This window comes from Abrus precatorius, unplaced genomic scaffold (assembly GCF_003935025.1).
Source record: "Abrus precatorius isolate BTA unplaced genomic scaffold, Abrus_2018 Scaffold3, whole genome shotgun sequence".
NCBI classification, from domain to species: domain Eukaryota; kingdom Viridiplantae; phylum Streptophyta; class Magnoliopsida; order Fabales; family Fabaceae; genus Abrus; species Abrus precatorius.
In genome coordinates this window covers 16117173-16246270 of record NW_020874373.1, presented here as the reverse complement: position 1 = coordinate 16246270, position 129098 = coordinate 16117173, and the positions used below count along the sequence as shown (strand labels likewise).

Sequence of the window (129098 nt, the reverse complement as noted above, 5' to 3'; positions counted from 1 at the left end):
ACTGAAACAAGATTGATCCTAGATTAAGAAAAGGATATATTATATATGACTTAAAATCAAGAGAAGCTTTCATATCAAGGAATGTAATGTTTTATTAAAAGATATTTTCCTTGGTTGAAAACAAGAAAAAACAAACCAACCCTGCACCTATGACCATTGCAACCAACAACCTAATCAATTTGATAATCCTTTTATTTATGAAAATCATAATCCAACTAGAAAAAAGATAATTGAACCTGATGTTAATGAACTACTTATGCCTGAAAACATATATAATAGTCAACCCCAAAGATCTCTAAGGATTAAAAAGCCTCATTCATATTTGTAAGATTATCATTGCATAGTGTCATCTTCAACAACATGCAATACATCCACTTTTGTCAGGTATCTAATTTCAAAATATATTTCTTATGATTCATTGCACCCTTCACAAAAACATTTTTCTTTATCCATTTTTTTCTTTTGTTGAACCTCAAACCTACTAAGAAGCCATCTAAAGTGATTGTTGAAAAGTTGTCATTAGTAATGAACTTAAGGTTCTAAATGATAACCACATTTGGGTTTTCATAGAACTACTTCAAGGGAAGAAAGTTGTTGGAAGTAAATGGGTGTTTACAACAAAGTATAAGATTGATGACAGTGTGGAGAGACGCAAGGCATGATTGGTGGCAAAAGGTTTCACTCAAGTGGTTGGTTTAAACTACTTGGACACATTTAGTCTAGTGGTCAAAATGACCACAATTAGAACACTATTAGCAGTGGCAACAATTAAAGATTGGACACTACAATAACTTGATGTGAACACAACTTTTTTGCATGGAAACATTGATGAGGTAGTTTATATAGAACCACCACTAGGCCTAGCAATATAAGCTCTTAGTCTTGTCTGCAAGATAGAAAATTCCTTATATGGGCTAAACCAAGCTAGCAGAGAATGGAGCATCAAGCTCACTGAGGCATTGTTGCTTTTAGGATATATTCAATCTAGAGTTGATTATTCTCTTTTCACAAAGAAGACATTAAAAGGAATTGTTGCAATTCTGGTATATATGGATGATTTGATCATAGAAAGGGATAATCATAAGGAGATTGATCAAATCAAACTCCATCTTGATCAAAATTTGGAGTTAGAGACCTTGGATAGTTAAATTTCTTTCTAGGCATGGAGATCTTAACAAATGGAAAAGGAATCAATATTTGGCAAAGAAAGTATGCACTAAAGTTACAACAGAAGACAAGATTGCTTGCATCTAAGTCACAATCTAAGTTGTACAATAGTCCAATAGGTTCAACTGTCAGGCTCCATATAAACCATGAAGATTTTTATTCAAATGCAACTTCTTATAGAAAATTGGGTAGGAGGTTTATATATTTCACCATTTCTAGGCCTGATATCTCATATGTAATTAGTTGGCTGAGTTAATTTCTTGACTCTCAAATCAATCTTCATTATAAGGCAGCCATGAAGATCCTCCGATATATTAAGAGCATTCTTAGAAAAGGATTATTTTTTCTTGCAAAGTCTAATCTTGTTCTTGTGGGTTACAGTGACTCAAATTGGGGAGCCTATTCTGATTCTAGAAGGTCAATTTCAAGCTTCGGTATTTTTCTTGGAGAAGCTATAATATCATGGAAAAGTAAAAAGCAAAGTGTGATAGCCCAATCCTCACCAGAGGCAGAATACATAGCATTTTCCCTTGTAACTTGTGGAGCACAAGGTTATCAAATCTATTTAAGGACTTTAGAGTTGAAGTGAATACTTCTATAAACATATTTTGTGACAACTAATCAATAATTCATGTTGCTGCTAATCATGTGTTTCATGAGAGAACAAAACACATAGTAATGGTTTGTCACACAATAAAGGACAATGTTCAAAGTGGTCTAATTCACCTTCTTCCTATTTCTACCATTGAACAAATAGTAGACATATTGACAAAGTTCATATTTCACAGATTTCATAATCTTATTTCCAAGTTGAGCATGACAAATCAGTATGCCTCAGCTTGAGAGGGATGTTACAATTAAATTTACTTATCATGTCAGTTATTTATACAATTGTATTTTGTTCATGATTAGTTGAGAGTTAGTTTCTTTCCGTCTAAGTTGTTAACATGAATCTAATCATGTTTATGTTCTTTTTTTCTTTCTAATAAGAATTGATCATTTCTTTCTCTTCTTTATGTGTTGATCACTCTCTCGATTACTTGGATTTGTCAGACCCCTTTTTATAAGAGGCTGAGAACATTATTTTTACACCACTTACTTATTTAAGATGGATAAATAATGGAGAATATAAGTATAAAATTCACTTTTGATTCAAAATAAACTAAGATCATTACAAAAAATATCCAACAGAACAATATAATATTACATTTAGTTCATAATACTCAAAATATACAAAAATTATACTACATAACTCCTTCTATATGAGGTCTCAAAATATAAGAAAAATGAATTTAATGCAAAATTACTCGACTCTAGCCTTCTAACACTTCTCCGTTGGCCCCTCAGCCTGTGAAGTAGATGCAACACCTGCTACGTCTGCTCACGTAACACCGTATGATTATCGCAGTATACACGCACATAACAGCATATACAGAAATGCAAGGATGAGCTTACAAAAGAAAAAAAATCATATATATAGAGCAAAATATTACTTACAGCAATAGCCCTATGCATTCCCAGCCCATCTAATGCACAATATGAAAATAGTTCCAACTAGTTTCACAACCTAAGTAATCCAGAAGGAACCAAACTGGTCTAGAAATTTCGGTATCTAGATCCAGACAGCACAATTCAACATGTTTTATCATTACACGTCTACCCACCTAAACATGTAACTCGACTCTATAATGAAACAAGACTTATATCTCAGTATGATGCAACACAGACAAAATTATATTCTCAACAACTCAGCTAAAATAATTTATAATATTTCAGCCAAATCTCAGCATTTTAAATCAATTAGCAACAATTACAGCATAGAAAATAGTTTTTATCTAAGAAATCTGACAAAATCATCTTAAAACTTCTTGTAATAGCATACCAAATCATTTCAAACATCGTTTAATAGTTAAAGTAAGCTCCCCTTACTTTAGAATAGCGATTCACACCAGATCTACTGAATATTACTTGTGTTAAGGTAAGATTCACTGAAGATTTAGCTTTACAACGAAGTTTCTCTTTATCTCCTTCAGAATAGACGTAGAGTCTCAGATCTAATAAGAAATTTAAGTTTAGGAGGATTTAGTATGAGAGAAAATGGTGGTATATGGCATTGGGTCTCTTTAGAACCTTTGAGAAGTGTAAAAGAATAAAAATTTCGTGCAAGGCCCCCTATTTATAGACTTTTTTTTTTGTTTTACTATTCACGTCGACCTTACTATTCACACCGACTTTGCTGTTTACCTTTTTTTTTTAAATAATTTCAAACTCCATCTAAATTTATTCCAATACTAAATAATCATTCAATTAACATTTAACAAGTACAAAACATTATATATCACTCAATAATAAATTACAGGACTAACCATTCTCTCTCTGAAAATAAATTTTCGTCCTCAAAAATTTCATCCCTCAAAGAAAAGATGAGGATACAACTCTCTCATTTTCTCATATAATTCCTAAGTAGCATCTCTAGTAACTGGGTCCAAACAACCTTCACAAGCCTAATAGACTTGCCTCTAAGCTCCTTAAACTGTCCTGAATACGAGCAACTGGAACTTCAACAGATAAATCATCTCGTATCTCCATAACATATGGCTCGATTGCATGAGACGAATCAGGAATATACTTCCTTAGTTGTGATACATGAAAAACATTATATAACTCTGCCAACTGAGGCGGTAAAGCTAGCTCATAAGCTATTAGTCCTCTGCAATGCAATATTTGATATGACCCAATGAATTTAGAAGTCAGCTTCTTTACCTTCAATGCTCGTCCCACACTTGTAGTACGTGACACTCTCAGAATACATGATCTCCAACTTCAAACTCCAATGGCCTCCTGCGTCGGCTAGCATAAGAATTCTGACGACTCTGAGTATCTCTCAGCTTTTCTCTGATAAGTTCAACGTTCTCCTTAATTTCCTGCAACATTTCAAGCCCAACCATCAAATGTACTCCATCTTGGAACCAACAGATAGGGGTTCTATACCTTCTGCCATACAGAGTCTCAAATGGTGTCATGTCTATACTCGAATGGTAGCTATTATTATAAGTGAATTCTACTAAAGGAAGCATATCCTCCCAATTACCCCTTTGCTCCACAATACAAATCCGAAACAAGTCTTCTAAGGTCTAAATAACATGCTCAGATTGACTATCTGTTTGCGGATGATATACAGAACTCAACCTCAACTGCGTGCCCATAACTTTCTGGAAACTCTGCCAAAATTGATAAGTGAATCGAGGGTCTCTACCAAAGATAATAATAGAATGTACATTATGCAACCTGACAATCTCTCTGATGTACAATTATGCTAATTTCTCCAAGTTATAGGTCATGTTGATTGGCAAGAAATGCGTACTCTTGGTCAACCTATCAACTATGACCCATACAGTATCATGATTCTTAACTGTTCTAGGTAGATAGCACACAACATCCATAGCCACATGGTCTCATTTCTAGTCCAAAATTTCCATCGTCTGGAACTCTCCTGGAGGACTCTGGTGTTCTGCCTTTGCCTTCTGGCAAGTCAAATAACCTTTAACAAACTCAGTTATCTCTCACTTCATGCCTGGCTACCAAAACATCTACTTCAAATCTTGATACATCCTGGTAACACCAGGATGAATGTTGAGACTACCCTTATGTCCTTCTTGTAGAATTGTCCTCTTTAATTCAGCATCTCCAGGGATACAAACTCGACCTTGGCATCTGAGAATATTATCAGCACCTCAACTAAAACCCTCTGTCTTATCTATCCCCAAGAGAAATACAGTCTAACATAACATAGGATCCCACAGCTGTTTGTCTTTAATTTCCTACAAGAAATTGTTAGTTACCACAATCCTCACAACTAATCTTTCTTGTTGATAAGTTCACATGTAAGTTCAGGTCTCGAAATCGTTCTACCAAAAGAGTTTCACTAACTCTTAATAAGAATGCTTGAACCACATTTTTGCTTAATGCATCAGCCACCACATTAGCTTTTCCTAGATGGTATTGGAGCTGAAAATCATAATCCTTAAGGAATTCCATCCAACGCCACTACCTCATATTTAACTTTCACTGATCAAGCAAATACTTCAGACTCTTGTGATCACTATATACATCAAGGTCATGGGTCAGGTAATTTCGCTCATGAATTCATAATTGGCAAGACGCATAAGCTACCACCCTCTTATCTTGCATTAACACACACCCTAATCCCTGATGCGAAGCATCACAATACACCTCAAATGGCTAACTAGTATCAGGGAGAATCAATACCAGCGAGAAAGTTAATCTCTACTTCAACTCATCAAAGCTTTGCTCACATTCCTTAGTCCATACAGAGGGTTGATCATGGTGAGTTAACCGTGTCAAAAGTGAAGCTATCTTCACAAATTCCTCTATAAACCTCCGGTAATAACCTGCTAGGCCCACAAAATCATGAATCTCTATGGTTGTTTTTGGCCTTTCCCACTGAACATTGCTTCAACTTTGGAAAGATCAACTGCAATTCCCTTAGCTAAAATAACATGGCCAAGGAATTTCACTTCCTCTAGCCAAAACTCACACTTAGACAATTTAGCATACAACTGTTTCTCCTTCAAAATACTTAATACAGTCCTCAAATGCTCTGCATGTTCCTCTGACAAATTAGAATAAACCAAGATATCATCAATGAAGACTACTACAAACCGATCTAGAAAAGGTCTAAAGATCCAATTCATGTAGTCCATAAATATTGTTGAAGCACTAGTGACTCTAAAAGCCATCACTATATACTCATAATGACCATATCTAGTACGGTGTTGTCTTTGGGATATCTTCATCATTTACTCGGATCTTTATGGTACCCAGACTTCAAATCAATCTTAGTGAATACTTTAGCGCCTCTTAACTGGTCCATCAAATCATCAATCCATTGCAACGGGTACTTATTCTTGATTATCAACTTATTTAACTTACGAAAATTAACACACGACCTAGAACTCTCATCCTTCTTTTTCACCAAAAGAACTGGTGCTCCCCAAGATGGCGCACTCGGCCTAATCATCTGCTTCTGCATTAGATCCTCAATATGTTCCTTAAGTTCTATCAACTCTTTCGGCGCCATTCTGTAAGGTGCTACAAACACTAGCTCAGCACCAGGAATCAAGTCTATAGCAAACTCCATCTCTCTATGCGGAGGTATTCCAGAAATATCCTCTGGTAAGATTTTAGGGAATTCCCGTACTACTGGTATTAATTGCAAACTCTGCTCATTCTCTACATTCATAATGGCCAAAAGAACATAACAAAAGACCTCTTCACTTAAGGATGCTTCTACTTGACGAGTAAAAGTCAGCTTAACACAATCCTACTGCTCAGGAAAAATCAGACACCTCTGCCTACAATCGATTAGTACACGATTGCAGTTAATCAATCCATCCCCAAGATTACATCCAATCCTGACATCAGGATACAAATAAGATTTATTTTGTACTTTCATCCCTCAACTACTATGGGACACCTAGCACAAACTGTCAAAGTCTTGATCGAACTTAAAGTAGGTGTCGATACTACCAATTCATGTCCTAGGTCGCTCATCGGTAATCCTAAGTTTCTCACACAAATATCTGCAATAAAGGAGTGCGTGGCTCCAAAATCAAACAACACATAAAGAGAAGTATCTGCCACTATCGCTGTTCCCCGAACGAGATCCAACGTCTGGGCTGCCTCTAATGCAGAAGTAGTGAATACATGTCCCTATGCTCTCGGTCTGGTTGTCGTTAGGGCTCTGGCTACTCTAGGCCTCACAGAATGCAAGGCACTAGCAGAAGATAAGACTACCTCACTAGGTATAGGATAGTCTCTAGCAAGGTGCCCAACCTACTGGCATCAAAAACAAACTCTAATATCAACCTGTGGGTATTGGTTCAGGTAATGCGGTCCACCACACCTGAATCACCTGAGAGTCTGCAACGTTGAGGCCCTAGGGGTTGAGGTAGTTGCTCTCCTAAGCTGAAGTGCAAAAGTAGGAGTCCAGAGCGGCACCAAGGTTGATGTTGTCGATCATCTTGATTTAGACAGTTGAGACTGCTGCTGTTGAAATGGTCGACTATAAGGGCCCTTCTTAGCACCCTTACCTCCATTACCATAACTGCTAGCAATTCTATTGGATAAAGCCTTTCCAACTCCACCAGTGTCTTTAGCATTTGGGCTCTCAATAATGGTGGCCTAGTCCACCAAATAAGCAAATTTCTTAATTCTCAACGAAATTAGAATCCTTTTTATATTAGATCTCAACCTATTAACAAACCTCTAACATCTCCATTCCTCTGAGGTTGGGTGAGAATAAAACCTATACAGTCACTCAAACTATATAGTTTACTCATAAACTGATGAGCTCTCTTGCGTCAAGCTTAGGAGCTCTCGCTCTCTAGCAATACAAACATGGGTATGAAAAACTTCTTCAAAAAGCTATTTTTGAATATAGCCTAACTAATAACTTCACCTCAAGCCTCTAGCATAGTACGGGCTCCATGCCACCACATCTTAGTATCACCCGTCAGCATGTAAGCAGCATTCCTATCCTAAACACATCCCATAGTGAGAAAGATCTTTTTGATATCTCTAATCCACTGCTCGACTGCATCTGGCCCATCAACTCCAGTAAACTAAGGAGGATTGTTCTTCCTGAACTTAGATAATCTTGCTTTAAATCTCTCTTACTTTCATCTAAATTGTGTTTTATTTGGTACACCCATTTGCATCTAAGATCTTTCTTTCCAGCAAGCAATGGTGTCACTACCAACATTCCATTATCTTCAAGAGCTTGAATTTCACTTTTCATTGCATCCTTTCATTGAATATCTTTCATTGCTTTAGCATAGATGATAGATTCTTTTTCCTGTGAGATGGAAGCAAGAAAAACCTGATATGCAACATAGAAAATATCACAATTCACATAGTCAGTTATGGAATAAAAAGTCCTGAATTTGTTATTGAAGAAGATAAACAACTAGATAAGCTTAATTTTTTGGTGGTATTAATCATATAGTCTTGTAAATGAGTGGACCTTTACTTAACTTTATGGCCTCTTCTCAATGATGGTTCCTAATCTTGTGTAATAGGAACAACTACATTCTCTTCATAAATTATCTTCTTTAATTCACCTATATCATCTAGACCACAATCATTAGTTCTATCATTTTCTACTTCAACCATGCCACTTGTTTCATTCTCAACAATCTTGTAATGATACTCATAAAAGCATCATTTTTTTATTAATACAATAAGTAGCAACAAAAGGATACTCATGCTCAACAAATTCAATGTCTCTATACACAAAGATCTCTTTTTTTTTCAATCAAACATACATCCTTTCTTTCCAAAAGGGTACCCAACAAATACATATTTCCTACTCCTATTAGCAAACTTGTCTCATCTGGATTTTGATTGTGTGCATAGAACAACGAACTAAATATTCTTATATGCTCATATGAAGGCACCTATCCGTGTAACATCTCATAAGGGGTTTTCCATTCAAAACAATAGAAGGGGTTTGGTTAAGTAGATAACCTACAATCAAAATACATTCTCCCCAAAATTGAATAAGATGATTTCCTTGGAAACACAAAAACAAATCTATTTTCAAGAAAATATTTTTGCATGCAAGTAAATTTAGTTCATATGAAGATTTCCTTGGAAACGCATACTTAGGTCACATTCAAGATATGTCTATGCTTTCATTTTACTCTCATATCCTGTTAAGGAGTTCTAGTGTAAGATATTTGAAAAAGAAATTCATTTTCAAGAAAATATTAGTAAATTTAGTTCATATGAAGATTTCTTTGGAAATGCAATGCTAGGGCTACATTCAAGATATTATATGCTTTCGTTCTACTCTTTCATCTTGTTAAGGAGTTCTAATGCAAGATGTTTGAAAAATAAATTCATTTTCAAGAGAACATTTTCACATGCAAGTTTCCTGCCCCTGCTAGCAAAATTGTCTCCTCTCCGATTTTGATTGTATACATAGAATAACAAACTAAATATTTTTATATCCCATATGAAGGCTTCTATCCATGTAACATCTCTTAAGGGGTTTTTCCATTCAAAATAATAGAAGGGTTCCATTAAGTAGATAAGTTGCAATCAAAATACATTCTTCCCAAAATTGAATAGGAAGATTTTCTTGAAAACTCGATGCTCAAGTTACATTCAAGATATGTCTATAATTTCGTTCTATTCTCCCATCTTACTAAGGAGTTCTAGTGCTGTAACACCTTATGTTTAATTTCAATAAATCATAATTTTGCAAATTCGGAATAAAATAAATTTCATTTCAAATAAGGTTCTTAATCCTTGATTTCATCAAATATTTTAAAATAAGGAAAGGGGTTGTGATTTCTATCAAATCACTACTACAGGACCCATTCAAATACATTAGTTTTAAATTAGAATCCTAGTCCTATAGCAGTTTCATTCGCCTCTTTCACTGAGTCCAGTGTTGATCGTCTTGATTACCTGAAAAATGAATGTAAGGGTGAGTACTCTACACTACCAAAACATACAATTAAGCATAGAGTCTCACCTCTAGCACATTTCCAATACATTAAACAAATACAAGCATAGGCAGCATTATCACATCCATAAGCACAATTTATGAACCCATGCATACTCACGCTAGCCACACTCACATCAACACTGTGATCACAGATTTACACCATGAATGATCGTCGGTTACCTCCGCCTCACGGATACCACGTGGGCAGTCACGGGTCGCTCAGCAAAGGTAATGGTTAGAAGTCTAGTTAGGAAGAGAGTGTGTGGCCTGTGGTGCACCCGTTCCACAGTCGATGTCACCATCACTCTCTCTTCCCCAAGGTATTTCTACCGTCTTCATCTCCCACACCCCTAGTGTATCGCTGAAACATTCACAACACATTACAACGGTGTTACACGCCTCAATCACACACATTTCAGTATACGGCACTAGGCCCATATTTGTTCAACGTTACGGCACTAGAGCCACATTTCATTTTCACAGCACACACAGCACATAGCCCACAATTCATTCAAGACACACGGCCCCTAACCTATTTTCATTCATATTACACGGCCCTTGAGCCCACATTTTCACAATGTTCATTCAGATATACACCCATGTATAAATGGCACAAGTGTCCACATCACATATCTCAGCAATATCCTATCCACTAACTCATCCACAACACAATATTCAGCAAATCACACATAAAGGAGTAGGATAGAGTCCCCCTTACCTTGGATTGAAGACCCACGCCCAAACTCAACCACGAAAATGCTCCCCACACGGCTTTCGGCCTAAACACATGGAAGAATTTCATTAGAACCCCGAAAATTACCAAGAACAAAGAAAGGGAAAGAAAAATGAAAACCTTAACCATTTAAAACTCACCTCCAAGCGTTCCCCACACAAATCTGACCCTCCCGAACGGCTTTAGAGGCAATTAATCGATGGAATAAGGTTTGGGAGAGAGAGAATCGAAGGGATTTCGAAGGGAGAGGGAGAAATTACTCTCTTGGAACCTAACCCCCTTTAAATCCTTTTCTGGTCGCGATACTCTTGCTATAGTGAGATATTTTTGCTGCAGCGAGGGACCTCACTGCAGCGACACGCCTTCTCGTTACAGTAAAAAAAATCAAAGAAAACTGCAATCTGCTTTCTGCAGAACCTCGCTACAGCGAGACTGCACCAAGAAATGCACCCCAAACTATCGCTTTGTCGTTACAGCGAGACGTCTTTCGCTACAGTGAGAAGGCGACAGTTCTGGTCCTTCCTCTCAGGGCCTTCTTGCTGCAGCGAGAACAGCCCAGTATCTCGTCCTGTACTTAGGCACTTAGCCTATTTCAGCCCAACCAAAAACATCATTTTCAAATAAATCAACACACATATGAATATATATATATATATATATATATATAATAATTAATATTACCAAAATTTGGAGCATTACAAGTGTAATATTTTTTAAAAATAAATCCATTTTCAAAAAAAAATATTTTAGCATGCAAGTAAATTCAATTCCATTATCACTTCTAAATACTTTTACTTGGGCATAAAATTGTCTTTCAATCATAGCAAAAAATTTCAAAGCATTTTTAAAAACTCCTTTTTATTAGCTAGTAAATATATTCATACACCACGAGAATAGTCATCCATATTTGTTAGAAAACAAAAAGCACCACATGTTGAAGAAACTCAATAAGGTTCCCCTATAAGTCACGATGGATTAATTCAAAAGTAAAACTAGTTTTATGTTCACTTAACAAAAAATTTTCTCCAGTTTATTTAACTTTAAAATATATATCATATACTTTATTATTATGCTATTATGTTCAACAATTTTAGGAATTAACCGAGTTACCTTTATAAAATGATTTCTCAACCACTTATGCCATAAATGCCATAAAAATTTCTTTTAAAAAAACTAGAGAGAATATTTCTTTTAGCTCAAGCAAAATTTTTTTGTTCAAGCGAGAATAGATCATATTTTTCCAACTATATTTTCACTCAAGCTAGAAATCTCTCGCTCAAGCAAAAATTCACAACAGAAAAGGGTAGCTCTCAGGCTTGTTTTTGCTCGAGCTAGACTAAAGCAAAAATACTCTCGCTTGAGCAAAAATATCAGTAGAAAAGTAGTGATTTTTGTCTGATTTTGTAGCTCAAGCGAGAAAAATGAGTATTTAAGTGATTATGAGTTTTTAAAATCCCATATCTCTAAGTAGGAAACCATTTTCCTCTTGATCCCAAGTAAGTTCCTTGGAGCTCAGTCTTTCAATCCCACTTTTATTTCTTTGTTTTCTCCTTTCTTAAAAGTACTTTTCTTCATAATATATAGGAAGAACTTAGTCTTTGGACAAAACCTCTAATTGAAATGTTGCATTTTCCTTTAGATATCGCGAAAAACAGAGTCTTATAGACCCATTTCAAGGTAAGGGGAGTTGATCCCAAACTCTAACTCTTATTTCTACATTTTTGGCTTAAAATTCAAATTCTTGCTTAAGATGGTAGATCTTTAATGTTTTCTTAACAATTACAATGTAAAAATGAATTTTTGAGTATGAAAAACCTATTATACGTTTTAAGAATGAGTTTTAAGAAGATTTTTATAAAAGTTTTATTCTATACATATGTATATGTGTTGAAAAAAAAATGATAAACCATAGGATAGATGACTTTTATAAAGACTGAGCGAGTGTGATCTCCTGCAATGTATTTTTAAACTGTACGATTAGGTTGAGTTTGAAAGTGTCTGACCTTCGGTGCATTATATTGATTTGTATAATGTGAAATTGATTGATGAAGAGTGTTTAATTGTTTTTAAATAATGAAATCTATTATTAGTGAAAAGTAATGAAAAGAATTAGTGTAAACTTGATTGCATGTGAAAGGAAATTATGAAAGAGAATTAAGGTAAATGATTGATTGATGATTTAATTGTACATGAATGACATAATATGGTGAATTTTATTATGAAGAGAAAGAAAAATAGTGAAAATTGTACTCAAATAAGAAAAGTAATGAAAAGAAATAGATGTGAATATTTAAAAAGTGACGAGGAAATATATGTCATGAAAAATTGACTAAAATGTGTATGAATAGTTACAGAAATACACTGTGAGTATAGAATATAGAGACAATTTGGAAAATCTGGGAGAAACATAGGGTGATGAATGACATTCGCTTGTATATACACAATCTATTGATTGTAAATACATCACATGGCCTCACACTCGTTTCCTAACTAGACTCCTGAATATACTTTTGCTAAGGGGCCCTTTTATTGTACACATTGTATCCGTGTGAAACTATCTATACTTATTAAAGACCTGAAAGGATCCTGGAGGCAATGATTGTGAATTATGAGATGTATGATTATAATAGATGAGTCATAATAGATTAATTAGTGTGATTATAATACAGGTATTATAATACATCGACAGTGTAATTATAATGCATGTATCGTAATTTATTAATTGATATGGTTATAACACACTTATTATAACATGCTGATCTATGAAATGAATGAAGTGGTACGGAGTCAAGGATGGAATGATTGAATTTAGTTACGTGTGAAATGTTATGTATTGATGTGATTGTTATAATGCTTGATCTGCTGTAGGTTTATTAATATAGTATATGAACTAGTACTATTTTGATATGTATTTTGTATTAAATAATGTTCTATGTATTACTTGATTCATTTATAAAATAAAGGATTTAGTTGGGTGAAGGATATTTACCCTTACCAAATCAATTTCCATGAAATGAAATTGAAGAATAAATGAAGGTGATCCGTTCTAGGATCATATCCTCATTGGAGTTACAGGGAAGACTGCTCTGTTAGGACTTAGATTAATATTGAAAATTATAATAACCCTATTTAAGTTTTCATTCAAAGTTGACAAGGATATGTAACCATTTTCATGTTAATTGTTCTAAATTTATAATATTTTGATAAGTTTTGTTATAAATAATATATAATTTGAAGTGTAATTGTAATTTTAATAGTTAGCTACTTTTAAATTGTAGTTTCCATTCAATTTTAGATAGAAATTTACTTTACCGAATTAAATAAATTGTCAGGATGTAAATTTTAAATTTACTTTATTTATAAATTTAAAATTTCAAAAACTATTTCTTGTAATATTTTGAATACCTTTGAGTTTTCATAAATTGAATAAAAGAAATATAAGTTCTACTTTTTTTTCAATTCTTTAATCTATAAATATAAAGCAATTCACTTCATTTTCATTCTTCATTACAGATTATTATCTCTATGGAATAAGAAAATAAGAATGTTACAAAATATACCAAAGTTTGCAACTATGCAGTAGTTAGTATAATTAGCCTAATGTTATTGACTTTTGAAACAACAATTCCATCACATATTTCTCCATTATTCATTGCATTTGCACGTAATGTTACTTCTCTTCCTCGCCTAACTCTTATGCATTGCACTGGTTTACCACATCCATTGCCTTTTGTCTTGTTCCTTGGTCAATCCCCCCACTAATTTAAATAGCCAATAATTTGGAAGCACTCTCTTGCTTTATAGCCTGCTTGAATACAATGGGAGTAGATTATTGATTTATCTTTCTCATCTCTTCTTTTGATTCTTTATCCACCCTCTCTTTTCTTCCTTATCTCTACTTATTGTTCTCATCCTTTCTTCTTGAATCAGAGTAGAATAAACTCTATTCATAGTTGTTATGGATTGATTGCTATGAGGTTGAATCTCACTATTCCATAAATCACATCATCTAATTCTATGAGGAATTAATGTACTCTTTCTTCTTCACTTTGTTTCTCAATTTTGGATGCAATATCACACTTGCACTTGTCACAACCACAGTTGGAATTTGCTCATAGTTAACTAACACTTCCCACAATGGTTTTAACTTTCCTTAATATATCATCATCATCATCCCTTCTTGTTTGCACCTTACCAAAGCAGATTTTAGCTGTTACATTCTAGGTTCATTTATAGTTGAAAATCTTTCTTTGATGTCATGCCACAAATCTTTGGTGTTTTCCATGTATGACAGTGTAGGTAAGAGGTTTGGTTTAATGGTGTTTAAGATCCATTAAACTAACATAGATTGCACTGTCCATCAATCCTCTATCTTAGACAAGTCATCTTTTCGTGCACTACCAATGTCCTACAAATCCTTACTTTCTTTACGCAAAGTGACATTTTCATCCCCCGTGCCCACTCTTGTAGTTCTTTTCTCGAAGTTTGATCTGAGTAATTAGGCTATCTAGATTGTGAGTGAAGTTTGATCTGAGTAATTAGGCTATCTAGATTGTGAGTGGAATTCAAATAATATTGTGATGAAGTTTGCTTTGCCACATTGGTCCTGCTCATGTTTGTGTTCATCTTTTTGAACTTTTCTTCTTCACAATTTTCTCTTTTTTGTTCTATCATTACTATTATTAAGTTTAATCCAAATCTGAAGGCTATGATAACAAAAGAATTTCTTTTGTAGTGTTCATTCCTTCTTGAAATGTATGAATATATACACCAATTTACATCTAGAATAATGAAGAAAAACCTCTAAAAACACAAACAAAATTATGATTTGATAAGCTAATTATACATATCAATATAAGCATAATAACTAGAAATAAAAGATATTTACAATTAAAAAATATACAATATGATTAAGTTTATCTTAATCATATATCTTATCCTAATATTTTTCAAGATTCTTAAAAAATTTCATTTGCTGATCATTTTTCTTCCTCGTTCTTCTTTAATACTATCAATACTTAAAATCACTTCACAAAAAACCACCATCTTCTTTCATCATTATCTTCTTTACTAACTTTTGTAATCACAATCTCATTTAGTTCTTTTTCTTGTTATTTTGATGTTTAAAAAAATGAAGTATAACAAACAAAATAAATGAATAACTAATATTTTAGGTATTTTTTTAAAAATAATTTAACTCTAACTTATTTTATAGAAAAAGTTATTTGCAAAAGTTTAAATTTTAAAGATTAATTAAAATAAATTTAAACTTTCAAGTGTTTATTTTTAAAATTGATAAAATTCAAAGATTAATTAAAATAAAATTAAACTCTATGGAGACCAAATTGTTAACCGGATAAAGTTTAAGAAAGAATTGTGAAGAAATTAAAGTATATATATACAAAGAAGGTAAAACCTAAATGACTAAATAAATTTAATAATGTAAATATTATTTAATTAATATGTTTAACGTGTTTATTTATTATTAAAAATTACTTGTATCCCATTTTTATAGATTAAAATATCATTAAAATTAGTTTATAATATTAAAAAAATATTATGTTATTGAGAATTATCAATTTTTAGAAAAAAATTATTTTAAAATTGTATTTATAATAATTTTAATTGATTGAGAATGATAAAATTTTCATACAAATAATATATTAAAATTAAATTCATACGAGAATAATGTTGAAACTTTAATTTTTAATGTTAAAGTGAATCAATTAAAATTCATAACAAATGTAACATATTAAGTTAATCATTATAAAAATTGACAGGTCATACTGTAAACAATATGAAAATACAAAATAAAAGTATGATGCAGATATAATAATGTAACAAAAAAAGAACTAATATTTATAAAACTGATTGACTACGACTATCATATTTTGCGGATGTGGGACAATTACAAGATGCCTTTGGAAACCCACAACTACAAGCCAACGGAGACGACAAAAGTGGCCATTATCAGACACGATCCTTAAATAATGAGCTGAGCCTGAGCAGTATCAATTCCCATCTCCAAATCCCAATGGAACTTCATCAACTCTGCAAGTCTTTCTTTCTAGGTTCTTTGACCTATTTATCTTGGACAAAACACACAAGTGACTCAATATGAGAATGTCTGCAATTAATGAAGGAGGTGATCGATGTAATTACATGATATAGTTCATTCGAGTATCAATGTCTACTTAAGAGTCTCCTAACCTCATCATCTAAGATCTACTTATTAATTAATTAAGAACTGAAATCTATAGTAAATTAAAACAACTTCTATGAATTGATTTTTTTATTTACGTATCGAATGATACTTGATTAAGCTAACTGGTAATTTTGAATATACATTTTTTATATTATTATATCTTATTTTAAATTTAATTCTCTAACTTTTATTTTTTATCTTATATTAGTTATATCCGATAAAAATATTGAAGCGTGGAAATTAGTAATCATTTTACTAAACTCGGTTTCTTTAATACTCATTTTTCTCTTTTTTATTCAATAATTGTTGAAATTAATTGAAGTATTTTTTTTATACACCAAATTGCGACTAATATATCAAACTTTTGCATAATTTCATTGATTAAAACGAGATAGAATTAAATCATTCTTCAAAACACGCTTTAGTTTAATAACAAAAGATTTATATTTTAATAAAGATTGATTGAAACTCTTACTCATTATTAGTATACAACTTTTTGTCCTAAAACTTTCTTGCATTCATGATTTATATACAAAGAATTAAATAATATAATTTTTGTGCGATTTAACAGTATTATAACAAAATTACCAACTGATGACACAAATAAAAGTTAAAAGACTAAATCAAACAAAAAATTAAAGAATAAATTTAAAACAAAAAAATAAAAAATGCAATCACTAATTTTACTTATTTTTAAATTGTAACCAATACAGGAAATAATTATTATTTATATGCATGGGACTAAACGTAGATTAAACGGCACCATAATCAATAAGATTATTTTTAATTTTAATAAAATTTCACTAATATTCTCTCTTTTCTATTTTCCACATATTTTTATAATTATTTAATAAGAAAAATACTATTGATTAACGTTAACTTCTTTTAGTATAATTTTGTTTAACGATACATAAACTATTAATATAGATAATATTAAATGTATACTAATAGATAATTTTATTGATATAAAAAATTAACATATATTATTAATATATTAAATGTTAATTAGTGTAATTTTATATTTTATATATATATATATATATATATATATATATATATGTATATGTATATGTATATGTGTGTGTGTAATTTAATTAGATGATCTGAACTACTCAATAGGGTTCAAAACGTTATAACGATTGACATCTAATTTGTTTACATCTTTACTTTGAGATTCATTAAATCAAGTGTGCCTGTGCTTCTAATATTTCATGCGTATTCATTACAAACATTACAATTAAGGATCACACATGTCTCAGCAGTTAAAAATCTTTTGCAATTATGTGCTTATATATATAACAAGGGTTCGCTATAGTACCTTGACCGTGTGTCACATGCGTCTAAACCATGTATATAATTAGCCAATGTCAATGTGTAAGATCTGTAATCCATTACTTGTTATTAATTACGTTATTAATATAAATACAATCTTAAGTATTGAAATGTTTTTACAAATACTCGTTCGTCAGCTTCAACCCCTTACTTACCATAATAATAACTTATTTTTGCTCATTACTATTTGTTTACGATGAAAATTATAATTGGTAAATAAATAAATTTAAAAATAATATAGAACTAAATTTTAGATCCTTTTAAATTCTTTTAAGTGTGTTAATGTGAGAATAAAATAACATTATGCAACAAGAAATTAAATAGAAGTAGAAAGATAACAAAGTAATATTGAATTGAATTGAATGTAAAATAATTACAAAAACAAACTGAAATAGAATAAAATTGCAAAAAGTAAATTGTAGAAATGTAAATATACGACTCTAAGCAAAGAATAACAAAGGACTATGAATTCTTTGGTAACCAGTATATGACTCAGTGCAGAATTTCAGTATGTAAAGAATTTGGGCGCAAGTATGTAATGCAAAAAGTCGTCCTCCATAATGTAAAGTTTGAAACTATTTATAGGCAAATGTATCTCAACCGTTCTCCTCCTTTGTAGGTTTCTTGATAACTGTCATTTTACACGTCCTTGTCTTCAACCACTGCTGCCCATTATCCATAATCGCTCGTGATCGTGCCTTCTCCATAATCGTTGTTGTCCATAATTGGTTCTTCGTGTCTCTAACCTTTAACTGGTGGTAATCGTTGATAACTGTTGTTTTGGTGATCACTTCAAATCTTATAGTTCTTCCAATACTTTTTTTCACTTTTCGAGTTCCATCCTGTTTCTTGGACTTAGAATAATTCCTTTGTCAATTTCTATTTTGACAAGTTTTAAGAAAAATTTGTAAGCTCCATCTCTTATCTCGTGGACTTAGAATAATTCTCCTTGTCAATTCTTTTTTCGACAAGTTTCAAAAAAAATTCGTAAGTTTCATTTTGTCTTGTTGACTTAGAACAATTTCCCTTGTTGATTCCTATTTCGACCAGTTTTTAGGAAAAATTCATCAGCTTCATCTTGTCTTGTGGACTTAGAATAATTTCTTTTATCGATTCCTGTTTCAACAAGTTTTTTGGAAAAATCCATGAGCTCTATCTTATCTCATGGACTTAAAATAATTTCTTTTGTCGATTCATGTTTCAACAAATTTTTTGAAAAAATCCATGAGCTCCATCTTATCTCGTAGATTTAGAATAATTTCTCATGTCAATTTCTTTTTTGACAAGTTTTGGATGTTTTGAAGGTTAAAAATTTCCAAAACTCCTCAAAAGGTGATCATCTTTTCAACAAAAATTAAGTTTCTTCTCATGACTTTTTAAAACTCCTCTAAATGTAACTTTCTTTTCGGCAAAGAATGAAGCTTTTCTGTCAGTCTTCATGAAAACGTGTCAGAGAGTAGTTTCTTGGACAAAATTTTAGGACTTAGAAATTTTCATATGTTCATGGTTATTGAGATGTAGAAACTTAGGGTTTGCTTTTATTTTAGTCGAAAAATTTGTTAAATACCACCAATTTTCATATTATATTTTTCTTCAGAAAAATGTAGTCTATTCCTTATCACGAAAGTTTGATAAGGACTTTTATAACTTAAAAAAAAAATTCCTAAATACTATTAAACTCATTAGAGTGAAACTAAATCACAAGATTACATTAATAAAAATGTTACAATATTTATTAATTGGTAAATTTATGTTTACTTTATAGTGATATAATTAAGAACACGGTTAGGTACGAGACATTTGGTCAAAGTCCCACTACTAGGAGTTGCAATTAGTTTTTGGATAATTAAGAATTAGCTAGGCATTGTTTTCCTCAAGAAAGGTACGCATATTTGTTTTTCTCACATGCTGCCCACAAGGCTTCGCCTTTGATTTTCTTTCTATATATTTGTTAACGTAATTGAAATAAAATTTAAAGGATGTGCATGGTAGCTCCAAACTTTGCAAAATTATCGAAGAAAATATTAACAATTAAATATGAATATACTAAAAAAGTGAACTTTTTTTAATAAAAGGAAGGGAAGACTGTGGAGCTTATCATTGACTTTATGGCTCAAATTGGTTTCACATGGGTGAGTAATGACATTCCTTAACGCCCTATTATTATATTAAAAGGTTATATATAAGTTAGACTTCGATAATAATATTCTAATAATTAAGCTACTAAAATTTCCTTGGAAGTTATCGCTTCCTCAAACGTATCATTCACACCCAGAGTGAAACGGATGAAAAGAAGAAAGATGAAGAAACCAGAAATAATAAAAAAATAAAAATACAATTATTACTAGTTAAAAAAAGACATTATATATATATATATATATATATATATATATATTTATAAAAAAGATATTTTTTTTATAGGTTTAACTGCAATAAGGAATTGCATTCAATCAGACCATTATATATATTCCAGTAAATGATAATTTTTAACTGACCATCTCTAATTATTTGTGTAATTAGGATTGTGTGCAATTGGACGTTATAATATAATATAATCAAACATCATAAATGAACCTTAATTATATTCCCGCAATACAAGAATATATAAAAGAATTAAAAAGCAAAAATAAATACGATGTTTATATTCTAAAAATTAGATTTTATTTCACTAAAGGACATTAAACTATGTTTGATTTTGGTAGACTGAAACAGTTTTTACTTTCAACGAAGATTAGCGTACACATGGTAAGATTCATAATTGTTTCAAATGAACGGTCTGGAGTACATAAAGAGAAAAACTTATTCTTATAAAATCTTTGATCTTGAACAAGAAGACCTGTTTTATAATATTATTAATAATTTTAATATGACACATAATTTTATTTATTTATATTTATTAAAAATTTACAAGTACTTTTTATTTTAATTTTTTTTACGTTGTGACATTTTTCTTAAATCTTATTTTTAATTATTTTTTCTTATATTAAAACGTTTTATTTTATTTCAAATCTCAGCCACTCATACTGTTAAAATTTTCATTTTTTACTTTCATTATCGCCAAATCTAAAATAAATATATTTGTATTTCTTCATATGAGTTATATATATATTGTAAATTTCATTTAAAATAAAAAACAATTGTACAACATATGAAATATTTATTAGTTTTTCCTTAAAAGATAAAAAGAATTTTCCATGCATTAGCTGATCAACATAGCGAAGGGGAAAATGAGAAATTTTTAACATAAAAATTTGAAGTTCATTTTCACAACATTAAATCATAAATAAATAATAAAAAAAAAAGGATCAGAACAGAAGCATGCTTCCTAAGCATGCAACCAAATGAAGAATGAATAGATTGGGCATAGCACCCACATAATTACTAATGATAAATACTTATAATCTATTCTAAAAGATCTTAGGTTCTAGGCTAATCATCGAAAAGGGCATGGAGCTCCTACCACCTGCAATGATAGTCAGTTGTGCAACTGATCAATTCATATGAACTTTTTTTCTTTCCTCCTGTGGGCTTATAAAAAATAATGAGAAAGAGTTGCAGATAAAAATACATATTTACGGATTCTATATATCTTAATAGATTGTGTGTGGAGTGTCTATTTGGGATTATTTTGCGATCAGTTCCTCGTTCATGTACAATCCCATTATTTGTTAGAAAGGTCACATGCACCAATTTTGGACTACACGGGGCTTATTCCTATATGTACTGGGCATAATATTAAATTTCTCTTTAACGTTGGCGAAATCAAAACAAAGCATAACTAATTTGATTAGGGAATAATCATGGAATGGGGTATCTAGGAGAACATGCTTATAATGGTCATTTGGATTTCTAATTATGCCACCCACTAATTTTATAATTATCTATCCTTCTCCTGTGTGCTAATTATTTTATTATTGCCTTCCTATTTTCTCCCATCATTAGAAACTCATTTCTTATCACCAAAACTCATTTAAATATTAAAAAAATTTAAAAACTGCATAATTTTTATCGACAAATATTAATAAACCCGCAATTTACGTAATAATATGCACTTTGTGGATGCTTGAACCCCTTTGAAAAGTCGCTGATCGATTTTGCTGCCCTTTCATTTCTCCTTTTCCCTTTCTGATAGATTACTACATTAGATTACTCAATTATGAGACCACTGCAGAAGATTATGAAAGAGACTGTGTGGAATGTGGATAAAGCTTCAAGTATAAAAAAAAAACATATTGGCACGTGTTTACATTCATTCGTAAAAGCGAGGGCATAGGTGGGAAAATATTAGAGAAATGGAGGGTGAAAATGAGAATTATGGGAACCGGGGTCTCTCTTATTTAAACCGTGGATTCACATCAAAACAAAACAAACCCACCAAAGCAAAAGAGAAAGGAAACACCTCGTTTCACCAAGCAACTGTTACTGTTCCTGCATGCCATCGTCTTTTCCTATCTCCCAACTTCCAACCTTAATTAGTTAAACCTTATTCACGTAACGATGAACCAATATAAGACGTCGTCTAAGGCGAAGAAGAAGCAAACGACAACGACACAAGAGGTCCAGCATACGGCATGGGGAGGAAGGTATCTTGGAGTAAGGAGGAGGCCATGGGGAAGGTATGCGGCAGAGATTCGAGACCCTTCCACAAAGGAGAGACATTGGTTGGGCACTTTCGACACCGCAGAGGAAGCTGCCCTCGCATACGACAGGGCAGCACGCTCCATGCGCGGGTCACGTGCCCGCACCAACTTTGTCTACGTGGACACTCCACCTGGCTCATCCGTCACCCCAATCCTCTCCCCCGACCAACAACCTCTCCCTCTTCCCCAACAACCCGACCCGGTTCAAACATTCGACCCGGTCGGCCTCCTCGGGATTGCGTCCGGTTCTTTCTCGTACGGTTATGGACACGGCGACCAATATAGTACCCAAGGTGCTCCTGCTGCAGCCAGCGTGGCAGGTTCCCATTTCAGCCAACAGGTGTTTCTCGATGATGATAATAATAATAATAATAACAATAATAATAGTAGTGGTAGCACGATAGAGCTTCCTCCTTTGCCACCGGATATTACCAGCTCTATGGGTTATGAGATGGAGCAGAATCAAGGGTTTTATAATAGCGGTTATTATTGGGAGCACAACGTTGAGGATAATTTTTACATGCATAGGAGTCCAGTGTTGAGCGAGATGGCATCAGTGTCAGAGAATATTAATGTGGCAGCAGAGCCTGAAGTTTTTTATTTCGGGAGCTCCTCTTATTTCTTCTGATACTATATATCTCTCGATTCAAGTCATGAGTTTAGGCAATGAATGCTGTGTGCTACTACTAGCTATAGTTTCGTGTGTGAGTTGGGTTGCTTGTTTTGTTGTTTTCGGAGAATAGACTTGGTTTTAGTTTGTGTCGTCGAATGTGGGTCTCAACCAGAGGTGGTTGTACGCGTTGGACGATGGAGAATGAGGAAAATGTCTTACTTTTAGGCCTGAGAAATTTGTCTTCGTGTGTTGAATATGTAAATCGTTACGTTGAGTTGTGTCGGGACTTGCGAGCTCTATGTGGAGATGCGCGCTAGGGGTACGAATGAATCCAATCATGAATATGACGATGCTTAATTTTACGTTACTTTTTTCTTCACTCTCTTATTTAATGTCAAATTGATTATAAAATAAGTATCAAAAAATTTGTATAAAAAATTTTATTATAAATTTATGTTTTTCCGCACTTTATTATTTTGTGTTATTCCCGCGTTGCCTTTCATGATAAATGGACGATTTTTTCCCGTAATCTTTGTTATAAAAAGAGTTACCATAAAAGAACCAGGATAGAGCTAAATGAAAAACATTAATTGTGATATAAAAATATCAAAATGGTAACGTAAACGTAAATATAAAAAGAAAGTAATACAAAAAAATTTAAATTAGGATCACTTTGGTGTTTGTCTGGCTCTACTCGATCTCGTTAAGAACGTAATGGTCTTTTTTTTCAGACAAAATTGTTATTAAAATACGAAAAATAAATGGCGAAAAGTGACAAAGTAAATAATTAAATATCAATGCCGGTTATTATTTTAGTTTAACACTTTTTTTTATATTGTTTAAGTTTTAATTTATTTTTTGACCGGTATATTTTCGGTGAGTCTAATCAGAACAGACTCACGGAGTTCAAAAAATATTGCTAGCAAGATTGATTAAGTTTTTTACATTAATTTTAAAATTAATTCTTATTATTTAAGGTACGACAATTTATATTATCTTATTCTTTCTTTAATTATATTGTTTTAAACTAATAAATTTTTTATCATTAAGTATGTCATAAGTTTGAATTACTACAATAGAAGATTCAACTGTAATATATTTATAAAATAGGAAGGAATTTATGTGAAGTTTTATAAATATAATGCAATTTACATAATATATCAATTTAAAACATTAGTATTTTCGCTAATATGATGAAAAGTAGATATTCCGTTTTGAAGTGTAACATTCTGGAATGAATACAAAAATATGGATTTGTTTCTTGGTCAAGGGTACAATTGAGAACAAAAACAAGGCTGAAAAGCTAAAAAAAGACAAGCAAATTGTTGAAAGTATCAGCAACGTTATGGAACTTTATGGAACTTTCTTTTTATTATACCCGACCTTGTTCTGAGTGTTTTTTTCTCTCTTACTTTTCTGTCCTTCTAACTCCTTCGAGTAGTTCCTTCCCTTTTTTCTCCTGCCACTTTATTGCTTTTACAATCTTTATTCACCACATGGTTGTTTCTAACAAAAAAAATAGTAAAATAGTTTTTTCTTATCATACATGGTTGTTTGTTTAGTATAAAATAAAAATTATTATTTATTTATTTAGACTACAAGGATCGTCCACTAATAAAGCTTGTTAAGTATGGATAAATAAAGTTTTCCTTTTAAATATTTAATACATCTATATTAATTAAAATTTAAACTTAAAACTGCATGTTAAGCTAAAACAGTTTTTGTAAGTTAATATAATATTGCTTGTTTTTGCTCTATTGATTTTCACTGGTTGTGTTACTTTTTATAATTCAATTTTTAAAAATTTTTTAATTTATTTTAGAAATTAAATTCTAAAAGTTATTTATAAATCACTGTTATAATTTAACTATTAGAGAATATAAAATTCTTTATAAAATTTTAATTTTGATCCTGATTAAAATTTATTTATTTTTATGGGAAAACACCTATGACTCATAAGGGATTAAAGTGATCCATTAATTTCAATTATGCAATATAATTATCCATCTTTTTGGAGAACATCAAATATCTTTTATTTTTCCATAATCGTGCCATTTTACAACCCACCAATGCAGTAGTTGATATGTTAAATAATCATATGCTTTTCTTGATGCTTGGAGAAGAGAAAACTTACCTTAGATTTGATAGCCCATATCTAGGAACCAATGAATTTAACAAACCTAATAATATTCATCTTCTGGAGTTCATAAACACTATAAACTCCTTTGGGCTTCCTATTCATCAATTAAAAATCAAAATCAATGTTCCTATAATGTTGTTAAGGAACATAAATCAATTTTCTACCAAGTAGAATGGTACTCATTTAGTAATTACTCAAATGGATATTGATTTGTTTGAAGCAAAAATTCTCTGTGGAAATAATCTTGGGAAGAAAATTTTTATTTCAAGATTATTGTTTACACACTGTTAGATGATAAAATACTTTTTACATTTTAAAGAAGGTAATTCTTATAGCTATTTCTTTTGTAATGACAATTAGTAAAAGTGAAGGACAATTTTCCAAACATACTGGCATATACTTTCCAAAATAGGTATTTTTTTTATAGTTAGTTATATCTCACTAATAGTAAAGGATTAAAGATAAAACAATGAATGACACAATTTCAATATTACTTCAAATGTAGTACACAAATAAATTTCTATAATTTAGCTTAACTTTATTACATTTTCTTCTGAACATATTTGGTCAATATAAACAAACACATTCATTTTTGTAATGCTTATTGTTCTTCTCTTTTTATTTAGCTATTTAGATTCATGGTGCATTTTTTCTGACTCAATTGTTACATACATGATGTTAGGGGTGTACATTGAGTGGGTTGAGACAAGTTTAGCTCGTACCCAACTTGAAATTTTTTATGATTATTTTTTTAAAAATTAAACCCGACCCAATTAAAACTTGACAAAATTAGGATAAGACTAAATCAACCTCACTTATTAATCTTAATATTATGTGTAGCTAATTGAAAGAATTGATGATGTATAAAATTAGAATTAAAGTATATTTTATAGTACATATTTTAAAACAAAAAATATAAATATGATACCATGATATGTGCAATATTATTTATCTTGAAGTCTTATTACTAATACATAATTACTTAAAAAATATGTTTTAAAATACAATGACTTTCAAAATTTAATTTTTGAAAGTGATTCGTACATTCCAAAAATTAAATTCTTGAAGTTATTTATAAATCAATTCTAAAATTTAATTTATAGCTTCTTTTTTTTTGTCAAAGTGGAGTACAATTGGAGTCCGTTACAAGAAGGCCTACTTAACTGGGTGGGCTTAGAGGCTCGGTAGTAATAATTAATAACAAAAAAAAAAGAGGTAGTGGCTCTGAACCGGGAAAAAAAAACAAAGAGGTTTAGGTTTTTTAAAAAAGAAAAAAACGGTTTAGGTTTTCTTCTTCTATTGCATACTGCAAACGAGGGAGGGAAAGATGAGAGAGATAAAGTTACCGTTGAGCCAAACCCAAAAGGTTCGGCTTCAGAAAGCTCTGCAACAACTAGAGTCTCTGTCATCAAAGGTGAACTCTGAAGCTTCCGTTACCGTAGCCGATTCCATCTCCGTCAATCACGAAGACGGCGTTCTCAAGGGACATGGAACCACCGACCTTAACGGCGAAGTGGTTGCCACCGTTTGCGGCATCGTCGAGCGCGTCAACAAGCTCGTTTATGTCCGCGCGTTACGCTCCAGGTAATCTTCCTTCTTCACTTCTCCCCTCATTTCTGCTATTACTTTCGTTAATGCAATGTAGTGAATTATTGTAGGTATAAACCTGAGGTTGGTGACATCGTTATAGGGCGTGTTGTTGAGGTACGCGCGGTTTTATAGTACCTGCAGTTTCGCTGCGTTTGTTTGAAAACGCGCTGTTTTTATTGCTGTTCTTTCATTTTCATTATTGTGTGTGTAGGTAGCTCAGAAGCGTTGGAGGTTGGAGATAAATTACAGTCAAAACGCAGTTTTGATGCTTTCTTCTATGAATATGCCTGATGGTGTTCAGGTATTAAGTAACTTCCTTTTGGGGATATACTGTAAATTATTATAAGAAGAGTTTCTGTAATATGCATAGCTTGCAAGCCTCTCTTTTAGAAAATTTAGGATCATTTGCTTGTTCTTTCTTTGGGAAAATAATAAAAACATTTGTATAAAGAGTTATGATGAATAGATAATTTTTTTATAGAAATGGTGAAGGAAAAAACTGTTTTACTTCGATTCTTGGATGTTAGGAAGAGTAATCTCTGGAGGAAATAAAAAAGAGAAAGGAAAAGCTCTAACCATAAATGTGCTTGTTTTCAATGCTTCTCCAAACACACCCATAGTAGATGACAGCTAATTTTGGGCCACTGTGGTAGAATTGGAAGTATTGATGGATTTTTTGCTGTATCAAGTTGTAGCCAAGGCGTCGCCTTGTTGTCCAATGGAAGAATTGATTAACACTGAACAGGAAGCAGATATGTATTTTGTAATTTCTGTTATAAATCTATTTCTTCTAATCATTTGGGATCTCTTGTGTGTAGATTATCACTACTTTATAATGAGTATGGTTATTGAATGATTTTTATATCGGTAATGCTGACTCTGGAGTTTTTTGCAATGTTGGACTGACCTTGTGGAATAATGCCTGGGGTGCAGTGCTAACAATAACTTTAACCCGATTTCTGACAATTTAGTTGGCATCGTGTGATTCGTGTAGCCTATCTCACCTAGTGGAATAAAGCTTGGTTATTATTGTTGTTGTTTGGATATTGGTGAAATCTATACTGATATTATGTTAGTTACACTAAAAATATTATTTATGACCTCAATTGTGTATTTACATCTATGTCTTTCTTCACGAAGGGGATAAATTAATTTGAGTTGTAATTTTTTAAGCTTCTATGAAGAAATCCTAATTGTTGAAGAAACTAAGCTAAAAGAAATCAGTAAATCAAGGTTTGGGGTGCAAATGCTAATATCAATTATAAAGTACTCTAGAAGTCCTTCAAAGTTTTGATAAAAACCAAAAGAAATGTTCATACATTATTACTTTCAGTTCTAAAAGTACTCGATTGGAGTTCTTGCCATTTGGTTTGCATTTTACTATATCATAATCTCTGCTCCGATTAAGCTTGAAACCTCCTCATTCAGAATTATTCTTTCCACTGCTAGAGGCGGAGAACAGCTATAGATGAGCTAAATATGCGCTGTATTTTTGAGGAGAAGGATGTTGTTTGTGTAAGTTCAGTTGTATTGTGTATACTAAATATTATTTACGTTGGATTAAAGGATACAACAGTTGATTGATGTCCCAAATAATATGCATGACCTTAGGCTGAAGTTCGTGGCTTCCAACACGATGGCTTACACCTTCAAGCCAGAAGTCAGAAATATGGAAAGGTTTGTAGTCTTGAAAATCCTTGTAAATCATATTACTTTTTCTTTATTTCTGATTTTACCTCAAAAAGTGATGCCAGTTGCATAAAGTAGGAAACGATAGAAAATAAAAATACTCTTTGAGATGAGTATTGTTGCTTATAGATATAAAACTACACAGCTTCCAACTACCTTTTTATGATTAAGATATAACAAAAACATCCTGGAATAATGGTAAATAGTTGCCATGGTGTTTACAAAACATTCATGTTGCTTAAAATTTATTCAGATTACATATTTTTCAATCTTGTACTGTTACTAACGGCTCTCAGTTATTGGCAGCTTAGTAGAGGTCAACTGCTTACAATCCCACCTTATTTAGTTAAGAGACAGAAACAACATTTCCATTATCTGGAGCAGTATGGTATTGATTTGATACTTGGCTGCAATGGATTCATATGGATTGGGGAAAATATTGAAGACAGAGATGACATGGTAGAAGACCAAGTGAACCAATCTGATCAGCAAGTTCTATTTCCCAATAAAAATTCTGAGGGTCTTGAAGAACAAGAGAAAAGTTTCACAACATTGGAGACAAGAAAATACATATGCAGGGCTGCTAATGCTGTTAGAGTATTATCGACCTTGGGCTTCAATATTACATTGGAAATCATCAAGGGAATTATTGATCTAAGCCTTTCTCTGAATCTTGATATACATGAGATGCTTGCTTCTGAGTTTTGTGTTCTGGTTGCTGAGAGAGAGGCAGAAAGGAGAGGCTCAGATAAAAAGAAGCGGTAGATTGTTATTATAGTTATAATGCAAGTTTAACAATTAGGGGTAAAAAAGAGGAAAGAAATCGTTGCTATGGAGTTTTTGTTGTACAAGTATGTTTCTATTCTTCTGTTTTCCTATATCTTGCGGACGCATTGAAACAGTGTCTTGATTCACAGTAATATATTCAAATCAGTTCGAACAATATTGAAGTGTTAAAAATTCAACTAATTTTCAAGTACCATATCAAAGCTTTGGTGTAATGTATGGAGATCTGAGCACTTCACCTCTGTCTTTACAAGCACATTCAAAGGAAAATTACAGAATCACCGTGGTGAAAAAATGTTATTGTTTTGGACCCTTACATTTATCCCGCTTCTTAAATACGTATTCATCTAATTGAATTCCGATGGTGACGGCGAAGTTATTCCGTTGACTTTTCCTTTTAAATTCTTTATTGTATAGGAAGTAGAGATTTTATAAAACAATAGGTTCTTTTAAAATGATGTTATATAATAACTAAATTGAATTTTAGAGTGAAATTAGCGATCGAATAGGACACAATACCTTTCAACATAATAATTTATTGTTTGAATAGAATACGAATATATTAATGTATGTTACTTTATACGAATTTAAGTAGAGCAGGTGTTATTAAAACGCATTTATAGTAAACGGTAAAGCCATGTTATTTACCAGTGGTATTTACACCCATTCGCATGTTGAGGTATTTAAAAAAAATCAACATATATAAACATCAATTCTTTGAATTTATTATGGTCGATCGCAGAGAATGAAGGGTGTTTGAAATTTGGGATGTCGCTCTGGAACTATTTTTTCCCCTTTAAGATACCCTCTACAAAAGACCAATCCCTAAAAATCGGAATGAAAATGAAGGCTCGGGCCTAGAGGAGGAGAGCTCCACAGAGTTGCCAACAAAAGCAGCGCAAATTTTGCCGTGATGAGTAGGGATATGTTATAAGAAATAATTATCAATATGTTTTAAAAAATTAAAAGAAATGTATATAAATTAGTTTTAATTTATGAGAATAATTTACGAAAAAGTTTACTCAAACAATGGGACATAGGCAAGTCTTTTTGAAGCAGATAAGGACTACCTAGTATCCAAAAGGATGGGCGGCATGTTGTCTATGAGTAGTAACGTTTCCATGTTTGAACAAGTTGAGAGTGAAATTGATGAAGTAGAACATTCATATTCATATGAGATATACTCAACGTAGTGCTTAGTGCATGAAGATTATTGGTGCACCCAACAAAACCGGAGAAACCATTAATCCATTCCTTGACGGTTCACACCTACGCTACCCTCCAAACCATTAGAGGTCACATTCTCAAGAGTGAGATACGACTTTAATATATAAGAATTGATAAATTCTTAATATCAATAATTTTACACCTTTTTTCATAATTTATAAATCAGATATTAGCACATTTGCAAACCATAATATATATATTATGATTTAGATATTTTTTGATAATTAATCTAACTATAACTATATATTTACTTGTAAATTTCTATATATTAAGCGTGAATCGTCTTTTTTACAGGATAAAGCTTTTCTAAACTATTTAAATGAGAAAAATCTCTAAAGTGAGGATATTTATAAATAAAATAATTATCCTCCTCGTTATGTTGCATGCTTCTCTTGCATATGTTTAAATTAATTTAAATTTAAAATTTTCATGATTCATTTCTTAATTTTTAATTTAATATGATATAATATAATTTTTTATGAATAAAAATATATTTACTCTTCTTAAAATTTATTAAATTTTAAAATAGTTATATTAATATAACTTTAATTTTATTTATTTATTAAAGAAAAACAAAGAGTTTATTTATAACTCAAATTAAGAGGTTTATATATGTGTATATAAAAGAAAGTATATGATTAAATTTATATGAAAAATGAAGCTTAAATTACGCATGTATAATATATTCAAATTTTTATTCAATTTCTAGTAAATTTATAACTTACAACAAAGTTTTTATAATTTAAAAAAATTATAATTAAAGGCTTAGAATATTAATACTATTAAATTTTTGTTGAAATTTTATAACTTATTGTCATCAACAACTCGTAACCCTTATCAGAATCTAATGAATTAGAAGCTTGGAACTCAGATCCTTATGGATCTACTATCAAATCAATGCATCAACTCCTTATGGATATATGCTATAGAAGTAATGGAAAATTTCCTCCACATGCTATAATCATGATAATCTACTCATATCATCATCTTTCAATTTTGGACGGAAAATAAAATGTTTTCCGAGTTATAAAAAATATGAAAACAAAGTTCATAAGGAAAGGAATTGTTTTATTACGATAAGAATTTCGATGAAACTCGACAAGTTTCGTTTCTTCGGGCCACTTTCTTTTTTGTTGTAAAAAGGAAAAAAGAAAAGAAGAAATCGAAATTATTCTACTCATGGAAGAGATCCATCGAGCGATGCATCATCACAAAATGTTCGTTTGTAATGATTTCAGAATCAATTGTTAGAGATTTAAATATGGTTTTAGCATTTATATTTTTGAATTTTTTTTAATTTAACACTTCTAATTCATGTGATATAATAAAATTTTGACACGTAATATAAAATAATATTTTAGTTAATTAAATCATTACTAAAATAATGATATGTGATGATTAAAATAACTTATTTGTATAATATTTTTAATTTAAAAATTGTATTTCTTTGATTTAATTTTCAAAATATGAACTTATTGGTTACTTTTGTTTACAATTATTCCATGCTGAGCATGAATGATGAAAAACATGTAAAAATAAACAGCAAATATGTAATGTCCATTACATAATTTTGGGTCATGATTTAGCGCACTACATATACATGAGGTGCTTTACTACACGATTTTCTTTCATCCAATCATTCTTACACTGTTGCAGCTGCACTAATACAACCCAGAGCTTAATCCTTCTGCTTTTTCTTTTTCTTTTTCATTTTATCATATCATTAATTATATATCTTATTTTCACACACACACTCTTTTCAGCTGTATACAGAGAGAAGAGTGTTAAGATAAAGTGTTCCTTTCTACTCATATACTGACTGAAAAAGAAAAGAAAAGATAAGCATTGAAAAGGCACAAAACACCCTTAACTGTTTGAAAGATGAAAAGGCGTTCAAGTTCAACCCATGGTTTTGTTAATAATGTTTTTGGTATTTGTTTGTATTTTATATTTTGTCTAGTTGCATCCTCTGTCGTAATGTAGATACTATTTAGTTATTTAGGTTTAATGTTGATTATTGAGGATGAGGAAATGCAGGGCATTCCACGCGCCCATTAGCTTCCCCGCGTAAGCTGCGTGGGGTAGGAAGCAAAGTCAGCATATACTCTCCATCATGTTGTCTCCAGTCTATGGATTTATTCTATACATCAATAATGTCACATTAATTATTCCTAATTAAGGTTTATTCACTTAAGTTTAATGCATTTAATTTTGATATATTCAATTAAACTTTTTTCTTTAGAGTTTTATTCCTTTCATTCTTTATATATATATATATATATATATATATATATATATATATACACATTAGATATATCTTTTCATTACAATAATTTTGATAAATCTTTTTTTTAAAACAATAAGCCTTTATAAAAATTATTAATGTATACAAAATTGTTATTGTTGAATTATTATAAAATACAAAAAATTAGTTATTTTTTAATTTATAGATTCAAAAATATGTTGTAAATCAATCATCTTTCGATTTGTCATTTTTATAGATAAATAAGTTGAATAAAAACTTAAGTAATTTTTTTTTCTCAACTTGTAAGCTTTCAAAGATAGAATGAATTCATTTATTTTTCAAATATTTTCTAAAGTAGGTACTAATATTTTTTTATGTTTAAATAATTTAAAATCAACACAATTTTTTACTAAATTTAGATATGCAAATTAACTAAATACATAAGACTATTGTCTCTTTTAAAGAATAAAAAAATCTTTAAGAATTTTAAGTTTACAAATTTTGTTATCATTAACGTCAATTTTTTCATCCCTAATTCGAAGAATGAAATCTGCAAAAAGCTTGGTCTCAATTATATTAGAAGCATTTTCTATAATCGTTTATAATTTCATATTTTTTTGTCAACTTTACTAATTTGCAATAAATAAGAAGAGTTTGAAGTTAATGAAAAGACATCTTCATGGCTACCTTTTGAAATGACGAGAAGAATTTGTTTGAAATATCCTCCTAATATAATAATTTTTCTACCAAAATGTTTATTCATCCTATTTAAATTTTTTACTCTCATCAAATCTCTTATGTATCCAGAGCTTCAAAATAGAATTTATTAAGCATAGGAGTTTCATCGCATATGATCAAACTTGTATTAATTAAGATATCAGTTTTCAAACATCTTTGTTTGATGCTACACATGGAGGTAACATCATTTAATAATGAAATTAAAAATCTTGAATGAGTTGCCCTTTCTCCTGAAAGAAGTAAACCACTTGAAGCTCCATTCAGAACAATCTTTCCTTTCATATCAAAAAGCTACTGATAAAGTATTCTAAATGTAAGTTTTCCATATTCCTTCATATTCGTATAAGAAGGAAAAAAAATATCAAATTGATTGACTACTGAGATTAGTCTTTCATGGTAAACAACTTTTGCTCAGATGTTAAAGAAGGTACAAATTTGCTATGTTGTTCAACCAATTCAATTGTATTATAATTAAATTCATCCACCTCGAACTTATTTTCAACCAAACGAAAAAGTAGATCTTCTACAATTTGCATATAGGTATACTTTTTTAGAGGTCTTTCATTGCTTTGAAGTAGTTTTTCAAGCTTTATGAAACAAAGATTCTTGAAGTCTTGGTCATTTAAAGTAAAATCTACATTAATTGATAAATTCTCACATTACTTAAATATCTAACTAAATGTATGTACATATAACTAAGTTTAATAACAAATTGTATGCAAACAATTATTAGGTATTGTTAACTTAAATAATGATAATACTTGAATTCCTATTTTTCTTCTTCCATTGAAAAAAAATGTCATCAAATAACATCATCTATGTTTTTTTTCCACACATAATCTTGTTTTTCATAGTATTAGACATAAGTAATATCACAAATAGCTTTTATAGTTGATGTCCTAAAAAAGGTTCATTTGATTCATTTATTTCATTAATAAATTATTTATCATCACGTAGAAGTCCTAATGAATAACATGTTTTTCAAAAATTGTTAAATATAACTCATCTTATGCTTTAATAGTCATCACGACTATGTTGTACTATTAACAATAAATGCAAGTAGTAAAGCTCACTTGTTCTTGGGATATAATGAAGTTTATCAATTGAAAAACATTGTTTTCTTAGTTATTGTTTAAAGTTTCCTATTAAAACAAAATTGTTTGAAAATTCTACATAAGTTATCTCTTTAGCCTCTATGTACTCCTTATTTGCTTACATCTAAGCTAAGTACATAGTTTCTTTGTCTTTATTCTTGTTAAGAACATCATCTAGTCTTTCATCATCTTTTAAAAAAAATAGTTTGATGATTTGGTAAATGAAAATTTAACCTTTGAACTACTAGCCATTTTTCATGACTATCAAATGTCAAAATCTTCCACAAAATATCACATGAAGAAAGATATCTACATAAAATTATTTTATTTTATAAACAAAAGATATATTTCCATCCTTTTAGATTTATTGGGTATCTTTAAGGTAGCTTTATTTGAATCTTTGTTCACATATTGAATAGATACTTAATAGCATTCGACTCATTACAATATTTCATGTTATTGAATTGTAAGGAACAATATTGCTATTATCCATCTCAATTCTTTCTTTGTTGTTGTAATTCCAGAATTCCTCATTTTGTAAAAAGGATAACCACATTCATACAAAAAAAAAAGTTGCATTTTAGAATTTTTTTTAGCAATATTTTTCTTTCATGCATGGACTATTTCAATTAATAGTTCCACATGAATCATGAACTATAAGTTTTGTAACAATGTTGTATAATTATGGTCAAGAACTAGGGTTAGGCAATTCAACACATAAGTTTATCAATTTGATCTGATGTATTTAACTTATTCTCTCCATTTAACCACAACAAATATAAATATGTGTGTGACATCTCAACATTTTAGACTCAACACATAGCAAGCATATGTATATATATATGTGTGTGTGTGTGTGTGTGTATAATATTCATTAATAATATGTGTATTTCTTTCAAAGAGAAATAAAATGCATATCCTAAGTTAAATTAATTTTTATTATATTTAATTCCAAATAAGAGGTTTTGTGTGCCATACTTAAATATATGTGTGTGTGTTTGTGTATTCTTATGAATTTATACCTGTATTATGTCATCATAGTAAAGAAAATATTATGTTCCACTATACACATAATTCATACAGCCAGGGGGTTGTCACATCATATCCCAACATAAGTTCGTCAATTTTGAAGAATTTACTTACATGTATTATCAATATTTTATAGGGAGATAAAAGTGAGTACTACACATTTAGATAGTCTCATTTTACAAAATAAGCAACACTTCCAAAGAGCATCAATTTAAAGGGGTGTATTCCTTCGAAGGGTCGAAGTCAAAAGAGGTAGAAGTGGTATATCAAGATCTGTAAAAAAGTTAGGCAAGTCCTTATATATGTCCTCTAACCATTTAGGGATAGGTGGTAATAAGTGGAAGGATGAGGGAGGTAAGGATGATGAATGACTATGGTGAGAAGGTCAAGACTCATCAAGGGATGAAAGTCTAAAGGTGGTGTACGTGGACAAGGTTAGATAGTGGACTCAATTACATGAATATTTGTACACCCAGTCTCAAGAGGTGGAAGAAAGAATGGTTTAAGTATGTGGATGTCAGGGGCATGGACATCAGTATCCATGGGAGCTGGTGCAGCTCTAGGAGGAATAAGGAGAAATGGGATGACAGTAGCATATAGAGGAAGAGAAAAAGTAATCTCTACAGTTAAGTCTGTAGTGCATCTGAAATAAATCAAGAGTCAACCTAGTAAACCCTTGGTAAATGGTCTACTAGATGCTATCATCATAGATCCACAAATTGTCTATTGTTGGGAGCATTGTTATGTTGATCATGTCTAACCCCATCTGTGCATAACATACAATACATACTAACAAACAGATATGTTAAACACAAAAAGACAGAGAAAAGTGAGTCCATTAAAACATATCAATTCACATAGCAGTTTTAGGAAAGACTTATTATCTAAATAATTACAATCCTGTCATAATTAATCATAATATAATGATGAATGATGCATGATGCAAGTGAGTTATGAAATCTATTCTTATTTATTTATTCCTATGCAATGCATGGGGATCCAAAAATTTCACTTTTATTCAAATCCCAAGGTAATCATAGAACTTCATTCCCTACTGACATCTAGCACATTTAGTTTCCAAAGCCATTTATTAGTCATGCGCCTTAAGAGTGCCATTCAGGAATGGATCTACCACGATTTTGGTAACGGGTGTTCACGTCAGGTTTGACAAAGATTAGTTGGTGACGTGACCCAGTCACAGTGAGTTATTATGTGCCATTGGGTCATCTCCCTTTTACCACCCCCAAGGTTCACCTTTGAACCTAACACAAAGCGTTCCTCAGCTGTGCTAACTGTAACTTTGGTTTTCTCTTATCAATTACATATGTATGATGCATGTTCATTTTAGTACAACTTAGCATCACAGTCATATACATCAAATTTGACTCTATTCATAAAGTATACAAATATATACATCTTTTAAAATATTTACTTTTAAAAATCACTTCTTTTTATTTTTAGAAATAAACCTATTTTTACATTGAGTTCAAGTAAGGATAAAAATAGGGTAAATTAGGTTAGACTTTACATAAGTAGGTGAAGTTAGTTTAATGATTTTGAAGTTTGAACCTGACCTATTATCTATTATAAATTTTTTATTAAGTTTAGCATAGCATTTTTAAAAGTTTAATTTGACTAATTAACCTTTTTAATGATATACTTTGTATCGAAATTTTTAATGGTTTATTAAGTCTCTTTATAATTATGCTATCAACCATATCAATACTTATGTCTTTATAAAAGTCAGAAGACTTATATTTAAATAAGCCATAAAAAATTATTTTAGCACCTTATGCTTATAAGACAAATCAAGTAACAATAATGCAAAAGAAGTAAGTGACACTCTTTTAGAAAGTATATAGTAGAAATACTTTCTAACTTCAAGGAAAATAATTAGTATTTCAAATTCAAGATTTTAATATTTAGAAATTTATTGATAATATTATATTATAATTTTTATATAAAATTATTTAATATATTATTATAAATTTTATGAGTCTTAAATATGTTATTCTATCTAACTTAATAGATTTTTTCTTAAGCTCAAATATAACCTATTCAATTAATTAATTCTTTTAAAAATTTTAAATTAAGTCTATTACTTAAATTAGTCAAGTTAGACTAGGCTTTAAAAAGGTTAAGTCTTAAGCTATCTTGGACAACCTACTTTATTTTCATCTCTAAGTTATAATTAATACGTGGTTACTAAATAAATTACAATCCAATTAATATTAAAGGTATATCAACTATTTAATTGTCATTAATTGCTCATTGTGTAAATTTAAAAAAAGAAATTGAAAAAAATTAATTTTTGATCTTTTATTACTTTCTATCAAAATAATATTTTGTTTATAAAAAATTAATTTTTTAAAATGAACTCACTCTTTCATAGAGTTCAAATTAATGCTTGTACGTTACATTGATTAAAACTATTATGAACAATATTTTTTATGAATTTATTTTTATTATTGTTCTTTTAAAAGGAAAATATTTTATTTTTGCACATGCACAAAATTTGTGATTTTTCACAGAAATTATATACAAAATTTTATTATAAAGATGTAGATAATAATAATATCAACATGACAATAATAAAAATAAAACATTGAGATAAATCAATATGCATAATAGCTGAATTATAAATATATATATATATATATATATATATAATTTTTTCTCTTTCACATTATTATTATTATTATTATTATTATTATTATTATTATTATTATTATTAAAGCATTAAAGAAAAAAATAAAATGCTAAAGGAAACAAAATTGAACTTATTTCTTTCAAACTCTTTTTTTTTTTGTAAAATAAATTGTAAATTGATATTGAACTCAAATATTCAAAGATATAAAGTTTCAAAAAACTTATTATACAATTGTTCAAACACGACCTATTAGATTTTGCTATTATTATTGTTAGGTTTTATTAAATATCAAAACAAAAACAAATTAAAAGAATGAATTATAAAGAAATTTTAGAATGCACATCTAAAAATAAAAATGTTAGCATTATTAATACCACCTATGAGACACGTTATGTATGGTAATCTATAAAATAAACAAGCAGAAGCCTACTATATGAAACATGTATGAAAGATAATATGATGACACAAACATACATGCCTATGAGATAAAGCAAGCATAAAGGTCTATAAGATGTAGCAAGCATTAGATATGTGAGATGAGACAAGAATAGGAGGGAGAGTCTACAATACATAACATGCGTAGGTATTTGATTAAGCACATGGATCATTAAGATGTGAAAGACATGTTATTTGTAAGATGTAATACACATGATTCTTTGAGATTAAAAATGCGTGAGGCAGATGAAATGAATGAGCATATGTAAAGGCTTATAAGGTGTAGATAACATTGAGTTTAAGAGATGTGTTAATGAGAACTAATAAGATAAGATGAATAAACATTAAGACTTTTAAGATGAGCAAATACAAAGGCCTATAAGATGCAATAAATAAGAGGCCTATGAAATGAAATATGCACAAAGACCTTTGAGATGAAGCAAACGTAGATACTTATGAAATGAATGAGCATAGAAGCTTATTTGGTAAGTAAGCAAAGGGTTTATAAGGAGTAGCAAGCTTAAATGTGCATAAACCATAAAGGCCTAAGAAATGTAACAAGCATGAAGCTTAATTATGAAGGCATAAAGGCTTGTGAGTTAACTAGGTGTATGGCCCTAGAGATAAAGTAGGAGTTAAATACTATGATATGCAATGGGTACAAAGGTCTATAAGATGAAGGAGAAATAGAAAACTATGAAGTATAGCAAGCATGAGGACCTATGAGGTGAGAAATGCAAGACCTACAAGGTGAGATTAATTCAAGGGCTTAATAGATGTAACAATATAAGCTATGAGATGAAGAAGACACATAGACCGTGCAACCGACTTCAATCACAAGGGCTTAAAAATGGTAATAAGTATGAAACTTATGAGATGAAATAGGTATAAATGCCTGTGAGAAAAGAGGTGTATAAGCTTAAGAGATAAAATAAATATTAGAGTCAATGAGATGAGCACATGTTTGACTTATAAGGTGAAGTAGGCTCTCAAGATTATAAGGTACATCAGTGAGACCTATAAAGCGAACCATGTAAAATGCTAATGAGATGTGATAGGAGATGAGCTTTTGAAAGCCTTGGGATGATAACCACAAGGCTTATAAAGTGAGTAAGCAAATAACCGTATTCAATACAATAACGTAAATGTTTGTGAGATGAAGAAGGTTTGTGGGCCTAATAGGTGAAGTAAGTACAAGGACTGGAGATTAATAGATTTTTTAAGTCTATAAAATGAAATAGACACATGAACCTGTAAAATAAGATAGTCACAGGGGCCCATATGATAAGCTGATACACAAGTCTACCGGACAAAGTTGACATTAAGGCCTATTAAACGAAGTAGACACATATTCTCCTTTTATTTTTCCTTTTCATTTATTATTATTATTATTTTTAAAACCACTCTTATCTCCTCAGTCTCTTATTTTTTGATAATCACTCAATCAACTTTTATTTACTTATCTAACTTTCCAAAGAATCTACTCATTATTTTTTATTTTTAAATTTTAAATTTTTTAAAATGTGTTCTTTATTATTATTTTTATTTATTTAGAATGTTAAAGTAAAAGATATCACGAATTTAGAGACAAATATGATTATTTTATCATTAATATCAAGATATTCATCAACATATCCTTATTTTAAAACTTGTACAAAAATATAGGCAAAATTATTTTTTTTGTTTTCCAACTTAAAGGTCAAATTTGATTTTGTCCTCCAACTTTTTTTTGATTTATTTTAGCTCTTTAACTTTTAAAATTTTTTTATATAAGTCTTTTCCTTTAAAAGTGTTAATTTTGTAAATATTTTTTGTCTTTGTCTATCACATGTCGTGCATTTTTCATCTTCTTCCTCAAGGTTTCAACTTTCCTTCCACCCATCCTCTTGTTTTTTTTCTTATATAAACACCCAACACGTGCTTCACCAACTCTGTTGCCATGAGGTTACTCCCAATTATCTATTTTTAATATTTTTTTGTCCCTGCAAACATCACTAGTTGGACAGATTCATATTAAATTGGTTGACAATGGACTTTGATGATGCTTACTACATGTTTACTAAAGGGACTAAAAGTAAGAAAAACTCATTTGTGAGTTCCATGTCCAAAGATGCTTATAAAAAAATATGTGTAGAAAGCTTAAACATGAACAAGAGAGAAGAGGTTTGTGAAGCATATTTAGGTATTTGTATAGAAAAAAAGAAAAGAAGAAGAAGAAGTGGAGGAGAAAGATAAAACCTTAAGGAAGAAGATGAACAATACATTTGACTTGAGAAAGAAGATAATGAAAAGTGCATGATAGTGAAAAAAAAGAGATAAACAATATCAAGAGTTAAATTTTTTAATAAAAATAACTTATTTGAAACTTTTTTAAAAATTAGAAAATCAAAAGGATCAAAATGAATTAAAATAAAGTTAGAGAAAAAAAATTAAATTTGACCTTTAAATTAGAGGACAAAATCATTAATTTTCTGAAAATTCTATAAAATAAATTTTGGACATAGTATTGGTGCTATTATTATGCATTAGTTGTAAAATAAATGTTAATTTAAATAAAAAAAGCACTTTAGATTTATAAAGATTTTAGGAAAAATTATATTTTAATATACAAATTTAAAATTAGTTGAATTTTAGATTTACTCCATAGAAATTTAAATTTTAGATTTGATAATTTGTGATCTTATAGTTCAATTTTTTAATATAAACTGGAATTTTAATGTAATTCTTTTAAAAAATAATTAATTTTTTAAAATTATTAAAAATATATTTAAATAAGAACTAAATTCTAATCAAATTATGTCATAAAAGAAAAATAAAATAAAATAAGAGATGTTTTGACCTTTAAACATAGTTAAAGATGGCAATTCAAATTTATAATATAATTTTAATTAAAAAAAAGCATTTGAAGAAATTTACCTTCTTAAATAAATTTACGCAATTCGACTCAAATGAGTTATAATGCATTAGAACTTTTAAGACATTGATGATTCTAAACTCCAAAAATAAACTGTTGTGAAGTCCAAACGACGAAGACGCATGCTTCGTCTGTCGGTTTTTAAGCCCTGCCATGATTTATTGTCTGTTCGAATGTGCTTTGGACAAAAGGTTTTTTATTTTTTATTTTTAGTTTTTTTGGTAGTTTTGACTTTATAAACGAAAAATTAACCATATAATAATCACAGTTAAAGGAAAAATAAGATCTCATTACCGTTGTTTAAGAATACATTTTAAAATTAAAAAAATGTGGTATTTAATATACAGAATTTGTATTATATACATAGAAGATGGATATGTGATAAAAGGAAAAAAAATTTAAAATATAATTTTGTCAATCATTATTCTATGAATAATAGTTAAAAATTTAAGAAAGTGATTTATTAAAAATATAAAAAAATTTATGCTGATAATGTTCTAATAAAATAAATTCATAAAATAGTATATTTAAGGTTGATCCATTCTTTAACTATTGCTTTATAGAAAACAGTTACCAAAATTATTACAAATAAAATATTATTTTTTAATTATTCTTAAAAATAATCAATAATTAGAAGCAATTTTTTAAAAGAAATATAAAAATTAATATTATTAATATACCTGTACCGTTATTTTTAATAAAAAAATCATTTATTAACTATTCTTTTCTGGATAATGAAAAGAAAATTCATAAAATATTCATAATATAAAGTAATTAAAAATACTATGATGTGATGCAACTGCTCTCACCCTATATACTAAATAAACAAAAATAGGGGAAAACAAAATGGCATCGATCGCTACATTTAATTGGGCACAGGCGGGGGGTGGGATTTGGGAGGTGCCGAAACAGACCAACCTTCTAATAAGACAGCAGAAGCACAAACACAAACACAAACACAAACACAAACACGCGCAGATCTCCTCGCGTGAGGTGAACGTGTGCCGCTGATCTGTGCAAGTTGGAAATGAATGAGAAATTGCCATATTTTGATTCCACGATGGGTTCCGTTTGGGTTCGTTCAGTGTCTTACGCATTTCATTATTTATTAATTAATGAATCATACAAACAGAGCCTGAAATGAAATGAAAGTACTACTGAACTGAACACTGACTCGTGACTCGTGAGAGAGAATATCGGGTCCGGTTTTGTTTGGTTTTGCTCTTTCGCTTCTCTGCTTCATTTTCATTCCCTCTCTCAATAGCCAAGAGAATAGCATGGAACCCGAATCTGGAGTTTCAACTTCTCGCAATCCTTCTCAGGTTAGGGTTCTCTTCTTCCCCTTACTCGCTGTTTAGCACTAGTGAACTGTAATTAACTGTCAAGTTATTGCGCTACTGTTACTGTGATTCGATTCTCCTTGTTTTGCTTCTGTTTTAACTCATTTCAATTCATTCACTATCTGTTTTTGCTCTATAAGCGTGTTTCTATTCTCCTTGTCAACGCGTTGTTGGAGCAGTGTTTTGCGGATGAATTAACTCATCTGCTGTTTAATTTATTTTTAAGCGTTTGTTGATTTTTGTGTCATGGACGAGTCCCCCCCCCCCCCCCTCTCTTTTTTTGAATTTACGGTTTAATTTTTCGTTTTATTGAATTTCTTTCTTCTTTTCTTTGTTTGGTTCTGATTTGCTATATTTTTCGATGATGTAGGTCGATGATTCGTTATCCTTGTTTTTTCGTTTACTTGAATAATGAAAGTTGAATAATTCTTTGGTGCTTTGCAGTGGGCCTGGGTGAGTCTCTCTAGGAATCTATTATTAGCATATCAAAGCTTTGGGGTGGTGTATGGAGATCTGAGCACTTCACCTCTATATGTCTTTACTAGCACATTCAAAGGGAAATTACAAAATCACCATGATGAAGAAACTATATATGGCGCGTTTTCGTTGATTTTTTGGACTCTTACGTTGATTCCGTTGCTTAAATACGTATTCATCGTATTGAGTGCTGATGATAATGGGGAAGGTATTCTAATGACTTTATTTTTCGCTTTTAACTTCTTATCTTGTAGAAAGGCTTTGAATTGTGAGATCTGAGTATGATTGATACAACTGCCATCAGGTGGAACATTTGCTCTTTATTCGCTGCTCTGCAGGCACGCCAAGTTTAATTTACTCCCCAATCAGCAAGCGGCTGATGAGGAGTTATCATCCTATAAATATGGTCCCTCATCACAGACTGCACCCTCTTCTCCACTGAAGAGGTTTCTAGAGAAACATAAAAGGTTAAGAACAGCCCTGCTTGTTGTGGTACTGTTTGGTGCTTGCATGGTCATTGGTGATGGTGTGCTTACTCCGGCAATTTCAGGTAAGGAACCCATGTGATTAAAATGTCTTAGTATGATATTTTGATGCAAATTGCCCTTAGTATATAGGTACGCAACTCCTTTGGTTCGTCTGCATGAAAAATTCTTGCTTTTAGTTAGAAGTTAACAATTACTCTGATTCTTCTCCCGCAGTTCTGGCCTCAGTATCAGGATTAAAAGTTACAGAAAAAAAATTAACAGATGGTGAGCTAAATCTCGTCTGTTCTATTTTTCAGTTCTTATCAATGCTTTTCCAGTGCTAAGGGCACAAATATTAGGTTACCGTAGAAACTTCATGTTGTTTGCAGGTGAACTTGTCCTGCTTGCCTGTGTCATATTGGTTGGACTGTTTGCTCTCCAACATTGTGGCACACACAAAGTAGCATTTATGTTTGCACCGATTGTAATCATCTGGCTTCTATCAATATTTTCTGTTGGGCTGTATAATACAATTCATTGGAATCCAAAAGTAGTTCGTGCTATATCGCCATACTATATCATCAAGTTCTTTGCCAAGACTGGTAAAGAAGGTTGGATTTCTCTTGGAGGGATACTTCTCTGTATCACTGGTATGCTAGTTCTTGATATACCTAACAGTTACCTGACTTGCAGTATAATTTTTTTTTTATGTTATGCTGGATATTCCATTATTCTGTCTCAACTTTTTAAATTTAGTTGAGTTGTAATTTACTATACACACTGAGTGTTTTAGAAGTCAGATGCTAGATTTCTCTAACTGCATATTCACCCCTCCTCCCCCCTTCTTTCTCCAGGAACCGAAGCTATGTTTGCAGATCTTGGTCATTTCACTGCTTCGTCGATAAGGGTGAGCTTTTAGCTTGACCGTTCATTTTTGTTTTTGATGTCTGAATATGTCTATAGTCTTATTTGACTGGCTTGTTTTTGTTGTAACACAATCAGGAGTATTTAGTTGGTGTTTTGTACTGTCACATTATGACAAACAACAGCAAACTATTATTCATAGTGTTATCTCTTTTATCTTTACCCATATAATTTCAAGGCATCATTTTATTAGTTTTATAAATTGATATTGTTCTTTAGGAAAGAATAATTACTTAGTGTACATTTACTTCGATGTGATGGTAATTATCATGCATTGTTTGGTGTGCAACTGAAATGTTTCTTAATATTCTTTTCCTTGTGCAGCTTGCATTTGCGTTTGTTATATACCCTTGTTTGGTGGTGCAGTACATGGGTCAAGCTGCTTTCTTGTCTAGAAACCTCAACTCTGTTGATAACAGTTTTTATGACTCAATACCTGGTCAGTTGATCCAGCACTCTGACTTATTGATTTTACTGCCAGTGTTTTAAAATTAATGCAATTTGGTAAAGTTTTTGGTTGTCCTGCAGGACCTGTGTTTTGGCCCGTTTTTGTTATTGCCACCCTTGCTACAATTGTTGGGAGTCAAGCTGTTATAACTGCAACTTTTTCCATCATCAAGCAGTGTCATGCGCTTGGTTGCTTTCCACGAGTCAAAGTTGTACACACTTCAAAGCATATATATGGACAGATCTACATCCCAGAAATAAATTGGATACTTATGATCCTGACTCTTGCTATAACCATTGGATTTCAGGACACAACCATAATTGGAAATGCTTATGGTAATTTTTCCTATATGAACCTCTCTCTCGTCCCCACCCCCCCCCCCACACACACACACGCACACACACACAAAGACAAGGCCATTTGTCCCGTTATTTTATATTTTTTTCAAGGCTAGCCATATGGTCTAGATTGGCAACATTGTGACATTGCACTCTGGTGCTTATTAGGGTGTTCACTGCTTGAGTGATTGATTCCCTCCAATTATGAAATTGGATTGATAGTTCAAATTGATCTACGGCCAAAATGGATGCTTCATATGCATAGTTTTTGCTTGTGGTACTAAAGTGATGATACGATCAATCCTACTGTAATATCAAAATATCAAGTACACAAAAAGATTGCATTCCTTGCCCTTAATGTTCATGTGATCATGTCTTCTACTTTGCTCATGCACTAGAGTAATGCTTGGCAAATTTAGCTTAAAATCTGTTTTTTTTTTCTCCGGTAATATTTTTCGAACACTACGTGTTTTTGCTTCCAATCTTAAGCAATTTTCCTCTAGCGTATTGACAGGAGATAAGGAACTAACATTAAGTTTACCAAATAAAACAAAGGACCCATAGTATTGGGGCAGCTAAAGTTGCCTTTGGTTCATGATTTGTTATGTGCTTTTCAATCAAGGCAGCAAGGTTTTTTTTTTTTTTTTTCTTTTTTAACTTCCGTCAGAATTTGTGTTCTATTTGTAATATTGAAGATAATTTGTTGTTGGGTATTTCGTTTACAGGACTTGCTTGTATGACAGTTATGTTCGTAACAACATTTCTGATGACACTAGTCACAGTATTTGTCTGGCAGAAAAGTGTCTTGATTGCTATAGTATTTCTTTTATTCTTTTGGATGATAGAGGGTGTATATCTATCAGCAGCATTCATCAAAGTGCCTCAGGGAGGATGGGTTCCTCTTGTCTTATCATTCATCTTCATGATGGTTATGTATGTGTGGCATTATGGTACTCGTAGGAAGTATAGCTATGATCTGCACAACAAAGTTTCATTGAAATGGTTACTGGGTTTGGGCCCAAGCCTTGGTATTGTCCGTGTCCCTGGGATAGGTCTCATCTACACTGAACTGGCCACAGGAATACCTGCAATATTTTCCCATTTTGTAACAAATCTTCCTGCATTTCACAAGGTGTTGGTTTTTGTTTGTGTAAAATCAGTTCCTGTTCCATATGTTTCATCTGAAGAACGTTTCCTTATTGGGCGAGTTTGCCCCAGACCATATCGTATGTATAGGTGCATTGTCAGATATGGTTACAAGGACTTTCAAAGGGATGATGGAGATTTTGAGAATCATCTTATACAGAGTATAGCAGAATTCATCCAAATGGAAGCAGTGGAACCGCAGTTCTCAAGTTCTGAAGCTTCTTCACTTGATGGGAGGATGGCTGTTATAAGTTCTAGAAACTTAGAATCTGCTTCAAGTTTAATAGTTTCTGAGCTTGAAGATATTGGTGTAGACATATCCATTCCTAGCAGCAGATCTGTAACCCTGCGAAGTTTGCAATCGGTTTATGATGATGAAACTCCACAAGTTAGAAGGCGACGAGTAAGATTTCAGTTACCTAACAATCCTAGTATGGATCCTGCTGTTAGGGAAGAGCTTCTGGACTTAATTCAAGCTAAGGATGCCGGTGTTGCCTATATAATGGGGCACTCGTATGTGAAGGCAAGGAAGTCGTCGTCATTCTTGAAGAAGCTCGTTGTTGACATTGGGTACTCATTTCTGCGGAAGAATTGCAGGGGTCCAGCAGTAGCTCTTAACATTCCTCACATTAGTCTTATAGAAGTTGGAATGATATACTATGTGTAGTTCTTTAGTGAAATTTTCAACTTGATTCTGGTTGTATAGGTTGTATACTCCTCGATGTAGCGTCTCTTTGGCTACGTTTATCTTAGCTTTTGCTGCTCTCTCAATGTGTAATTACGTTACTTAGTTGCAATAATGCATTAGAATATTATTTTAGGTATCGGAATATTTCCCTTGTTCCGTGTCTGCCTGTCTTGTTTAGACTTGTGTGTGTACGCAAGTGCGTATTTGGGGTACACGGCCCCCAAATTTGTTAGAAGATTATTAGGTTATGGTTGGACCAATGCTAACTACCTAATTTTTCTGTAAGGCAGATTGGATCAAAGGTTTTGTTGTCATTTCCTCCTATATTGTTCTTATGGCAATCCTTCCGATCCATGTAATGGAATATATTGAGTACCTGGAAGCAATTCTTCCTCCAGGGCCGTCTGAGTAAAATTATAGATAAATACTTACATAAAAATAATTCTCTTGTTATTAAAGTTAATTAATATATCTCAAGTTTCAAAAAAGTTAAATTAGATTTTGTTTTTTGAAATACAAAGAAGTGTGAATTAATTTTAACTTATAAAGGGAGTTTGATTTATTTTGCTTTCTTATTTTTATTTTTTATAATTACTTGTTAAAAAGTTTATTTAAATTAGACTTAAATCTTTGTTTAACCTTTAATAAAGCTCTAGTATAATGTTGACAGTTGACACATTATTAATGTTTTTATAGTAGCATATCTTTATTAAATGCATTAAAAGAAAATTTGCAATTTCTTTTTTGTAGAAAAATTGTTGGAACAAGAATTTTTAAGACAAACTTTAAGGAGATAAAAAGTTTAAAAGAAATCAAATATGATTCCAATTAGGGATGGAAACAGGCCAAACTTTACCTTAAACAGGTCTGACATGTAATATAATTATTAGGCTTGAGTCTGACCTATTACCTGTTAAAGATTTTATTTTTAGCCTGACCTGACTTGTTTAGGTGGCCTGACAAGCCTATTAACAAAGTTTGTTACAAAAAAAAATATTTTAATATTAATGAAAATATAAATATTTTATCATCAAATTAGTTTACATATTTTTTTTTCTTTTCATCTGTGTTATTAATAATTATTAAATAATTATAATAATCTTATAAATAATTTTTAAAATATTATTTGAGCACTGATTATAAATGTTTCATATTAAATAAATTTTTATTTTATTTTTTTGATTTTATTTTTAAAATTATTAAATTATTAAAGATTCTAATTTTTTTTAGGATCATATTTTATTTGTTTAAAGATATCTTATATTTAATAAATAAAGTCATAGTAAACACATAAAATTGATCACAAAAAATAATATTCATATAATTTGTTGAATCAGCTGAAAGAAAATTATTATATTTTAATAAATAAATAAATTTAAATTTATTATAATATATATATATATATAATAAAAATAATAATAACTATTAAATTAAAAAAGTAAATTAATTACAAAATATTTATTTTTATTTATTTCATTAATTTGTTATTTTAAATTAACAAATACACGTAAAATTAATAACACTATAACATTAATATAATATAAAAAAATATTACTCATACAATAAATTAAAATATATACTTATATATAAAATATAAATTGATAAATTATCTAATAATTTAATTTTTTATTTATGTAAATATTTACGAATTATTAAATTTCAAATGTATGTTAATAATTAAAGTATTAAAAAATTTAATTATTTTTTATGATAATTATATTTTGTTTGTATAAAGATATCTTATATTTAATAAATAAAATTATAGTAAACACATAAAATTGATAACAAAAAATAATATTCACAAAATTTGTTGAATCAGCTAAAAAAAATTATTATATTTAAAAAAGTAAATAAATAGTCATTGTAAAAATTATAGGTAAAAAATATTTATATTATAAAATTTAAGGATGCAAAAAAAATAACGTATGAGCATAGTAAAAATTAATAAAATTTATATTTAAATAAAAATACCTTATATTTCTAAACTTTTATCTTAATAAAAAATATGTAATAAAATTTAATATATATATATATATATATAATGATAATAATAATAACTATTAAATTAAAAAAATAATTACAAAATATTTAATTTTATTAATTTTTATTTTAAATTAATAAATATACGTAAAATTAACTATACTATAACATTAATATAATATACAAAATATTACTGATACAATACATTAATATATATATATATATATATTATAAATTAATAAATTATTTTTTTATTTATACCTTTTTTGTAAATATTTATTAATAATTGAATTTTGAATGTACATTAACAACTATATTTCTTAAGAAAAATTATTTACATCTATGTTAAATTCGTGAAAAGTAATTATTTAAAATTTGACATTTATATTTAGGTATATTGTTGTATGCTATGTATTTGATATGTAAAATTCTTTTATATGTACTTTACTCAAAAAATTTATACTAATAAAAATAAAATATATATTAAGTTAAAAAAAGTATATATTATTATATATAATTTATTTAAAATTATATTATTTATATTATTTACTATATGGTCCTATTATATATATATATATATATATATATATATATATTGTATATGAAATTTTTTATTTTATTTTTCTATCATTTTTTTGTAAAATTTTAGTTTCAAATAAAATATAATTCATATTTAAAGAATTTTTATTTATTATAAAGAAAAATAATTAAATATAATATATTAATATAATAATTAAATAGTAATAATAAATTTAAGAATATAAAAAATATATTAATATAATATTATTATTCTATTTTTTTAATTTTATTTTGTTCAGTTTTGATTGCATTTTATTTCTTTTCAAAGATTTAACCACTCTTTAACTTATTTAAATGTAACAAATATGATAATTTATTATTAAATAAATTTATTATTTAAAAAGTGTAATAGTGTATAAATATTTTTTATTTTTAATAGAATATAAATTCTATTTATTATAATTATAAATAGAAAGAATTATAACATAATATATTAATTTAATATAACAAAATTAAAAATATATTATTAAATAACTTTATTATTTAAACATGTTTTAACATCTGTATTTTTAAATTATATATATATATATATAAGCCGGCCTGTCAGGCTTAACATGCTTTAAAAACAGCTCTAACTTGTTTACTTAAACAGACCTTAAAAAAAGCCTAAGCCTTATTTGTTTATTAAAAAAGTCAGGTCAGACCAAGCTTAAATCAAGTGGCTTGACCTGTTTCTATCTTTATCTCCAATCCAATTCATTGCATTAGACTAAAAATATTGACACCTTAATAATCATTGATCGAGGCATTTGTATTGAAAACATCTTTAGTATATAGAGGATCCTGTGTTTTTTTTTTTTCTTGTCATATTCATAGATGAAAAAGTATAACAACACTTACAATCAAATATGCTAAATATAGAGAGCATTATAATAACACAAAATAAAAGATTAAGCATGCATGTTTAATATTAAACACAAGTTAACAATCCTTTATACATTAAACACAAATCTTTAACTTTTCTACCCAACGAACACAAGAAATTTACTTCTCTGTTTTGCCTTTTTTTTTTTTCCTCCTTCCAAATTAACACATACCTGAAGGTAATATCATGATCTTAAAGGCTAAGGTTGACATGAGCTTAATTCATGTCATGCGCTTAAATCAAATTTTGCATACAAAATATTTCTCTTTAATTTAATACTTCCCTTTTAAGTGCCATGGAGCTTCTTAAGTTGAGTACTCATAAGTCATAATTAAGTATTTATTTAATAAGTTCTTATTAAGTTATAACAAATTTATTGAAATAAATTAAAAAAATTATGTGAATCATAAACTATGTTCATTAGTTCTTCTAAAACTTTTCTAAACTTTTTAATGATACAATTAAAAACAATATTATTGTATAACACTTTTTCAGTAGTCAAATATTGCTTTAATGGATTTTTTTTTTTGTTGGAAATGGATTGAAGACAAATATTAAAACCAAAAAAGCTTTCTACACAAGAAACTTTAAAGATAAATTTTGTTAAAGTGTTGAATATCTTTTTCATCACCTATTAGTTTGCTAGTCATATTTTGAACTTTATTATAAATTTTATTTCAAGTGAACTAGGATAGAAACTTATCAACTCCTTGAATGTTCTCTTTAGACCAAAATAAAAATTCAAATATAGAAACTTAAAAATAATAGGGTTCTACGTCTCTTAGAAGCAGCAAAACAAAGACTAGAATTTTCATAGACTCATAATCTTCGACGATAACGTTTGCTCGCAGAGCGATTGAGAATCTATTTTGTTACTGTAATTTGAAAAGTATTTATCGCATAACAACTACAACAAATATGCGAAAGGATTTTTGGAAATGTAGAAACTATGAGGTAATTTTGTAAGATTAAATAACTAAATTTTATATTTGTATATAAATAAGTTCAACCAATTTGTGTTACTAATCTATTGTATCATTTTTCAGTTTGGTGAGAGTTGTGGATTTTTCAAGTGGAGGAAAGATAATAAAGTTGAAGATAATGAAATTGTTGTATTAAGACAAAGAAGAAGAATTGTGCATCTTCAGAACTCATTCAAAATTAATAAGAAAAGGATTAAAATTTTAAGTTGGATTTTAAGTATTAGTATGATTATTAATGTATTAGTAGTAATTTTCTTATTTTTCACGTTGTTTAGTAGAAAATCAATGTTTTTTAGGGATGTAAATTCTATAAATGCACTATGAAAGAGTGTTTAGATTAAATCATGATCTTGATATTGTGTTATTGCTTTTTATGGATTCTTCTATCTTTAATGAAATAATATTTTCAGTATATGTATTATCTTGAAATATGAATGTGAGAATAAGAAATCTTCACTAAGAAGATTGATTAACATATACTGTTATGACATTAACAAAAGAACAAAGACAAAATACAAGTCCCATCGAATATGCTTTCCAACCAAGCTGCACAAAACATAAAGCAAAAAGCAAAAAAACACATTGTCCCTATATAATACATTTAATTATGTTGACGTCTTTGAGTACACATCGTCCTTCTTGTTTGACCATCAATGGAATTTGAGACAAAATACAAGTCCCACCGAATATGCTTTCCAACCAAGCTGCACAAAACGTAAAGCAAAAAGCAAAAAAATACATTGTCTCTACATAATACAATTAACTATGTTGACATCTTTGAGTATACATCTTCCTTCTTGTTTGACTATCAATGGAACTTGAGAAGTGTTTGAACTTTGATTATAAGTTGTTGATGCCTCTGTTCCAGTAGGCTGTGTTGCTTTGCAAATAGCTTTGTTATGACCACTTACTCTACATTTGCTACATTTAATAGTCATTCTTTCCCTACTCAATTTGTTTTCCCCAACAACCTTCTCAGATACATCTTTATTTCTTAACTTCTTTGGCCTCCTAGGTTGTTTCTTGATTGGTGGGGTGAAATGTCAGGGTAGTCAGTAGATTCTCACAAATTAGGTCTATTTGCTGGATATATGATAGACTTGTAAACTGTTGCATAATGTTATTATTTTTTTAATAATAAATAGGAATATAATTTACATGATTGATATTAACATGGTTCATGCAAGCAATTGAATTATAGCAAGGTATTCTAGTAAGCATCCATATTCTGCAAGAACATTCTTTTACTTCAAGGTTCACTACAAACTTATTTCCCTTTAAAATTATATGTCGGACCTCGAACATATGTTGTCTAGACTACTTTGTAGAAATGAAAATAAGTGTAAGTTGTAATATGGGATATAGTAAAGGACTACTACAATTGATTACAAAATAGTTAAAAGACTAAAATGAGTCATTTTAAAATAGTTAAATGACTAAAATAGTTCATTTTAAATAATTCGAGGACTGAAATGAACGTAATTTAAATCTTAGATGACTAAAATGAACCGTATTAAAAAGTTAAAGTATCATCAAAGTTATACCTTAGCAACCACCATCTTGATTCAGCCTGATATTTTTGTAACCTCTTTTTGTATATTTGGCAATACGTCTTCGGTCAATAATGTTGCCTTTTTTCTATTGGCAGCTCACCTTTCCATTAAATAAAACCCTTATGTCTTCCATCATAGTAATAATGGGCTTTTCTTTAGGTCCCAGAATAATACTATTAAAGGTTTCAACACATGCTGTTTACAACTACATCAATCTTAGATTGGAAAGAAAATGTTGACTTGCTCCAATATCTTGAGAGAATCTTCAGGAGATGCTTGAATGCTTCTTCATTGATGTTCCTTATTTCTTTCATATGTCTTTCCCATTCTTGTGGATAAGTTGCTTTTGGTGCCTTCCACATAAGCTCTTTTAATTGTTTACTTGGATATACCTTTCTGAAATTATTATATAAGTGTCTGACACAAAACCTTTGTTCTACTCCAGGAAACAATTGCTCAATGGTTGACAATAATCCTAAAATACTAAATATTCAGTGTCCTATCAATAAGTTAACCAAGATATAATGAATTTAGTAAAAAGAACCATAGGGTGCAATGTGAATAGCATCTTGTAATTTTTTACTCAATCAAGCTGAACTTAACATCTTCACCTTATACTATCTACCGCATGTGTGTTTATCAATAATTTTTCTTAATTGCCAAGTGTCTTTTCTTGGTAATTTGGCACAAAATATCATCAATTTGCATTCACCTTTACATACCACTCTCACTCTTTCATTATCATTCTTTTGAATCTTTAAGTCCCTACCAAAGTGAAAAGTATATATCTTTATAGCCTCTTTAAAATCTTCTTTGGATGCAAAAATGTACCTATTTCCTATTTGTAATCAGTCATTTTTTATGGCAACTTAAATAAATTAAAGTTGTTTCTACCTTTCTCTTAATCAGAATTTATATCAGTCTCTAATCTCTCACTATTATAATCCTCATCAACATCAAAAGAATCATTGCTCACAGTAAATGTTATTGGATTAGCAAAAGTAGAACTAACCTCAAATTAAGATTCAACTTCTAAATCTTCATCAAAATTGGAATCAATATGAAACTCAATAGGAATTGTTATTTTCTTCTTTTTTTTTCTCACTTGTTCTTAATATTTTGGTTGTTTTTTTTTACTTGTTCTCGTTGTTTTGCTTGTTTTCTTCTCACTTGATTTTGCTGTTTTCTTCCTTTTTTTGTCACTTATTTTTTATGTTTTGGCAGGCAATGTCTTTTTTTTTTGTCCTTTTTTTTACTCAATTTTTTTTTCATTTTGCAAAAGATTTTTTCTCTATTTGATAGCCATTAACTTTTTTTGCTTGGTCATGATCTCCTTGTTCCATATGAATCTCTTCCTCTTCCACATGCATATCTTCCTATTACACTTGAACCTCTTCCTGTTCCACTTCAACCTCATCATCCATTTCAAAATTTTCTTCTACTAATTGTCCTTCGTCCTCCAACACCCATCTCCTCAACTTGAACCTCATCAACATTCATGGGATGTTCATGTAATGGAACATTCGTATATATCTCAACTTGTGAAACTGCATGTACTACATACAACTCCACTTTTCTATAACACTTCAACATTGTGGCCATCTTCATAACTCCTTTATTATCTTTTAGTTCCTTTAATCCAACATCGAGACTTTTTCCACTAATCTTGTACCACATACTATCAACTACATCATATCCCAATTCATGTACCTCATCCAAACACTCAGAATAACTCTAGAAATTTTTTCTCAATCCTAAATACTTGTCTGACCTCCAACATACTTAGTCTTTCATGACTTTTTAAACTTGTCACCATGGTGAACTTCTATGTAGAATTTATCTATCTCTTATGACCTAAAAATGTTAATAACAACAAAACTTAAATTTCAAAAAGAAGAAATCTTTCAAATATTCAACAATATCCTAACTCTTATAACCTCACAAAATACAAACAAAATAATATACCTAACACATGCAAAGATTAAATTTCAGAAGTAGAAACATACCTTATAACCTTGATGTTTGATTCTACTACAAAATTTTCAACCTTTTTCCAATAAGAAACCCTAATAACCCCTAATAGCACGAAATATTTTGTTTTGTGAATTGATTTTTTGATTTCAATTTCTCAAATTCCCTTTATAACACAGTGATGATTTTCCTCCTTGAAGTGTGTTTCACGTAACTACAATCTCCACGTGTAGAATGACTTCCGATTTAAGGCTTCCATTTATATGTCTAGGTAGTATAACATAAACGCTGTTAGTGCCACATAGGATGCCTTTGTAAACCTCTCTAACATAAATCACGGAAAGGGCTAACGTGGAAAAAAATAAAAATTAGAGGACTAAATTGAACAAAAAAAGTTAGAGGACGAAAGCAAATTTTACCCTAAAGTTAAAAGATAAAAAGAGTAATTTTACCTATAATATTTGTAAGTTTTTAAGAACAAAATTGTTGATCAAATTAAATAACAATGACTTTGAAAAGATCATCACAATGAGAAAAGTAAGTTGTTGAGATAATATTTACACATAAGTTTTCAAGAGGAAACAAATAAGAAAGATTAACACATAATACATCTGTTGATCATGAGAGAATTTTTTTCATGAAGTATGTGTACATTTTATATAGAAATTGAGTAATAAGAAGACTAATATTTGATATCGATCATCTCTAGTTATTTGAGAGGTTTATGCTTGAACCAAATTTTAAGGTAAAATGCTGGATCAAGTAAAAATAAAATAAAATATTATGATAAATAAGATCCTACTTTTTGCCCTTATTAAAAATTCCACTTTGAATCAATTTGATGAAGTATCAAAATTTGTCTATCTAGATAGTCATAAAAGTACAAAAATGTGAAGTTCCATAGAAGTGCTATTCTCTTAAACTCAATAAAGTATGCTTGAACTCCTTAAGATTAGATGTAGAATCAAGCTTCGACACCAAAATATTAAATACACTATCGCAAGGATCACAAGTTAACTCGAGCAAGATTAGGTAGCAAGTTTCGTGAAGCAATTTGATATTTTAACTTTTGTAGCCTACATCTAAGAAAAACATAATCTTCCATACGATTAGTGTTACCTCATAGTTAAAAGAAGTGAAATAATAGTAAGATCAAAAAGAAAATAAAACAAAAGTGAAAAGATAAATAGAAATACCATTTTTTTTTTCAAAAAAGATACTTAGTAGTGATAAAGTGGTATGATTTTGGTTTTAAGAGAAAAATTTCTTTTTAAAAAGTGAGTAGTGTCCTTAAAAGTATCTAATTTTCTTTGAAATAAATAAATGAGAAAAGAAGAGAGACCAAAATAAAAAATAAATATTATCTATAAAATTTTAATGATTTTATTAACTCTAACCTTAATTAAGTTTATGATTGAATTTAAGTAATTAATAATAATAATAAGATTTTATTTTAAAAAATATTTATTTACATTAAAAATACAAAGTGTGATAATTTTTTTTAATAAATATTATTGTTATTTTTATGATAAAATCTTCTTATTATTAATTGTTTAACAATTGAGATAAACAATATCAAATTTTTAAAATTCGAAATGTCCAAAAAATAATTTCCCTAAACTATCTTGTATGCATCTAATTTTTTCTTACGGAATGCATAGTGCAATACATTTGTTACATTGGCATCCTAATAATAGTCCACAAAATATCAAGTGCCATATTCATAAATAAAACTCCAGACCCATTCAACCCAAAATTTCAAAATCTGAATTATATATATATATATATATATAAATCTGAATTTGAGCTGTCTAAGGTATCCCTCTTTTCTCTCAACCCCACAAAACTGATCATCGTTGTTTTATCATAATTTTCTGCACATATATTACAATGACACAGGATAATCCTACTTTCTTGGATACTACAATAAACAAAACCCCTCCAAAACCTTCACACCCATCTCTGAATTACCCTTCGTTTGCACACTCTTCCTCCCAAAGATTCAAACTTTGCAATGACAATCTGAACACACACACACACACACACACACACACATGGCTTCTCTTCTCCCAACACCACACATTTCCACACCGTTCAATTTCATCTCAAAGTTCAACTCTTTCCCAAGAACTTGGAACCTCTTCATCCTCACATACCCTTCACACCACAACAACAAAAACAAGCTCTTACTCTTACCCACAAATGCAGTGTACACCCCGGACCTCTATGCCCCTTTTTCGCCCTCCAAAACTGAGCTCCAAAATGACTCCATTTCTCTACTAAACGACAGAATTCGCCGTGACTATGCCAAAAGAGAAGCTTCCAGAACTATGATGGACTCAGAGGAAGCTGACAAGTACATGCAAATGGTGAAGGAGCAGCAGCAGAAAGGGTTGCAGAAGTTGAAGGGTGTTAGAGGGGGTAAAGATGGTGCCTTTAGCTATAGGGTAGACCCTTACACGCTTCGTTCTGGTGACTATGTTGTGCACAACAAAGTGGGTATTGGGAGGTTTGTTGGAATCAAGTTTGATGTTCCAAAGAATTCTGATGAATCCACTGAGTATGTTTTCATTGAGTATGCTGATGGAATGGCAAAGCTACCTGTTAAGCAGGCTTCTAAAATGCTCTATAGATATAATCTGTAAGCTTTTTTCTTTTTCTTGCATAACCTTTTTGTCATTTGTTGAATTGAATGTAGAGGACGATGATGAATTTGGCTTAGTTGCTTTGGTGAAGGAGTTTTGTGTTAATGTGGTGTTTGTGTGTGTGCCTTTTTGCAGTCCAAATGAAAGCAAAAAGCCTAGGACATTGAGCAAGTTAAATGATACTAGTGCATGGGAGAGAAGAAAGATTAAGGGGAAGGTCGCAATACAGAAGATGGTTGTTGATTTGATGGAACTCTATGTACATAGGCTCAAACAAAGAAGGCCTCCTTATCCAAAGACTCCTGCCATGGCTGAATTCACAGCTGAATTTCCTTATGAACCCACGCGGGACCAGAAACAGGTGACATTATAGAAAATGCTGTTGTGTTTTGGTGGAAGGTAGTTGGTTGATTGTGATTTTTTGTTGCTGTTTTAATTTTGTTATTTAACTACTAATACCACTTTTTGATTGTTCATGAATCGAAGTGATACTTCTGTTGAATTTTTATATGTTTATGTGATGCATATTCAGTTATTTCATCTCTTTTTAATGTGTATTCTTGCAGGCATTTATTGATGTTGAGAAGGATTTGACAGAGCGAGAAACTCCAATGGACAGATTAATTTGTGGAGATGTTGGTTTTGGTAAAACTGAGGTTGCACTACGAGCTATATTCTGTGTTGTGTCAGCTAAAAAGCAAGCAATGGTTCTGGCACCAACAATAGTTCTAGCAAAACAACATTTTGATGTTATTTCAGAGCGCTTTTCTGTATATCCTGATATAAAAGTTGGACTACTAAGCAGGTTTCAGGTATGACTATGAGTAACTTCTCCGTTTTAGTTATAGTTAAATTCATCTAGTTGTTAGTGTTACACAGTATGAAGAAGAGATTTCACTAATCTAATTAAACTTCTTTGGTAGCCATTAGCCAATTATCTGCTTTCATTGTTAACTCATCTCTAATGATAGTTCACTTGAATCTGCATCAGATTATTTCTTGAACTATCCCATAAATCATAGTCATGCGGTGAACTGAATGTATTCCAGTTTCTGTGTGGAATAACACTTCCCAACACTAACAACCCAATTTCCATTTATTGGATAGACTTGATACCTTTTAGTATCTACCTTGCGTGAAATATCCGATCTAGTACATCAGTTTGGTAGTTTCTGACCTTATATATTTCTAGCTTATTGCTTGCGCATTCTGTTGGTCACTATGACTGTGATACTGCTTTACTATTAGATTAACTATTTTGTGCATGTACTACATTTACTCTTAAATTAGTTAGTCATATTATTTACACGTGTAAATGTAATTGCTGTTCTGGTGTCCATTTCTATATTCTGGTTTCATTATATTATGGACTAATGACTAAATTATATAGTTATTTGACTTATTTCAGTTATTCCATTATTATTCATAGATGTATGAAATGTGGCACTTTAATTTGCTTGCTGGAACTATATTGTTCATCACCTACATCATTTTTATGCAATTCTCTTATAAGTTTCTTTCTACTGATTTGGTAAATGCATTTAACAAAGTTGTTTATAATTGTTATCTTATGCTTATTCCTTTCAACAATATAAAAATTCTCTATGATTTGCGGTTGTGAAAGTGACAATTATTTTGTGGTGGTACAGTATGTATTACTGCTCTTATTTTCCATTCAAATATGTATTGAATTGTGTAGTGCTTGGTATTACTATATTCCAAGTCAGGATATGTCTTGTCCCAAACTTTTTCCCCCTACAATTGAAGCTTTTCTTATAAAGATAGCATATGGACATTGTAGCAACTTGAAATTTGGAAAATTATAAGGTCAAACAAATATGAGCTGCATGATTCATGGCCTTCTAAGTGGATATTTATGAATAGTTTATTAATTATATTTCAATTATAGACTATTCACTTATCACAACATGCAGACCAGAGCAGAGAAAGAAGAGTACTTGGACATGATTAAGAATGGTACCCTGGATATTATTGTTGGGACACACTCACTCCTAGGAGATCGTGTTGTATACAACAATCTTGGTCTGCTTGTTGTTGATGAGGAACAGGTTTACCAATTATCTTCATTAAATATTTTACTTCTTTTGATTATAGTGGCACTCCCCCCTCCTTATGAGCAACAATTTATTGCATTGCAGAGGTTTGGTGTCAAACAGAAGGAGAGGATTGCTTCTTTTAAAACTTCTGTGGATGTACTTACTTTGTCTGCAACCCCTATACCACGAACTCTTTATTTAGCTTTAACTGGGTTTCGTGATGCTAGGTAAAAAGCCTTTCAAATGATGAAGATTCACTGTCTAGTGTTAACTTGCTCTCAGTGTTATACAAAAAGAGTTACAAATGTCTTATACATTGTTATTCAAAATTAAAAATTCTAAAGTATCTCGTTGATGGAAGAGGATGAATATACTTTTTTGTCATTCAATTAGGTTGTGTTGTGCATCTCTTGTAAAGGTGTGTGTGTGCACGTGAGAGAGAGAGAGAGAGAGAGAGAGAGAGAGAGAGAGAGAAGAGAGTGAGAGATTACTTTTTTTAATAATGTTATAATTGATCTTCCAAAATATTTGAATTATGGTTTGATAGCATAAACTAAGTTGCTTTGCTAGAATGTGTATATTTATGTTGGGATTTGATCCATTCATAACCCTGGCCTTGATAGGTTAGCTTTGGAAGAGTTGGTTCTTGACATGGTTTCGGAGCCTTTGTGACCAAGTGATCGAGAGTTTGATTCATGCTTCCCCCATTCTTCTAAAAACGTTTAATTTTAGCACAAGGTAAAGTGAGCTTGTGCATTATACACACTTCAAGCTCAAAGGGCTCTTCTGTGAGGGTGCATGTTAGGTATAAAGCCAGTCACAGGCTTTCACCTGATGGCTGAGAGCCCAATCTTTTGAATGAGTTGGTTTTTAACAACTCTTTTAAGCTGTCTATGCATGATGCAGTGGCCTTTTTATCAAAAAAAGAGAGAAGCTAAGTCAAAAAAGATACGATCACAGTGTAATATATCCTTTACTACTGTGTCAAGTTATTCCCCTTCCTTTTCCCCAAAATTTTGTATAACACGACATCCATAATGTTAAATGATAGTAGGTTAGTGGAGAGGAAACTAAATGGAAGCAAAGGCATAACTATGAGACTATCTTAGTTACGGGGAGTTGGTTCATCAACTCTCATAATGTTGAAAACTTAAGCACAAACCTCTATGATGGTAAAATTGGTCCCCTGCAAAATTCTGCTCATCTTAGAATACCCTTAGCATTTTTATATGTACATTCTTAATCTTCTGGTTCTAGTTTTGCCTAGCGTGGCATTTTGATGTGTGCATGATTGGCTCTTTCAGTCTTTCAATTTAACTTAGGAGTTAGGACTAATCAAACACCCATTAAGATCACCTAAGTAACTTCCAAATTTAAGTATAATCCTATTGTAATTTCTATTAATTTCTGTTTCAGTTTAATTTCAACTCCACCTCCAGAAAGAGTTCCTATCAAGACTCATCTTTCTTCATTCAGTAAGGACAGAGTAATATCAGCCATCAAGTATGAGCTGGACCGTGGTGGTCAGGTTTTTTATGTTCTGCCACGTATTAAAGGTGATTCTTAGCTAATAATTTCTATCCTACATCTGTGTGTAAGCTGCTGATGTAATGTCAATTCTGATAAGGGTGAGACAGTAAGACCTATTGTTACCTCATCCAATGTGTCTTACATATAGTTGGCAGTTAAAAGTGTTGTTTGTTTCACTCTTGTTGTAGCTGATTATTTTCAAGTGTTTCTATGGATAGGGTTTCATCTACCATGAACAAGGAAGAATGAATCAAACGGCTAAAACTGGTAAAATGCACCAAAATGAGGCAAGAGGAAAAATGGAAGAAAGATTGAAGATACTATTAGGAATTTTCATCAGTATAAACATAATTGATCCATAAGTTAAAATGCTTTACAGCAAGCTTCTTTACTACAACCTTATCTTCCAACCCTTTCTGAGGACATATGTTAGACTCAAGAAACAAACACACTCTAAATAAATGATAGAAATAATCTGATTTGTGGGCTAGTTTTGAGTACAAACACAAGGTTCCCCCCTAACACACAGTGCTTTGCCCCTAACAAGGAGTTTCCTCTTCAAAACACAAGGAATAGCAATCTGACACCTTAATTTACAAGTCCGTAACACAACTGATATATCACTATAACTGTCTTGTTTCTGACCTATAATTGCTTGATGCAAATTTTAATATAAAAGTAACAGCTCAATAACTTCCTACTACAGAATTATAACTTCCTAATTCTGAATTTGGCCTATCTGCATACAGCAACTTCTCTTATGTTTAATACCTTGATGCCAATACTCTGTTGTGTTTCTGTCTAAATTTGTTCCAAAAAAACTATCTGTAACAACTTTGAATAATTAGAACTTTCTTTTTTCTTAAAGCAAAGGTACCCTGGCTTAATCTTAGTAATAGATTTCAACTGGATACTTCTAAAGCCTTCCAGCAAGCCTTACTCTTAATATAAATGGTTTTTCCCTTTTGGATGTTGTATGATTCACAAGGAATCCAGAAAGGGTGATGCTGCTGTACTATAGGCAAGCTTGATGTTTCTAATCCCGGGTCTCAGTTTGCTGTAATAATCAAATTTATTAATTTTTGTGGAAATGAAATGGAAGGCTCATGAGTTGGAGGGTAGAATGTAGTAACCTTATCGATATAGATTGGATATCAAGGTCAATTGGCAGCTGCATCTGAGTGCCATTTTCATTTCTTTAGTAGTAACTGCCTTTTTGAGTTTTAGGAGCACCTTACACGACTCTAAACCCAAAGAATATTATTGACAGCTGAATATTTAAGGGAAAAATCTTAAAATTTATAGAGAGAGCTGTTCAATTAATTCAAATAAAAAGCAGATTAATATTATTGGCTGAGATTTGAAAGGAAAGCAAATTTTAATGTAAAAATAGAGATTTGAAAGGAATTAATATGACAATTCATGGATAGAGTACCATGCTCAGGCGTTCTTTTTTATGATATCAACTGATCCAGGCTACCAAATTGACCTAGACAAAGATTAAATAGCTCAATAAACTTTAGGCCTTCAACACAGTATCTTTATTCCAATAAATTATTCTTTTAACCCCAGTGCTCCTTTCCTTTCTTCTTAGAATCTTGTATGATCTGAACAAGACATTCCATCTTACTTAGAAAAATGAATTATAGCCTTCTTTGAACACTATAAGGCACCAAACCTTTTTAAGTCTTAACTGAGTTGGAGTCCTGAAAATCACCATGCATGGGTAGCACTAGAAAGTTTACTGAACATTCACCTAAATATAGCTTTCTAATGTCCAGCCAACTTGTTTTGACGTTGTTTCTGTTTTTCAATAATTTGCAAAGGAAATTGTGAGAACGACATAATCTTGTTTTTACTATTTCTCATGAAAATTCTTGAAAACAAGAAATAAAGTGAAAACAAGGTGATAAGTTCATAATATTAATGAAAACATATCAACAAAAACCAAACACCCCTTACATATTCTTAAAATCATCTAAGACATTGCAAGAAACAAATCATGGGATAAACTATGCTGGTATTCTCAGAGGAATGCAAGGCCAAAAAATTTCAGATTTCAGTTCCCGAGAAGTCTGCTGATGTGTAAATAAATAATATAAGGAGGCTGATCTAAAGTCTCTCATTAGTGCAAGTTTTGTGCAAACCTGGGTTAAAGGATAGTTTTTCATATCTTATTTACAGTTAATGCATTTATTTTCATGTGATTGAAGAAAGATATTCTCCTGTCACAAGACTTCTACAATTACATGACCATCTCAGACCTAAAAGGAGATTACACTAGATGTTGCCATTAATGTATACTTATAAGAAACAACTTCCACTATTTTTTTTCCTTAATTATAAAAAACAAAAACTTTTCAGATGCATTGAATGCTAAATTCTTTTTATATCCTTATTTATTGTGCGATTTGTGTTAATAAGGTACTCACCCATTACCTATATAAGTGAATATATTCATATATTTGATGTATGAATCACCAATTTGACATTTTATTAGTATGCATATTTTTAGAATACAATATAAATTTATGGCCTTGTTACATTATTGACTCTGGTTTCTCAAAAATGGTTGTGTTACAGGACTTGAGGATGTAACGTCATTTCTTGAAGAGTCATTTCCGGATGTGGAAATAGCCATTGCCCATGGGAAGGTAGTTACTCCTTTTACGGGTCTACTGCTGTGTCCCAAGACCTAGTAGGACTGTCAGCAGATATCCAAATAGAATTATTAAGTTATTCATCATTATAGTAGCGAATGGACTCTCTCAAAATTACTAGTGCTATTAAATGGAAGTTTACCAATGATTTCAGTGCAAGCCTATAAACAAGTCTAAAATGAATTTTCAGACTTTATGTCAGAAATCTTGAAATTGGAGATATTAGATATAATAGTACAACACTTTTTGCTTAGGTCTGAAGCATGTTAATTTTGACTGAATACATGTACCCTGTAACTGAGCGTGTGGGTGGCTAAGTAATTACTAATGACATAGTTATCTTGATTTTTTAATTTAATATTTATTTTTCATGAGGAGATCTTAATCTTCCCTGCAATCGGCCTACAATCTGACATCTGTGCTTTGCTTTCTCATTTATATTTCTTTGATGGCTCTATAGATATTTTTACTCTGTCCTTAAATTGTTGAAACAAGTAATCAGTTTGTCTGTTGCACACATGACAGAGACTAAAAACAAGCTACCATCAGACTTGTAGGCAAGAATCTTTTCAATCTCTGATATTAATATATGTTTGACAAGTTTCTACCATTTGGAAGTTGCAATACAGTAATCTAATTATGGATATTAAAATGCTATTGTCCCATTCATTCTATCCATAGTGGAAGCACTATATTCTGGTGTGTAGCTTAGTATTTTGTACTTGTTGGCTGTCATTCATTAACAAATATAACCATTTAAGTGCTTGATGTGTCATCAACTATACTGTGCTTCTTTGTCAAGAACTTCTCATGAAGTGCAATTTTAGTTAATTCTTGCTTTGCTGAAGTATATCTGCTTCACTCATACAATTTCAATTGTTTCTTAACTTTCTTCCTTTTATTTAATGCAATTGATAGTGCCACTGCCAGTCTGCAACACACACTGCCACTACCATGATAAATGTCTCCTGAATTTTTTGAGGGCTCTAGTGCATCATATAAATACTCACTTCAAAATCTCTGTATTTATCAGCTTCGAAATTTGATTCTCTAGTATCAAAAGTGTATGTCTGCATCATGTATGTAGACAGTTGACAAACAATGATATTTTGACTTTGATTGTATGCGCATGACTGTATTTCTCTGGTGTAGCTATACTCAAAGCAATTAGAGGATACCATGGAGAAGTTTGCTCTAGGTGAAATAAAAATCCTTCTATGCACAAATATAGTAGAAAGTGGGCTTGATATTCAAAATGCAAACACCATCATCATTCAGGATGTTCAACAATTTGGCCTTGCACAGTTGTACCAGGTTTTGTTCTTCCTACTTTCATTCTATTATTTTTGGTTCATAAGTTCTCATATTCTCTATTGCTAACTCCAAGCATTGTTAAAAATTGATTATTGTTGATATATTTGTAATATCTTATGTATTGCACTGTCATAGGCTATAATGCCTGAACCAATACTTCCCTGCATAAAGATTAGTAGCATTTGTCAAGAAATTTTGGCTTGCTGCCTTCTTTGATTCTGAGTTCCTCTTTATATAGTACAAGGTCATACAGAGCTCTTAACTGTAAAACTTAAATTAGGAAGTCTAATTATATACACTTAAGAGATTGATTTTATTCCTAATATATATAAGAAACAATGATAGTAATAGATTCCCTTATTAACATCCCCCCTTAAATTGATGTGGCTGGTCAAAAAGCATCAATTTGCTTAAGAGAAACTAATGTCGAGGATGTGGAACAGCCTCGGTAAAGATATCTACAAGTTGAAGTTGCAAAGTGATATTAAGAAGTGACATAACTTGATTTTCAAAGGGCTCACAAATAGAGTGACAATACACCTCAATATGCTTAGTGCGCTCATGAAAAACTAGATTGGCAGCAATCTAAATTGCACTAGTATTGTCAGCATAGAGCAGTTTAGCAGCTGTTTGTGGAAAGCCAAGCTTAGTCAAAAGACCACGAAGCCTAATAACTTCAGAACAGCCATAGACATAGCTTGAATTTGATACTTAGATTCGATGGAGGACTTACAAACTTAGGATTGCTTTTTTCTTTTCCAAGAAATCAAGGCAGGATTGAGAGACATGCACCAACTAGTGATTGATTTCTGAGTATCAGGACAAGGAGCCAAATCTGCATCACTATAGCCAAGCAAAGTTAGAGGTATGCCAGTAGGAAAGAATAGATCACAATGAGAGGTGCCCTTCAAGTTATGGATAATGTGGCAAACAACAGTCAAATGAAACTGGTGAGAAGTGTGCATGAATTGACTCACTTGCTGAACTGCAAATGAAATGTTAGGACAAACGATCACTTTCATCATGATGATATTTAACATTGACCTCAAGAGGAGTATCCACCGAGCAGCAGAACGAAACCAGCCAAAGTAATCAAGATCAAGTCAGAAAAATACCCTTGGAATCTGTATGAACTTCCAAGACTCAAGAAATAATGAAGATAACTAAGATCCTTCATATGAACAGAGGTCTGAATGGATGCATGATCGGAACTAGTGATAACTATATCATGAACATAGATTAGAACAATACCTACTACTTTATGATGAATGAACAAAGAATAATCATATTGACTCTAAGTAAAAGAGAATCCAATAATGATGGACTGAAACTTTTCAAATCAAGCTCAACAAGCCTGTTGCAAGCCATACAAGGAACACTTAAACTTTTACATAAGTAGAGGAAAAGAGGTCCCTGAGGGGGAATCATTTCAATATCGTCTGTCAAGTCACCATGAAGGAAGACATTCTTCACATTCATTTGGTAAAGAGACTAGCCTTTAGAAGCAGCAATAATGAGGATTTTAAGACTGTAGTCATCTTGGCAATCGGCACAAATGTTTCATCATAATCCACCCCATACTCTTATTTGTTACCCTAAACAACCAATTGAGCCTTATAACAATTTGGAGTACCATCATAACTCAGCTTTATAAAATATATCTATTTGCAACCAATGGGTTTAACACTAGATGGACATGAAATTATGTCCCAACTCCCAAGTAAAGTTCTCTTGAACGGTGTGGAGCTCGTCTTGTGAGAATAGAAAGTTTGATAGAGTAGTAGTAAAAGAAGTAGGTTGGGAATCATACCTATCTTGTGGACAAGTCACCTGACTTGATTAGCACAAAGCTATTGGTGTAGCCTCAAGCAGCCAATCAGCATTGAGAAGTGGTGGTTAAGCTGGCATCTAACATACACGACCTAGTTTAAAAAGTTCTATAGAGCGAGAGACAACAAAAAAATTAGGAAGGGTAACAAAATCTATGTGTGTAAGAGAATGAGAAAGAAAAAAATATTGATGTTCAAAGAAAACTACATAAAGAGATATGAAAACGATGAGTACAACATCAAACATAGAAATCCTTTGTGAGTGATACTAAAAAAACACTTGTTGTGCCCAAGCTTATGACGGTCAGGAGGTGGTAAATGGACAAAACATGCACAACCAAAGGAATGAAAATCATTATAATTAGGATGAACATTAAAGAGACTAAAAAAGGAGAATCAAGACCAAGAATATGAGAAGGAAGACGATTAATTAGAAAAACACTTGCTGTCAAAGCTTCAAACTAGAATTGAGGGGGAATATAGGCTTGAAGGAGTAAGGATTGTGTGGCGTCCCAGTAAGTGTTGATTCTTTCGCTCTACAATGCCATTTTGTTGAAGCGTGTATGGACAAGAGCGTTTAGAAATAATGCCTCGTTGCTGCAAGTATTGCTAATATTCAAGGGAAAGACACTCTCATCTAGAATCAGAGTGCAAAATCGTAATGCTGGTATGAAATTGGTTCTCCACATAAGCAGAAAATTTCTTAAACATTGCGAAAACTTTAGCTTTACAGTGAAGAAAGTATATCCAAGTAAACCCTCATTTTTGGACGTATTGCAGCATTCTATTTGGATGTAACTTGCTGGCCTAATTCATTGGATTTCCTTTGGCTTTTAGTTCATGGTTTAATGTCATAATAGCTTAGGATATCTCATTGACTTAGTCAAGATCCAGTTTTAATTCTTTGGCTTTTGTGGTGGTCAAGCTTTTGCACGTCATTGGCTCCTCAGGCTTTGATCTTGAGATTTTTCTTCAAGAATTAATGGTGATGTACTTGGATAAGATTCCCTAAACTTGGTCGTGTGACCTTGCTAACCTTTGGATTCCTTTCTAAGTTGCCCTTTTTCGTTAATTCCTTTGCTAGGTGGTGAGCTTCCTTGTCACAGTTCTTAGCCCTAATGGCATGGATAATTCCTTGACTCTCTTTGACTCTAGCTTTTGTATTGCTTAAGCCTTTACACGTTGCTTTTAGCCAAGGTTTGGCACATAAATTTGGTCTCCCTTGGCCTAGATTTTTCCAAGTTCATTAATTGTTGTACTTTGGATAGGATTCCCTTAATCCTTCTTGTACAAGCTTTCTTAATGGTTCATTCATTTGGCTTTGGTATGGAAGGTTCTCTCCTATCTTTATGTCACCTTGTTTTGGTTGCATTAAATTGCCAATTCTAATTGGATTGCATCTAAATCTCCAGGTCACTAGATACTTTAGAACCTTCCTTTGTACTTTTGAAAATTTTTGGTTTAAGCTTGGATTTGGTTGGATGTTCCTACCACCTTCTAGGAGCTTCTCAAAGGCTGCATCAAATTTTAATTTGATTTGGCCTTTCCTAAGTCTTTTCATCAATCTATAATCCTTAGAAACTTCCTTGACAGTGGGCTAATTTTTCCACGTCTTTCTAAACATTTAATGTGTGTACTTCCTCCAAATTGTTCCCATTCAATTCTAACTAATACTTGATTCCTAACTAAATGAAAAATATATAACTTGGGCCTTTAAATTGATGCCTTTTTGGATGTAGGCTCGGTTCCTAAGTATGTCCAAGTTAATTCAACACTTGGCATACAATTCCCTTAGCTTTCATATGGACTATTAGCCTACCTTTAGTGCTCTCAATTTCTAAGTTGAATCCTAAGGTAAATATTCCTTACATACATCCTCATTTAACGAATAATAATGCAATCCTTGATTAAATCAATTAGACCTGTTTAAGTCCCTTAATACAAATTTCTATTTGATTAAATTCTAAATTAACTCCTACATTAATTTCAAAGCAATAAAAAAATTCTAATTAATTGAGATTACTAGAGGTCTATAATTAGTAAAATTAAGGATGTTATAGAACAAGCATGTTTATGATAACTATAAAGAAATTGAATGTGAAATGTCAAAATTATGGTGATTTAGGTAGAGAAGGAGGAAAAAAGGGATAAAAGAGACTGTGGATAATATTCTCTTATGTTTATTGAAGTGATACAAAAGAAAGAGCAATGTCCCTTCTAGTTGTTGTATTATATATTTATAGTTATTCTTAACATAAAATAATCCTTATATGGGATGTATGTTGGAGGAAGGGCAAAATGATATATGGCCCAATCTTGAACTGCAATTGCCAACATTGTTTGAGCGGTTTATTGCAGCTTTTTTGTCAAAATGGGGCAAATCGAAAAACAATTTCTCAAAATAGGCTCAAAAAATATTTCTTATTTGGGATAATTTTTGCCACGTCACTTCCAAGTATCGCACATGTAGCATGTGATAATTTTTTTTTTCCCCCTAAAAAACTAGTATCACACCTATAGGGGGCAATACTTATTTTCTAATTATTAAAAGAGATATATTGCCTCCCTAGGAGCCAATACTAATTCAGCATGGACCATTTGTCCAGGACCCGTCCTTGTTTTGGTTTCAAAATAAATGGTGAAGGCGCAAGGCATGCCTTCTTGTGGGAATTTCCAATCCCTGCCTTTTCTTGGGCTTATCAGGTTAAGCGCTCTTGTCCACCGCCCCTAGTTGCATGGCAGATAGAGGATGAGCAATACATTCCACTTTAAGGGAGGAGCTGAAAGCCTAGAGGTTTGATTACGAGATGTGGATGAAGGTATAAAAAAAATCTTCATGCCTGTGATATATGTACCCCACTAGACTAAATTAGTATCACTTCCTAGGGAGGCGATAATTATTTTTTAAATAATAAAAAAATAAGTATTACAACATACAGGTGTCCTACAAGGGAAATATTTATTTTTTAAATAATAAAAAAATAAGTATTACAACATGCAGGTGTGATACATATTTTTTTGTTATGAAAAAATAAATATTTCCCTTGTAGGTGCAATACTTGTGTATTCTTTTTTAAAAGAAATTAAGTATCACACTTGTAGGTGCAATATTTGAAGTGACATAGCAAAAATTATCCTAAATAGGGAATATGTTTTTATACGAGTCTATTTTGAGAAATTTGTTTTTCAATTTGACCCATTTTGGAATAAAAGCCATTTATTGCTGGGTGTTCTTTACTATGTAATATTCTGGTCTCACCTATCCTTAAATTACTAGCAATGCATCTTACTGCTTCTCTTAAAATATATGGTTGGCTTGTGACTACTTCCCTACGAACTGGATTATTTTCAACAATGGGGTTTAGTATATGCCAATAAGTAATAGTTGATGTATTAAATCTTACCAACCTCTCGCTTGCCACCCTAAGAAAGTGTAGTTTGGTAGCACCAAGGCTAACTTATGGTTCATATGTGGAAGAAAACTTGTCATCCTTGCCTTGCCTTTTCCCTTAAATAAAAGGTTGAATTTCATTTCAAAGTAGGGTGGGCCAGTTCATGAACATGCTTAAATCTCTAAGGACTCTTGCATAAAGGAATGTGTTAGAGATGTAAAACCAATCTTGAGCCTTTTCCTAATAACTTGTTTTCTGGATAGTTAAGGCTTGTCAAATGTGATTTAGCCCTTGGCAATAAATGAACATTTACAAATTTGTTATCCAGCAGTAAAAGAAAAAGTACTTGTATCCAATGTTGTTAAAATCGCGAGATTGTACGATTTTACGATCTGAAACCTACCTCGCGGTCTTGAACGGATTTGGGATCGCAAATCTGCAAGATCGGATGAGATCCCGATCTTCTCCCTTAGGATCGTAGGATCGGCGATCCGATCCGATCCGATCATGGGTGCAAGTTTCTAGACTTGGATTTTAAAAGTTGCTCTAGGGTAATTTTTTCCCATTCTCTCATCTTCTCTCTTCCGTGCGACCCCCATTCTCTCATCTTCTCTATTCTGAACCGTGCTTCTCGTGCAACCATTGGAAAACACTTAACCTCTCATCTTTTCTCTGTTTGGGTTCTGATTTTGCAACTTCTACAGTTTTAGGCTGGTCTGGTTGGTTAGTGTTTGCTGTTCTGGTTTGCTATTGGTTTTGTGTTGGTTGGTGTTTGTTGTTCTGATTTCTTCTTCCCATTGGTTTTATTTTGGTTGCTGTTTGCTGTTCTGGTTTGCTATTCTAGTTCGCTACTCTGTTTCATAATTCTCCATGGGTGTGGCTGGTTCTACGTGGGTGAGTCTGTCTCAGTTCTGTGTGGGTGGATCTATGTGGGTCTCAGTTCTTCATTTCCTCTCTGTTTTTGTTCTTTCATTGCTGCATGGCGAATAATATTAGGAAAGAAGTTGGTGGTTGTGGAAAAGGAAAGGGGATTTAATCAAGTGGAGTTGCAAGGAGTGGTATTGTTGGCAGAAGTGGAAATTTAAGATCAAAATCAAATAATATTGCTGGAACAAGAAATGATGTGGCGTGGAACCATAACATTTCTGTTTTTAGAGATCCTAGAAGGATCAAATGCAAGTATTGTGAGAATGAATATATTAGAGGAGTTTATCGTTTCAAACATCATTTTGCAGGAATAAAGCAAAATGTTGGAGCTTGCATGACTGTCCTTGATGATGTTCGTAAACAAATGTGGGACATTGTTGTTAAATTGCAAGAAAAATTCGTAAAAAAAAAAACAGACACATAGCAAGAGCTTGAAGGAAAGGAAATAGAAGGTGATGTTGGTAAATTTGAAAATGTGGGCAAAAGAATAATATAAGGTGATGTTGAGAGTCCAGCAACTCTTAACATATTTAGAAATTGTTTCATTTTTTTATAATAATGCAATTTTTTTTCAATGTTGTGAAGAGTGAAGAATTTAAAAAGATGTGTGAGGAGATTACTCGACATGGTATTGGATTTAAGCCACCATCCTATCATAAGATTTGAGTAAAATATTTGAAGCAAAAAGTTGAGGAGACCAATAACATTTTAGAAGAGTACAAAGCTACATGGAAAAAAACTGGATGCACCATAATGACGACTGATGGATGAATTGACAAAAGGAGGACTATACTTAATTTTTTGGTAAATAGTCCTGCAAGAACTGTATTTTTTAAGTCTATTAATGCATCTGACATATGCAAAACAACAGATAAAATTTTTAAAATGATAGATGATGTTGTTGAAGAAGTTGGAGAAGCAAATGTGGTACAAATTGTGACGGATAATGCTGCAAATTATAAGGCAGCAGGAGAAATGTTGATGGAGAAGAGGAAAAGGTTTTATTGGACACCATGTGCTGCACATTGCATTGATCTTATATTGGAGGATGTTGAGAAGAAGATACTGCTACATAAAGAAACTATTGCAAACAGGGAAAAAATTACAACTTACATCTATTCTAGAACTTGTCTTATATCTTTGTTGTATAGCTTTAATCAAGGTACAAATTTAATTAGACCTGTAGCTATACGTTTTGCAACTTCTTACTTGACTTTGGAATGCTTGAATGATAATAAAGGATCATTATTGAGAATGTTTACATCCAAAGAATGAAAGAATAGTAAGTTTGTCAAAAAGAAGAATGGAATAGTTGTAGAAAATTTAGTCATAAATAAGGAGTTTTGGAAAGATATTCTGAATTATTTAAGGGGTGCTTATCCCTTAATTACAGTGTTGCGTCTGGTGGATTCAAAAGACAAGCTAGCCATGGTTTTCATTTATGAGAAAATGGATCTAGCCAAGGAGAAGATTCAAACCAATTTCAATGGTGTTAAAAAAAAGTATATTAGACTCTAGTTTAATTTAAAAATTTATAACTTTGGTTTGAGAACTCTTTTTTTTTTTCATTCTTTAATCTCTAGTTTTATGCCACTATGGGAGATAATTGATGAAAGATGGGACAACCAATTGCATAGATCTTTGCATGCTGAAGGCTACTACATTAACCCAATTTTGCATTATGCTTCGAATTTTGAAGCTGATTTTGAAGTTAAGTGTGGATTATATGTGTTTAGAAAAAATAATAGAAAACATGGATGAAGTGAATAAGATTGATGGTCAATTGAATTATTTCAAAGCTAAAAAAGGATATTTTGGTACAAAATTAGCAATTACTAGAATGAAAGTGAAAACTCAAGCACAATGGTGGGAATCTTATGATGGAGAAAATTGAGAGTTACAAAGATTTGTCATTCGTTTATTGAACTTGACATGTAGCTCATTTGGTTGAGCGTAATTGGAGTGCTTTTGAAATGATAAGTAAGTTATTTCTTAAAACTACCAAGTGGACTACTTTAATTATTGTGTTAAATTATTGATTAATGTTATTGATATTTAGGTTCACACCAAGAAAAGAAATCGTTTAAAGCAAAAAATGATGAATGATGTTGTATTTATCATGACAAACTTAAAATTAGACAATAGTATCAAGAGGAGGAAAGAATCTAACTTTGACATTGAGGATGTTGCTTCTGATGATGATTAGATTGTAGAGGAAGAGAATGAGCTAATATCAAATATGAATTTAGATGAGAACTTGATTCAAGATAGAGAAGTAAGTAGTGGTGTTGGTAGTGTAAGTACACCTATAGATGATTTGGACCTTCCATCTGCTGCTGATGATAATGATGATGAGGCTAATGTGGATAATATTGATAAAGATGACTATTTAGAAGATGATTATCTTGATTGGGGGTTGCAAAATTTATTGTAATAGATTAGTACTAGTTTGACTAATTATGTGTTGTATTGAATCTAGAACCTATGACTTTTTAAGTTATGTTTAATTAAATTATGTGATTTAGATGTTAATTTCCTTGTGTTATTTTTTATGCTTATATATATGTTTAAGTATAATTTTACATGTTTAGTAGGATCTTATGATCTATTTTATAATCCCATGATTTACGATTTTTGACCACTATCACAAAATTAGAGAACACTAACTAGCAAGTGTACTAAGTTGTTGTAGCAAGTAATAAAATTTAGAATTCAGTTTGAGTCTCAAGTATCATTCTCAGGAATTAGTTCTATCAATTACCACTTTGTCAATAACTAATTGAGCTAAACGAATTTGGAGAGATTTTGAATCATTTAACAAACAAAAGCAATAAAGTGCAGAAATCAGAAATTACAGCAAAATAGGATGACGAATTTGGTAATGAAATGATATGTAAATGAAGTTAGGATTGAATTCACTTCTTTATCAATTGCAAAACTGAAGTAGATCTAAACTCTAAGTTTTTTAATTGATTGATTGATGATCAATTTCAGTAGATTAATTAAAGGACAATTCTTTGCCTCATTGATCTTAATATCTAACTAAACTACTCTAATTCTTTAAGTGTAATTCAGTCAAACATTGCATTAGGTATTAGAAATTAAGAGATCACAAGATCACGAACTCTTATCCCTAAGATATCTATAACCTTGACATTTAATTCAAATCTAAGAAATTAACTCAACTTCCATTGATAAAAATCCCTCTAGATTCAATTCAATTGAATAGTTAATCCAAGAATTGCACTAAGGATAGAATTAAATGCTCAATATAATCAAAGTCTTCAAATCCAAATCCACAATCAATTTACAATATCAAAATCGGATCCATCAATCTTTAATCAAAAGAAATCAAAACATGTTCCTAAAAGAAAAAGAAAAAGAAAGATTAGAAGAAGAGGAGCTGCAAAATTTCTTCATAAATCCAATCCCCAGTCTGTTCCTTAAGGTTCAGAGCTTGAAAGTTGTCTCCAATTTCCCTCTCTAACTCTTCTAAGGTGTAAAAATGAAAAAATAGAAAAAGATTTCAAAAGATCTGAGTTTCTAGCTTTTTATAATTTTTTCGCCTTCTTCCACGTTGACACTTTAATCACTGAGAGTTATAACATAGAAGGCCTTTCAGAACCTTCTAAGGCTGGAGTAGGAACTTTAAACGTCCAAAGTTGATACTTGAAAGTGTAACAACTTAATTTGATTTTCAAATAAATCAATTTCACAAAAATAGAAATAATAATTTTTTTTTATTCAAACGGTTTCCAATACATAGTTTAATAAAGTATTTTAAAATAAAAATAGATTACAAGTTTGAATCGATAATTACTACAGAACTTAATTAATACATTTTAATTCCAAAAATAAATATTCTAAGTTCTATAGCAGTATCATCTATTTCTTCATTGAGTCCGATGCTGATCGTCTTGGTCACCTGAAAAATAAATGTAAGAGTGAGTACTCTACACTAACACACACACACAAACAAGTATAGAGTCTCACCTTACCCATTCCACAAATTTTTTAACATATTTTAAATCATGCATTAACAAGTACAAGGCATTAATTCCATCATTTCATTCTCAATCACAAACAGGTGCACTCACTGCACCATTAAACAATTATCACAAAATACTCACGTGCGCTCACTGCACACTAGTCACGCTCACTGTGGCACTGTGATCACAGATTCTTGATGCCTTCAACTTCAAGAACTTACTCAGTTCACACCACGGATGGTCGCCAGATAACTCTCGCTCCACGGATACAACGTGTGTGGTACTGAGTCCTCCAAGTAAAGGTGTTAGTCAGAGGCTAAGTCAGAAGGAGAGTGTGTGGCCTGTGATATATCCACACTCACTGTTAGTGTTACCACCATCTTCTCTTCCCCAAGGTATTTATACTGCCCCCATCTTCCATATCCCCAGTGTAACATTGAACCATTCATAGTTTTCCAACATTTCGAACACATTTCATATTCATAGTTCATCGTGCCTTCCACACACATTTCATTTGTCTCATATTCATTCGCAATCAAAGGCTCACACACCCATATTCTATAGCACAATATTCAATCACACAATTTTGATTACAATCTCCCTACAATCATTCATTTCATCACACATAACATTCACTATTCATCACACACATTTCTCACTGTCAATCACACTAAGTTCCACACAAGATTTTCACTATATCCAATCACAATCAAGTCATTTTCATCCAAATGCACACCTTTCTACGTTCTATTTCAATCACAACTTTAAAAATAACTATATAAACGAATTTTCAAGTAAAAAGAAATAGGGTAGAGTCTCCGCTTACCTCAAAATGAAGACTCAATCACAAAATCAACAATGAAAACGTTTTCCACACGAATTTCATCCTAAACACATAAAAAATTCCATAAGAAATCGAGAAATCAAATGGATGAAAAACTGGAATCCTAATCCATAGAACTTACTTCCAAGCGTTACAAACACAATTTCTACCTTCAGTCTAGCTTTCAAACAACTTTGGAGGCAATTTAATCAGTGAAATAGGGTTTTGAGTTGAGAGAATTGAAGGGATTTCAAAGAGAGGAATGAAAAATGAATTTTTCAAATCTTAAACCTAACAAATACTCCTCTGATTGTGATGCGCTCGCTACAGCGGAACATCCATCACTACAGCGACACTCCCTCTCACTACAGCGAAAGTCTTAGACGAATTTACACCCTGATTTCTGTAAAATCTCGCTACAGCGGATTGCACTCAGAAATGTACCTCTCTCAGTCGCTCTTTCGCTGCAGTGAGAGTTCTCTCGCTACAGCGAGAGTGCAACAGATTCACGCCCTTTTCCTAGTACCTTCTCGCTACAACGAGAACACTCTTTCAACATACATTTAGCCTATTTTTCAATCAATCCAACCCAATCACAAGTCAAATAATCTCAATCAAATCACATATATTCCTACACACATCTTAGCTTCATAACATAGTCAAATGCACATATCTACATCATCATCATCATATAAATAAAACACCAATATATAGCAATTCACATACATTTATATTAATAAATATATGTATATATATATATATATATATATATTTATTAATAGTCCTTCTATTACCTACTTTTTTTTTAGTCTATTTTATTTCTCTTTGATCGACTTCGGGTTATCTGGTATCAGAGCCTGATGGGGAAGTAGGAATATAACTGTTGATTATTTATAACCATGTTCTTCTGAATCTGGACTTTAAATTTTTTTTATGAAATTTCTGTAATAATGGTTTATAGGCTGAACAGCTGACAGGCCTTTCAGGTGAGACTTGTAATGGTCATCCCTGTCTGTAACAACGCCACGAACTAATGGTTCTGAAATATTGCTTTTGTACAGTTCTTTGTTTATGAAAATCTTTTACTAGAAGTACAACAGTTCTTAGTTCTTTTGAATAGAGCTGTAGCAGTAAGTCCCGTGTGGTTAAAGGACAGTAAAGCTAATTTGACGATGCTGTATTCAAAAGAAGCTAAGAACATAAGAAGCTGGTGGCTATGGTAAAAGAATTTCAGAATTTGTAAATTAAAAAAAAAAAAAAATTCACAAATAACCAGATCTAGTTGAATAAGTTATAAATAATTAACAGATGTATTGTTGTGGAACCAAATGAGGGTGATGTGCCAGAATTTATTTTATGATGTCCTGCCTTTTGCGCTCCACCCGTATTTCCTTCCGTTCTGGGTCTAGTTCCTCCTCCTCCTTTCCAATTAAAAATAATCTCTTTAATGATCAAGAGAAACATTCTTCTGAAATCACACCCAAACATAATCTCTTCGATGAAGAAGTTCGATTCGAATATATCAACCAGAGTATGGATGACTGGACCATCACAGTCATTCTTCAGGATACATTATATGATCCTGAAGATCAATTTAAGAAAAATAGTTCTGATTATATCATCAAGACTGTTGAGAATAATATCCTTTTAGGTAAAGGTATAGGAGAAGAATTTCATCTCCTGTCTAAATCATCTCTCAATGATCACAAAAGAAAATACAAATACTTTCACATAGGATGTGTTCAAGTAGCAATCAAACCTCTGATAGATATAGGCATAAATGCTGCTGTCTTAATATGTCTTAGAGATATCCGTCACAATAAGTTTGACGATTCTCTTATAGGAACAGTTGAAACTAGTCTCGGTCAAGGTCCGATATATTTTAATTGTTTTTCCAATAAGACGGTGAGTCTTATGGATGAACACATTCTAGACTCTTTGTTTCTCAACATTTGCTTTCATGGGCTAGACATGAAAGAGGGATCTATTCCCGCAGCTCTTATTTATAGGATTCAGTATAAGGTCATGAACTTTTGTATTTCTAGAGTCCTTCTTAAACCACAAAGAGGTGAGACTACTTTGTTTATCACTGATATGACAAAGGCCAACATCTCTCTTCCTAGAATCATCAAGTGGGATAAGGTTACTCTTCCAAAAAAATGGATTATGGATAAAGCCTCACCCAGTATTCTCCGACCTGCTCCTCAAATACAAGATATTTCGCAGGATAATTATGGAAAGGTTGAAATAACCTTCGATAGGAGAAATTCTTTCTCTTCAAGGAACTTACAGCAATCGATCTGATTTTGTTTCTGCTAGAAGATCTTTTTCTTCTAGATCTTACGTTAGACCTGATATCCCTAGGTCCATTAATCATGACCCTTTCATAAATCTTCAGGGTTTAGATACTTCTTCTAGGATTCCTAGAAATGTCTACCAGACCTCTGAAAAGGAAGAAGAAAACCAGAGTATCCAATCTCCAACTTACTCCTCCCTTAATGAGTCTTATGATGTTATTTCATAAATTCATTATAGATAAGGAAACTCTTAGGAAAGATTTGTACTCTGAGGAATGGAAACCTCAAAGAGAGTAGTTCTTTCAGAAGTATAAGGGAAAAGACAGGTCCGATATCCAAGAAAAATTCTATCAATTTCTCGAAAAAGTAAAACAAAATATCCCTTTCTTTGATTGGTATCATGCTTATACCATTCATAATAATATTGATTATCCTTGGCAAGAAGATGTTATCAGCACTTCCTCTGCTAATGTTATTTCCTGACAGATTAAAGATGGACAAATAGTTCAAAGTGATCTGCCACCCACTACCCAATATCAGTTACCCAACCTGAAAGATAAAAGCGGTAATCATGTTACTGCTACTCCTTTCAAAACTAAAAATCCTGATGAGTCTATCACTCCCAACGATATCCAAGGCCTCATGGAACAGGCCAATTACACAAACAAATACCTTTAGGTTTTAGGAGAAAAAATCTCTGTTAATCCTGTTAAATCTAAAGTTGAAGATATAGCTTCTTCTTCTTCCCAACCTCAATTAGAAAAACCTTTGTTCAAACCTTTTAAGATTAGCGCCAAAGCTAAACAGAAAATCTTTGAACTTAGACAGAAAGAAAAGGCCAAAGCCATAGATGACAATCAGAATGAGCTACTCAGTAAGATTACTAGTCTGCTCACTATTGTTCCTGATACTCCCTAAGCCTCTGAATGGTCTAGCGCCAAACCTAGGATAGATCTCTTGCCAAAACTGTTAATGTCATTTCTAAAGTTGATTCAGAACAAAATTCTGAAACAGATTCCATTCTTGCCATCAATCCAGTAAATAACTGGAAAAACTCTTCCAAACTCTATTACAATAGAGCCACTGCTCCTGATCTCATTCTTGAGGATAGACATGATTTTATCCTAAGTTTTAATTCTAATGATATTTATATTTGGAATATCGATGGATTATCTGAATATAATATCATTGACAAACTTCAAAACATGTCTGTTGTCGCTATGGGATATTTTACCAATCAAAATATGCCTGAAGACACAATTGTTTATATTCTAGTTGCAGGTTTTACTGGCCAACTCAAAGGATGATGGAATAATTATCTCACTGAGGCTGATAGAAATAATATCCTCTCTGCAGTAAAAATTGACAATAAAGGTAAAACCATTGTCAACGATAATGAACACCTCCCTGATGCTGTATATACCTTGTTATACACCATCTCCCAACACTTTCTTGGTGACCCTTCTTTATGGAGAGAAAGGTCGGGTGAGCTTCTTTCCAACTTTAGGTGTAAATCCTTAGAACATTTTAAGTGGTATAGAGATACCTTTATGTCTAGGGTCTTAACCAGATAAGACTGTAATCAAGCCTATTGGAAAGAAAAATATCTGGATGGGCTTCTAAAATTTTTCAGAGATTTTATTAGGAGTAAACTCCGAAGTAATTCCCCTAGTGGAGAGATTAATTATGACAGTTATGACTATGGTCAACTTATTGTCATTATCATCCATAATGCCATTAAAGTTTGTCAAAAGGATAAACTTCAGAAACAACTTGCCAAAGAGAGAGCCTTGAATAAGAAAGATTTAGGATCTTTCTGCGAGCAATTTGGTCTTTCATCTTGCTCCACCAAAAAGAAGAAACAGGCTCCTAAGAAAGAGGCTGCAGAAACCTACAAGAAGCCTTACAAGAAGAAGTACAATAGGAAACCTCCTTCCAAGAAACAAGGAGAAAGTGTATCTCCACCAATATTCCCAAAAAACCCAGAACAGGTGTAACCTGTTATAACTGTGGTAAATCCGGCCATATCAGTAAGTACTGTAGGTTGAAAAAGAAAATTAGCAGTCTTAATCTTGAGCCTTCTATAGAAGACCAAATTAACAATCTCCTTATGGAATCTTCAGATGATGATTCTGTTAAAGAATCTAATGAAGATGTCAATCAAATCCAAAACGATGATCAAATCTCTTCTTCTGACAGTGATGATACTCCAGAAATTAATGTTTTAACAAAAGAACAAGATCTTCTTTTTGAAGCTATAAGTTCCATTTCTGATCCTCAAGAGAGGAAAGAATTTTTAAATAAATTCAAAGAAGTTTTAGAAACCAAAGAATATTTTACTACAAATAAATTTGACATAACAAACATTTTCAAAAGATTAGAAAAGAATTCTAATATCAAACCAACCACTATTCAGGATCTCCAGATTGAGATTAACAATCTCAAGAAAGAGATTAGGGAGATTAGAGAACAACAACAAATTCATCAAGTTATTCTTTCCCAATTAGATGACGAATCTGATATTGAGAAAGAACAACTTCCTGAAGATAATGATTCTGTAAAGGTTGATTTTGATAATCTTGAAGAAACCTTTATGTGTTTGATCAACAAGGTCAAAATTCAAAAATTTTACATTAATATCAGAATCATTATCGATGATTTTGTTCTTGATACTTTAGTCCTCTTTGATATAGGAGCTGATTCAAACTGTATTTTAGAAGGTTTAATTCCTACAAAGTATTTTTAAAAAATTTCTGAAAAACTTAACACTGCTAGTGGTTCAAAACTCAAAATTAATTATAAGCTTTCTAAAGCTGTGATTGAAAATCAAAGGCTTAAAATTGAAACAAACTTTTTTCTTGTGAAAAATCTGAAAAATGAAGTTATTTTGGGAACACTCTTATTAAAGCCCTCTTCCTATTACAAATTTCGAAAGATGGAATTTTCACTTTTCATTTAGGAAAGCAAATAACTTTCAAATTTTCTAGTAAACCTATTACTAAAAATATCAATTCTATCTAAAATAAAATTAATAAAATTAATTTTCTAAAAGAAGAAGTTTCTTTTGCTAGCATTGAAAAGCAATTATAAAGTCCTTTGCTTCAGAAGAAGATCCAATCCCTTTTAGGAAATATACAAACTTCTATCTGTTCTGACCTGCCTAGCGCATTCTGGAATAGGAAGAAATACATTGTTAGTCTTCCTTATGAGTCAGGTTTCAAAGATAGCCAAATACCTACCAAGGCTAGGCCAATTCAAATGAATGAAGAGCTCATCCATTATTGCCAGAAAGAGATTAAAGATCTCTTAGACAAGAACCTTATCAGAAAAAGTAAGAGCCTTGGTCTTGCTCTGCTTTCTATGCCAATAAACCAGCAAAAATTGAGAGAGGAATTCCTAGATTAGTTATCAAATACAAACCCTTCAATTAAGATCTTCAATGGATTAGACATCCTATACCCAACAAGAAAGATCTTCTTAACAGATTAAATTCTGCTAAGATTTTTTCAAAATTTGATATGAAATCTGGATTCTGGCAAATTCAAATCTGTGAAAGTGATAGGTACAAAACTGCCTTCACCGTCCCCTTCGGGCATTACGAATGGAATGTTATGCCTTTCGGTTTAAAAAATGCCCCTTCAAAATTCCAAAAAATTATGAATGACATCTTCAATCCTTATTCAAAATTTATCATTGTTTACATTGATGATGTTTTGATATTTTCTCATTTCATTGATCAACATTTCAAACACATAAATATTTTTATCAACATTATCAAGCACAACGGACTTGCTGTTTCCAAATCCAAAATTAATCTATTTCAAACCAATATTAGATTCTTTGGTCATAATATTCACCAGGGAACCATTATTCTTATCAGTAGATCTATTGAATTTGCTGATAAATTTCCTGATAGAATCCTAAACAGAACCCAACTCCAAAGGTTTTTAGGATGTCTCAATTATGTAGGTGATTTCATTCCACACCTCAACAATATTATTAAGCCTTTACATGATAGGCTTAAGAAGAATCCTCCTTCTTGAATTGATGTTCACACTAATGTCGTCAAAGAAATTAAAAATAGTTAGGAAGATAAATTGTCTCTATTTTCTTATTCATCAAGCTTTCAAAATTGTTGAAACTGATGCCTCTGATATTGGTTATGGTGGCATTCTCAAACAAAGAATTGAGTCGTATGAGCATATCATTGCATATACTTCAAAACATTAGAATTCTGCACAACAGAATTATTCAACTGTTAAAAAAGAAGTTTTAACAATTGTTTTATGCGTTTCAAAATTTCAATCTAATTTACTAAATCAAAAATTTCTTATTCGAGTAAACTGTAAGTCTGCTAAAGAAATTTTACAAAAAGATGTTAAAAATCTTGCCTCAAAGCAGATCTTTGCAAGATGACAAGCAATTTTGAGTGTTTTTGATTTTGATATAGAATATCTCAAAGGCACCTCCAATTCTCTTCCTGATTACCTTACCCGTGAATATTTACAGGATAAGTGAAAAAATGCCTAGAAAGGCAACTACCCCTTCCAGGAGAGGAACATCCAGAGGCGGAAGAGTTAGGCTTGCCCTGACTCTTAACAAATCAAAATCACAAGCTGCTTTGGCAGGTTCAAAATCTACCTCTACTGGGTCATCCACCCCCATTGAGTCATCGACTCAAAAAGCAATCCAAATTGTTGAGTCATCGACACAGCAATCTGGAGCTCCAAAAGAATCTTCTAAAAAGACTGATTCTCCTACAAAAACCACCAAACAAACTAAAGCAGATTATGCTTTCCCAATCAGCACACTCTTAGCTGTCCAATAAGGAAGCCTGAGTAGCCTACCAAAAAAATCATGGGCTGACATTGCCTCTAAAGAAGACATGGAAATAGATTTAGCAAGCCTAACCACTATACCGCTATTCTAGTTTCTTATATTTTAATTTTACAACTTTTTATTTCTGCACTTTACATTCTGCATTTCATTTAATAGTCCTGCTATTACCTACTTGCCTTTCAGTCTATTTTATTTTTCCTTGATCCACTTCGGGTTATCTATATATATATAAAGTTACAAAACCCGGGCCGTTACAAAAAGCAGTTTCCCAAAATCTATTATTGCGCGTAGACACTTTCAATAGCAAGAGTTGCTATGCACATGTGTTCTGTGTGAATTTGCCTTGCACAGAGCTACTTTCAACAGCTAGAGTGGTTACGTGCAACTGTGTGTTGATACTTTCATTGCCCAGAGTTGTTACGTGCAAGTCTGTTATGTGTTTTAACCTTGCGCATAGCTACTTTCAGCACCAAGAGTTGCTACGCGGCTTTCTGTGTAAATTAGCCTTGGGGGTTGATACTCTCGCTAGGTAAAGTGTTTACGTGCAAGTCCTTTCATGAATTTTGTTGCTGGAGTGATAACTTTCAGCAGTTAGAGTTGTTACGCTATTGATCTTCATGGATTTTCTTCTTCAAAGTGTTAACTCTATGCACCCAAAGTTGCTACACCCGACACATATCACTTGATTCTTGATCATTTAAGCTCAATTCTACGACTCTCTTTTATTTTCTCTTCTCTAATCCTTATTTTCAAGACTCTTAACTTAGAATCTCCTGCAACACTAACAAAATTACATCAGAATTCTATTAAATTCACACAATTTGAACATTTATATATTTTTGTGCAATTTTTACTTTCTAAATTACATTTTCTATAAAAAACAGCCTAGAAAACTACATAAAACCTAGTAAAATCTGCATTCATCAACCCCTTCCCGATCCTAGGTAAGATGACAACATTGCCTGTATCTGTATGCGTTTTTTTAAAAGTCTTTTCAGTTTTTTGTTTTGGTTGGAACACAGGAAACCAGACCAGACTAGATCATCTTTTGCTGTTTCATTAATATTGGTAATTTTTCCTTTTGTTCAATGTTGGTAGTTGCGTGGAAGAGTTGGGCGAGCGGATAAGGAAGCACATGCATACTTATTTTACCCTGATAAAAGCATGCTTTCTGATCATGCATTGGTATATTTCTGATCAATCTTTACCTTTTATTTATGAAATTATATTGCATGAAATAATACTTGCTTCATCAGATATGACAAATGACTGTCATATAACTTAGTGTATTTCATACCACTACTGTATTATTCCTAGACTTAAATTGATTCTTTTATTTGAAATATAGAATATTAGTTGCTAAATTATTGCCCAAAACTAACGTTCTCCTGAGTGATCTCCCATAGGAGAGGCTTGCTGCTATTGAAGAATGCCGTGAACTAGGTCAAGGCTTCCAACTAGCTGAGAAAGACATGGGTATAAGAGGTTTTGGTGCAATTTTTGGTGAACAACAATCAGGAGATGTTGGAAATGTTGGTGTTGATCTTTTCTTTGAGATGCTCTTTGAGAGTTTGTCAAAGGTAAACTTCAATTTGCAGCCAGTTTGTTCCTATGTGCCATTGGTTCTAGTCTCCAAGTCAAATAGAAGTATTCTTTTGTTTAATTTGCACGCATGTATATTGGCTTGAAAGTGAAATTTTGCATTCCTAGCATTTTGCTCAATAATTTTTTATCATCTGACTGTTAGTTTTGGGCTTATCCTATCCTATTCTTTTTGACTTCCAGGTTGAAGATCACCGTGTTGTTTCAGTTCCTTATCACTCAGTCCAGGTATATTCTTAGTTAAAAAAATGTACTGCAAAGGATTTAAGACATTAGTATAGCTAATGCTTGATACATGCTTATCTGATTGTAAACAGGGTTCAACAAATCAAATCTGACACTGTTTTTCTCCTGCTTGAGGTTAACTAGGAAAATATAAAATGCTGAAATTATATTGCCGTTAAAGATTTTACTTGAAAACCCAAAAATATGGTGTTCTAAGTCACATTTATGCCTTACTTTCGGGTTGAAAAGATGGTATTAGGTCATCTGTCGCAATTCTTCTATGAATATAATGTCATACATGCCAATAGTAATTACTCAATAATTGATCTCTGAGGATGGATGATTATACTGAACTGATTTTGTCATTTAGAATCTGTGCACTGTAAGCTAAACTAGTCGACAAATGATATTGAATGATCCATATTCAGGGATGTATCATTTATAACATTAGTGCCTAACTGAGCAAATCTTGTTTTATTGTCTTTGTATAACTCTTTATTATTTGTTATGGAAGGACTTTTTTTATACTTGAACAAAATTTTGGATGAATTAGTACAAATTCCCCTAAATCAAATAAGGGTTGTTGATGGTGTGACCATGGGCACACAATAAAAAGTCAAAATTAAAATGTTTTTGTTGTAAAAGAAAATATTTATTATATTGAAATACATCAGTCATTTAATGCTTACTTTTTAAAGCATTTAATAGAGTACATTTAATGCTTTTACACCATGTGCTCATGGGCGCAATAGAAAATTCCATCAAATACATAATATTCTGCACTAAGTATACACTAGATTCATCTAAACGAAATATAGAACATAATTAAATTAACAGTAATTTCTAAATACAAACACTAGCCTACACCAATATAGTCCTGAGAATATTACTGCTGGTTTGAAATAATGTTCTCATATGTATGTATGTATGTATTTTTTTTTTTATGTAAAATCTGTACATAGCAACTGTATAATTTGCATATAATGGAGATCTCATGTTTGATGCATTTTCTACTTTATTATTATTTAGGTTGACATAAACATCAATCCTCATCTCCCGTCTGACTACATTAATTATCTGGAGAACCCTATGGAAATTATAAATGAAGCCGAGAGAGTTGCTGAAAAAGACATCTGGAGTCTGATGCAATTTACAGAGAATTTACGCCGCCAATATGGCAAAGAGCCTCGCTCCATGGAGATTTTACTAAAAAAGCTTTACTTGAGGAGGATGGCAGCTGATTTAGGGATAACCAGAATTTACTCTTCAGGGAAGATGATCTTTATGAAAACAAACATGAGTAAGAAGGTATTCAGGATGATGATAGATTCCATGACATCAGAATTACATAGAAATTCATTGGTTCTTGAGGGGGACCAGATTAAGGTATTACATAGAAATCCTTTAGATCTGAATTCTTTAATTTGGTGATCTCTTTTGGAATTTTCCTTTCTATTTTGTTCAGTTTCCCCCTCATTTTAGAAGTTTTCTTGTCTTCAACACGTTCCCACATGAAATATTTAGTAGTATGTAGTTAATTTGGTCATTTTATTGATAGATGTACTTGAAGTTGAATGCGAGCAATGTTTTTCATATATTTCTAAGTAATTTGTACAATATTTATATACAAAGGAGACAATGCCAATCCGTAACGTTTGGGAATTTGGATTAATCTATTTAAAGTAACTAAATTACAAACCAAATAATAGGTAACTATAAAGCTAATAATATCTCAACAAATCAGAATAGTTTCTCAACACTCCCCCTCAAGGTGGATTATATATATTCAACTTGTTACATATGTACATTATCCTAGGGCCATGTAAAGACTCAGTAAAAATATCTCCCAACTGATCTTTAGAGCAAACAAAGGAAGTCTTGATGATGCTAGAGAGAATATTTTCCCTGATGAAATGACAATCCACCTTGATATGTTTTGTTTTCTCTCGTGCAACACTGGATTGGACGAGAGATATAAAGCTAATTGGTTATCACACATAAGCTCTATAGCACCAACCTCATAAAACTACAACTTCTAAAGTAAACGTTTCAGCCATAGTAGCTCACATGTAGTGTGAGCCATGGCATGATACTCAGCCTCTGTATTTGACCTGAAAATAACAGTTTGCTTTTTACCTTTCCATGAGATAAACGCAATAGCCTAAGGTGGACCGCTTGTCTCCTACATTTCCTGCTCAATTTGCATGTATCCAACAATATTAGTGTGCTCTTAACAAGTCCCTTTCCAAGTGATCTCTTAATATATTTAAGAATCCGAACAGCATGCCAATGACTCTCACAGAGAGAGTTAAGGAATTGACTTACAACATTGACAAGAAAAAATATTATTAGGTTGAGTCATGGTGAGACAATTTAATTTTTCCACTAGTCTTCGATATCATCCAAGATCAAGATAAGGCTTCCCTTGATTGGGTAGAAGTTTCATGATGGGATCCATGGGGTGTCAACTGGTTTGCAATCTAGAAGATCTGTCTCCTCTGAGAGTCCAAGATTTCAAAGGTATACTTCTTTTGAGAAAGAGAAATACCTAACTTTGATTACCTCAATCTCAAGGACGTAAAGCAAAAGACCTAGATCTTAGTCTAAAACTGATGGAACAAGTGTTGTTTTAGAGCCTTGATGCATTTCTGATCATCATATATAATCACAATATCATCTACATAAACCACAAGATAGATATATTGTTGTGATGATGAACACTGAAAGAAAATAGAGTGGTCTTCCTTGCAGCAGATCATCTTAAACTGTTGTATAACTTTGCTAAACCGACCAAATCAAGTGCTAGGTGATTGTTTAAGGCCATGTAAGGACTTATGCAATTTACACACAAGGTCTAACTCCCCCTAAGCCACAAATCCAAAGGGTTGTTCCATATAGATCTCCTAAGCTAACTCATAGGAGGAGGACTACTCTATCCCTTATAAGAAGTATTATGACTCTAATCTTAGCCAATGTGGGACATCTTAACACTTCCTCCACATGTCCAGGACTAAACATCTGTACAGTGGCCCAACAAGACTGGCCATCTATGGGCAGCCCAATAGGACTAGACATCTATGGACAACCCAACATTCAAACTGGATAGGCTCTAATACTATGTTAAAAAATTTGGGCCTAACTTACTCTCAAAAGCTAGCTCATAAGAGGAGGACTACCCTAACCTTTATAAAAAGTATTATGGTTCTAGTCTTAGTCAATGTGAGACATCTTAACAGGAAGAAAAAGTACCTTTGTAATCCACCTGTTCATTAGGACCCATTTTAACCTTGAAGACCCACCGACAACCAACAATAGATTTTCCTGGGAGGGTGGAACAAGCACCCAAGTATGATTTGAGTCCAAGGCTGACATTTCATCAATCATCGTCTGATGCCATCTAGTGTGAGATAAAGTCTCCTGTACTGTCGAAGGAATAAAAATAGAGTAAATAGCAGAGATAGAGGCATAAAAAGTAGAAGACAATCGTCTACCTTTATGGACAACTATGGGCAAATTGGCACAGGCAGGTGGATCCGGAGCAAGAGAAGCGATTGGAGCAGGAGCTGAATCACCAGTTTCAGTTGCAGGAGTTGAATCATAGAGCTCAAGTGTAGGGACTGTTGCAGGGTGTGGTTGACACTCATAAGTAGTCCCAAACCGTTGTATATCAAGATCAAGTTCACCAAGATCAGATGCTGATGGGAAGGAGGAAGTAGGAGGCAAAATGAGGAACAAGTAATACCTGAAGACAAAGATGAAGTCAATTGAAGAAGTGTGAAGCATGGACTATCTTCAAAAAAATTGATATCTACTGAAGTGTAAAACTGGTGTGTGGTGGGAGAATAACAGTGGTAACTTTTTTGGACACGAGAGTAGACTAGGAAGACACATTTGATGGCATGAGTAGACATCTTATCACGACCTAGAGAAAAATTATGGACAAAACAAACAGGGATAGAAAGATGTTTTGATCCATAAAGTTCCATTTTGTTAAGAAATGCTTATGGATAGAATCACAACTTTCTTTTGGTCTGAAATTAATGCGTAAGGACATAATTTATTTTTACTACCTTTTCCTACTTTGTTTTAGCTTTAAGGATTCGTGTTGTAAAATATTCTGATTTCCCTCTAATTTCTCTCTATCCTTTTTTGTATTTAATTTGTTACTTATTTCTGTAATTAGCATAATTGGGTATGATTGTCACCCATGATCTTAACATAGAATTAGTTATCATAGCATATAAATAGGCACCACTGTACGTTGTAAAAATAATCAGAAAATAATCATTCAAATATATTGTTGGGTACTTTTTTCAAGTATTCATTTAGAAGCAGGGACAATGGTCTGTCTAGTTTTCTTTTTGTGCTGTCTCAGATGTAAATGCATTGGGATTTGAGAGCAATGCATTGCCGTAAAAAGTGAGGTTACCATTTATCTATATCAATCATAAGTCCAGTATTTTATGTAAAATGCAGGCTGAACTTCTACTAGTTATTTGTATAAATGCAACTAGTTAATGTTTCTTTTTCCTAATGATTTCCCTCTGCAGGCTGAACTTCTATTAGAGCTACCAAAAGAACAACTTCTTAATTGGATCTTTCAATGCTTGGCTGAACTTCATGCTTTACTACCCACCTTCATAAAATACTAGGTTCTTAACCTGGTTAATTCCTGCCAATGTGTAAGTTGGAAACTTGACTTACTGCTTACATCACAAATACATCAATTTTGGCGGATTTACCATTGGAGTTGAAATGCGGGAACTAACCATGGCGGATGCAAAACAAGATTGTTTTGCATGACTGACTTGGCACTACAGGACCTCAGAACAAATCAGCACTATCAATTGATACTGGTGACAGTGCACTTCTTATCAGAGGTTGGTTACCAGCACCTCGGAGTTGCGGTTGTCCAAATTGTGTTCCTGAATTGCATCCCCATATGCAGGAGAAGAGCATGTATTGTGATTTGTGATATATCAGAAGGCAACTGCTAGTGACCTGATCAGCTTCTATTTTTGCACTCACAAAACAACTTCACTTTCAAAAGCTACATAGGATGACCTATACTCATCCAGTAAACCTTTAACCAAAACATCAAGATTTCACCTTTTGTATGGGTGAAGGACTAAAGCATTCTCACGCTAGCTAGTACATTCTAAGAAAACTAGAAATCAGCCTGTTGAATGATGCATTTTTGTTGCAGATAATTGAGAAATATACTGTTGTTTGTAGTTGTCATGTGATTTGTTTTATTTCCTCATAGATACTTGTATTCTTCATAGAAAGAAATTCTTGTAACCACGTGTTTTACCAATTGTAATGAAAATCATTTGACCAAGATTTCAAGCTTCATGACAATACGTATTGATGTGTAGCATCGTTAATGCATATTGAGCTCAGCCCCCATAGCTTAGACTATTATTATCAGTTCAATACGATTTTTTCTGGGCAAAAAAAATAAAAATAAAAATTTTATTTTTTTGCTTTAAGCTTATAAATCATTCTTGCAATTTTTTTCTGCATTATTTTCCTGCAAATAAATTTGGTTAACCCTTGTATAAAACCGGTCAATAAAATTATACCCTTTAAAATAATGTGCAAAATTAAGATGTTCTTTTACCTTTTTTTGTTTTAGTTGTGTCTGGATGTTCAATTACCTTCTAAAATGTCAAGTAACACCATGGATATCTTTGAGACAGTAGAACTTGTTTCTAGTGAAATATGAGTATCCCAAATACAAGGCTAGATATTTATTTCGTATATTTATATCAACGTGTGTTAACGATAATTGACAGAATTAGAATATAAGAACGGTAAAGCTAAAATAAAATGAAAAATCTGGATTTTTCTTTCAAGTCAAATGTGGAAAGACGTAATATTAAAGTATTAAACAATAAATCATTAACAAAAACAAGATTGAATAAAATAAAAATCCAATCATCAACATAAAGAGGTCTTAACTACCTGTTATAGTTTATTAATCTTGCTATAAGTGATAAGGCCCTACTTGTCACGCAACTTGCCCATCCAACCATAAAGAAATGAAACTCAGATAACTTTTGAGTCTGAACACACACTGACGAGGAACACGTTACACGTAGTATGAGAACCAATGGAAGAAAAAACAAATGCATTTTCTTGTGTCAGCAAACTAACTGCCTTTATTTTCTCTCTCTTTCTTTCTTTCACGATCCACCTATCAGCTTAGGCGAAAGATGTTTTCTATAAACAATTTTTATATACAAAGATCACTATAATTAGTATTAATATTCACTTTTTATTTTTTATTTTATTTTATACTTTCTATCATTTATCATTTCTTTTTTGTTTTTATCTTTCTCTTTATATAAAGAAGCGTCAACAAACTTTTTTTCAATTACAAATTACCTACAAAACCTTTTAAGTCAGTATTCGTTGATAGGGTATTGAAAAATTACCTTGGTTAATTAACTGATATGTACAAATTTTATTTTTATCTATCTTTATAAATATTCATAAAATTTGATAAAATCTACTCTATCTAATACACACAAAGAAAAAAAGTAAATACAAAATTTTCAAATAAACTTTTTGAATAAATTCTTAAATTAATTTTTAAAATTATACAAATCAGACATTTTAATTTTTTTAAATATTAATTTTCAACTTTATAAAATCAAATTTGTTTCAATTTTTTAATTTAAAGACAAAAAAATTACAAAATTAAAATTTATAAATAAAATAATATCTCAAGAATTAAAATGTCTAATCTATCAGTCTACTATCTTAAAAGTTTACTAAAAAATTACCTTGATAAAGTTTCAGGATATATATATATATATATATATATATTAATTTGCTGATCCAAGGGTAGAACAGAAGGGGGAGTGGGGACTGTGTAGTAATGGTCACATTTGTGTTAAGGTGCCACTACCCAATTGGCTCAAATTTCAAATTCAATTACCTGTGAAAGTGAAACCATTCTTCTGGGAGTTATACTAACCCTTTGCTTCTTTTGCTTCGATTCCGTTCCATTAGCCATGAGTTTTCAAGATATCCAAGGTGGGCCCAACCCTCCCTCTCGCCGAAACCAGTCACCGTCTCAGGCCGTCGCTGCCGGAATTTTCCAGATCAACACCGCCGTCGCTACTTTCCGGCGACTCGTCGATGCCGTTGGAACCGTCAAAGACACTCCCGAACACCGTCAGAAGCTGTACCTTCACCTTACTATTTCTCTCTCTCTCTCTTTCTGATTTCTTTTATTTTATTTTTTTTTATTTGTGTCTGTGTTTTCACTATGCTGTGTTTGGTAGGCACAATACGAGGCAGAGGATATTGCAGCTGGTGAAGGATACTTCTTCTAAGCTCAAATCCTTGACTGAATCTGATCGTGATGCTAATGCCAATGTATGCTTTTACTTCGTCTATATTCATTTCATTAATTCTCTTTTCTTTGATGCTTCATGTGTGACTTTGACTTTTGATTGCCCACAATTGATCATATTTATAACACACCCTAGAAAAGAGGGGGGATGGCTTCTAGTTCGTATTTGGAATTTTTTTCAAAAAATAAAGTGTTGTAGGAAGGGAGACTAGTTAATAATAGCATGTCGTGTAAGAAAAGTCAATTGATCGTACCCTTGCCATGTTTTCTGGTTTTGCATCTGACTTTTGGTCCTGTATTTGGTTGGTGCTGCATTTTTTATGTTTCTTTTATTATGCTCGAAAACTATGAATGGTGGCTATAAAAAAGGAAAAAAAGAAAAATGTTTGGACTTTGGATATTAGTTAACCCTCCGTGTTCTCCTTTTTCCAACCCAGGCTAGTAAGAAAATTGAAGATGCTAAACTTGCAAGAGATTTCCAGACCACATTACAAGAGTTCCAAAAAGTACAGCAGCTTGCTTCGGAGCGCGAATCGAGTTACACCCCTGCTGCTCCTTCTTCTCCTTTACCAACAAGGTCAACCATTTCTTTTCATAATAGTAAAACAAATTACTTCTATGCTGTTTCAAAACTTAATTATGCCAACTTTCTTTATCTGATTTGAGCTCTCCTCTATCATTCGTGTGTTTGTAAACAGCTCCGGCCCCGGTGAAGCATCAGTTGGGATAGATGTGGAAAACCAACCTTTCATCAGAGAGCAGAAGAGGTAAGCCTACAACATTTCAGCTATTTCACTGGACTTACTAAATTATATTATGGAAGAGCTTATAGACAGTTTATGGAAATATCCTATGACTTTCATGAGCTTCTTTTAGCTTATTTCAATAAGCTTATTAGTACAACTTAGCAAACTAAGTTGTTTTCATCTTATTTTGGTAAATTTCGTAATCAAATTTATGACATGCTCATGTAGACAAAACATATTGAATAAGTACTTAATTTGACTTATTCAACTCTTGATTGAAGAATAATCTTTTGCAGTCTGATTTGCTTGATCACTGAAATAAAACTGCAGGCAAGAGATACTTCTGTTGGATAATGAAATATCCTTCAACGAGGCCATGATTGAAGAAAGAGAACAGGGAATTAGAGAGGTAGAAGAGCAAATAGGACAAGCAAATGAAATATTCAAGGACCTAGCTGTTCTTGTTCATGATCAGGGTGTTGTTATTGGTAAATAAGAATACCATTCTGTAGAGTGAAAATTTATATAGCTTGCTTGCTTCTTGTTGCCTTGACATTTAGTCATTCTTTTTGTTCACGTTGTATGTGTCATTCTGGCAGACGACATTCAATCAAACATCGATGCTTCTGCTGGTGCAACAACCCAAGGAAAGGTCCAGCTAGCCAAGGCTTCCAAAAGTGTGAAATCCAGAACCTCATGGGTGAGTTGTAAAAATTTATAACACTGAAAAAGCTCAAATAATAGTCAAACACTATCAAGTTTCAGCTTCCCACTCGTAGTGGGGCAAGTTAGCTTCATTTCATAGACAATAAAATATAATGCCGTCAATTTCATGTATGACATTTGGAATTTATTTTTCATATGATCAATTTGTCTTATTTCTTACAAATGGCACTATTTGCACACTTCCCTTGCATGTTAACATCTACACGCCACTCATTGGCTACTTAGAGAAAAATATTCCAAACTTGGAAGAATTCCAGGTGTAGTATTCTACACAACATTATTGTAATTTCTAGTGATGTTACAACCATTGTACAACATTCTGGTAACATATGATTTCTCATATAATATTTCTTACTTTGCAGTGTTGGTGGGTGCTTGTAATTTTTGTGGTTGTGCTGGTCATCCTACTTCTAGTACTCATTCTTTAGTGTGCAAGTGCATACAAGCTGGGCAGATTTTTCTACTCCTTCATTACTTGTCCAAGATTGATTTAAATTGATGAATCTTCTCATATTTCGTTAGTGTTTAATGGTGTGAAGAGTGTTTTGACCAAAAGAAATGTGTTGAGGAGTGTAATGCAACACAGTTTGATATGGTTGACTGCGCATTTGCAGCTGGAAGTTGGAAGAAATGACTGAGGCAAAGCGATTTTAAGTGAACTTGTCTTGTATTTGTAATATAGATTTGCAATATAGGATTTGTAGTTGCTGAAACATGAATTCGCAAGCCATGTACCATTACCAATTTCTTGATGGCAAGTGCATGTGTGCATATTTTATCGCCATGCTGCATTATCGGGGCGATATAATTCTTCCTTTGAATCCTCCTCAGCGTATTTGTTAACATCACATTCAAGTAATGCAAGTTAAAATCCTATATTCGTGATAAGGAGAGTAAATCTCCAGATTAGTTCATGAGATTGTGAGAGCAGATAAATTAATTCTTGAGATTTTGAAATTGGTCCGTTAATCTTTGACTTTATCATGCATTGAGTACTTTATTTTAACTAACAGTTTTTGTCATTATGACTTTAACCATTCATGTTCAGTGACACTTGGAACGACTGATGTACCCAAACGACACTGTCTCACACACCGGTCCTTGACATTGTACTACTCCTTTAAACCCCTAAATCTAAATCTAAATCTAGCTCTAGCAAATTTCTTATCGTTGCCATTGTTGCTGTTGCCTGCGCCCTCCTCATTATTGTCGTCTCTGCCTTCGTTTACTGTTGTCGGAGATGAAAAAGTTGCTCTACCAACAAGAAGATCCTCAAATCTAACAACAGTAGTCATCTCTTTCGTGACACCATTGTTAACTCCTCCAGTGGTGTTGACAAGCTCTCTAACCCACCCGTCGGTGCCACAATGAATCCTTGAAAAATGGACTTGTTAGAGCTTCCGTCGCTAGCTTGACAAGCCTTGAGGCTTTGGAAGAGGAAGAGCTCTACTTCGTGGGTTCCTAGCAAATGCTCTTCGCTTTGCCAAATATAACTTTGTGGGTCATAACAATAGCAAATTAGCACCTTCTTCATACTCATCTTCCTATTTTTCTTCCTTTGATCGCTCTCATTCCATTTCTCTCTTGCTATCAATAAGCATAAGCCCCAAAAAGTTACAACTCAAGTCGTTGAAAAACACAATAACCAACCATTATCCTCGTCTGCCACCAGCCTCTTGATGGAGAGAAAGGAGTGTCAGTCACTACTCGCTTTGGCACTGATGAAAAACCCAAATGGGTCAACCCATTGCACCATCGTGGGAGCAAGCAGAGAGAAAGAAAACCAAGTGAACTCTCCAAACTAGTTACTAAGGTTGTAACTGGAGGGGAAACAGTATCATTTGGGCTATGTAAAGTTAATAAAAAATTTTAGTAGGACTAAAATTCTCAATATTTGACAAAATTGAAGATTAATAAATTCATTTTAAAATCTCATGATCTGATTTATTTTATGTTTACAGTCTTAAAGACTGATCTAATTATTTACTTTGATAAAAAGAAAATAGTACCCTCCTTTAATGTAGTTTCATGCATTTTCTTTCTTATAATTGCTTTTTTCATTAGTATGTTTGAGTATTCAAATAACAAGTGAAGTGTAAGTTAAAATTTTAAAAAAGATAATAATGATAATTTTGATATAATAAAAGGTGCTTGGAACGATAATATGAATTTGAGAAGCTATTGTATACAGTGATAATAACAGATGATATTTATATTTTTTTATAAATAAATCACTAATTTTTATTTATTAATATACAATTAACAATAATAATTATTTTATGCCTGAGAAAATATTCTATATCAATTTAATTTACAAGATATTATAGAAATTAATTTAATAAAATTATATCTGTAGCAATACTATATATATATATATATATATATATATATATATATATATTAGCGTCTAAAAATCTTTTAATATTGAGAAAAAATTACAAAATAAACTTTAAAATATAATTCATTGTAAGAAAAAATTATTTAAATATGGTATAAAATCAGAATAAATATAGAAATATGGTGTATTTTGCAATTTTACCAGAATATACAAGAACAACACCATGGTAGGGAGCTCAAACTGTAGGTTCAAGTGGCACAGGCTTTTCTAAAACTGCTATTGACAATTTTGATCCTAGTCAAGACTATGCAAAAGATGTCACGTCTAATCTTTGTAGTGGACATTTATAAACTCGCTAAGGACGAGATTTGACCACTGTTCATGTTGCCATGCGAGGAAATGAAGTCAAAAAGACCTCTGAAACTCTGTAAACTTACTAATGGCGAGTTTTGACCTTTATCCATCATGCTATGTAGGGTATTATAGTGAGGAAGACCCTATAAATTGCCAATGACGATTTTTCTCTATATATATATGCCCTCCAAACCTATTGCTGCATGCACGAAAGGGGAATTAAAAAATTGAAGAAGTTTTTTGGAGAAGAAGAAGAAAGCTGAGAGAGAAAGTAGGAAACCAGAAAAAGAAAATAAAACAAAAAATAAGAAAAAAAATGATATTTAGAAGCTCAAAATTTTAGAAGAAATAGTTAGAGATTCAATTATTGATTCAAAGAAACATATCTCTAAACAAATTCAGAAATTAAATATAAGTTTTTCTATTTTATTTAATATATTGTTAATGTGTATTTTAATTATAGTTTAAATTTTATTAAATAAAACATAATGTTAGTAATATATAGTAATTGAGTAATTTTTGTGAATAATAGTTAATTCTGGACAAAAGATAATATAATAATAATTTGTGAAATTTTAATTACAATTCAAATTGTTATAGTTATTAAAATAAAAAATATTTTCAATTTATGTTAAAAAAAAGCATATAATAATGTATATTATGTAATTTTTATTTTAGAATATGTTATATTATATTAATTTTAAATATTTTTATATATGATGTAAAGTACATTATATTATAATATAATTTTATTGTAAAATTAGTTATATTAATTTAGTAATAAATTAGTTAGGTTTATTTTGGAATGAGTTAGGTTAATTTTTTATGAATGAATTAATTAGTAATTACTAACTTGCATGTATAAAATATTTTAATAAAATTTAAGAATTAATTTAAAATAATTAATAATAATACGGTTGAATATTTGTATTGAACGTCTACGTTGCCTAATAATTATTTATTGTATTTTAAATAATTATAATTTGAATAGTGTAACAGCCGGACAACTTAAGGAATTTGGAAAGGAATATATTTTAGTTTCAAAATCCTAAAATATATGTCAATGGAAAAGAAACCATTACTCTTGATGATTCTAAGCTTTCTCAAGAAGTTTCATATTCTTAAATTTTGATATTTAAATCTTTAATGGACTTTTTTAATCTTTGTGAACTTGTTTTATATTTTTGTAGACTTTTTATGTGTATGGACTTTTTGTCTTAAGAAATTTGTTTAATTATGAACTTATTTATATTTTTGTGGACTTATTGTGTGTATAAAAATAAAAAAATTAGCTGTTACAAAAACAAAAAAAAAAAAAAAAGAAACCAGTGACCTTTTACATTTAAAAAAAAAAACCAAATAAATGGTCTAATATAAAAATTGGACAAATAAAACAAGTGGTCTATTAATCTCTTGCAAAAATAGCCTGTTACAAACACTAAAAACAACAGTAAAAATAATGATTTGTTGTTATAAAAACAGTAAAAAAAATGACATATTACAAAAATACGAAAAGAAAAAAAAATTATTCGAGTTGTCGGGCCAGCATAGGGTAAGGCTTAGGCAATAAAAATATAAGTTCATTTTAACCTTGGCCTAATTAAGCCTGACCCGTTTGAGCCGTTACTTGGGCCAGGCCGGGCCGCTCGTTTTGACAGCTCTAGAGTTATTTACTCGATCGTAGACATTTCTGGAACACCTCTAACAAAGGGACAAATAGTCAATTTTGAAAGAACTTATTATCAATCTCTTTCAGATATGAATCTACCTGATTCAGAAGAGAAGAACTTGCATTAGTATCTCAATTTCAATTCAAACATGAGTTTGATTTACACTCCATGTTCTGAGAAATATTTACCATCCGAAAGGAGGAAAAAACAGAGTCCTTGTCCAAAAAAATGCCTTGAGAAAGGGTAGATGTACAGAACCTTTTAACGAGATAGTGCTTTTTCAACTCTTTCAAAATGGAATCTATTCCAAACATATACATGGTTCCTTACCTCGAAAAGTAAATGCATTTTGTTGGTATAAGTAGTCCTAATCAATTCCTTTAAGCAATTCTCAATTGTATACACAATCTCTAGATCCCTCTCATTTCAAGGTAAGTTTGATTCATTTATGTGTCTCTTACTGCCGGAAGCCTGCCAAGAGTTGCTCCTTATCCGTGCTACGATGAACTAGTGACACACCTAGGGTCTGGATGTCACATGCCCACCAACTTCCACTTGGTTCATCCTCAAATCACACTATACTAGGAGAGAGGCCTATTCTGATATCATTATTGTAACAACCTGACAACTTATTCGAGAATGATGAAGACTTTTCAGCGTACTTTGTCCTTACTCACACACTTCTCGAGAACTTTCCAAAAGATCACCCATCTCATAATTTTCTCAAGTTAAACATGCTTAACTTTGGAGTTTTTAAGTGATAGATCACCGAAAAGTAAATGTATTTTGTTGATATAGGTAATCCTAATCAATTCCTTTAAGCAATCCAACTATATACACAGTCTCTAGATCCCTTTCATTCTTGTGTAAGTTCAATTCATTCATGTGTCCCTTACCGCTGGAAGCCTGCTAAGAGCCGCTCCTTGTCCGTGCTACAATGCACTGACAATCACTCCCCACCCTCACATCTAGGGTCTGGATGTCACAAATAGTAATTATTATGAATTTGTTTTAAATTTATTAACTATGTTAATTGCTAATAATGGGTTAATGTTAATATTTTTGTTAATTATATTACTATAATGAATTTTGATTTTATAAGAAATATTATTTCATAAATATTTTTTAGGAGTTATCTAATATAGAGTCTATTTTAGTAATGGTTTTTTTTTATATTATTTATAATAGGTATTGAAATTGTTACACTCTCATTACTTGTCAATAATGCCTCTAAGGATAAAAATTATGAAAATTTTACTGCATGCTAACTTTGATCGAATTTCTCAACTTTGTCAAATGCAAATAAACAGTTCACTTATAAATGCATAATTTATAAGTGACTGTTGGAGGCTTGGAACACACGCATTTCACCTAGTTTGTGGAGAATGTACAATTACATTAGAAGATGTTTATATGTTACTTAAACTTAAGATCAATGGTGTAGCAGTGATTGGTTTTATAATTCCCTTTATTGTAGTAGTACAGGACATGTGTGAAAGTTTAATAGGAGGCCAACTTGATTCAAATGACATTAAAAGATCAGAAATTATATTAAAATGGCTATCACAACACCTTGATTGGTTTCCTTTTAATTTTGACATTAGGTTACAACAACATGCTCGTGGGTATATTCTTTACTTATTGGGATATGTTTTGGTGCCAAATAAAAGTAATTCAGTGGTACATGCAAAATTCTTGAAGTTGTTAACAGATGTGAATGAAATTGGCAAATACAGTTGGGGATCAACATACTTGGTCTCTTTACAGAGGGTTGGATTGTGCTTCTAGACATGATGCTAAAGAAATTTGTGGCTGCTTGTAGTAGTACTAGTGGAATTTATCATGGATTTATTTCAATATATGATTTTGTGATAGATTTAGCTTCACCTTCCCAAAGCAATCTGGCTCCAAACTTTGACTTAAATGAAGAACTAACTATGGAAGATGTTTCTGTACATGAGGAGAATGCGTATTGACCAGAACCTATATATAATGCTCTACTTGTGCAATGGTCTATGCCGATTAGCTCGTGAAATTTTACGCCTCAGGAATACATAGATACCCAACCATTAGAAAATGCATTAGAGCCGGAACCCTAATCAGATAGGGATGCAACAAATGAGGACGTAGACACTCAAGAGGATGCAAGTCAACCAAAAAGACGAAAGGAATTTCTTTCTCGTATGTTACGTTTCTTTACACATCTCTTTCCTTCATTAATAAAGAAGAAAAAGGAAAAAAGAGGATAGTAATTTTTGTTTTAATCAACTTCTATATTTATATGTCATCATTAGTGGTTTTTGTACTTGTCATTAAGTTATTAGTAATTTCTGTATCAGTGGTGTATGTAGTAGTCAGTTGTAATTTATGTATTTCAAAATCACGCATGTTTTGAATATTGTAACTCTTATTTTGTCACTTTCTTTAAATTAAAATATGTTATTAAATTGTAAACGGTCACTGAATAGTAAATTAACACAGTCAAGTAAGTTAACAAATTACAAGATACCAATAACAACACATTAATATAAAAGAAATTGATGTTCATGTTAATTGACAACAACAACAGAACAAGTCTCGCATCACTACTCCACACTATGAACTAGGGCCAAGAGCATTAGGACAATGACTACAACTATGGTTTTTACCTTGACAAAGACTACCGCATGGTGGCTGCCTCATTTGTTGCAAACCCATTTCGTTAAGAAAATGAGTTGATTTTAGACAACCTTTTAAAGTATGTTTTAAAGCAGGGTTAGCACAGAGCTTCAGACCTCGATATTTGCACCACTTGGATTCATTCTCGACAACCCCAAATTCCTTCTTGTAGACTTTGCATACTTTATTGATCGTATAGATTTCATTCACATAAGCATGTCAGTTAATGTTTTGACTACAACAAGCAACAATAACGTGGCGACATAGATATTTATTAGTTTGCATGTTTCCACAATCACAATAATTTTGTCTTTAATGAACTCTATATTCCTAGCTGTTGGATAAATCCGGAACATGAAAAGCCTCATTGCGTCTATCATACCGAGTGACATAAAAGTTTTTTGATCCATGCTCGTTTGATTGAAGACAACTTGTTATATTTTCTGAGAATCAATGTCCACCATTCTTACGTGCATAAGCCTCGCCCTCTTTACATGCAAATAACTGTGTCAATCAAAAGTAAGTGGCTCTTATAAATGCTGTAATAGTGATGTAACATATTTTAGATTTACATTTATAGTTTTATTTTGATTAATAAACACTTTTTATATGCTTTATTTTTAGAGTTTTTATTATTTTCTAGTTATTTGAATAAATTGGGCTTGTTACAAATAAATACTTTAATTTTGTATTTTCAGTTATTCTAACCTCTTACTACTTTTCTTGCCATAACTTTGTCTACAGATATCTTTTTTGACTAATTCCAGTTGCATTGGATTATACACATTCAGAGCTTTAAAATACATATATGAATCGCTAGATTTGGAGTTATTTTTGTTTTTTTATGATTTTTTGAAGTTGACACAGATTTATTAAATATTGTTGCAAGATTTCATTTAGATCCTAGTTATTTCATAATTGTATTTGAGATTTTAGATATTATTGAGGCCAAAATTTTTGCCACTTAATTTATCCTAATCAGAACCTATAATTAGACTAATAAGGTTCTGAAATAGGGAGTGCAAATAGACACTTTAATTTTTTGAGATTTGGCTGAAATAAAAATATTTTGTTTTTACTTTCTATCGAATTCTCTCATTCTCTTCTCATTCTTGCGTGAGTTAAGTGCTTCGATGAAAGGCTAAATCTCCAATTCAATCAGCAGAATCTAAACGCTGTATATCCAATTTGAGTTCTGAGCTAAATTATTTCGAGTTTGTTTCCTTTTTCTCTAATATCAAATTTGTGTATTGTGATTATGATTAACTTTTCTATGGTTAGAATTCAAATTAGGATTTGATTGAAATTCTAATTTAATAATTAATTTGGGTTAAGTTAAATGATAATTAGATTTAATATGTGATTTAGTTCAATTAGGTTATTGATTGAATTAATAATTTAATTGGGTAAATATTTGAACTTGGATTAAAATATTTAGATAGTATGATAATTGGGGTTACATGCATCTAGTATTATGTGGATTAATATTTCTTAATTTATTTTTACTCAATTTTAATTTGTTTGTAATTTAATTTAATTAATTTGTAGTTTTCAAACCCTCAAAACCTTACTTTCATTCTTGTAAAAAACTAAAATTGAATTTAACTGAAAATGTGTTTCTGTGAATCAACTTAGGTTGAGCTCTGTATTGCAAAATTCTTAGCGAAACTAAGTTGTTTTGATAACGACTCGGTATCGTTTATCAAATAGGCAAATTGCGAGCACCTTTTAATACAAAATTAATGCGCTCAATGAGATTCGTGGTCATATGACCCATCAATGTCTGCCGTCAAATGCTAAAACTCACTTTTCCAGTGGTATTTCATTAAACTAGTATATATAAATTTGTTCACGCCTCCGTATTGGCTCAATGAATATTAAATTCATGCTCAGTTCTTGAGTAACCTGTAAATAACAAATTCAAATTTCATAAGCATAGAGAATGTCATCTAATAATATGTTAATTGTTTTATTTTAAATATGAAAATTAGGTTAATTACGTATACGAACAACAAGTTTATGCAAGTTGAGAGCCTTGAATCTTCACAAGAAATTTACAGCAATGTGCCTAATAAAATACATGTGGAATGCTCTTGGAGGTTCTCATTGGCCATTGCTTCTTCTTATTGCTCCTATAATTGACTCGTGATGATCAGAAATCATGCCAACGTTATCTTTGGTAATAATGTATTTTCATAAATTTTCAAGGAAAAAACTTCAAGCATCTACTGTCTCATCCTTAACAACAGCAAATGCAATCGGCAGTATATTCTAATTTTCATCTTGTGCAACAGCCACTAGTAGAACTCCCTTGTATTTATCATATAAATGTGTCCCATCAACCTGCATAATTGGCTTGCAATGTCAAAATGCTTTAATGTAAGGACCAAAACTCCAAAACACTCGACGTAATATTTAAACATTAGGAACCATTTCATCATTACGATAAGCCTTTGTAGCATCTAGTTTCACAACAGATCCTTAAACAATATCACACATTGCTATGCACCATTGCGGCAAAGCTTCAAATGAGGCTTTTCAATGATCAAATACTTTTTCAATTGCCTTTTGTTTTGCCAACCACGCTTTTGATAACTTATCATGTACCCAAATTGAGATTGAATTTCCCTAATCATTACTTTAATTTTAAAAGAAGGATAAGATTTTATCCTTGACTTTATACATTCTGCAATTGTGTCTGTATTCAACTTTCTGTGATTTTGAGAAATGATTCCAACAATACAAGTGTATGGACCATTATATTTTCAATTTTTTCAAAAATACTCGTTCTTTCTAAAACTAACTCGAAAAAGCCACTTGCAATCTAAGCCATATTTTACACATTTGCAATAAAATGTATTTGATTTTGACTTGAACACTTTGTAATATGTTCCTTTTGATATAATGTAAAGCTTTACTATTTTTATAACAGCTTCTTTATCATCAAATTGCCTTCCAACAAATAATTCATCATCTATCTCTGTATTACCTACCAATAGCGAACATAAACTAATTAACAAAACTAATATTAATCTCATTGACATAATTAAAATTTTTACATACCTAAGTTTGCATACTCTGTAAACTCAAAAGCATTCATATTATCAAGATCTAATTCACGCATGAAAGGTGACTCCCCAAAAGGATGTTGCCCACCCATATAGAGCTCTTCTTCATTAGCATCATCATTAAGATCCTCATCGCTTTTCTCATCACTTTGATATTCTCCTTCAAAGTCATAGTCATCACTTTCATTGTTGTTGTGTTCTCATTCTATCTCTGTCTTTAGCATGATGCTCACAAATTCTTCTTGAACCTCATTATTTTTTAAAACAACGTACAACTTAATCGTACTACTTAAAGGATAACACTGCTAATGTATCTAAAACATTTGTTGAATAATATCATCGTTAGTTAGTAAAATTGAATAATATTGCATAAAACTGCCAAATATCAATATTGGACATCAATAAAGCCAATACTTTAAATCTTCAAATGATACATTGTATGAAATATACACACATGTTGGCTTCTCGCATGCAAATGCCACACCTTTACTTGTATTTGCTTTAATCTTACCATTAAAATAAATTACCACAGTCACACTCATTTTTTCTTCTGATAAACACAAGCTTCAGAGACACTATCTAAGAAGTGTTTCAAATGGTTTTAGGAGTGGGTTTTTATGAATAGAAATTGTAATATTTATAGCCTCACCAATTAAAAATCGCTAATGACATTTTATTACATTTTTTTGAAAGTTTTCATTGGTCAAAGTTCACTATCAGCGAATTTTAAAAAGTTAAAAAGCTTTTTTAACATTCAAAGATTGCCAGTGGCAATTTTTACCAATCATTTATACTTTTTCTCCTTCTAAACTCACCAATGGCGACTTTATTTTATAAAGTTTTATTTTTTATACAATCTGAAATTATCATTGACATTTTTTTAGATATACCTTATTTAAGTAATTTTATAAAAAATGTCATACTTTGATAATTTCATTAAAAAAACCATAATAAAAAAAATCACCCTCATCATAACATATGAGATAGTTACAATGTTTTTCATCTTCTATGTACAAAAGTTACAAAATATAACTTTTCTAAGGAGATTTACTCCTATTTAAATAGTACAAATTTGTAGTATTAAGAAGTTATAGAAGTAATACTAAACTCTCTTTATTTCTTGGATCTAGATTCTCTACAGTTTTGGCGGGAACTGCGCCTAGCAGTGAGTTTTCGCTTAAGTGAAACAAAATTTGTTTAAGCGACTTTGGCAAAAAGTGATTTTAGCTTAAGTCCAAAAAATTCGCTTAAGCCAAAAAATAATTTTTGCTTAAGTCAATAAAATTCGCTTAACAAAAATGAAAAATTTCGCTTAAACCAGGGCGAAAAAACTAAAAAAAAAAAGAAGAAGAAAAGGAAGACTAAGAAAGAGATAGAAGCAAGAGCAAAGGGAGAATAAGGGTGAGGAAAAGTGGAAGAAGGAGAAAAAAAGAATGGATGAGGAGAGAAAGAAATGAGAATGGTGGTGATGAAGGGGAGGAGAAACAGATGAGGAGAGAAGGGGAAAGAGACTGGGTGGGGTTGAAAGAAGAAGAGATGGAGAAGAAGAGGAAGGTTGGGTGAGGGTGAAAGGGAGGAGATGGGGTGGGGTGAGAAGGAGGAGACGAGAAAAGAGTGGGGAAGAAGAAGAAGCTGAGATGAAGAGAAAAAATAAAGAAGAAAGGAGGACTGCGGTTTACAGTTTTATTTTCGCTTAAGCTAATAATTCACTTAAGCAAAAATGAAACTGTAAGCTACAATTCTCACGTAAACTGCAAAGGATCCATTTCTGTATTTTTCTTACATTCTTAAGATTTACTCTCACTATTTCTCTTACTCTAAGAAGCCTTGACCTTTCTTTTTTTGTAAGAAGCTTTCCTTCTCCTTGATGTCTCCTTCGTTTCCAAAGCTTTTATTTATTGAGGTGAAAAATAATATGAACCTGCTGCAAGGATGCGACACATCAGATATTCAATTTGCCAAAATTTGTGGCAAGCTAGATATAGAGTAGCAATCAACTTCATCTCCAGCTACGTTTTCACGTTTGAAGAAATTTTTGGAATTCCATTCAATACAGCGCAGGTATACATTGGCTAGAACCCGATTTGCTCGTTGGCTTATTTAGAATAGTTTATAAACAATTGTAAAAATTTATGACTTTCATAAATATTTTTAATATAGCTGATCAAAATAAGTTATTTTAAACTTATTCCAATAAATTTAATGATTAAATTTATGACATGAGTTATCATACAATTTTTTATTAAATAAGTACTATTAAATACTGTATTAAAATACACTTTAAATTATTAATATTACTAATGAAAATTTCATTCATAATATATATATATATATATATATATATATAAAAATTAAAAATGTAGAAGATAATATAGTCTTATATAATTTAAAAATTATGATGGGACGATAATAAACAGCAGTGAAATTAAAAAGAGAAAGAGGAAAGAGAGAGGTTGGGGGAGATGACATAAGAATTAGGGGGAGAAGAGAATAAGGAAAGCGAGGGAAAGAAAAAGAATATAATATAGAGAAGAGGGGAGGGGAAGATCTGAATAGGGAAGAAGAGAAGAGAGAAGAATGGGGAGTCTGGGGTACCAAGTGATGTGTGGGGGAGCAGTGTTCTCGCTGGGACTATACCATCTAATATGCAGCACAAGAAACTACCTCAAATCGCCACAAAGCTACGCGGCCAAACCCTTCCACCCATTCCCACGCCCGCGACACCTTCAACTTCACCTCACAATCCTATCTCTCCTCATAGCAATCGCACATCAACTCATTCTCTCCGCCGACTCCGACCCCTTAGTGAAAGGCGCCACCCCAGTCCACCGCCTCGCATCCCTCCAATCCGCCGCAGTCCTCTTCCTATTCCTCCTTCTCACCCTCTCTCTCCTCATCTCCGACTCATCCCCCTCTCTTCTCCCTCTCCCCAACGACCTCTCCTTCGCCCTCCTCTCCTCCTTCTTTCTTCTCCATTCCTCCCTCTCCTCCACCCGAGCCTCCCTCCAAACCTCCGCTCTCGAAGCTAAGTGTCTCTCCGTCACCTCTCACCTCTCCGCTCTCTCCGCACTCCTCTCCCTCCTCCTCGCCGCGCTTCCCCGCCTCTTCCCCGCCGACGCCGCTCTTGCCGCCCTCTTCTGCCTCCGCGGCCTCTGGTCCCTCCAGACCGGACTCTCCCTCTACGCCGACGCTTTCATCCCCGACGGATGCCACCGCCTCCTCGACGTTAGCAGCGGCGTCGAGGGATCCACGCAGTGCGATCTTGACCAGTCTAAGTTCAGAGCCGTTGCTATTCTCGATCTCGCTCTGTTGCTTCACGTCATCTTCGTCTTCCTCGTTGCTATCCTCACTTATGCGCTCGTCGCCAAGAGCGTGGGCGTTAGGAGGCTGGGATCCTATGAGGCGCTACCCACCAATTCTTCCCCTGCGGATCACAATCATGTCCAGATGAAGGCCCTGACTGGAACCCAGGCTTGATTCCGTCACTCCTTAGCCTTTTCTTCATTTTTTGTTAATTTATTTTTCTTTTTTTTTTCTGTGACTTACTGAAACTTGATCGGTAGCATGTAGGGAGGGACTTTGTGAATACAACGTAATGTTTCCTATTCAGTGAGATAGTTGCTGGCTACTTTAAGTTTTGTTTTCGTTTGTTGCTATTACTTTGCATATTCCCAAAAACCCTTTATATAACATATACATATGTAGTATGGACCTTTTTTATTATACTTCTTGGTGATGCTACCCTTCACATTCACTGTATTATTTTAAAAAAAAAAATAGTATTGTTATGCAGAGCCTCCTAGTCTCCTGGTCAGAAATTATGAAACTTTTGATTTTACTGTGCTGTAATTGGAGAAAAGGATATGATCTGCAATATAAAACTCATGTTCTAGAGTCTGGGCACTGGGTTGAGCCAGAGTGGTACATATACCACATTTTGGGCAGGAAATGTTTATAATCATATGTATTGGATTTGGAGGGGAAATGGACATACATAATCCTTTTGTGACTTTAATCTGAAAGATGTGTGCTTTGCTGTTATGAAAAAGGATGAGTGTTATGTACATAATTTAGATGGTTTCATCTCAAGATCCTTTAGGCTAGTGGTGCTGAAGGGTGGCTTGTTGCATAATCTGAGGTTTACATTACATAGGAGTTCTTTGTTTGATAAATTGTTGTTATTGAAGTGTTTGCATTTCTGTAAACTAGCATGGGAGTTGCCTTAAAATTATATTTGGCTGGCTACACTCCATGATCCTCAACTACCCCTTCAGGTGGGCAACTGAGCCTATTCTTTCGGATTGATGCTCAGGTGGAATCACCAACCTGAAGCCAGTGATTTATATTTGAGGTTGATTCCTTCCTGCCATTTTGTTTCTCTTTGGTCTAATGCTGTTTTGGACCCGTAGCTTGCAATCTACTCAGCTTTATTTCTGCACCCTCCATGGAATTAAAGTTTTAACTGATAGCATGACAATGGCTCATGGATTTATGTAGCATAAAATATTGTAGCAAGTGGACAGAGTTTCAAAAGAAAATACGTATGGCTTATTTAATTATGAATGCTTTTCTCGATAGGAAAATCATTTTTATCATTATAGATGAAAGATATCCGGGCTTGGGCCGTTGAGCATATGGAGCCAACAATCACTGGGCATTAGGCTTGACGTTGTGGCTATCTTTTTTCAGTATTTGTGCTTGATGTTCCAGTTTATTTAATCACGAGGTGGATTGGCCAATTATTTTTAGTATTTCTGACTTAAGAAAAAAACCTGAAATACGTGTGCAACATTTCTGCCTTTGATCAAGATGAGACCATGTGATATAATTTCCCTCTCATGATCTAGCATCAGCTACAGCTCTTGTATCACATGAAGTGCATTTTTTTGGGGGGTGGAAATGTGTGGGGCTCTGCCTAGTGCCTACACCGAGGGGTAGAGCATGTGTATAGAATATAGATGTAGATTGCAAGTGTGGAAATTATTTGTCCTTCACAAATCACAAAAGATGGATTCTATTAGAAATTTGGTGCTTAGTTTGGAGCTGAAATTGCCATGGTAGTCTCTAGATTCGTTTTCTACAGTAGTCATACTTTGCTTTGTTGTTCTTGTTTCTATTGTAGATGAACAAAATGTGGTGTAGACTAGACCGCCAGATATAATTGCAACAGTCATTCTGTCCTCGTGTGTGCATTTTCATCAAGTATGGCCCCGTTGACTTTGATTATATATTACATAATTCATGTCTTAATGCTGGGAAGCCGATATCAGAGCATAAAAATTTGATTAGAAAATGAGCCTATAGTGCAAAGATGTAGCACTTGTAAACAATCAGTAAATAATGTACATAGTTCTCCTTGCTCTGACTCATGCTTTATTGATGGCCAAATTAGCTGTTTGGTTGCCCACTTGCGTTTGCGTAACATTAAAAAATTAAGGAGTTCGAATTGAAGCACACAACTAGTTCAGTTTGAAATATATTTCTCCCCAAGCAAATCCTTCATTTAAAATATTTGGTTCATTAATTATGGGGGTCCGCACTTATAGTTAAGGGTAGCTGTGCATGGAAGGAGAAAATTTCTTCCTTCTAGAAAGTGCAAAATTCTCTTGCAAATTATAGAATTATCCACACGGTTTGACTCAATCAGTCTGACCTTAAATAGTTTAAAAAAGGTTTAACGTTGTGCTCTTATGATTTGTTACATGATCAGTCTATCCTGGTATGTTGTTTTCTTCTATTTAAGATTGAGAAAAACATGTCAATCTCGTACTAGTTAAATTGCAGGTGTGATTTTGTGATTGAGTATTGCTTTCTGTTTTTTAACAACGCCAAGCATCGTTCTTTCCTAATATGTTGAATTGGTCGATAACATGTTAAGGAAAATGCTTCAAATTACGGAAATGAATTCACCGCAAATGTTGAAATTTCTGATTGGTTAATGGTTTTTTCTTTTTAAAACGAGCATTAGCATAAAATATAAACCGTGAATCGGGATTGGTGATTTTGAAATTCGTAAATTCGCGTGAAAACGTTTCGTACTTGATAACTTAGCTGATTTATTAATCCTCTTTTCATGTGGAATTTGTTTAATTGAAGACTCCTGTGCTATATATAAAGTGTGTTTTTTTTTTCTGACATTAGACTTCTGCTTATTATTTTAGAAGAAATATAATAAGACGTGAATTTGAAATTTTTAAAATTAGTGATTTTTTTATGTATTATATGTATTATTAAATTAAAATGTTTTTTCTGAATAAAAACTTCAAGATTTATTATATGATTATTTTAAAATTCAATAAATTCTATAATAAAATGAATAAATATTTTTGTAGTTAAAAATGAATATAATAGGAATAAATTAAACAGATTAAATTTTTAAAATGAAGAAAAAAATTATAAAAATTGTAAATTAAGATTGATTTCAATTTTTTTTTCATTCTTATCAATATGGGATATCAAAATTGAAAGTCAAATTAATATTTGATAATCTTATAATTTAATTTATCTAAAAATATATATTAACTCAATATAATATGTCAAATTTTAAATTTAATTTAATTTGAAATTAAAATAAAGAGAAGTTATTGAAAAGAATAAAAATTAACAAAATAATTTAAATATTGAATGCAAGAGAAGTCACACATAATTAGAAAATAAAATTTTTTAAAAACATTCTTATTTAAGATAATGCTTTTGTTTAAGAATGAAGACTAGGATTTTATAGAAATAAATATTTCTAAACGTCCTGCTAAAGCACTCCTAAAAAATGAGTGAGTATTAATACACTTTCACTTTTTAAAAATAAATACGTTAGCAAAATCTTACTGAGATTTGTTAATATATTCTCAAGAATTATAAGTTGATAACATAATCATGTTAGCAAACAAGAGTATATTTTCAAAGCTTATATATAAACCATTGTTTTTTAGTTTTTTATATATAATTATGACAGTCCTTTTATTAAAAAGCGGACCAAAAAAATCTGATGGTTATATATAAGATTAATAAGAGTGAAGTGTCGCTTAAAACATAGTATCAAATTGAAAGAGATTATTAAACTATAAATTACCTCATGAAATTGATACTCTGCGGGCATGCTGACAAACACTCCCAAGAGATAAGCGGGAAAGAAATGAAAATATAAAACAAGGGGAAGGGGGAGCATGAGAGGGTATGTAAGTTTACTTGTCGCTAGGATATCTAAAATCTCTATTTAAAATATTAATAAAACTAACAATGGAAGTCTTAAATTGCATGATAACCCCTCAAGGGAGATTTCACCAAATGCAATAAGTAATAAATATTTTTGTATAATATCGATGCTATATTTTTCTCCAATCTTACAAGTTACAAGAAGCGATTCATAGCAGCCAAAATTTTGTTATCGAGTTGTAACCAGTACACTAGCTTCGTAAAACGTACAAGGGTTTATTTCTCAAAATACAATAAGATAAAAGTCCATCACCATATAAGTTTCACCAAAGCTCTAATGGATATAACGAGGCCTTGAAGAATAGAACTCTTACAATTACTTGTCCTACATCCAGGATAAAAAATATGAATCCTGAGGGAATTCTCACTGGTATTTTACACGATATTAAAAAACAATGTTCAAAATGGGCAAGTGCTTTGTACGCAGAAGGCTTGGCATCAAAGTTTATATTTTTCAACTTTGGTTTGTCATAAAATTGTATGCCTTTGCAGTAGGACCTTTTAGGGAGATTTTTAGCGGACAACAAATGGGAAGCATACCAGGGACAACAAATGGGAAGCATACCAGGGGTCAAGCTGAAACATGTAGTAAAACATCTGTTGTACTGCAGCCATTTGTTAGAACATGTAATCATAATGGTCAAGATGCAAAAAAAATTCATGTATCACCTTCTGCAAGCAGCAGTAAATGTTGAGTCCCCGGAAATTGGTTTCTAAACGGAAACCTTATTAAAAATTCAGTTTCTTAACGAAAAGCAGAGCCAGATACTTTATCCTTTCAACCAGTCTCGGAAGTAGGATTGCATCTTTTCTCGATTAGCAGCATTCCCGACATTCACAGTTGGAATTATCTTGTCAGGCCTCAAAAACTGTGGGATGATAAAGATAGATTCACTAAAATATGAGAAAAAAATATTGCAATTTTGTAGTTACCCTCAAATAAATTATCTAACATGTTTCAGTCAAAGAAGTCTCAAACATTTATGGACCTGAACAAAATCTTGCAGTTCTTTGAAGCTGGAGTGCTCACTGTAGGGAACCCCTAGAAGAAGGAAGAAAAAAGGGCTCATAAACTTTACTAGTCTGCTGGATAAATAAGTACTATAACACCAGCTGAGAATAAACAAATTAAAAGCTTGTTTTGCCTGTGGTGACCATAGCCTACTCAGCATTTCAGCAACTGAAAGCAGATTCTTAATATGAAGAACCCAAAACTAAAAGTACCCTGATGCACCGTGGTCAAGTCCAGTGCATTTTAAATACATATAAGCACTAAAACCAAGTTCATATTTTATATCAGAATTGGTTGTTGAAATGCAGTTAATCTTACCATATATCGTGATATTTCCTTTGGAAACAGGTTTAATTAGTTCCAGATCGTTGCGTATCTTCTCACTGAAAGTCCAACCTGAAAAATGAAGTATAAAGTGTTGACCCTTGAGTTGAACTACTCCATCAGTACATATAGTTTCTCTGTTGACAACTTACAAATACCAAGATGATTCAGAAATCAGTTTTATCAAAAGTATAGGTAAAATACCTGTTGGACGAAATGCCAATATCGCTGTGAATTGTTCCTTGTAGGTCTTCAAGTAATTCTTTAAGGTCTAATGAAACAAGAAAAACATGGATGGTGAATTATTATATAACAAGACAAAATTCTAAGAAGAAAAACTGAGACTTTCAAGCTTAAAATGTAACGGCACAAAATTAAACCTCAAATCTCAGAGATGACATGGGCAGAACATGGAGAAGTGTCTTATTTCCATTTGTACAGAGACTATCTGAAAGGTCGGGCCAACCAAAAGCTAGCAAAATCCGCCTTCTTGAAGCATTGGCATAGATTTTCACCTGAATCAGAAAAAAGCCGCAGATATTGCTCCAATGGATCAAACAGTTTGTGAGGTGACATAACAACTTAAAGCTACTTTCGTTAATTCAGAGCAGAAAACCCATGAAGAGGAACCTCATATGTCATAACAGTATCACAAATAGCCAAAATTGTTTGGCCATATTGCTAGGTTGCCAATTCCAGCACGCACAAATTTAGACGTTGCAGAAGGGTCAAAGAAATAAAGTGAAAACATCAAAACCATCGGCAATAGACAACAGATAAGATTGTCATAAGAAAAAAACCAAATCTTAGACATCAATATATGTTATATATTCACTGGGGCATCACTCATGTCAACAAGAAGAACAATTGACAAGAGAAGGGAATAGAATGAAAATACAAGCCAAAATTGAACTTTGCTAGGGAAATAAAAATATATATATACCCCGAGTGCCTTAGAAATTGCAAGATATACACATTCTTTGCCAATACTGTATGCCCCAACAACCACTAAAGCTCTGGGATGCATTTTGAGGTGGTTCTTCGTAATTTTGACAACATAATTTAGTACATCTTCTTTGGAAGGGAACCTGAAGCAGCAAATTGTCATTGAGACCCAACAATCTACGTTACAAAACCAATGATTATATTTTGTAACTGAATGACAAGATCTATACAGGCAAAATCTGTGTCTCACCTGTATTTTGGGTTGCAATATGTGGTATCCAAATAAAGTACATTCACACGTTGATTTATAAGAAGAGGGTAAGATTGCATTTTTTTACATGCTCTGAAGTCTCCAGTGTGTAAATAACATGGCCCATTTGGGAGGTCAAAATGGATCAAAGCTGCACCAGGACAATGATTAGCTTCTAACAAGGTCACTTTGACACCATCAATCACGTGTTCAGTGTTAAATTCCAAAGGGTAGATGTACCTATATAAACAAATATAATAAAAATGTTAATCATTTCATTGAAATGGAAAGAACAAAATCATGATCAGGTGCACTTTGATTTGTCTGTTGATGTAAGCGAGTTATCTAATAAGAAGGCATTGAAAATAAAAGAGTCTCCGAATTCTTACAAAGGATTTACCGAGAGACACATTTGAACAAGCCGTCCCGTGAGAGGAGAGCAATAAATAGGGCCATGGGACCATTTCTTGCTAAGGCCACCATAATGATCACAGTGGAAATGACTAAGAAAATACGCTGAGCACTCCTCAACACACCCATAACGAAAAGCATCAACAGTGAAGGTTGTCCCTGCATAGGCGAATAGACTAAATTTAGAATATTCAGAAACTACACGCTTCTTCATTTTCATAACAGAACAGGTAAAAGAAACTAATTAAAAACGTAACCATTACCAAACAGATTTTTCAACACAATTTGTTTCATCACTTTCATTGATTTATCCCAACAGTTTTCAAAACAGAGAAGTAATGACATAATACTACAACTTTTCCACTCTTTAGTAACACCAAGAACCAGATTGGGAAACAACATACCATACCACGCTACATTAACTCCTAAATCAAAACTATGTTAAGTAAAATAATATTGGCCGGCCAATTTGAAAAAGCTTATGCACACAGCTTATGGGAATAGCATAGGATTTCTGTACTCTTTATTTCAATGAACTCGTTGTATAACTTATCCCGTGTTTAAAATGATTTATTTCCACTTATCTCAATAAATTTTATAGTTAAATTTATAAGATAATTTATCGTTACTTATTGAATAAACGTGTATATCTAAACGCACCGTGTACCGATAATAAAAATGGAAGAACTTTCATTTCATTTTACCTGGGATTTTCTTATAAAAGGGACAAGCACGTGTAACTCTATTTTCCGCATGGGGTTCCTTTCGCTTGCTAGAAGATTTAGGCTTCTCAAACACTTTCCCCGTGTCACGCAAAATCGAACCCCAATTTCCACGTTTCACAATCTTCCTCTCGGAAGAAACACAACCCTCACCTCCGTCACCACAATAACTACTTTGATTGGGTCCAGATTCAACGGAACCAACGGTCTTGTTTCTTCTGAACCCCCAAATCTGCAACAGGTTCCCCTGCTTCAGCTTCTTCCCCGAATCGCGCGCGTGATCGCTGTGTCTACGATCCTCTGGCGACAACAACGAAGACCAATCTGTTCCGCATTGATAGAAATCAGCGGCGAAGCTGCTTTTTTCCGACGCCGTTTCCGATCCGCTTGGTGAACCGTTTTCGCCGGGGGCTTGTGACGGGAAACCCTCCTCGTCCAGTAAAACGACGCTGAACGAAGCGTCGTCATTGTTAACGTCATAACCGTCATCGTCGTGAGGTGACTGCTCTTCTTCTAACGCCGGTGACGGCGAGGGGCCGGTCGTGGATAGCGGCATCGTTTCCGTAACGGCGCGCGTAAAGCATTAAAATTGAAAGGCGATTTGGTTTTTTAAAATGAACCCTTGAACCAGCGGGAAAATTAACGAGATTTTGTTTAATGAATTACTGTACGGGTTTCGTTTAAAATCAAAATTAGGTTTTTATTAAGAATGCATTTGATTAACAATAAAAGATTATACTATCAAATAAGTATATCCACTTCAAAAAATATATTTCAAATAATTCTAAGAAGAAGAGATTATCAGTGTAGGTACTTAATTGTCCATGCTTTGTGCAAATTAATAAAATGTTTAAAGTGAATCTTAAAGTAAATGAGTAAAAAAAAAATATTGAATGATAGCCTAGTTGTATAAGAATTAATTTTAATCCGGGTCACTTTTGCATCATTGTTTTTATTTATTTATTATTATTATTTACTTTTTTGTTTTGCTTTTGAAAGTTTTTCATTTATTTACATAATTTACAAATTAAAAAATGAAGGAAAAACAATGAGTTCATTTCAATTTTGATCCATTTGTTTAACATTTGATTGGAAATTATAATTAGCGTCATAATCTCTTTAAGTTTTATTTTAATCATTTTTAAACTATAGTTTTATTAATTAATGTGTCTTAATTTTCATACAAATTAAGTTATAATTATTAACCACTAATAACAAAATAAATTTCATGCTTTTTAACAGAAAAGCAAACTAGTACAAAAGATGGGATGAAATTTGGAAGAAAAAAAGTAAGAATTGAACTGAAATTTAAGCTATTAATTATGCATTGTTTCTATTTTTATAATGAAGATCTTGATAAATAAGTTATTAGTAAAGTTTAATTGATTGTATCATTTTAAATTTACATTATAGATATGTTTCAACCAAATAAAAGTCTTTTGAATTAAGCCTTAGTTTGAATGTATTGAAACCCAGAAAATTGAAATTGATTATATATATCTTATTTCATTCATTTGAATGAGTTGAAATTAGACATGCAGTTAAATATATTTTTGTGAGTCCTAGTAAAAAAATTTCATAGTAAAAGTGACATGAAACGAAGTGAAACAAGGCTAAAACTATATTTATTTATTTATCACTTTTGTCTCTTACAAATTGATGTGTTCCTATCTCAAAAAATTTTAAAAGTTTTGTTTTACCTCTCCATTTTCAAATATTAGAACATCCATTCTTAACCTTCTAAAAATGCATTAGAATACCTAGAATGTAATCAATTTATACTAATTCAAAGTAATCAACCTGCTTATCTACACTAAAGGGCACAATACATAAGGTTCCAAAGAACCATGAAACAACCAACATGACACATAAATTCTTTGTTTTATTGCAACTTGAGCATCAACTACATAAGCTTTTTTTCTTTCCATAGGTCATGAAAAGGTAATTCAGTTGTCCAATTGATTACATCCCATTTACAAAACAATCTTGGGTGAATCCAAATACAAAGCTATTCCTGATTAAGTTGTAAGAGATGTTGTGTTTATGGAAAAAATAGAAAAAACGCACAAAGAGTGTGAATCCAAATACAAAAAGAAAGAGTATAGTCAAAATGATGCTCTGGACTGTGTTGATTTTTATATTCTAAGAATAAAATAATTTAAACATATTTTTATTTCATTTCATTGTATTTCACTAATATTTCAATCCATCTAAACAAATATAATTTCACTAATATTTAATTTCTACTTCATTCATTTCAATCCTTCCTATTTCTTCACCCTTTTAATCCAAATAAAGTGTAGAAACTGTCTTCCTATGATTTTAAATTTTAATTGATCTTTGAAAGTCCTTAAGTTTTTGCTAACACAAATATAGAATAACGTATCATTTATATATTTATTTCTTTTTACTTTGTAAGGAATGTTACAGCATGTAACAATTATCAGTGATTTTTATTGCAAGTTTATCTATGACAAGCTGGTAAAGTCATTAAGAACATGGACATGAGATCATTTATGCAAGAAACTCCAAAGATAATTTCATATACGGGTGGATACAAAATCTAGATATGAAAGTCCATTCTATAACCAGGTTCAATTAGATTTAAAAATCTAAATTGAAAAAAAAAAAAACAAATTAGATCCACGATAAAAAAAAATATGGATATATTTGAAATTTATCAAAACAAAATTTAATTTAAATAAAACTGATTTTCTTCCTTGTCAGCTTCTACGTAGTTCATTTTCTTCTTCTGAAGCCTAAATTCTTAAATTTCTATATCTATGTTGCTGAAGATTGGCTTCCCTTGCTACAGTCATTCGCAGCATTGTAGATACATTGCATCATTGCATGTGCTATCTTCAAATAAGTCTAATTTATTTTGTAACAAGGAATGTGAAGCTGGAGAGTTAAAACTAACATGTTTGCTTTTGTCTATTGGTTTTTCCTGTCTTCTTGTTTCCTTTAGATATGAATGGTAATTATTCTTCTGTTTTCAGTTGTTTATTTGAATGCTGAATCCTTTGTTCAGAAAAAGAAAAACTATCCCTGACTTGTTCATTATCAATTGCAAGTTCTCTGGCAGATTGTGATATGTAACTTGACAAAGTAAGTTTATCAATGTGAAATTTTCAGATATGCTAGTCAAGGCAAGGGAGTAATTTGGATCTGAAAGGTAATAATAATACAAATAGCATTGCATTACAATTCGTGATATACACGTAACATAACAGTGCACTACATGTAATGACAATAAACCCATGGCACTATTACACCAGAGCATAAAGACAATTAGATAGCCAAATAACGTGAATGAAAATGACAAGAACCTTCCCTTCAAATCCTTAAATCCCAAGGCACACGTAACGAACTGAATATTGAAGGTTAGTTTTGTACTTTCATTTGTAGTTTCATATTGCCATACGCGGACAACAATCTCATCATAGATCGATATTTACGAGATAGCACTTTCAAAACTTAATATTGCGACAACTCATCTTTCCAACGTTAACAATTGTCCAAAACCCAATTCACAAACACATTCTCCAATGGAACCCAGAAGCAGCATAGAGCTGAAACTCATTTCGTGCAAAGACCTCAGAGCCTTCAACTTCTTTCAAAAACTCACCGTTTACGCGCTCGTCTTCATCGCCAGTGATGATCCCACCAGAGACCTAACGGAGGAACAGAAGCAACAGCAGAAAACCCAAACAGATAGAGAAAGCGACGACGACGGTAGCAACCCCGAATGGAACCACGAAGCGCGTTTCGATCTGGAATGCTTCTCGCAACGCGGTTTCGCCGACCTCTTCTTCCGCTTCGAGTTCCGACACGACGGTGTCATCCTCGGCGACAAGCTCCTCGGAGAGTGTCGCGTTTCCATCGCCGATCTGCTCCGTGACGTCCCCGACGTCGCCAGATTCGTGAGTTACGAGGTTCGTGCCGCTGATGGCAAGCCCAACGGGATCTTCAATTTCTCGTACAAATTGAACGGGTTTGGGACCCACTCGTCACAGATTCTCGACGGGAGAATCTCTGGGTACCCTGTTCTGGCTCCGGATGATTGTTCTCCGAACACATCGCAGGTACGAATACAATATCCAACGTCGGAAATCGCGAACTCATATTGCTACCCGACGGCTGCTTTGCCAGTGGCTTCTGCTGTTTATTCTCCCGCGGTTGCACCGCCTCCGCCGGTTTTGTTTCCGCCGTCCGGAGAGTGTCATTATTGTTACCCTCCGCCGCCGGCGCGTCCATACCCTCCCCCGCCTCCTCCGGCGGTGCAATATTACGTACCTTTTCGGCCTGTGGCCCATCCCTGGCCACCAGGCCCGTATTTTGAACACAGGTGGTAGTGGACTGATGGCCCAACACGTGGGATCGAAGCCCATATTTTATGTAAGGGAATTTTGTGGTACAGTTTTTGGTATTTGACAAAAAAAAAAAAAAAAAACAAATTTTGGTTATTTGAAAAAGAAAAAAACAATTTTGGTAATACTCGGAAATTCTTTATTAGTTTTTTCTTTTCGACACAATGGGTAGAAATAGATTAAGTAAAGTAATACAATACTCATTCTCATACCTATATTTTATAAAAGTACACGTATCTGAACCCGTTGTATAAATGAAAATTTTAATATTCTTTACCTGTTAGATATCTAAAATACTCGTATCGGATTTACTACCCTTATTAATTAATTTGAAATGGTCTCTCATTAATTGTTTTTTGTCAAACAATTTGGGTTATAGAGTTTCCATAAAAAATTGCTTTATTTCCTTCATAAAACGATTGAGCACATTGGTCACTTTGAAGGTATCATCAAGGTTAAGTTATGTTGCTTGTGCTGCAGAGTTTGCTTTTTTGGCAATTCTTGGTGTCATTAGTAAGGGAATTATCGTCTCCCTTATATTCTACAACTAGGAAATGAAATTGCATATATAAAAAAAGAGACAACTTGTTTCCAGCCTTCCAAGAGGATGGCAAGGAGGGGATACATAAGTACAAATTAATATGAAAGCATCCTATTAAGCTGAATGCAAAATTAAGATGAAAATCAGCAAAATTGTCATCTGCCACCAACAGCAAGCATAACACAAACAAAATAACATTAGACGTTGCTACGATGGCAAGATATAGTGAAAGGTGATCTTCTTGATGAAATGTTTTGCCGAATGTTACTGATAACTAGCACAAAGAATATGTAATGGTGACCAACCATGATGCAACACCCATGATTTCTAGTGCTCTTGATTTCTCTTTCTCCAGAGCTACAGGGAAAGTTTAATCATTCCTTCATCGATATTCTATCCTTTTCCATCTATAAGATACACAACACAATACAACACACCATATTGGTTAATTGAAAAGTGGACCAATCCATACTGAAATGCTTTATTATTATTGTGTCTTCAAAGTATCGGTGTGTGTGGATTGTTATTTTATTTATGTTCCTTAATTTGGACAAGAAATCAATAGTTAATGGTTGTCCCGATTCCTCACCATGCGACCAAGCACCGAGATTGCCACATGGCTCTAGATTACAACAATTAGAAGAAGCAACTTAATAGTTTGTTTGTCCTAATGATTCTTGAAACTCAAGGTTATTCTGCCGTCTGCCTTTGATTGTTTTGGCTACAGGATTTTCTAATTACAACCGCAAAATATAATACAAAATCAGATTGTTACTTTGTGACCATTTTTCCTTAGCCTAATATCTACTGAAAAGTACGATGTTTTGTCAGTTTTTCTTAATGCAAGAACTACTTATTCCTGGGCATTCCAATTTCGGCTTAGTGAATTTTTTATTACTTTTTTAATAACTAATTACCATTGTAAGATTAAAAAAAAAATATTTTTCATCTGAGGTAACTTTTGCCACCGATGTTTCATATTTCAGTTGAATGATTTTATTTTTTTTAATTTATCAAATTGTCTGAAAAAGAGACAAAATTCTTTAAAATGTGACACGTGTCAATGGTTTCATACAAAATGAAGTAAGTGTTTCGTCAAATCTATGGATAAAAAGCCAAATTCATCTTTTATCAAAATGAAACTTTGAAATTACAACACATGTCAAAATTGTGATAATTTCATCTTCTTTTGGGATGAAACTCATAGACGTTGACATGTGTATAAATTTTGTTAATTTTGTCGTAATTTTGGACAAAATTGGTGGGACGTTGAAACGTGTCTTTACCCTTTGCTTAAAAGAGTGTAGTTACACACTATTATCCATAAAATTTTGTCTATATAATGTCACGATGTGGAAATGAAAATGAAGCTTGAAGAAAGAAAGAGTTAGAAGAAATATTGCATGTTAGTTATGATATTCAATTAATTTGTTAAATTTTTTTATTTAAATTTAAATAATTTTTAATTAGTTGAATGAATAAAGGTTGGTAAAATTGATGAATATATTAGTGAATATATTTTTGTGTATGTTGAAATTCAAAATTTATTTTTTTGTAGTTACTAAAAAAGATATAGAAATTATGTTAGTAAAAGTTTAATATTATGTCGAATATTAATTAAAAAAATAATGCTATATCTGTTGTGAATATTTATTTTATATATGTGTAATACATATATAAAAATATAGATTTTTTTGAATATACTTAAGTTGAAGTGAATGCAGTAATATGTTTTCATGTGTTAATAATAATTTTGTTTTTTATTATTTATATAAATAAGTATAATTGTAATTGTTTATTAATATTGTGCTTTTTACAAATGCAGGATAAGTGATATTATTATTATTATTGTATATTAGAATGAAAAATTTTCGTTAGAAACATGTGTGACATTTGAAGGTAACCAAAAAATGATAAAGATAAGAAGAGGGATAGGTTTTCAGAATTTGAAAAAAAAATTCATGCACAAGTTGAATCTTAGTAATAATCAGTTTATATTTAGAATAATTTCATATTTTTTGGTTGATTTAAGTGTTAAACAATACACTCTATAGATATATGTGATAACGAAGACATTGATTGTATGATTAGTGCGTATCAACAACAAAGTATTACAACTGTTATTGAATTATATATGGATATTGCATTTAGTGAGAGTTTAAGAGTTGGTTCAAATATGTTAAACTAAAGCTTATCAATGTCATCGCCTAACCTTATGAAAATGGTGAATATAGATGTTACAGAAGGTATAAATTAAATTATATAATGATTTATGCTTTATTTTTAGTGACAACACATATTGTATAAGTGTATGTATTTTGAAATATCTAAAGATTTATGCAGTTATGAAGATAAAGATAAAGAAGTCAATAGTGATGATGATGAAGGACATATTTCATTAAACAGTTCGTTCGATAAAAATGTAGATAATGATTTTGATTCAAACTTAAATTTACCACAACAAAGTGTTGGAAGTATTGTTAGTTAAACAGTATATTGATTAAATTATAAGTTTTTTATGATGATGAATAATGATAGTTTATATATGGGTGTAAGTAAAATACCATTTTGGAATGTAAGTTCATACTGTAATTATATTAATTGGAAACACCTAGACCAAGAAATCAAAGCAAAAGAAATTAATGAAGACATTTCATGTGCTATTGGAGATTTCTTATATGTGGGTTTATTATTTGACTCAAAAGATGAAGTAAAAATGCCTCAAAACAACATACAATAAAAATACATCAGAGTTATTTTGTTATTGAGTCTAAACCAACAAAGTTATATATGAGGTGTTTGAACTATAACAATGGTTGTCCATAGAGAATAAAAACATAATTGCTTAAATTTAATGAAGTAGAATATAACGAGGTATGTGGGTAAGCATACATGTCTCAACCCTACAATATCTCAAGACTATACCAAACTAGATTCAGATTTGATTTGTTCATGTATCATTGGTAAGTTTTTATTATATGTATGAAAGTATGCTTAATATCTTATTTCATAAAGCCTGTTGAAAATAAGAAAACTATGTTAATTTGTTGTGTTTTTTGTAGTTATGGTTAATCTTGAACTATCATTGTTTAGAAGTTTAATTCAAGAAAGGATGAGTACTCAATTTGGATATAAAATTTCATACAAAAGGTCTAGAAGGTAAAACAGAAGGCAATTGTAAGAATCTTTGGTGACTAAGATGAATCATATGCTACATTGCCAAGATGGTTAGAGTAAATGCAATTTTATGTTGTTGGGCTTGTTTATAAGATTGAAACGAAGCTGTTTGTTGTTGGGCATCAAGAGGATAATAGATTTAGAGTATTTGAATGATTGTTTTGGTATTTTAATCAATGTAAGGAAGCTTTCAACTTTTGCAAACCAATTATTATTAAGGTAGATAGAACAGTTTTGTATGGTAAGTATCGTCACACATTGTTGATTGTAACAACACAAGATGAAATAATTGTATCCCACCATTAGCGTTTGCTATTGTTGAAGGAGAGACTATGTCAACGTGGGAATGATTTTTGGCAATGATTCGTGTGCATGTAACAACAAAGACAGGAATATGTTTTATATCTGATAGGCATCAAAGCATCAAAAGTGTTGTTTCAAACTCATATTGAATAGCAACCTCCTAATACATATCATGTTTATTGCATTCATCATATTACAAGCAATTTTAATCATAGATTCAAGAACATTGAATTGAAAGAATAGTTGACAAAATTAGGTAATATGATTTAATGCCTTTTGTCTTCCTGTTAACTCATCTTTATTTTAATTGTGAACAATGACTTTATGTACACTGCAGTATATATACCTTTGAAGGTTGTATTCAAAGAGAAGTTGAGAAGATTTCTAATGAATCACTAGAAATACAAAGGTAGATCGATAATATATCAAAGAAAAAATGGGTTTTCAGTAACGATGACAAAGGACATCGTTATGAACACATGACCACAAATTTGTCTGAGGCTGGTAACAAGGTTTTGAAGGGGGCAAGAAACCTACCTATAACTGCTCTAGTGAAATGCACTTATGGACGGATGATTGAATATTTTGTGAAGCGTGGAGAAGAAGCAATGAATGACCTCAATGCTAGAAAGATGTTTTGTTTTAAATTAATGCTAAAAATGCAAAAAAATCAAGAGAAAACATTTTCACATCAAGTGAGAGGATATGATATAGAGAGAACAAGATTTGAGGTTGAAGAAGCCTTTAATCCTATCACTCAAAGAGGTGGTAACAAATAGACTGGTGTATTGTGTAGAACATATTGTGAATGTTGGAGATTTTAGGCATATTGATTCTCATGCTCACATGTAATAACAACTTATGCATCTATAAGCATTGATTTTTGGCAGTATGTTGATCCCATTTACTATGTGCAATATGTATTCATGCATACTCATGACAGTACTTCCTAGAAAATAAGAGTAATATTCTTACAAGTAATGAGTGAAAGTTAGTTCCTAATGAGACGAGAATCAGAGGTAAGGGAAGAACAAAATTAACTCATATTAAGAATGAAATGGATTAGGTTAAGTCACAAAGTAGACAAAGATGTAGTAATTGTCATCAAATTGATCACAATGTACATCAATGTTCTACTATATCCCCTAATTAGTAATGTAGTTATCATGTTTTGAAGTCGTATTATGTAATTTGTTAAATATCAGTGTGGTTCTTTGTATGTTTATTATGGAATTTGTTAAGTATTAGTGTTATTCTTTGTATGTTTATATGTATAACATAAATAAATGTTTAAATCGTATCTTGTATAACATAACAGATACACATAAAAGTAGTAAATAAAATATAACATCTAGCAAAGCTATAAAAATAAGAATATGTATATATATATGTGTGTGTGTGTGTGTGCGCGCGCGCACACATGTGCTCGTGTGTGTCAAATATTACATAAGAAATATGTAAAAGTAAATTAATCTCTATACTGGTCCTACTGGTGGTGCTGATGTGGGGTCAATATGCACTCCCTTGGCCAATCTCTCGCTCCACAATGTGGGTTATGACTTACGATGCACCTTTAGAGGTAGAACATCTAACGTTGTCTCGAAGTCAGTATTCAAATCTTTTCCATGACTAAATGAGGTATTATATGAGGTTCCATTTACAAAATCTGGTGCAAGTAGTGGTGGCATGAGAATAGATGTATTATATGGAGGCAAGGTCATGATGGTGATGGACATGGGATATAGCACTCTGTGCTGATGAATGGTGATGGAAAGGTTTGTGGTAGATATTGGCTGGCCTAAGATGAGTGAAAATATGTAGGTGGCGTGACATGCTTTGTGTGGAAAGGAAACTGTGACAGAACATAGAACACTTCATCACGACAGTTAGGTATGGGAGGAAGGGACTAGTCTATCACTTGTACCTCTATGTGTCTACATTGTAATCCCCTGCCTTCCTTACGGTCCCTAGGTTAACCCACATCTATAATTGGATCCTCAGTATTACTACTCTGTAAGAGAGGCTTAGATGAAGAAATAGGCTCCATAATGCGGTTTAGATCATTCTTCAAATCTAGCATAAACTAACGCAAGTCTCGCATTTCATCAAAGGTGGAAGAATTCTGGCAATCACTCATTAAGTAGTAGGCTCTCTCAAGACTATCACCCTACAAAAACAATACAACTTCAACACAATATCAATACAAATGAATAATGCAAAACAAAAGAAATGCATTAGCATTTAAGTAACTTGATTACATTTAAAAGTAATAATAAGATAGGTACATCTCTTGTCATCCAACGTCTAATGTGAGCTCTATACCACTGCATATACTAAGAGTTAGAATTTAGAAGACCAATATAGGGCCATTTGTCATTACCCAATCTCTCATTCTATCCCAAATGTCTAAGACATCCCTAAGTTTCTCTTGCCAATTCTCTTATGTCTTCCCTTGCAGTGTTAAGTCATATAGTGTTGAACCATACCAAATTGCAGTATGACTCAATCTGGTTGGTGTCACTCACATACTTGAAAACATATCAGGGGCACTATAACCTTCCATAAATCCATCCCCTCACGACATATAAGTGGTAACAAATTAATCAAATCAACAGAATATGATTGTCAAAATGTACAAATAAAATACAAATTTTAAGGTAATTTTTCATAAATGAAAAGAAAAGTTAAATATGACAATAATAAAATATCTCAATGCCTAAATATGTTTACCTCTTCACGACTAAGCATTTCAAATTTATATCTATAATAAGAAATATCCTTCCACCCCTTTCTATTCCTTTGGTTTGCTAACCACCTACAAAAAAATGTAAGATAATATTAATATTGATTATATGTTAATCAAAGCTGAACAAATAAATGTTTAATATTACATTGTAGCATATAGAAGATGCGCTTGTGTGTAGGTGGTGGTTACTAGGAGCTACAAGTGGAAACCTATCCTATGTCCACATAACAAGTAATGCAGCTAACTCTCCTAAAACATCTTGATCAATGTTGGTAGCCATGTACAACTCTCTATACAAAACATGTCGATCAATGGTGATAGCAAAATCTTGTAATAGAGGTAAATACCTCATTGAAACTTTGCTGCTAGAGTGGATGCTCAACATAAAACTCTCAATCAACTGCAACATGTAACTCCTAGCACATCAATTGATTTGTAAATGAATCTATGCATGCATCGCAACATGGGTAAAATGTTAGTCTAGCCAACTCATCTTCAAGAAGCTACCAACAAAAGAATCACATTCTGGTGAAATTCCTAAGCTCTCACCAACCATATCAGCATAATTACCTCCAATAGGTGTTATTACAGGTCTTCCATCAATCTGTAAACCTAACAACACAAATATATCATGTAAAATGATCGTTTACTCGCTCAGAGGCAAGTGAAAAGTATGTGTCTCTAGCCTCTATCTCTCTACTAATGCAGTGATCAACGGGAGGTCTAGCGAGAATTGACATACGTGAGCAATTCCAGTAAATCCCATAAGCTCAAAATATGGAAGGATATCATGTGGAACACCATCCAAACCAACTGGAACAAATTGACTCTTCCTAACCTTCAAAATAGAATGATCTTGACCATTCCAAATATGCTCAAATATGTGAATGCTCTGTAATCATAATAATAAAGGATCTTCTGTCCCAGAATGAATGACCCTATTCTATCCTAAAGATGAAGCCATCTAAAAAAATATATCATAACATGTGTTAGTATAATATTTATTATAATTTTCATATTTGGTGTTTTAATTTATTAACTCAAATACACAAAATATCAATAATCTATAAAATACAACATGGTGAAAATTTTAAATTTTAATCTAAATTGTACAAAAAAATAATAATAACATAAATCAACTATAATACAATAAATAATTTTGATACATAAAAATAATAACATAAATTATTCAAATACATAAATCATTTTGATATTATTTCACAATTTATTATTGTCTTCAATTAATTTAATTATTTTTAGCTGTTTTTCATTTTACACCTAAAATTACTATAATAATTCTAAATACAAAATTTAAATTTACAAATTAAGATTAAATTTATATTTCTATAATTTCATAAATAAATTTAATTCAATTTTAATCAAAATATTACTATAAATATATTTCTTAATAACAAATTTTGAAATATTAAATAAATAAATAAATAACTAAAAACCTACCTCTTAGGTTTTCCGATGAAGAGGGCGGTTTCCAGCGATGGTGGTGGTTAGTGTAGACTATGATGTGTTTTTGGTAAACAGCTCCGAGCTACGCCTTTTTTTATGTTGGCAACAGATGAACAGGCTATCGGTCCTCCCAAAGAATAGCTCAACCTTGTTGTCCAAGAACGATTGTGATGGGCGATAATGGAGGCGAAACCGGAGGTGATTATGCAATGAGTGACGAATAAGATACTTAGTTCACTCAAAAATCACTCTAAAACAAGGAATAAAAATGGTGGTGGTGGAGGTGAACGGAAAAAATGGCAGCAGGAACGTTCGAACCAAGGAGGGGAGAGAGCAGAAGGGGGATGCACGACGACCGTTGCCCGTCTTGACTCGTGGCCCAATCAAGGAGTTTCGTCCCTAATACAGATGAAATAAGAGTTTCATCTGACTCAGAGACAAAATTTTCTTATTGGACCACATGTCACCAAAAGTAGTAACATTGATTTCAAATTTTTAATTTTTGCTAAAGTCTTATTTATATACGAAACACTTGACACGTGTTACAAACTTACGTGTTTCTTCTCTTTTTTTAGACAAATTTGGTAAATTAAAAATAAAAAAATAATAATTTTGTCTGACTGAAATTTAAACACAGGTTGATGTGGTAAAAATTTACCTTAAACAAGGAATATGTATTTTTTTTTTATTATGGTGATTAGTTATTAAAAAGGTATTAAAAATTATTAAAAAATTATTTAAACCTTCAATTTCTGATATTTGTCAAAGTAAGGACATTTGTAGTCATGTTAATGGTAGCAGTTCAGCTCCTAACAAAGAGAAAGAAAAGATGTATATCCAAGTGGGAAGTAAAAGATGCTCAAGTCATTATATGGAACATTAGCTCTGTTTATTCTAATATTGTCCTCAATCTTAGACTGTTGAACATTATAGCTAAGAAGTAGGCATACTTGAAGCGTGAATTGATACTTTTCAACAAGATAATCTCTTAATTACTAAATTTAAATCTCGTTTCATGAATCTCTGAGCATAAAACTACTAAAT

At 31.9% G+C, this 129098-nt stretch overlaps 8 protein-coding genes across 12 annotated transcripts; 7 read left to right on the top strand and 1 right to left on the bottom strand.

Annotated features, from left to right (window-relative positions):
- The first annotated feature begins 22470 nt into the window (after positions 1 to 22470).
- LOC113862251 (ethylene-responsive transcription factor LEP-like) lies at positions 22471 to 23241 on the top strand. Its single transcript, XM_027495346.1, has one exon. It carries the CDS (start codon positions 22471 to 22473, stop codon positions 23239 to 23241), a length of 771 nt encoding a protein of 256 aa, XP_027351147.1.
- A 3444-nt stretch (positions 23242 to 26685) lies between these two features.
- LOC113863452 (exosome complex component RRP4 homolog) lies at positions 26686 to 29468 on the top strand. Its single transcript, XM_027497037.1, has 6 exons — positions 26686 to 26950; positions 27025 to 27070; positions 27168 to 27257; positions 28406 to 28471; positions 28568 to 28633; positions 28952 to 29468. Exons 1-6 carry the CDS (start codon positions 26694 to 26696, stop codon positions 29408 to 29410), a joined length of 984 nt encoding a protein of 327 aa, XP_027352838.1. The 5' UTR covers positions 26686 to 26693; the 3' UTR covers positions 29411 to 29468.
- A 6821-nt stretch (positions 29469 to 36289) lies between these two features.
- LOC113860624 (potassium transporter 4) lies at positions 36290 to 48073 on the top strand. 3 transcript variants are annotated; one of them, XM_027493064.1, is made up of 9 exons: positions 36290 to 36344; positions 43552 to 43788; positions 43885 to 44130; positions 44282 to 44332; positions 44437 to 44697; positions 44902 to 44954; positions 45296 to 45410; positions 45500 to 45754; positions 46483 to 48023. In XM_027493064.1, exons 1-9 carry the CDS (start codon positions 36290 to 36292, stop codon positions 47568 to 47570), a joined length of 2361 nt encoding a protein of 786 aa, XP_027348865.1. In that variant the 3' UTR covers positions 47571 to 48023. The 3 variants fall into 3 exon arrangements, with proteins under 3 accessions (XP_027348865.1, XP_027348864.1, XP_027348866.1); XM_027493063.1 differs by lacking the exon at positions 36290 to 36344 and adding an exon at positions 42659 to 43085 and having other exon boundaries at positions 43548 to 43788; positions 46483 to 48073; XM_027493065.1 differs by lacking the exon at positions 36290 to 36344 and adding an exon at positions 42872 to 43085 and having other exon boundaries at positions 43548 to 43788; positions 46621 to 47839.
- A 9344-nt stretch (positions 48074 to 57417) lies between these two features.
- Positions 57418 to 91147, top strand: LOC113861759 (ATP-dependent DNA helicase At3g02060, chloroplastic). Of its 2 annotated transcripts, XM_027494781.1 has the most exons (13): positions 57418 to 58163; positions 58303 to 58528; positions 58734 to 58979; positions 60102 to 60236; positions 60327 to 60451; positions 61641 to 61780; positions 64338 to 64408; positions 65567 to 65728; positions 84923 to 85009; positions 85231 to 85404; positions 85610 to 85654; positions 86681 to 87037; positions 90202 to 91147. In XM_027494781.1, the coding sequence occupies exons 1-13, from the start codon at positions 57577 to 57579 to the stop codon at positions 90301 to 90303; spliced, it is 2457 nt and encodes an 818-aa protein (XP_027350582.1). In that variant the 5' UTR covers positions 57418 to 57576; the 3' UTR covers positions 90304 to 91147. The 2 variants fall into 2 exon arrangements, with proteins under 2 accessions (XP_027350582.1, XP_027350583.1); XM_027494782.1 differs by lacking the exon at positions 60102 to 60236 and having other exon boundaries at positions 57436 to 58163; positions 90202 to 91002.
- Positions 91148 to 92499: 1352 nt separating this feature from the next.
- Positions 92500 to 95371, top strand: LOC113863148 (syntaxin-22-like). Of its 2 annotated transcripts, none has more exons than XM_027496603.1 (7): positions 92500 to 92846; positions 92947 to 93040; positions 93455 to 93594; positions 93716 to 93784; positions 94094 to 94251; positions 94363 to 94463; positions 94852 to 95371. In XM_027496603.1, the coding sequence occupies exons 1-7, from the start codon at positions 92674 to 92676 to the stop codon at positions 94915 to 94917; spliced, it is 801 nt and encodes a 266-aa protein (XP_027352404.1). In that variant the 5' UTR covers positions 92500 to 92673; the 3' UTR covers positions 94918 to 95371. The 2 variants fall into 2 exon arrangements, 1 of the variants encoding a protein (XP_027352404.1); XR_003504520.1 differs by having other exon boundaries at positions 92523 to 92846; positions 94363 to 94746; positions 94852 to 95369.
- Positions 95372 to 107038: 11667 nt separating this feature from the next.
- Positions 107039 to 108309, top strand: LOC113863211. Its single transcript, XM_027496706.1, has one exon. The coding sequence runs from the start codon at positions 107155 to 107157 to the stop codon at positions 108052 to 108054; it is 900 nt and encodes a 299-aa protein (XP_027352507.1). The 5' UTR covers positions 107039 to 107154; the 3' UTR covers positions 108055 to 108309.
- A 3746-nt stretch (positions 108310 to 112055) lies between these two features.
- LOC113863322 (DNA cross-link repair protein SNM1) lies at positions 112056 to 116049 on the bottom strand. The gene is made up of 9 exons (XM_027496869.1): positions 115436 to 116049; positions 114710 to 114890; positions 114321 to 114560; positions 114069 to 114213; positions 113506 to 113640; positions 113330 to 113396; positions 113120 to 113197; positions 112779 to 112831; positions 112056 to 112658 (listed from the first exon to the last, which is right to left on the bottom strand). Exons 1-9 carry the CDS (start codon positions 116007 to 116009, stop codon positions 112560 to 112562), a joined length of 1572 nt encoding a protein of 523 aa, XP_027352670.1. The 5' UTR covers positions 116010 to 116049; the 3' UTR covers positions 112056 to 112559.
- Positions 116050 to 119001: 2952 nt separating this feature from the next.
- Positions 119002 to 119808, top strand: LOC113862250 (protein SRC2-like). The gene has a single exon (XM_027495345.1). It carries the CDS (start codon positions 119002 to 119004, stop codon positions 119806 to 119808), a length of 807 nt encoding a protein of 268 aa, XP_027351146.1.
- Positions 119809 to 129098: the final 9290 nt, after the last annotated feature.

What these genes read in the sequence shown, in the direction of transcription:
- LOC113862251 (XM_027495346.1), top strand. Translation starts at nt 22,471, where the DNA reads ATGAACCAATATAAGACGTCGTCTAAGGCGAAGAAGAAGCAAACGACA.
- LOC113863452 (XM_027497037.1), top strand. Translation starts at nt 26,694, where the DNA reads ATGAGAGAGATAAAGTTACCGTTGAGCCAAACCCAAAAGGTTCGGCTT. An exon ending in ATATGCCTGATGGTGTTCAG is followed by an intron (nt 27,258 to 28,405) that starts GTATTAAGTAAC and finishes TTCCACTGCTAG; the next exon opens with AGGCGGAGAACAGCTATAGA. An exon ending in AGGAGAAGGATGTTGTTTGT is followed by an intron (nt 28,472 to 28,567) that starts GTAAGTTCAGTT and finishes GCATGACCTTAG; the next exon opens with GCTGAAGTTCGTGGCTTCCA.
- LOC113860624 (XM_027493064.1), top strand. Translation starts at nt 36,290, where the DNA reads ATGGACATCAGTATCCATGGGAGCTGGTGCAGCTCTAGGAGGAATAAG. An exon ending in AGAAAAAAAATTAACAGATG is followed by an intron (nt 44,333 to 44,436) that starts GTGAGCTAAATC and finishes TGTTGTTTGCAG; the next exon opens with GTGAACTTGTCCTGCTTGCC. An exon ending in CATAATTGGAAATGCTTATG is followed by an intron (nt 45,755 to 46,482) that starts GTAATTTTTCCT and finishes TTTCGTTTACAG; the next exon opens with GACTTGCTTGTATGACAGTT.
- LOC113861759 (XM_027494781.1), top strand. Translation starts at nt 57,577, where the DNA reads ATGGCTTCTCTTCTCCCAACACCACACATTTCCACACCGTTCAATTTC. An exon ending in TTCCTTATCACTCAGTCCAG is followed by an intron (nt 85,655 to 86,680) that starts GTATATTCTTAG and finishes ATTATTATTTAG; the next exon opens with GTTGACATAAACATCAATCC. An exon ending in TTGAGGGGGACCAGATTAAG is followed by an intron (nt 87,038 to 90,201) that starts GTATTACATAGA and finishes TTCCCTCTGCAG; the next exon opens with GCTGAACTTCTATTAGAGCT.
- LOC113863148 (XM_027496603.1), top strand. Translation starts at nt 92,674, where the DNA reads ATGAGTTTTCAAGATATCCAAGGTGGGCCCAACCCTCCCTCTCGCCGA. An exon ending in TTCATCAGAGAGCAGAAGAG is followed by an intron (nt 93,785 to 94,093) that starts GTAAGCCTACAA and finishes ATAAAACTGCAG; the next exon opens with GCAAGAGATACTTCTGTTGG. An exon ending in TGAAATCCAGAACCTCATGG is followed by an intron (nt 94,464 to 94,851) that starts GTGAGTTGTAAA and finishes CTTACTTTGCAG; the next exon opens with TGTTGGTGGGTGCTTGTAAT.
- LOC113863211 (XM_027496706.1), top strand. Translation starts at nt 107,155, where the DNA reads ATGGGGAGTCTGGGGTACCAAGTGATGTGTGGGGGAGCAGTGTTCTCG.
- LOC113863322 (XM_027496869.1), bottom strand. Translation starts at nt 116,009, where the DNA reads ATGCCGCTATCCACGACCGGCCCCTCGCCGTCACCGGCGTTAGAAGAA. An exon ending in TGTCTCTCGGTAAATCCTTT is followed by an intron (nt 114,561 to 114,709) that starts GTAAGAATTCGG and finishes TTGTTTATATAG; the next exon opens with GTACATCTACCCTTTGGAAT. An exon ending in AGGAAATATCACGATATATG is followed by an intron (nt 112,832 to 113,119) that starts GTAAGATTAACT and finishes TCCTTCTTCTAG; the next exon opens with GGGTTCCCTACAGTGAGCAC.
- LOC113862250 (XM_027495345.1), top strand. Translation starts at nt 119,002, where the DNA reads ATGGAACCCAGAAGCAGCATAGAGCTGAAACTCATTTCGTGCAAAGAC.